The following is a 144,179-nucleotide window of genomic DNA, read 5'->3' as shown; positions in this document are numbered from 1 at the left end:
ACCTCCTGAGATATATGAAGATCCTATAGCAGAAGAAGAATTAGAGACCATCCCATCTGAAGCTATGGCTGACAATAGAGGAGAAGATAAGAGAATAGAAGGTGCCTTCCCCATCTGAGAAACCAATGGAGACATGAAAATGAAAAACATTAGTCCCTCCGCTCTACCTCACTTCCATGGATTGATTACTGAAGATCCTGATACCTTCCTGTTTGAGTTTGCTGTCCTTTGTAGAACCTATGACTATACTGAAGATGAGCAGAAGCTGAAACTCTTCCCTTCAACTCTTAAGGATGCAGCATTACGCTGGTTCATGGGCTTACCTGGGAATAGTATCACCACTTGGGCTCAGATGCAGCAAGCTTTCAATACCAAGTACCGGGACTACTGTAGGTCCAAGGAAACCAAGGGAGAAATATTTCAGATGACCATGGGAAATGATGAGTCCTTAGAGGATTATGAGGAGAGGTTCCAACTTAGCTATAAGCGGGCCAGGTGCACACTTGACCCTGAATCCCTCAAGTTGGTCCTGCTCCGAGGAGTCCCTGAAGACCTCTTAGATACCCTTCACATGTTAGCTGGGGGAGATATTTACCAACTGCCTTATGAGGACATCAAGACTGTGTTTAGAAACCACTCTAGGGCAGCCCGGAAACGAGGTAGAGGAAACCTCCTCTCAGCTGGTATCCCTTTCTCCAAGCATGAGTTTGCAAATCAATTAGAAGATCTTAAGAGTGAGGTGAGACAGACCATTGCCATGCAACTTGACACATTTAGGATCCAGCAGAAGAAGGAAGAAGCTGAGAGGGCCTTGGCTATCTTCTGCCCTAGATGTACAAGGAGACACCCTAAGAACGAATGCCCATTGCATTCGGTTGAAGTGTGCTTCGTTTGTGAGGAGGACCATCCTACAAATCAATGTCCAACCTTACCTAGGCTTAAAGCCATGTACCAAGGGACAGAAGCTCCCACTGAACCTCTCTATTTCCTCAACCAAAGGAGGCCACAAGGACCTAGACCTTACCAGCAGGGGATGCAAGGGGCACCCCAAGCTTATTAAAGCCCCAACCAATCAACTCCTATGCCTTCCTGGGGTCCCCCTGCTCATCCTTCCTGGTCTATGCCCCCTCCATGGTCTTATCCACCTCAGTACCCTACTCAGCCCACTACTCATTCATATCACTCACATGCCCAGCCACAACCTCAATGAAATGCACCTCAGTCGGGGTGGAGGCCCCAGTACAACACTCCTCCCGCCATTTTGCCTCCACCGCCAGTTCAACCTCAACCATTACCTCTTGCTCCTCCAAGGCAACCTCAAATGCCTGCTCAACCGAACCCGAACCCCAACAATAGACAGGCCCAGCAGGTATACACTGGGGAAACATCATGCCCTACCTATGCTGTGGAGATCCAGGAGATCAATCTTCGATCTGGAAAGACTCTTCCGGATCGCCAACCTCCTCCCCCAGAGGACGAGGAGGACAAACAGGAAAGTGAACCAAAGGCTATTCCACCCTTTCCTGAGAGACTAACAGCCACCACACAACCCAACCCAGAGGAGGATGAGCTTCTGGGAGAGCTCAAGCAGTTGTGTGTGAAAATACCACTTCTCCAAGCCATCAAGGATGTGCCAATATACAACAAACTGGTTAAGGAAAAGTGTTTCAAACACCCAGGCAGGCGAAAGAGAGATGCTCCAACCATCAATGTCTTAGGACAACTGTCTGACCTTATGTTAGGACAAGTCATCTGCCCAAAGTATCTAGATCCTGGGAGTCCTGTAGTAGATGTCCACATCAATGGCACTATCATACCTCACAGCTTGATTGATTTGGGGGCTGCCATTAATGTGATGACCAGGGATACCATGCTCAAACTCAATCTTCAGGGTTCCTTGAGGAAGACCTCGACAGTCCTGCAACTAGCAGATCGCTCCACCGTGACTCCCGAAGGGATTGTGGAGGATGTCTTGGTCTCTGTCGACTCTTGGGAATACCCTGCAGATTTCTTGGTTCTGCAACCCAAGGCAAAGCTTACTGGATATCCTCTTATTTTGGGAAGGCCTTGGTTAGCCACTGCAGATGCTTACATAAGTTGCCATGCAGGAAACATGACCATCAAAAATGGTCCTATGTCCAAGCAGCTAGTCCTATACCCTCCTGCCCAACCCTCCTTAGAGCATGACTTACCACTGTGGTTGGAGGAAGGAGAAGAGGATGAGGTGTACTCAGCACCTTTGTGCACCCTAGATACCACTAGAAGAGACCCCCCAACCGAGGATGACTTGATTGAGACCTTGATCCAGAATCCACCTTCCAGTGCACTATCCTTAGAGAAATTGGTGGAGGATGCCCAAGCCAGCACCTTAGTGGACCTTTGTGCCACCAACCCTGTCACTCCTAGAGTCAAGAATGTGGAGTTCGGCCCTGAGAGAACGTTAAAGATCAGCTCCTCCCTATCTCCTTCTCAGGAAAAGGAGCTGTGTAGCCTGTTGGCCAGCCATCTAGATGCTTTTGCTTGGAGCTATAAGGAGATGAAAGGAGTCCATCCTTTGGTCTGTACCCATCACATATACATCAAAGAGGATTGTAAACCAGTTAGGCAACCTCAGAGGAGAATGAATCCAGCCCTGAAGGACATTGTCAAGGAAGAATTGCAAAAACTGCTGGATGTCGGATTCATTTACCCCATCTCAGATAGTGAATGGGTGTCCCCTCTGGTGTTGGTTCCCAAGAAAAATGGGAAATGGAGAATCTGTGTGGACTACCGAGAACTGAACAAAGCTACCAAGAAAGACCATTTCCCTCTACCTTTCATAGATCAAGTGTTGGATGGACTGGCAGGAAAGAAGTTCTTCTCTTTCCTGGATGGGTTTAGTGGGTACAACCAAATCCAAATCAGCCCGGAAGACCAAGATAATACCACCTTCACTTGTCCTTGGGGTACCTTTGCCTACCGAGTTCTTCCCTTTGGGCTATGCAATGCTCCTGCCACCTTCCAGAGAGCTGTCTTGAGCATCTTCTCGGAGCTGGTCCATGATGCGGTGGAAATCTATATGGATGACTTCACTCCTTATGGGTCCAACTTCCAGGAAGCATTGTCCAATCTGGGAAAGGTCCTAACCAAATGCATTGAGATGAACCTGTCCCTTAGTCCTGAAAAATGTGAATTCCTGATGACTGAAGGGACCGTGCTAGGCCATACCATTTCTTGCCAAGGGTTACAAGTGGATCCTAACAAAATTGCTCTCATCAAGAAGGTTCCACCTCCCCAAAAGGTAAGGGATGTTCGGAGTTTCTTAGGATTAGCAGGGTATTACAGGAGATTCATTAAAGACTTCAGCAAGCTAGCCTCGCCATTGTTTGGCTTGTTGGCAAAAGATGTGGAGTTTAAATGGACTGACGATTGTCAGAGGGCTTTGAATGAATTAAGGGACAAGTTGGTGTCAGCCCCAATCTTGAGAGGTCCAAACTGGGCCCTACCTTTCCACATCCACACTGATGCCTCGAACAAAGCCATAGGGGCAGCTTTAGGACAAGTTGAACAAAAACTTCCATATGCCATTTACTTTGTTAGCAAAAACTTGTCCAAAGCTAAACTGAATTACACTGTAACCGAGAAAGAATTCTTGGCTGTGGTCCATGCACTGAACAAGTTCCGACATTATATTACTGGCTATCAAACCTTTGTACATACGGATCATGCTGCAATTAGATATTTAATGAATAAACCAGATGTGAATGCTCGTATTATTAGATGGTTACTTTTGTTGCAGCAGTTTGATTTGACCATTGTTGACAAACCAGGTAAAGAAAATGTTGTTGCTGACTTTTTATCTAGATTGGATTTGTCTGCAGATGAGGATGGAACAGTGGATGACCAGATGCCCGATGAACATCTGTTTGCTATCTCAGTACTCTCTCCATGGTTTGCTGATATAGCAAACTACCTTGTTTCAGCACAGTTCCCTCCGCACCTATCTTCAAGAGAGAAGAGTAGAATCATCAGAAAAAGTGCCTCATTTACTTGGATCGGGGGCAATCTGTTCAAGCTTGGCCCTGATCAGATCTTAAGGCGTTGTGTAAGGGAGGAGGAAGTCTTTGATATCCTCCTCACCTGTCATGATGGGCCTTGTGGAGGACATTTTGCAGCAAAGAGGACTGCCTTCAAAATCCTGCAGGCAGGCTACTATTGGCCCACACTTCATCAAGATGTCAGAAGATATATCAGCCAATGTGACCAATGCCAAAGAATGGGGAAACCGACTCAAAGGGATGAGATGCCTCTCCAACCTCAAGTGACTCTTGAGCCATTTGAGAAGTGGGGTATGGATTTTGTGGGTCCAATCAACCCTCCTTCGAGGCAAAGGTCTTACATCATTGTGTGCACTGACTACCTGACAAAGTGGGCAGAGACTAAAGCAATCAAAGCAGCAACAGAAGAAAAGGTGGCCGAGTTCTTAAGAGAAAACATCTTCTACAAGTTTGGCTACCCAAGAGAGCTGGTCACCGATCAAGGGAGCCAGTTCACATCCAACCTAATTGAAGACCTACTAGCTCATCACAAAATCAAGCATAGGACTTCCACCCCCTATCATCCACAGGCAAATGGGCAAGTGGAAGTCACCAACAGAGCATTGGAAGGGATTTTGACTAAGGTGGTGAGCAGCAGTAGGAAAGATTGGGCAGATCGCCTGGTTGAGGCCACATGGGCTTACAACACCACCTGGAAGACCACCACCGGCTTCACACCTTATGAGCTGGTCTATGGGAAGAAAGCTTTGTTGTCCATTGAATTTGAATACAACACTTTGAGGATGGCAGCTCAGCTGGACCTAGATCTCAGCCATGCACAACAAGAAAGGTTATTGCAGCTGAATGGACTGGACGAGCACCGAATGCAGGCCCTCCTTCACTCGGAAGTGGTTCAACTTCAGAGAAAGGTGTGGCATGACCAACACCTCAATGACAAGCAATTCCAGCCAGGAGATTGGGCATTGTTGTATGACTCTAGGTACAAAGATTTCAAGGGGAAGCTGAGAACCAGATGGCTGGGACCATATGCAGTGGAAAAATGTCATGACAATGGATCTGTTCTTATCCGGACCATTGATGAGGAAGCCATCCCCATGCTTGTCAATGGGCATCGATTGAAGATCTACAGGAAACCTCTCTCAAGACAAGAGTTCATCAAAACTATGGAGAAATCAGTGTTGGTCATAGAGAAGGGTTCTGCCTCTGCTTTGGGCATACCCTGAAAGATCTAAAAAAATAATAATAATAATAATAATAATAAATAATAAAGATCCTTGGGTGAAAACCTTTCTGAGGCTCCCAAGGCAGGTGGTAGGGGTGAAAACCTCATTGAGGCGCCCCTATTGTCTTTCAAAAAAAAAAAAAAAAAAGAGAGATTTGAAAAAGGATCCTTGAGTGAAAACCTCTCTGAGGCGCTTAAGGAAGATGGCAAGGGTGAAAACCTCATTGAGGCGCCCCTGCTATCTTTCAAAAAAAAGAGAAAAAAGAAAAAAAAACAATAAGCAAAAAAAAGACAAGGACAACAAGTTCATAATGTGAAAATGCATGCAGGTTGCAGGTGTTCTATGGAGGAGAGGAGGCCTCTCAACTCAAAGCCAAGGATCCTTATCATGCTGCCAGGAGACCTCACCAGCACCTCCTCCAAGAATACTCATTTTCTCCAAGGTATGTGCACAATTTCATCACGGCTTGAGTCTTCTACAGGAAGATGCAGACTTTCTACAGGAAGGTGCAGACTTTCTACAGGAAATGTAAACTTTCTACAGGAAACTTCCTGTAGAAGTTCGGGACGGCCCATAATTCATTTTATGAGGAGATCTAACGACCAAGGATCGGTTTGGACACATGCAAGCTACTGTTGTCACCCTTACACACTGCTGTCACCTCTTTCTACCATCCTTGTCGACATGCAATGAAGTTACCTGCACCATCAAAGCAGATCATTGAGTTATCAAGAGAAAGAAATTTTTAAGATGAAAAACGCTGAGATGTCATACCATATCCATCCCAGCCATCCATGAGCTCTGTGAGCGTGATCGTGAGGCCATTGCCTTCGTCGTGCAGCATGCACCCGAGGAGGAAAAATTGTTACAGGACATCTTGCAGGAGTCCCGTAACAGTTAAGCCTGCTAGAGTGTACACCATTCACAGTGCTTGCCATATGTAATGAAAACGCGGGCGCATGCAGCCGAAGCATCAAATCCATCGTCAGTGGCCTGTGAATATGAACCTCCGGGCCTGTGCAAATCCACCAGCAGCAAATAAATCCACTCATCATCATCCAAGAACCGAAAAATCGTGTTGCGGCCGCACAGGTAAGTGCCTCGACCCTTTCTTCCGTCGAATTGCATGAATTTTACTTTGAAAATGTTTGCAAAGTGTGAAGTGAATGGGTTGAGCGGTTGTATGGCCATTCGACTGGCCACGTCGACCAGTTAATGGTCTAGTCGGATGTTTGGGTGGTGGTCGTGGCAAAAGAAACAGGCAGTACACACGTGAGAGCAATCCCGTCGGGAAAAACGAGTTTAACAGAAGAGACGGCGGCGGATCTGCGGGAAATGATGCGGCAGTAAGGGAACTCGCAGGCAAATGATGGGATGACGTCGTCCAACGGTCCGGTAGGGACAGCTCACCCCCGTGCCACGGATTCCGCCGATTCAAATCTAATCGGCTAGATTGCCACCCCATGCATTTATCATTCACCGTTTGAGACTCGAGTGATCATCTGGATCCCTCTGCATCTCGATACTCTGAGTCTTTGGCCATTAGAACGCTTATGAAGCAACACCAAGAGCGCAGACCCACTGCAGTATCCCCCAGAAATCGCGCGCTGCTCCTACAGGAAAGCTGTTTCTACAGGAAGTCGGGTTCCTCACGTCAAAAGGTGGCGGATTAAAAAGGTAAGCCTGAACTCTCCATGCAATTGGTTTTGAGGGTGGCAGAATCATCGTCTACAGTCTGGTCGTAGAAAATTTTTGCAAATGTTGTCTGCCGTGCATGAACTGTCGTCCTACAGGATGTCAGTGTAATTAAGCTGTGTTAAGGTCCTCAGGAGATAAGCTTCGTGAATTATATGCATGACAGAAGCGTAATTCTACGCTCTGTCCCAGTAGGCCAAATTTCTTCCGCATTCGCCACCTCTAGCTAAAGCAGCAGTTTTTCACCATGCCGGGTGGGTTCATCAGAAGGGAACCCACTGATTCAACAAAGTTAAGAGAAAATCCTGAGGTGGTGGAGCTCTTCACACGAGCGCAATGGATATCCTTCTGTGACAAATTGCAGGGCTATGACGATGAAGTGGCAGAAGAGTTTTTGCAAGCTCTGAGGCCGAAATCCAAAACATTGGCCACCGTTAACTTCAGGGGTTTAAGCCTCAAACTCACCCCACAATTCATCAGCCGAGTTACTGAGCTCCCAATGGGATTGCCATGGGATAAAGAAGAAAGGAAATTGGGCCAACAGGCTAAGAAAGAATTCTTTCCACCAGAGGAGGAATTCTCAGAAGACAAAAATGGGGTTCGTAGAACTAGTTTACTGCCACCGTGGAATGAAGTTAGCCTGCAGATTATGAAGTACATCACCTGTGAAGGCCGTTTTAGCATCGTATACGGGTACCACTTTCGGTTACTCACTGAATTAAGGCACCAGATGGATCTACCTGTAGAAAACAAGCTCAGTCTCCCCTACTTTCTATTACAGTCTCTGATTGAGTGTGCCACCAAGTTGAAAGAAGGCACACCAGACCAGGTAGCCCACCATGGACTGATCAAACTCCTCGTGGAGGATGCGCTCCACACATACAAGGTTCCTCTCTCATGGGAAGCCTTCAGAAATTTGACAAAGGATGGGGATATAAAGATGCTGACCGAAGAGCTCGGTTCATCTAGCAGTGAGGAGAAAAAGTCAGTGCCCGCGGGAAAGAAAGAAACAGGCCAGAAGACCACGACCACGGAGCAGAAGAAAAAGCAAGAGAAGAAACAAGAGAAAAAGGGTGCCAAAGAGAAAGATGACACACCCATCTTGACAGCAAGAGAGAAAAGGTTGCAAGGCAGAGTGGACAAGGCTGAGAAGGTCCACATCAGCAAAAGTGCCTCGACAGCAACCGCAACCAAGTCAAAAAGAAAAACTCATGCAGCAAAGCAAACCAAGGTGGTGACACCTGTTTCTACAGGAAAACCGAGACCGGCTTCTACAGGAAGCCCGAAATTAACTGAAAAAGGGTCTTCTACAGGAAGCCCGAAATTGACTAAAACAGGGTCTTCTACAGGAAGCCCCGAAAAAGTGAAACCCAAGGAGAAGAAAGCCGACATTCGTGAAAGGGAGGCAGCAGCTGTGCTGGCCACCCTCAGTACACCTCCTAAGCCAAAGGAGAAGAGAAAGAGGGAGACCTCTCTATATTTTAAAACTCGAAGAAGTGTGAGAATAAAGATGGGCAAGCCACAGCCTCCGTCCAGCAGCCCGATCATTATTGAAGATGCCCCTACTTTGCCCAAGGAAAGGTCCCCCTCAAGGATATCAGTCACCTATGAGAGGGGGAGCCTGAAGAAAACTACGTGGCAAGAAAAGTTAGACCAATTGATTGAAAAAGCTCGGCTATAGGATGCTGAAGATGCTCTACAGGAAACCTTAGCTAGGCTTAAAGAAACTGAGAGAATGGAAGGAGAAGCACCCTTATCACCACCAAGGGAGGGTGAAGTAGAGCCACCAAAGGAAGTGGAGAAAGAGCATATACCAAAGCCCAGCCCTCAGCCAAGTCTGAGTTCATATTACAACTTTTTAGAGGCTGGCAAAATTATACCTCAGAAATTTACTGTGCCACTGTTTTTTGCATTGGAGGAAGAAAGAGTCCGTACACACACATGGATGAAAATAGCGAAGTCAAAGGGTGTGGCGGACATAGATCCCTTACAGGAGCAGCTCAAGGAGGCCAGAAGTGAATTGTCCATGGCTAAACCCGTGGCAAATTGCCAACGAGTGTTCCTACAGGAAGAAAACCAGAAGTTGAGATTGCAGCTACAGGAGCTGAGGGCAGGGACAGGTACATCCTCCAAGGACACCACAGAAGAACAGCAAGGAAAAAAGGAACTGAACACCGGTCTTGGGGAGCCAACTACACATCTACAGGAAGCAGAACAGCAAGCACAAATTGAGGTGCAAGCTCTCAGAGAACAGCTGCAGCAGAAAGAAGCACAATTGGCCTGCATGGCCAGCTGGGCCATGGATGCTATCCAATGCAGGCAGCCGGCCAAATCCTATGGCTTGTACTTGAAAGACCAATGGCTGCAATTCCAAATCAATACCTTGGCGCAGAGAGGCATCTCTCAGCTCCAAGACCCGCAGCAATTCACTGAAGTTTGCAGTACTAGTTCATCAGAGGATAGGGCCAAATTAGCGGAGTTCTACCTCCATAATCTGGCCCTGCCTAATGTAGTTTCATGGGATCCCAATACGGCCTTGGGATATATGCAATTAATGGCATTTGCCTCATGGCTGAACCATGAGGACAAAAGAGCAGCGGAAGCCAAAGCAATCATGAACCGAGAGCTGAACGAGCCATTGCTCATCAGACCAGAACCAGGGGATCCAGTTGCACTAATCTCGGCACACCAACATTTGTCCACTGACCTTCAAGCTTCATTAAGATATATGGATCAACAGGCCCAAGCCATAGCTCATTTTGAGGACATGGAGAGACTGTTAGGAGACAACGTTGTCCAAGCATGCACACGCAGATGGAATACATTGGCACACAATCTGAAAATCCGAGAGTACCATACCCCAACTCGGATGAGGGAAGCTCTGGTACAGGTAGCCCTCTATAAGAAATCCATGCAAAACCTCCAAGCCAGCTGGATTGGCCTTAAACTCAGCCCACCACTGCTGCTAGGATTGATGGAAGGCAACACAGAGAAAGATGATAATGAACAGTGGGAAGAGGTAAACAGAAGGGCTGGGTTTCATATCAGCAAGGAGGACACTACTACAGAGGCTTGGGATGTAAGGGTAGCAGTAAAGGCAATGAAGGATGAAGAGTTGGACTAGTTGCTCAAGGATGAGCAAATATTTTAGCTGGGGGGTGATGATGAGCCCCAATTTTTGGTAACAATTTGGGCTCATTTGGCCTACTTACCTTGCTCAACCCTTCATTTTTTATCACTTATGCATCATTTCTTAGTATATTCATGTTATTTGTAGGAAGAAGGGCAGTCATTATGCCTATGTGGCTAATACATGATGATTTCATGTTTTTTGAAATTAAATGGAGCAAAGACCACGCAGATGGAGACAAGGAGATAGCCAAGGTAGCATTGCGGGTTTATAGGGAGGTTGTCCACAGCCTTGAATGACCTTCCTCGTGATATCCACCCCAACTCCGAGCTCCAATAGCTATCACCACCGAGCTAGAAGGCAGCCAACGGATTCTACAGGAACAACAGTTTACTTTTAGTTGGACAGCCAAGCCCCACTAATTGAGGAGGCCTGCTTGGCCCTCATCATGTATAAATATTGAGGTTGTAGCCTTCGATAAAGACTCTTGAACCTTTGTTGTAGATTTTGAATCACGAGCTATAGCTCTATTTTTGCTCTTTGTAAGCCAATTTTGGCATGTTGTTAGACTCATGATTATGATCTTTTAATAAAAGGCAGGCAGATTTGGATTCAATTCTGAGTTCTTAGAGGAGCTATAGCTCTCAGGTTAGGGCCCAACCTGAGAGCAATAGACCTCCTTTTCTTTGTATTGTTACTTGTCTTTCCTTTCAGCACTTCATTTCTTTGCCTTGACATGCATTTGGAAAACACAGTCTGCTGATTCAATTTTCTTGATGTGATTAAGTAGGATTAGTTTATGGATAAAGTGCTTTCAGCAGCTTAGATTAGAGTAGAAGGATTAGAATTCATCGGAGCTCCAAGAAAAGGTTGATCGTGCACTCACTGCCACCTCTGTTTAGAGATTGGGGGTGTAGACCGTGCCAACCATCAAAAAACGCAGTCTTATATGTTCATGCAAGCTTTAAAGTCATATTTCCATTGGTAGAAGTATCCATGCAGTTAGATCTTGAGCAATAACCCCTTGTTTCAGCTCCATGCACAATTTCTCTCTTAACTTACATCACTGTTCTTTGATTTCTAATAAAACAGTTAGAATAGGTTGATGAATCCTCGGTTTTGTGCAAGACAAAGGTGATTTGTTTCATTTACACTGTGTAGCACCACTTCAACACTTCCTTATCCTCCTCAGTCGTCCCTAAGCCATCTCCCTACCTCGCAGCTAGATCCTTTTCCCACCAACTCTTCTATTATCCACGTTGCCTCATCTTTTCGGCCTTCCATTGCCGTTACCCTTCTATCGACCAAATAGCTTTATACGCCCTCTCCCCATCTCATCTCTCTGTCCCTGAGCCATCACAAGCTCCCCTTTCATCCTACCTATCCACCCATATAGCTCCTTCACTCCTTCATCACCCAAAACTCCGACTGCAGAACATCCTGTAGAAGGTAGCAGACTTCCTGTAGAAATCCCGAGCTTCCTGTAGGATCCCCTGCAGACATCCTGTAGAAGCCTGCAAACACGGTTGCCAAGCACCTGAATGTTGTGAACTTCTGTGGAATGATGTTAGGGATCCCCTGGAACCTCTCAGAGTCCTCCTGACCTTTTCCAAGCCTTCCTCCCCTTTGAACTACCCCTGCACAGTCAAGACCCAGTAAGAAGCACAATCATAATAACTCCAACCACTTGAGCAAAAATATAAAAACGTGTTCTCTTCAATGGAAGTAGTTTAAATTCATGCATCTCATATCACTAGAAGTAATGGCAGCATTTTTAGGAGTTGCATTCCCATCATTGCATTGTAAGGATTAAGCTGGTCAGATTAGGGTTTACTAGGGTTTCCATGTTTGGTTGGCTTTCAGTTCATTCTTGCAAAGTAGGTTAATTTCCTTTGAGATAGCCTTCATTCATCATTTAGAAAGCTTCTTCTAAGAACATATAGAAGTTGGCTTGAGCCCTAGCGGACTTGTGCCAGCTGACCAAGTGACAGCTGCGACAAGAGCTAGTACTTGTGCATACAGCACCGTCGCTTACAAGTTTGTTACGAACTACCGGTTGATAAAATTAGAGAAGGAAGCTCCAGGAGTGTAGCATTATTGCTACAATACTGGAGCCCACCAACTAGCCTTGATGTAAGACTCATAATGCTCTTTGCCCACATGCTATCCTTTGTTCCACTATTCTCCCACATTAGGAATCCCTGTTGCTACTGAAATAGTTTCAGGTGTCAAAGTGAAGGAGACACTAGCTAGGTTCACCTGACCATTGTGAAGGTGAAGAACAAGTAACCTAGAAAACTCGTAGTGATATTTCACCCTCTCCATTATCTCACAAAACTGGTAGCAAGACTGATGTTTAAAACATGTTACTGCAGGAGGGAAAGCTAGTAACTCTGTGAGAGTGATGGGCTCCTCCCGGATGTGTTTTCCTCCCTTATGTGGTTTTCTTGGTGCATGAACATCTTGGGAAGAATCACTGATAGTTTCATCATCTCTTTCATAATTTGAATCTGTTTCCATACTTGCAAATATAGAGTGTAGAATGATGAGTATGAACAGATTTTCTTAAATATAGGGTGACTGTTGTTTTTCTTTTGGGAATAAAAGGGTTTATTGATAGTATACATGCAAAGGAGGGTTTTGATGATAGAAGTATGGTTTTTAGGGAATGATAGGGTTTAGGAAAAGAGAATTAGGGTTTGGGGAATAGTAGGAAATATGTATAGGGTTTAGGGTTTGGTGATAGGGGGTAAGGTGAGTGTCAATGGGAGAGGGAAAGGGGAAGGGAATTAGGGAAATTTAGTGCAGGGGGATGGGATGTGGGAAAATCATACAAGGGAGTGAAAACAACAAGAATAACAAAAACACTAGATAGTTTTGCAAGACAACTTTGAAGCAACTAGGGTTTGATTTTTCACCATTCAAATCACTATGATGGATGACAAATGTCTCTTGCTAGGGCAGATGGGAGGGTGTACTTACTTGAAGAGATGATATTTGCAAATTTGGAGGCTTGGAAAAGCAATGAAGTTTGTTTTGAAGCTTGGCCAACAGATGTGCCGCACCAACACCCAGGCGTGTAGCACACTTTCTATGCATAGCACCCGTTGAAATTCCTTTGGAAAACTTGCGCCTGGTGCGTAGCGCCAGGTAGGTGCGTTTGACAAAAATGGGAATTTTTGCGGCAAGTTTCCCTCTTTCTCCTCAAAGTGTGATTTTTCTTCTGGCTCTCTCTCACTTGCACAAAATAAGGTCTTCCAAACACTAAAGAGAATTTTATATCATCTTGACTTTAATTTTTCATTTTAGAAACCCACTTTCCTAAAGTTGAATTCACTTTGCTTTAAAAACTTTGTTTTTTTTACAGTTTTGGCTCTTTTTGTCATTTGATGAACATGATGCTTGGATGTTTTTGTTTCTTTTGCAGTAGTTGGAGTGCTGGAGTTGGAAAGGTGACCAAGGGCTGTAGCTGAAGTTTTATTACATATGAAAACATTAAAATTACATAAATTTGTACATGAAAATAGAAAAACTCTATTTTCACCTCAAAACAGAGTTTTGAGGTAAAAACCCTTTATGAAGCAAATCATCAGTGAAATTTGTGATTTTATGAACTTATTAAACATCCTCATGTGCCTGCTGACCTCTTATTGAGCTTTTGAATACCATGGTGGAAAACCCTAGACCTAATGAGACCTAAAACCCTAAAAATGGCTTTTGCAAATGTAAATGACAAAAAATAACTGTAAATGACCTGAACTTGTGAAAATAGGCCAGCAGGTAAATACCATGAGGGAAATTTGATAATCAACCACTTCCATCAGTTAATCCATGACCTAATGGAATGCAATTCATTGGATAGGACACCTAGAATGCATGAAAAATATAATTTTATCACTGATGGAGGGATGAAGATACCGACACTAACACCTTCAAATAAAAATCCTATAAGTTGGCACCCAAGTTTATGTAGTGCCACTATTGCACCTATATGACTTGGTAATTTTATGAGGATCAGTTATACAACATCATTGATCAAACAATCTTCTAGAATCATTGATCAGATATTCTTCTATATGTGATATTGAGACATATCTCCTTTGTGTTCTTTTGCGGCTATGATCTGATGATCTATTATGTATTCCACAACTCCTTTTGTTCACTTGCGTATACATTCTGGATCTGCTTTATACTTGATCAACGAACATGCTTTATTATTTCTGAGCATGGGTATGCCCACCTTAGACATGAGTCTCCTTTCTGACTCCTTTCATAGGTATTCGATGAGCTGGAATCTCATGATTTCCTCTCGAGTTTTCAGATGACTCCTCTCTCTATACTTAATAGATTTCGGCTATCATGTACCCCGTATGACCTCATATATTAGGTGGCATCTGTTATAGGATCATTTAGCACTCTTGTAGAGTTGATGATCTTATATGGCCTTGGGAAGCCTTTTCCCATGTAGACTTGATCTTATATTAAAAAGCAATATTTTAAATTCTATACACAACTCTACCCATACAAAAGTGTGTACATACACTGGTTCTATAACTATATATTTGCATATACCTTTTAAAATATGAAAAAATAAAATAATATGTTATTTTTCGGATAGGGTTCATGGGTTTTACAGAGATCCCACCTATAGGAGCCCGTAGAACAATTGAAATAACTAATTTTAGGTGGTATATATACACCCCTTGGGTAAGCCTAAAGGACATAACGTAAGGGCTATCGACTTTATAGCAATTTTTATCCCAGATCAAGTCTGACTTTCCCATGCCTCCTACACTCCCAATATCTATGGAAAACATGCTTTCATTTGTAGATATGTTCATCATATTTATAGGATCTCCTTGAATTTTTTAGAGAGGTTGTCTTCATGGCTCAGGCTAGACAAATCCCGAGGAATTCTTCATCTTTGCTTTAGCTTAGACCAAGTTGAACCTTTCCTATACATATTGTTGTTAATCAATAAATAAGCTCATGTCTTGTTCCTGATATGTTATTTTCTCATGAATAGTAATTTTTATGCTTATATATGATGATTTAACATATCTTTTATGTATGCACATTTAATTATCTACCATGTATATGGTTTTTTAATTGACTTGCGAGTCTACTCATTCTGGAGGAAGAAGAGGGTTTGGACCCTGCAATAACATCATCAAATGTAGGACCTTTGGGTATGTTTCCAACTCCACATTTAGTAATTCATATGTTTGGAATGCTTGCTTGACTGTTCTTTGTTGATTATCTTGTTCTGCTCTATTGAGGTTGTCAACCCTTACCTTAGGGAACTTTTCCGGCTAACAATAATTTTATGCCAACCCTCTTTCTTATTATGTTAAACATGTTGTTATTATTTTCAAACTTCTTGTACTAAATTTTTTCCTTTTGAATGATGTCGTCAAGTGACTTGGGTTCTTTAGGATTTAGCTTATTCTTAACAAAATATTAACAAAATACATTAACAAAATATTGTATTTTTATCTCTCCATCTTTGATAAATGGCACATATTCCAACAATGCTATGAAATGATTAGCATGGTAATCTTAGGTAAGTTGTTCCATTCTTGGCTCATGAAATTCCTTGATCTTGTCATTATGATACCGCTTTATATCTCTAGTTGTTTTTCCATGTTGCAACAACCCTTTCATGTATGAGAGGTTTTGTAGTAGAATCCTCTTTAAATTTTTCTACTCTTCTTGTTCTCTAATGCATATTTCATCATGTTCTTTACAACTCCAAATGTCTTCCTTAAAACTCATCACTGTCTCCATAAGGATAGGAGATGTTCCCTCTTCTCTCCCCTTTTCCTCAAAGGAGATCATTTGAGTACTAATTTATGCCTTTATACTAGACATCCTTCTCTTTCTTTTCACTGCTAGAAGATCTTATTCTTTGCCAAAATAACACACATATATTTGTATTGTTCAAATAATAACAATTAAACACTTCATTAGTTCCTAGGCTTATGCCTTCTTTCATGTTTATCTTTCTTCAACAAAATCAAGTGTTCTTGAGGTAACATTAGTGTATTCATATACATAATTAAATAATTTCAGATAAGTACATATGAATGCACAAATATTAATTTAAAACTTAAATTATTTCCTATAATAAATCCCATTTAATTTCAATCTTAAACCTCACCTTTGGTACCACTTTGTAACATAGTATTAGAGCTCACATTTCATTTTTTCTTGATCCCATCCAAGTCTACAGTTAAACCATCCTTTGATACCACTTTGTAACATACTAATTCCTCAATGCTACATTAAGGATACATGGTATCAAATTTTCTTCCTCTTCATGAGCTTAACAATCAGCTCTAATACTAGTTTGTAACATAGTAATGCCTTAATGCTAGATTAAGGATAAAAGGTATCATTTTTTTTCTTCTTCATGAGCTTAAAAATCATCCCTGATAGAAATTTTTAACACACCCAACCCCCTATTCCTTCATTATGGTTGTGGGGAAACACATTTCTCTAAATATTTTTATCAAACATTTCCCACACATTGTCTAATCACCATGCACAAAACCACATTTTGTTGGGGAATTTGACGAAATTTTTTGTGTGAACCATTGATTTCTCTAAAATCCCATTCTTCCAAAGAGTATATCATGGAAATTATAGAGTACCAAAATTTGAATTTTCTATCAAATTTACCTTGAGATATTTTCTCTATCTCTTCCAAGGTTCATAGTCTAGAACGTCTCGATAAGAATGTTATGGGAAGAATGCCAAGATGACTTGTTTTGAGGTCTAAATTTAAGATCTTTCAGGAGACCCAAATTCCTCATGTAATATATTTGAAAATATATTAAAAAAATATTTTAAATCTCTACCAAAATTTCATTGGGATTTCCCCTAAGTATGTTACAAGTTTCATCCAATGAAACCACCTAGAAGAAAAATAGTGAAAAACCAAAGCTTACTTTGTTTAAGAGCATTCAAGAAGCCCAACTTTCTTAATATCTTCAAAAATATAGTGAATCATGTTATGAAATATCTACAATCTTTTACTTGGGACATACCTTAAGTGTGGTCCAAGTTTCATCCTTTGAAACCACATAGAACAAAAATTATATTGAAAATGCCAAACTGGCCTTATTTTAGGAGTCTTCACGAAGCTCAACCTTCTTAAAACATAACCCCAAATATAGATAATCAAGATCTAAAATTAAACTAGATGATCAGTAGGAATTCCCCTCACTATGGTCCAGGTTTTTTTAATATTTATAACATCTCAAAAGAAAACTTATACTCAAAATGTCAAAATGACTTATTTACCCAATAAACCACACTTTTGGGCTTCCTCCAGAAATAAACATATATACATATTGTAACCAGAAAATACTAGAATTGAAGTAAGGTAATCCATGTTCCACCCCACCTTAGGATCATCCTTTCTACAATTTTTTTCATATTTCACCACCCTCGTGCAAGATATTGATGCCTTGAGAGAAAACTAAACTCATGGATTTGGAACAGATTTTTTAGACCATATTTAGAGACAATTCTAGTAAAATCCTCTAAGTTTATTTAGGATCCTTGGGCCTAAATACCAACAAAATCTATGGAATTATATTCCTTTGAGAACTTCCTTCAATATGTTATGAAAAAAGGATAATCCACCCTTCTCATTGAAGGTGATATGAAAATAATAATATAGATAATGAGGGTGATTCTCTACTGGTTATCTCCATCCAAAGTTTAAATAATTTGGAGACTTTCAAACAATATAGGCCAAGCCAATCATCTTCTTTTCAATATCCTGGTCACTCTTCCATTCCATATTGAGCTTAAATGGAATAAACTACTAGTTAATTTTTCCAATGAAGGCTTACCCTGTGACTAGGCCCATCTAGATATTTATTGGGACCACTATCCCTATGACTAGGCCCATCCAGATATTTCTTGGGACCACTATATTCCTTCTCACATAAAATATTATGGTATTCACATAGCCAAGGCCAATCACCCTTCCTCCCCTTGTAAAGTTTCGATTGGGCATGATAACTTGGATAGTTCGTTGTATTGTGATTGTTTGTCCATCTAGTTTTATAATGATGGGACATTTGTTGATGGTTAAAGACACGCATATTACCTAAATATACAGGAATGTTAAGGCCCATCATATCACCTACTCCCTACTCTATATAATGAATTTTACCATAACCGAATAACTTTTCATTGATTTAGGTCATAATTTGACACTTAAGATGCAAAACATAAAATGGTTATTGAAATGTCTATGATTGGTACCACCAAGAATTGGGAATCACATCTCTTAGTGCATTTTTTCGTATGTTTGCCATTATATCTATTGTTCTATTTTAGACATAGAATCTTGTTTTCCTTTTTCATGTTTTTTTTCCTCCCCATTGTTCAATCTTCCCAATGATTTTTAGGAAATTCACCCTTATTTTTCCTTGGGTTTGGTTCCTTTGATTTCCTCTTCTTTCACCATGACCCTAATCCTTTATTGCGCTACTAAACTTCTCTTATGTTCCATTTCTTTTTGGCAACTCAATACAGTTAATTAACTCATTGTAGCACTCCCTTCCAACTCTCAACCTATCTATATTCTACCTTCCCTTCCATCAAATAATTGTCACGCGTTGTAGAGTTTATTCCTCCTTTGGTTGTGGTAGCACTAGTAGAGATCAACTATCTCACACTGCGGCCTAGGAAACTGTAGAACCCTATACTCAAAGATATTAGCATTGCAAATTCAAGTATACTTGAGATGAAAAAGAGATGGTAGAACATGAAGCTCGAGTTCAATGCAATTTTTTGATACAATGGAAGTGAATAGTGTTAGACAACGAATTCCTAACATAGGAAACACAAGGTCCAAGTAGATAAAATATATGCAAATAGTATATCTATACTTAAACATAAAAATTGTCATGTACAAAGTATTGGTCCAGTGCAAAAAAGTCTAGGAAGAAATTCTCCTTCGTATAGATGCCCTATAATAGCAAGTTACAAATTGGATAGTAAAGTTCCAATTCTCGCCCAGAAACTTACAAACCTAGACTTCAACAACAGTGGCGAGGATGACCAAGATCCTAATCCTACTTAGGTGGATTCTCGCACAAGTTAATGATGGTTGACATTAAAGTATCTTTGTATTTCGAGAAGCTATGTGGGCTTACCTAACTTTTAGTTTTTTAAGGTTATGTTCATTCATTTGGTTCCCTATATAGATGTAGAATCATTTATGTAGAAAATTAACATTAGAAATATGGAATATTTTTCATGAAGTCAAACTTATTATTACGCTATTAGTTTTCTTTCCCTAGTGCTAGGCGGATGTTTTTTGTTACTGAATAATAGAAAGTTTGCCTTCTTGCCCTAGTGCTAGGTAGATGTGTTTTGCTACTCAATAATAGAAATTTTGCCTAACTTACCAAAAAAAAAATCTTTTCTTTTCAGCTTTCTTATTTATGTTACCTCTAGAGTGCTTAGGTATGATTTATAAGATGAGAAATGAATTTGTCTCTCAACTCTATGGGAGAACAATTTTCGACTATGAAATTTTTGTTATACATTTTTTCTTAATTTCTTGACCTTCATTTACACAATGATTAGCTATTCATTAGCCATGTTTATCATGTTTTCATATAAGCTAACTAGTAATGCCTTTGACAAAGTTTGTGTTATGAATGAATATACAAATGTCACTTTCTTGTAATAGATTAAGCTTTAAGCTCTTTAGAGCATCACTTGTTAAGAAAAATCCATCAATTGATATGGATTTTGCATATCTAAGAGTGAAGTTATTTGCAAGGCTCTTGATAGCTTTGCATAGGATGGAGACTACTTGCACATTGGATGGTTCTCTAAAGTGGTGAAAGGAAGAGAAAAGAGAGGTGAGGGACCTGCATGCAAGCCCTACACAAGGCACCCAAATTTGGTATTGTTCCCATTGAACTCCATAAAGGAACATTTTAAAGAATATGAAATGGGGAACTTGAGTGGAAGACTTTGAACAAGTAATATAATAAGAGTGAACAATATGTTGTTAACAACCTTACAAGTTCAAAAGATTAAGATAGATTAACTCTTGAGCTTGATTTCAGTGTAAAACAAACTTGCAGGTGACATGTTTAGGTAAGTGCATGTTAAAAATGAAACAAAATAACTTTTAAAACTTATAACCATGTTGTTTAAACTATTTGGAATTCATGAAAAAAGAAAAGAAAAGAAAGGAAAATAGTCGTTCACATTCAAATGGATCTAAAATTTCTTGAAAAGTGAATTGTAAAAAGTAGAAATTTGCTTAGCAACAAAAATTCAAAATGAAAATTTAAAATTAGCCAATAGAAGGTTTTTATTGCCATGATAAAAGACACGAAAAGACTAGTAAATTATTTAGAAGGTAAATATGCTTTACTTTCCACTTTTTTGGGATTGTTTCAGTGATGGATGGAGTGTTGGAGATTACAATTTTGAATAATATAACTGTATAGCAACCCTCTTTTTTATTATGGTAACAAATTTGTTAAATATTAAGTAGATTGAAAAATTAATATTACATTAACCATGCAAATTATTATAAAATTTTATCCAAATTAATATGGAAATGAGGCTACTACACAATGTTAAAGGTCTTCTCTATTAGCATAACACATTTTATTTCATAATATGTGATGAGCAGTTGGTATAAAAGGAGTAAACTACATAAAATCACTTTTTTAGATCTGAGAGTACACCATACAATTTATAAAATGAGGAGCCCCGTTTTGGCACTAACATGTTCAAGTTTTTAAATCCTATTTAATAAAAGGAAACCAATGCAAAGAAAGTGGTCCAAGATGCCCTCAAATAGATTAGCATTACCACCAAGACCGAGCTAATTACCTTTTAGCACAATAAGCAATCAATAAGAACTCAAAGTATTAAAGGCTAACCCTTTAATACTACAAACATTAGGCTACCTCGTTATAATGATTCCTTGGCTCTGGCTTTTAATTTTGTTGGATTGAAAAATTGTAACTTGGTGCTAAAGAGAGAGAGTTTTTGTTATGTATCTTTAAAAAAAAATTACAAGTTAATTAGACCCTACTTTGTATTGTGTAATTTAGTTTTTTTTAATTTATAATGATCGTGATATCAAAGTTAAAAATTAAATATTTTGTAATGAGATGGTGGTTGAATTTCTTTTCCAATATGACTATTATGGTTAATATCAAATTTAATATAAAAAGAATTAGCTAATACTATCTAACTTAATTATTTTATACCAATTATTTTATCATATTAATGATTAATATCAAATTTAATATAAAAAAATAACTAATACTCTCTAACTTAATTATTTTATACCAATTATTTGATCATATCTGGCTAACTCTAAAAAGTACTACCATGAGAAGACAAAATTTTATGAAAAATACGCTATAAGATCATTAAAGTAAAATAAAAGCAAAAATACAACCTATCATACCAAAAACATCCATTTTCAACATAAACACATTAAACATTTATTTCCAGCATAAACACATTAAACATTCATTTCCAAGATAAACACAGAGATAGGGAGATTACACGAAACACATTAGACATTAATTTTCAACATAAACACTATAGCAAAAGCAAAGAAGCAACCCACCACACCAAAAACATTCATTTTCAACGTAAACACAGTGTATGTATAGGGAGATTACACGAACCACATGAAATATAATACTTTCGGCCAAAATATTCATGAAATTACACGCTAGTAATGAGCAAGTTGAAACTGCAAATGACAGAACTGAGTATAAGAGACTGTTTACTATTTAAGAAAAAACATATGAAATTACAACATAGTCATGGGCAACTTTACATGAAATACCAACGTTCCAATCTACCCAGCACTATGAATGCATGTTCCAGATTGTCTGCCCCTAACGTTCCCAAAACCTATGAACATTCACTATGAGCACAGCCATGGCGGTGGTCGAGCACTAGTTCTAAATTGAAGACAAGATGTTCGTCTACTGCAATGTTTGGCCACGTCTTCAACGACGCGCTTCACCAGCGCTGCTTCGTAACTGCATACGGTAAAAACTAAACGTTGAAGAAGAAGCGTATATATAGAAATAAATAAGAATAGAAAAGAGCAGGGAAGCGTGATGAATCACCCACCCATTGGTGTCTTCTTGGAGCGACCATCCAGAGAGAAGACAGAGTTGGAAGAGAGCATCCTTCCATTCACTAATTTCCTGTGAGCTGTATCTCCCACTGCTCTCGTGCTGCTGGAATGATTGAGCAAATGGGCCGCTATGAAATTGATCCGGGTGCCGAACTTGAGACGGAGTGACATTGTAAAACAGAGGGACGGCGGTGGCCGACCCCTTTTTCCCCTTCTCCTGTATTTGGCGTGCGATAAGAGAGGTTTCTCTGAGGCACCATGCAGATTCTGCGTAATTGGTGGAAACTATGGGAATCAGGATGCGACTGTTCTGAATTGCGTGGTTTAAGCCTATGGAGATGTCCTCTCCCCTCTCGAGATCGTAAGTGTCTAAGAAGACAGTGAAGCCTGCGGTGGTGAGGGCGTGATAGAGATGATCGACAAACCCTCTTCTCACATCGCATCCCCTGAAGCTTAGAAACACGTCATAGCCTCTCTGACCGCGTCTCCTGCCATTGCCATTGGAGAAACGGACGGACGAAGGCCGAAAACACCAGCTCAGACGCATGAACTCAATTCTGAAATTTTGCAATCAAAGCATTGAACATAAATTAACCGAGCATGCACGAAAGAAAAAGTCGGCGTTGCTTTTTCGGGGAAGGTGTATTCGAAATTCGTAGAATGTATGATCACGTGATGTTAGGCATGCGTAGCTTTTTCCGCCTACCGATATGGGTCTTTACTTGTGCCAACCCGAGGGGACACTGCAGACAAAGAAGAAAGAGACCGGAGGGGACATTGCATTGCAGACAAAAGAAAAAGGAGACTAACGTGATCGGTAATGGGAAAGTGGGCCTTCGAATATTGGCCGTACAGGGTTGGCCGTACAGGGTTGGAATTTGACGGGCAAAATGCCCGTCAGAAGGCATTTTGACCGTAATATACGTTTAATAATTTTACATTGCCGTTTCACACGATGTGTTTTGAAACTCCCGGAACGTTTTTTTGACGGTTTAATTGTTTTCAAAAACGTCTTTATACCTAGTCACCTATTTACCTATATTCTCCCACAGCTGTCCTCTCACGCTCTGGCAGGCTCCAACTCTGCAATGTAATTAATGAGATCCACCAATTTACATTCAATTCCACCAGTTCGCAATTGGTAGCGATCCAAGTGGGTCACTGTGTTGTGTTGTATCTAATGAATTAATTAGGGAGTTGTTTATAATGTGATTTTTTGGAGATTTCGGTGATGGTAGAAGAAACTGAGGTTAAATCTTGATTTGTTGCAGTTAAAATGGTTTTTTAACTGTATATTTGGATTCACCACCCTGAAAAACCCTGGGACGCTTTGATTGTGCAGAAACTAGCTATCAAACTTGCGCTTCCAATAAATTGCTGCCGGATTCTGATCGGAAATACCCACCGAAAAAGCTTCCAAAAAATAGCATTATAGACAACTACATTAATTAGACAGGCGAGTGACGCCATCATAACATTGGATTTCGACAGAGTCTAATTATTCTTTGGGTTATTACATGTGGATTTATTACCAAATCTCAACTACTCAAACCATTATTGATGAGTCATTTAACATAAAAATTAACCAATAAAAATATCGAAATTTGGTAGCAATGAAAACTAAATCAAAACCAATAAACTAAATAAATCAAAACGAGGAACTAGCAAAGATGGGTTGTGTTTAGGTTAGGAAATTTTATAATGGGTGACCTTTGGGTTGTGTTTAGGTTAGGAAATTTTATAAAAGGCGAATTATATTTTTACATAAATTTTTGTGCCTTTTGGCCGGTAACATCTGGTGTATTTTTATTTTCGCTGCCCTGTATTTTTATTAGATTTTTGTGTTTTTTTGGTTGGAAATATCTTATGTATTTTTATTTTTGGTGATGTGTATTTTTATTATAAACATTTTGTAAATTAGTATCTATTTTTATTATTAAAAATAAAAAATAAATTTTATAGGTTACATTTAATTGTAAGATGGTGTTTATTCATTACAGATTGACCAATTATTTCATCTTTTAATACTATAACGAAATCTATTTTTTTTTTCATTTTTTTTTTAAATTATATTTTTAACTATTAAAATTTTTAACATATTTTTAATTGTGTTTACATGAAAAGCAATAACATGTCTTGAAGTGCCAACTATAAAGTAAAGTAACATCTTTTTAATTGTGTTGAAATGAAGTATGGTTTATTATAACGTTGTCTTGAAGTGCCAATTATGAGGAGATGATTAACTTCGCTTGATTTATTATAATGTTGTGATTAAATCCCAATTGAAGTGATAAATTTCACTAGCCTTTGGTTTTTATTTTTATGTTAATTGTTTGATTTAAAATTTACTAAACCGTTCATAATAATCTTTGGAGAAAAATAAAAATAATTTTAGTTTTAATTAATATTGCTTTGCCAAGAAATTCTCAATTAAATTTAGTCTCAATTTGATATGAGTTGTAATTATGACTAGGAAAGAACTAAATGAAGGAAAGGAGTTGAAAGTGTTATTCAAATGTAAGAGAAGGAAAAGGAGTGAAAATGTGTTTGAGGAATAGAGTATAAAGTGTATATTATGGCATTTTATGAGATATAATTTTACATAAAAATAACTAGGAAAAAATAATTCCAACTTCCCAAATATGTTAAGAATTTACGATGTAAAATGAGATAAATTTACATAAGTTGCATTTTAGTGGAAGTATATCAATCTATGCTCTAAAATGATGAGAATTTCAACATCCCAAATATGTTAAAAATTTACTATGTAAAATGAGATAAATTTACATAAGTTCCATTTTAGAAGAAGTATATCAATCTGTGCTCTAAAATGATGAGAAATTGACACATAAAACAAAGAAAGAAAGGGAGTTAGTTTAAAATGATAAGAAATAGCACACAAAACAAAGAAAAAAAGGGAGTTAGTTTGAGGATAAGACATTAGGAGTGGAGTAGAGGCAAACCCTATAATTTCACTTGAAAATTAGAATATGTGCACCATGAGATGACTCAAATTACATGAGGATGACATGATAGCCATGCCCAAGATAAAGGGTAAGGATACTTTAAAAAATGAGGAAGAGGTATTTATTGACTATAGATTTACTATTACATATATGGGAAAGAGGGACATAAATTATTAGAGAATCTATAAACTTGTAATGTAGGATGGAAATAAAAAATGTAATTTAATCAACTTTGCCTTGTACCAGCTTTTTTGGGTGGAAATTTAAAATGTAATTTAATCAATTTTGCCTTAGACCAACATTTTAGGGTTGATTTCACTAGACTAGTTTTTGCTACATGTTAATGATGTATGAATCATTTGTAATTGCATATATATGTTAATAGTTTCACTAGCTTCAGTTTGGAAAGTGGTATAATGAGATATAACTTATTTTCAAAAGGGTTGTGTAATAGGATAAAACTTTATTTTCAAAAGGCATTGCTTTCTTTAGCTGGGTGGAGTCCTCATAGTAGCCCTCATGAGGGTTGGGATTTGACAACTTCGGTAAATAATGATACTTAATTGAGTCTAATTGGAATTAATAATAACAATTGTGTACAAATAATAATATGGCTATGTACAAAAATAAAAAATAATATGGTCACCTATAAATTAAATAAAAAATAAATGGTTGTCTAAAAATGTCCAAAATGCCAAAAATTCACTTATGAAGAACTATATAATTTTGTGTACAAGACTTACAATGAAGTACTTTTATTTTAATTTTTAATAATTAATTTGATTTTCAATTTGGTTATTGAGAAATTTTGATATAAAAAGATATTTTAAAATAGAAAATATGTTATCATTATTAATTATATGGAAATAATCAGATTCAATAACTCATTCGTGTGTTATGGTCAAAACTTTTTTGGTGAATGGTTAATTTATTATCAAAGCATCACTCGTGAAGGGTAACATTTTAAACATAAAGTTCTTTGACGGGTAGTATGAAGATCTAAAACGTCAAAAAAAAATTGTTTGACGGGTAAAGAGAAATCCAAATTCCAACCCTGACCGTACCATCATTTTTTGAATTCCTGGAAAGTAGGATCTTCGGATATGGCGGCTATTAAGTTCGTGGAAAGTAGGGTCTTCGGATATGGCGGCTATTAAGGCTCACGGAGCAGGTCGGAGTTTGACGAGTTGCCGAAATATGGCATTTTGGTCTAAATCCTGGGAAGTCGGCTCTTCGAATATGGCGGCTATTACGCCTCTCCCAGTAGGACAGGAATTTGACGGAAAAAATGTATGAAAGGGTATTTTGGCTTTCAAAAATTTTGCATTAATGTATTTTGTGATGTGTCACGGATAAATAAATTGAATCCGTAGACCTTGAAGCTGGCCAGAGGTTTATTACTTATAGTGCTTGGCATTATGGTTATGCACTATTAAAATCTTACAGAGGAAATTTCTATGCACGATTTAAATCTTACAGAAGAAATTTGCCGGAAGCTTTCAAACAAATTTAAGAGCAAGACCACACTTGCCTTACAACTATAGAACTATATGGTCGCAATTGAAAAATAATCCCATGTATCACAGAATTGAGCGTTGGCACCACCCATAGCGGTAGACTAGAGTAACCTGTAAAATAGCCTTTCGGTTTTGTTAGCGGAGGATTTGGTTTTTATATTTGTTTTCTGTGCTTTTGAAAAAAGATTAGATAGTAACTATTACTACATTGGACACAGCTGGTTTTATTAGTTTTATAGAAAATTAAGTGTTGAAAACTTTCACCCATCTCTCGATAAATAAATAAGTATATATAAAATCGTGTCTGTGGAGAATAGGTGGACAGATAAAGCCATAGAGGAATACAAGTGGAGGTGAAAAAATAAATTAACTTTGATACATCTTTCCCACTTTACTAATACAAATTGGATGATGTAGGTTCAATTTCCTTACCCTGTCGAATACAATGAAGATGTAGGTTCAATTTCCTTACCCTCTCGAATACAATGAAGGGAAAATTATGGGTGGTTTGAATCCAAAATATATTTTTCTATTGAAATTTGCACACACTCTAGTTAGAGGTGGGTAATGAGAGTTTATTTTTTTTGTTTAGGAACACCACTTCCCCGTGATTTGGATTTCATTTACTAATGGATCTATTCAGGGAAAGCCAATATGCTATGCACTTGTTATTTGTAATATCACTGTGTTCGTTCTAATTGCTATGTGGTCTTGTATTTGGAGAGTTGGATAAATCTTTTACAAATTCTCTTAATTTTCCAGATATATCAATCACATGTATAGACAATTTAGCTATTTTTATTACAGTTATTTTACAAGACCAAATTTAGATAGTGGATCATTCTCTTTTTGCACCAATGTTAAGATATGAGAAATTGAAGAAAAATGCTATGTGGTCTTGCATTTGGAGAGTTGGATAAATCTTTTACAAATTCTCTTAATTTTCCAGATATATCAATCACATGTATAGACAATTTAGCTATTTTTATTACAGTTATTTTACAAGACCAAATTTAGATAGTGGATCATTCTCTTTTTGCACCAATGTTAAGATATGAGAAATTGAAGAAAAAAGTGATGGAAGGAATGACAACTTGTTCCAATTGTCAAAGAAAACTCTCAGTGATTTGATGTATAAATTATTGAAGTATCTCTTTAATGTTCATCAGATGTACTCCATCTTTCTGCAATGCTGCCCTTTAGAATTTGTAGAAAAAGTCAATGTGGAAAAAGTTTTTTTACTGGACTCCACTATTTTGTTTGGTTTGGCTGGCTTTTCTATTGAGTATTTTGGTGTGAGGAGGAAGGAATAGCAACAATAATGGGTTTTCAATGGAAAGACAGGTACAAATTCAAATCGAGGATGGAAAATGGGCATGGGATTGGGATGGATTTGATTACCATGGGTGGGTCTATGGGTTCCCATTTTCCAATTCTCGATGGAGATTAACTTTGGAATTCTTTATGGGGATTATGAGAGGAAGACAACAGTCTGTAAGATTTGATTTTGCTAATGTTTCTCTCCATGTGTTGAGCTTGGGTTGCTTAATTGTAGCTTCAAGCTTGATATGTACTCCAGGTGGTCCTATTCTAATTCATTTGAGTGATTTTTCAAGTGGTCCTATATTCATTTGAGTGAGCTTTAAGTTGTTTTTGCAGTATTTCATAGCTTTGCTTTGGAATTTGAGGAAGTGTGTGTGTGGTATTTTTTGATTTTGTAGTGTTGGGTGTATATTTAGTAACATGGAGAGTGTTTTGTTGTTTCATTAGTTTTCATTGTTTGTGCATTTATGATTGTTTTGATCTTAATGTTTGTGTGCATATTCTTCGTGGGAGTTTTAGCTGTAGCTTTTTCTCATTCATTGTTTCAACTTCTACTATGTGAGATGAAAATGGTGAAGAGGAAATCTACTATTCCTAGTAGGAATCATGCTTGGTTGTTTTCTGCAGATAGGTAGACCATTGTTTCTCAAATTTCATGCCAAAGTGTTATGAAAAATTGGCATAGCTTATGCAATGACTTACATCTTCCTCACCCTTAAGAGTTGTATTCTTAGTTTTGAAAATTCTTGTCATTAGAGATGTGGTTTAAACATAGTCACAAACACACATGTATGTCATTGAAAGCCTCTTTCTTAGGAAGAAAAGGAATAACCTTCCTTCGCACATATAAACACACATGTATGTCATTGAAAACCTCTTTCTTAGGAAGGAAAGGAATAACCTTCCTTCACACATATAAGTATCATTGAAGGCCTGCTACTCAACAAGCAAAGAGATAACCTTCATGTCTCCCACACATATATTATTGAAGGCCTACTCCTCAACAAGGAAAGAGAGAACCTTTCTTTAGTAATTTGGCTACCTAAACTTTTCAGTGAAAAGATGGACTTATTCTTTTGAGATTGGTAAAATATCAATGCAATATATTTCTTCTTCTATCTTGGAATAGACATGTTTTTGGTGTGAGTAATGTATTTCTAACTTGGAATTGGTAGAATTGTGGTGTGAGTTATGTGTTAGAGATTATTTTTGTGTTACAATTGTTCATAATAATTGTTATTTCTAAAATTATTCCATCCATTGAGACAAAATATGAATGTAATAAGTCTCTTCTTCTAGCTTGAAATTAACAAGTTTATGGTGTGAGTAATGTATAATGTGTTTCTATCTTGGAGTTACAAATTTTTTGTGCGAATAATGTGTTTTTAGCTTAGAATTAACAAGTTTTTGGTATGAGTTGTGTTAGAAACTATTTTTGTTTTAGAATTATTTATAATAATTGTTATTTCTAGACTTATTCCATCAAGAGAGAAAAATATCAATGCAATAAGTCTTTTCTTCTAGCTTGGAATTAACAAGTTTTTGGTGTGAGTTATGTATACACGACTTTCTGTTTTAGAATCGTTAAAAACAATGGTTATTTCGAGACTTATTCCTATCAGGGCGATAAAATAATCAATGCAATAAGTCTCTTTTTCCAAAAAAAAATTTGGATTTAGCTTTCCATTTAAGGTTCAAATTTGTTTTGGATTTATGAAATGACAAAGATTATGATTAATATGTCATTTTATGTAATAAGAATTTTACAAGAAAATCTTTAATGAAGTATTTAGAAATCAATAATTAATAATGTATGTGGTAATTATTTGTTCATAAAATAAAGTAATATAAATTTATAGATTTATCAACTTTAAACAAACATATTTTAATAAGTAGAAATATTGCATGTATTATATTAGTCAATGAAATTTTGTTTTTAAATGGATTTTTTTATTGAGATTTTGAATAAGTATTAAACTACCATATATTGACATTTTATATTATTTTATCTAAGTATTAAATTACATAGATTAATATTTTGCATTATATAAAATAATAAATGTTATTACTATAAATTATAAATTAGAAGTGGATTTGGTTTGCTAATAAATGAATAATTAGTAATTGATAATATAAGCGTCTATTTTTAAAGAATGTTTGCACACACTTAATATACCATTTCATTATTAACATAAAATACTTGATAATGTGGAATTTATGTGGTTCATTGTAATATAGAATTTCTTGGAAATTCACTTTATATTAAATATCATATAATTTATGGTGTAGGTGAATGAATATATCAATACAAAAATCCTTAAAACCTATTATCCTACTTGCTATTCTAAATATAAAATTAAGTTAATTGGTCTAATATATAATTTTATTTGCAATATTTATAATTGAAACAATTTTAAAAGAGTTTTTGTTGTTTTCAACATTATAATTATACATATAAATTATTTAAAATAATAGAATAAAAAATATACTATGGAGGATGGATCGATGGAGCGCGGTGACAGAGAGCACGGAGGATGGAGTGCGATGACAGGGAGACCTCGGCAGCTGGCGCAGGGCCAGATCTAGGTCGTAGGACTGCGGCTAGGGCCCAGCATAGATGGCTGGGGTGTAGATCTACGGTAGTAGGCCTCGTTCGGGTAGAAGCAAGGGTTAACCGGCAGGTGGAAGGCGTTCATAGCAAGGACAGACACCTGGGGATTTCGGCAACGGAGGTTTTTTACTGCAGGGAGAAAACAGAACGGTTTTTTACGACCCGTGATTACCAGCTCCCCGTCACCCTGACAGCGACGGTTCTTTCCAGATTACAACCATGGTTTTTGCGGAGGAGGGTATCGATCTTGACCCGTCGGTGGAAGACATTCTTTCTGTCTGGGGAAAAGACCCAACTCCCCAGAACGTCGCTCACTATTTCGGGACGGTGGAAACTCAAAACCCACGCCCGTTCTGTTCGGAGTCGGAGAAACAGCATTTTTCACCCATCTCCTCGCCTAAGGATTAATGCGGCCTGGTAAAGGGTTCTCAGGAAGTTAAGAATCATTCTTCGAACCATCCCTCGAGCCAAACAAGGTCGCAGAGCTCGTATCATCCTTCGGGCGGAAGCAAAGGGCATCTAGGGTTTGTTGAACTAGTCCTCTCTGGCGGATTGGAAGACATCGTCACCCTAGGATCGAAGCTAGGGCACAGTCCGGTGGGAATTGCAAGAGTTTCGGCCCCCGTCACAAGGGCTTCAATTGCTGCAGGCAGACTTAATGCATTAGAACGAGGAGGAACGGACCAGCGTCTGGAGAATCCCCAGGTGCAAAAGGGGGATGATAGGCGGCCTCTTCAGGGAACCCAGGTAACCAACCAGCCCCGACTCGAATCTCAAATCTTAACTCAAAACTCGACTCAGGAGCATCGATCAGAGGCCAGACATATTCCACATTCCCCAGGGGCTAGTACAAATCATGAGGAGCTGGGAATCGACGAGCTAGGAGATATCCCCAGAGTCACAAAAATCACAGAGGGGCAAAGGAAAAAGCAGAGATTGATAAAATCTCAAGGGGTTGAAGGGAACCTGGTATTGGGGATGGACGTTAAAATTGAAGAAGTATTGGTGGTTGCAGAATGCACTCTGGTCGGGCGAGCAAGAGGGAAGATTTTCTCTTCAGAATTCATCAAATCCTGGGGGAAGCGGACCTGGCAATCGGATCTAATCAGAGACTTTTGGGTCCTGTCTCTTCCAAAAGGTTGGTTCTCAGTCCGATTCGAATCCAAGGAGGCGGCAGATTGGGTGTTGCAGAGGAACTGGTCTCTTGGTCATATCCCAGTACTGTTCAAAAATTGGAGCCCTATGTTCGATCCAGCTCACGAAAAAGTGGATGTTTTTCCGGTTTGGGTTAAGGTACCAGGCCTGCCCTCATTCCTCTGGGTCGAATCTGTGTTCACGGCGCTCGGGAATAGATTGGGGACTTACTTAGAGACGGATATGTCCTTTCTGGAATCAAACAACAGAACCATGGCGCGAATCCTGGTAAGCCTAAACCCTAGTGGAGGTCTGCCAGAGAAAATCACTCTTCAGTATAAGGAATACGTTTTCGAACAAATTTTGGACTATGAGTATCTGTCGTTCCGCTGCCACCGATGCCACGAATATGGGCATCTGGCTAAGGACTGCCCATTGGGAAGAAGACGGCGGAGGTTTCAGCGAACGAGGGAGAGGATGGAAACGGTTTATCCGCGTTCACAGCATCAAATTAAAATTGAGGCCGCTGCTCCTCAGAAGGAGGATTTAATGGACACAGATCTACAGCAAGGGAATCATACTCTGGATGCTGATATTCAGGACCCATCGAAGGAGATGTCAAAAGATGGAGCGCCACCAGAGGATGCATCAAAGGCCGTGGTCGAGGAGCCTCAAAGCAAAATTCCGAGCTCTGGCGAGGATCCAAAGGGTATGCTTTTGAATCCATCTCATTCTACTCTTCCTGAAAAAACAGGCGAATTATTGAATAAGCATATTGTGGCGGATATGTCCAAAATTTCTCCTCTCCCTGAATACACAGACAAAAATCTTAACTCGATTGATGGCATTTTGGGAAATTGTATTGAAACATGCATTGAAACCTTATCGACTGCTATTCCTTCCCTGAATCTGAATAGTGAAGGGTGTTGCCTTGATCCTTCTCCTCTGGTACAGCCTACCCATTGCCCGTATAACCTTCACTCTCTGGCCTCAAAGCCCGTCTCTTTTCCTTCTGTGGGGGGCATCGATCCATCCCCTTCGCAACCTCAGCCCGGGAAAAAAAGGGGTAGGAAGTCAAAACTTTCAGTGGCTAAAGCTCAGGCAATTTTTGATGTGGCTGATGGAAAACAGCTTTCCATCACAGGGGCACTTAGAGCAGTGCAAAGCCCCGGCACTGTTCCAAAATGATCATTTCCTCATGGAACTGTAGGGGTTTAGCCAGTAAACCCAAAAAACTGGCCCTGCGGGAGTTAGTGTTAAACTCAAAGGCGGAAGTAATTCTTCTCCAGGAGACCCTGGGGAAAGGAGAGGAGGTAGTAACAATGCTCCAAGGTCTTCTCCCGGGATGGGAATTCACAGCCCTGGATGCCAACGGTCACTCTGGTGGTTTAGCAGTGGGGATCAGGGGCGGCAGAATCAAGATCTTGAATCAATGGGGAATGAAACAGGTGATGGGGATCAAATGTCAATCTTCGGATTTTGATTTCCCTATTACCATTATTAATATATATGGGCCATGCCATGATAGGATTCCCTTCTGGAATGGATTGATGGAGAGCTCGCTCGTGAAGAATAAGTTCTTGGTGATGGGAGGAGACCTGAATTTCTCTTTAGGCAGAGCTGAGACCTGGGGCCCAAATGCAAGAGAGGATCCACAATCTGATTTTTTCAGGAACCTCTTAGCCTCAAACAATCTAATTGAAGCAAATATCATCAAGTTAAAACCTACTTGGAGGAATAAAAGAATTGGAGAAGCGAGGGTGGCAAAAAGACTTGACCGGTTTTTAATCAATGAGGATCTGGCTGCTGCAATTCCTCTTTTCAGGCAATGGGTAGAAGAAGGGGGGTCCTCGGACCATTTCCCGATCTATATTGAGCTCTCAAAAGGCCCCTCAAAACCCCCTGCTCCCTTCAAATTCAATGCCTCTTGGCTCCAAGAGGAATCCTTTAATAAGCTGTTTAATGAAACTTGGATTCATCCTGCTAGCGATTCCCAGGAGAATAAAGGATTCTTATTTATGGAAAACCTTAAAAGATTGAAAAAGGCAACAATCTCATGGGCAAAAGAGAGGCACCGGAAACAGAACGAGGATCTAACCAGGATTTCCGAGGAACTCCAAAGGCTTGAAAGCATAGAGGCAGATAGCTATGCATCTCAGGAATCAAAGGAGGAAATTGTTAGCCTGGAGAAGCTCAAGAATCAAATTCTGCTGGCAAAGGAGGAAGAATGGAGGCTCAAGAGCAGAGCCATATGGCTCAAAGCAGGGGATGAAAACACTAGTTTCTTTCACAATTTTGCCAAAGGGAGGAAGAGCGCAAATACTATATGGAGTCTTAAATCTGAAAATGGAAGGGAAGCTAAGACTTTCGAGGCTCTCTCAACCCTAGGGGTGAATCATTTTCAATCGCTCTTCAAAGATCCCGGTGAGATCACCATAGCGGAAGTCATCCAAACTGCTCAGTGTTTCCATAGATACGTGGAGGAGGAAGAAGCGGACCATCTAATGGACCCTGTCACCAAGGAGGAGGTGGAAAGTGTAATAAAGTCCATGGCAAAAGAGAAAAGTCCCGGGCCGGATGGTTGGTCAATAGAGCTTTTCTTACACTTTTTTGAGCAGATAGGAGCAGAAATCACAGATGTGGTGGAAGAATCAAGGTTGAAGGGAGAAGTCTACAGCCCCCTCAATGCAACTTTCATCGCCCTCATCCCTAAAAAGGAAGCTCCTGAATCTTTTGAGGACTTCAGACCTATCTCCTTATGCAACAGCATCTACAAGATAATTGCAAAGGTCATAGCTCTCCGGATCAAACCAATCTTATCCAGGCATATCTCTCCTGAACAATTCGGGTTCTTGAACGGAAGACAAATTCATGAGGCTATAGGTGTGGCTCAGGAGGTCCTTCACAGTGTTAAGCTGAAAAATAAGAAGGGAGGGGTGATTAAAATTGACCTCTCCAAAGCATACGATAGGATAAACTGGATATACCTCCGCATGCTATTAACACACCTTGGCTTCAAAGTGGACTTCATCAGATGGATCATGGGGTGCATAACTGATGTCAGCTATGCTATCCTCATCAATGGAGCTGCTACCTCTTTTTTCAAAGGTCAGAGAGGGCTGAGGCAAGGATGCCCACTATCCCCTCTCCTCTTCCTCCTAGTGGCTGAAGGGCTCAGTCAGCTGATTCATAAGAGCAGAAGGGAAGGCAAGATAACTGGTCTGGAGGCAGCAGTAAACTTGTTCATTTCTCATCTACTCTTTGTAGATGATATTCTGATTTTTACAAATGGATCCCTTAATGAACTCAAGGAGCTAAAAACGATTATGGAGCTCTTTTTAAAAGCCACTGGAATGCAGATCAACCACAGAAAATCTCAAATCATCGAAGAGGGTCTAAACAGACTTGATAAGGAACAGTTCAGCTCATATTTTCCATATGAAATGTGCAGCATGGGCTCCCCGTTCAAGTATCTGGGTTTCTGGTTGAAGCCAAATGATTATAGGAAAGAGGATTGGTCTTGGATAATCGCAAAGATTGAGGCAAGAATTAGCCATTGGAGTTTCAAATGGCTCTCCAGAGCAGGGCGTCTGACCCTTATAAAATCCGTGCTCTTTGCCATTCCTGTCTACTGGGCAGCGCTTACTTGGGTCCCTAAAGGAGTCCTGGAGAAAATCAGGAGAATATGCAGCAGATTCCTGTGGGCCGGAAACAAAGAATCTTCAACTCTCCCTTGGGTAGCATGGGAGAAAGTGGCGAGACCAAAGGATTGGGGGGGCTGGGGGATCAAAAGCCTCCCAGATTTCAGACTTTCTTTGGCTGCAAAATCGGGTTGGCGCCTCATAAAGATGGAAAACCTCTGGACAAGAACGGTAAAAAGAAAATACATTGATCCAGCCCCTATGGAAGAGTGGATTAGGAATCCAAATAAACCTCAAAAGAATGCTTCAGCTATATGGAAAGCCACCTTGGAATCCTTCAAGGTGATAGAGAAAGGACTAGCTTGGAAGATAGGGAATGGTGAAAGGGTAAAGATCGGGAAGGATCCTTGGGTAGGCTGCAATGACAACTTTGCCCTTCCCCCTGACTTGATCCAGCAATTGGAAAGGAGAGGCCTCCGCTTTCTCAGCCAAGTGGAGAAGCCAGGTCACTCCTCCATTTGGGGGCAAGCCTGGAAGAATGGAGAAGAGCTGGAGTTGGATCCGAGATGGTGGAACGATTGGAACACTTTCACACAGGAACTCTTCAGGTCAAATGTAAGGCTGTCCGACAGGCAAGATGAGTTAATATGGGCGCATGCAGAATCCGGGTCATATGCTCCAAAGAATGGATATTCTTTTCTTATGTCAAGGAAAGGCTGGGGTGAACCTGAGTGGTGGTCAAAATCACTCTGGAAACTAAAGAGTCCTCCAAAATCAAAAATTCTTTTCTGGTGTATTCTAAGGGGCAAAATCCCAACCTGGGATATTCTGCAGAGCAGATTCATGCACGGGCCTGGGAGATGCTCCTTATGCAAAGCAGAAGCTGAATCTATAAACCATCTTTTCCTAAAATGCCCGGAAGCGCTAAAGATATGGGGAGAGACTGGATTACTTCTGAACAAACAGCTTGTATGGGAAGGAGACAATATCAAAGATGCATGGCAGAAGTGGTGGAATGAACATCCGGTTGGAAACCTGCGCAATCTCCCTCTCATCATCAGCTGGGGAATTTGGATAGCTAGAAACAAGAGGGTCTTTCAGGACAAGGAGACCCCAGTAGCAATCACAGCAGCTCAGGGTGCGGCCATCTTCTCTAGTATTCCGGAACCAAAGGAACCCTCCTCCCAGCGAACTGTTCCCGATATTCAGATTGCAGAAGGAATTCCTTGGGCGTTCTTTGATGGCGCATCCCAAAACAACAAAGCAGGAGCAGGGCTCGTCATCCATGTATCACCTTCACACTCCCTAAAAGCTTCCGTGGGGCTTGGATCTGGCTCCAATAACTATGCAGAATTACTTGCTCTCAAACTCCTCTTATGCTGGCTCATCCAAAGGCACACCCTCTCTATTCAAATTTTTGGGGACTCCCAAAATGTGATCAGATGGGTCACCGGTCAACAAACATGCAGTAATCAATTTTTAAAACAAATTCTGGGAGAGGTTCAAAGATTGAAAACAAGTTTTAATAGTTTCTCCATATGTCACATTTACAGGGAAAGAAATGAACTGGCGGATCAGCTCTCTAAAGATGGTCTTCAACAGGATCTGGGCAGCTGGCAAATAGAAGAAGACGAACAGGGCCAAATCAGAAGATCAGACCAGCCGCCATACTTTCATCCGCCTTGAGATATCTGCGATGGGTCGTTTTTCCTCAAGCATGAGGAGACCCGTTTTTGTCAGTGTAACACAGCATGTCAGCTTATAGTATATATGTGCAGTTTTGAGTGGACTCAAAAGGAACACAGGACAGTCCAAAACAGGGACAGCTACAGCATATAAAAGGAAAATTTTCATGTTTTTTGTAATCTCAGAATCCAGAATGAACAGTGATGCTCTAGCATTTGCAATGTAAACTTTTTATAAACTTAATAAAAAGTTTAGTTTTTTTCCTTTGGAAAAAAAAAAAAAAATATACTATGGAATTTTTTCTGTATTGAATTTTAAATAACCAAATTTTTCCGAATTCAAACTTAAACTTGATAACTATGATATAAACCTGTAACCCACTGCTTTTACGCCTACAGATATTGACATTTACTTGTTCCTGATCGCGGACATTGACATTTACTTGTTCCTGAGCGCGGACATTGAGGTTGATTTTTTTAATATGTAACCCCAAAATAAATTAACGGGCATGGAAAACAAACATCCGTCTTCAAATTTTCATTTCACAGGCAAACACATATTTGAAATTCCGTCCTCAGATTTTCATTTCAGAGGCAAACAAATATTTGAAATTCCAGGCTTGATGGTAATGGTAAATGTTAGGCAGAGGGACACTCAGGCAAACAAATATTTGAAATTCCAGGCTTGATGGTAATGGTAAATGTTAGGCAGAGGGACACTCGCGCATTTAAATAGAAATTCAAATTGTGCTGTCACGTGTGTACTAGTCTCAACTCCCGATTCCTATGTAATAGAGTTATTATAGATTCTTACGTTTTACCTGTAAAATTAGACATTATTTTGATGGATTGCAGAAAAATATCACCCTTCAAACCTGACCGTGTATAAGTTCCGGAAAAAAATACGTCCGGTGAGACGTCAAATTCCAGGCCTTCGTGGCGGCACCGTCATTTCTCGTAATCCTGAAAAGGGTTCTTCGGGCATGGCGGCACCGTCATTTCTCGAAATCCTCAAAAGTGGGGTCTCCGGATATGGCGGTTTTGCGGCTCTCGGATGCTTAATCATGACGTAGCCTTTAACGCGACTTTTTGAAAGCCTTTTCGGCGATTTTTTCCGGTGAAAATCCGGCAGTAATTTATTGGAATCCAAGTTTGATAGCTAATTTCTGCACAATGAAACCGTCCCAGGGGTTTTTCAGGGCGCTGAATCCGAATATGCAGTTAAAAAACCATTTTAACTGCAACAAATCATGATTTCATCTCAATTTCTTCCGCCGGATTCCGTCACCGGAATCTCAAAAAGTCGCATTATAGACAACTCCCTTAATCATAAACTCAATTCTTAAAAGTGGGGTCTTCGGATATGGCGGCTATTGCGCGTCCCGGACGCTCAGTTATAAAGTATTAAATAAAGGCAATTCTTCCGCATGGGCGGCGGATGCCAAATCTGATATTGGTTTAAATAGTATGGCTTTAATTGTGAACGTTTGCAGTAAAATTTGAATTGAATTGACCGATATATTTTATTCAAATAGAATTTATATCATTTTTAGCGATTTTATTATAAATTTGTTGTTTTTTATCCAAAAATAAGAAAGATTTTATTTTAATATAGCGATTTTATTATAAATTTGTTGTTTTTTATCCCAAATAAGAAAGTGTTTATTTTAATCTTATTAACTAAGGAAAAGCATGATTATATTTATTTTTAAAAATAGTCGGTAGGTTGATACTAATTGTTTTTATTACTTTGTACAGAAAGCAAAATTTAAATTTTAAGGATATTCGTTTCAGAGAGCGAACCTGCGGTTTTAATTTTGAATGGTTGTCCTAATTTTTTTTTTTTTTTTTCGGCAAAAACTAATTCTATTAAGTGAAAATCAAGATAAAACTACAAGGGGTTGAGGCCTCGGGCATGATCAACCGAGAGCCATCAACGCAGCAAAACTGTCCCTGGTAAGGGATAACCAGTTATAGTAAGCAAGAGAGCAGATGTAGGAACCAGAAATTAACCAAAAGTAATGAGGATGAGGTGGTATAACCACCTAGCAATAAAACTAGACCAGAAAGAGAAACAAAGAAACTGTCCAAAATCCCAAAAGACCTTTATACTGCCGCCCACGAGGTAGAGGAACGAAACCGCCTCGCTATAGAGGCCAAACCAGAGCTGCAACCAAAACCACCTGAACTTGACCAAACGAGTCATCAGAAAAACCGAGAATGTCTGAACGGGCCCAGGTGGCCTCAAATTGCCATGTCCTCATTCAGAGGCTCCTCCACCACCGGGCACGCGTTGTCAACACACATTTCATCGTTTCCGGCCATGTTACCCACATAATCACCACCTGGGAGCACCAACGGGAGATGAGTGTCACTGGAATTACCTTCCCTGAACATCGAGACAAAGGCTCCTGGAGGCTGAGTGTCACTGGGATCACCGTCCTTGTCAAGCAGCTCACCATTTCTTTTCTGCTTGCTTCCCTCCGCCAAAAACTGCTCATCGCTCTAGCGGCCTGCCTCTCTGAGACCACCCTGAGAAGACTCAAATGTCAAGCGCACCATAGTTTGAGGCAGAGCCTCTTCTTCAAAGAAGATTATAGTAATATTGGCCGAGATAACAGGCCTGTTAAGATTACTCTGAAACTTGAAGTGAATAGACTGAAACACATTGTGCGGTATCGGCCTACGGGTAGGGCTTAGAGGAGGCGAATTTACCGGAGAAGAGGGCAGAGGAGCAGGAGGTGGGGTGGTATCCATAGAACGAGCAGCCTGCGAATGCCCACGGCCACCTCATCTCCCCCCATAGCGACTTCTCATCCGTTTGCGAACCATGATGAGGCAATACAGGGAAAGCACAGCAATACCGGAAGCAGTGTCGAGAAAACAAACCAGCACCACGAGAAACCACTTCAAGCGCGAAAAATAGGACTGAGAATGAAAGGAGGGCAGCACAATTCTTACTTCAAGAGCCACTGAAAGCTTACCTCTGTTTGCAGAGACTGACCTGCCACAAAGACGCGCAGCCAGCCAAGGCCTGAGACAAGAAGGCGGGGTGCAAACAGTGGGAAGGATAGCCCAGATCGCCATGGTAATATCAGCCAGAGCCTCGCCTTGGACGGAGTGATCATTTATTACAGAAATCAGGCTAAATCTTCCTCGCTTAAGATTATCCAGCTTGAGCCAGATACGCTCATGGGTAGCCGCACTGGTCTGCATCTGGCAATACCACGCTCTTCCTCTCGTCATTAAGATCATTATATGTCATTTATTTCACCCGCATCTGGGTGTTCTCCTCCTTCCTGATTCCTTTCATTCTTCACAAGGTTTTTGTAATCCAAGCTTTGGGACTCAGAGGCCAGTCTGGGAATTGATCCAGCATGAAGGTCCAACCCACATTCAACTCCAATGTTAGTAAGTAAGTCCTAAAATTCTAAGGATATTAGTTTCAGAGAGCAAACCTGCGGTTTTAATTTTGAACGGTTTTCCTAAAATTTTAAATTAGGAGAATAAATTTTATTAGAATGAATTTAGATGGTTTGATAACAATCTTATTATAATTTTCTAGTTTCTTAGGCATATAAGGGAGTTGTAAATTTATTTCTTTGTTTGTTTTTTAGATTAAGTACATTCTTTAATGTTATTAAAAAAAGAGCGACAGTTATATATTATTTTAAAAACTATGGAAATAAATTTGTCTAGTAAATTTATGATGATGATGATGATGGTGGTTAACATCCACCGAGACTAAATTGGTCTATCAGACCTATAATTTTCTTAGTTCTTAATTTTCTAGCTTCTTGTCTTTCTTGGCAAGATTGGTGTTGTAGCTTTCTTTTTTTTCTCTATGGTCTTCCACCCTCCTTTATCTTGCATCTCCTTCATCCATTCTGGAAATATGAAAAAAAAAAATGAAATAAAACCCGATCAAACAAAAATATTTTTTTATTATTATAAGTGTGCGTGTTCAAATACTACTTCATGAAATAAATTGTATTTGTAATAAATAAAGGTTTGTGTGCAGCTTATTTTGATGCCACAACCTTTTCTTATGATTTGTATCAAAATGTTTAACCTTGATCAAATCATTTCAATTTTTATATTATATTAGAGAATAAGTTCAACCAAATAGTTTAATCTTGGTTGAACATTAGAAGATAGGATAGAATAGGATAAATAAATGGCTTAACATGCTCAAAATTTGGCCAAGTTGTATTAGATTAGGCTTGATTAGTCAAAATTTAGTTAAATAAGGGCAACTAGTCTAAATGCACCCAAGATAGATTAATTTTTAATTAGCACTTACTTACATTTTGAAAGGCGATTAATTATTTTGTAAATAAACATTTATATGCTTTTTTTCAAAGGTCATATAAGACAAAATTGTTTGTTAGCAAGTGATAAAGTTTAGGCAATATCCGACGGTGGTCCACCTCCCTGCCTAGATCAATGGCGGGGAAGACACTTCACACCCCTTCACCATGATACGAGATAATGGTAGGGGCTATGCGAAAATTTGTTTTTCCCACGTGGGACCCCTGCTAATGTGTCTTTACTTTAGCGCTTCGCACCCCTCCCTGCTTACTGCTTACCACTACCCCTGCTTTTGAAATCCGCCTTCCTACCTTCTCGCGCTTCCTGATACTGCGCCAATGGTAACATCTCCTGTGCCATCCACCTCCAGCCGCTCCATGTCACGTGTCCTCACCTGTTATTTCTTATTCGTTTCCACCATTTATTGCCTCCTATTGTTGATCTTCCTACATTAAATTCCCAATTAGCCAATCAACAAAAACTTTCCTGTAACGGTAGCCTAATCCAATGATAAATATCCTTTTTCCACATTACATCCTTTTTCCTAAACTTCTTTTTCACTGTTGAATTCACTATTCCTGTTTACAGATTCATGCCATTTCCGAGCCTGCAATAGTAAGCATCCTTTGAAGGTATCTCTGCTAATTTTCTTCCATCCACCATTTCAGTTATGATACCACGGCTCTAAAGAAGAAAGACAAGCCATCTGCCATCTTCTCTGCAAAAATGGAAACCTCAAAGGCTTCTTATGCCTTAGACCTGGACCATATCCCATTAGCCGACCAATATTTTAAAATTGCAGACACAGAATGTGAATTCAACATGTTCGAATTGCACAATTGGCTGAAAAAGACATAGTTTGACTCTGAAGATGAGATAAACCTATGGAATTCCATTCTACCTCTGTATATGTTTCCTCAGACCTATTCCTTTCCTTATTTAGTCATCTGGTACCAAGACAAGTATAATCCTTTATAGAGAACAATGATAGCTCAAAAAGGAGACACTCTGATATCTATCACTCCAGAAACCATTAATAAAATGATTTTGGTCCCCGAAAATGATTCCCTTAGATTTTTCTCCACTGCAGCCTTAATTGACCTATATAACAAACTCACCTTCCCTAAAAGAGCTTAAATTTTTGAGATCATTCTCCCTGAAGATGCTGAGCTCCCTAAAAAGAATCCTCCTTACCCAACATCCATGTTCCCTAAGAGAGCTAAGCACGTAATTTCCCTAATTTCTTGCTTGTTAGGCTACCAATTAGATCAATGGGCAGATGAAGCTATCGTAGGCTAACTATCAATTTTTTATAAACAAAAGAAGTATGCCTTCATGTATAACTATAGTCAATTATTGGCTGGAGCTATGCATGAGAAATTGATGAATATCACTACTGAAGGAGTGTTTAAATACTCCCCTTTTCTATTTCATATGTTTATCTTTTAGCAAGGATACATGTTCCTATTGTTTTGAACAAGGACGATGACCAGCAAGAGAATCAAGAAGTCACAAAGTGGACCTCATTAATTAGGAAGAACTCAACTGAGCTCAGATTTTCAAACTTCATTGACTATTTCATTCACCCAATTGCACAACTTCTCAGCAATCAAAGTGAACCTAGGATCAATACAGAAATCAAAATGATCCTACATCTTAGTGATCATGTTAGAACAAGAGACTGGTATCTTTACCAAAACTACACAAACAGTAGAGTATATGGCTGCAAATTGGCTCCATATAAGTTTCCAAAATATCTTGTAATGAGAATTTTCTCTCTGGAATATATTAGGAAAATGATGAATATGGATGAGCTTGATTTTATTTCAGGGAAGAGGAGATCACAGTTTAAGATAAAGGCACATGTAGGATCATTCATTTGTAATACTAGATCAATAGGTTTAGAAGCAGATGCCATACTAAAATAGATGGGTTTCCAACCAAGCTTCACCTGGTCTTATGACCCATTCAATATTATCTCAGACTTAAGGGTGGAACTCAAAACCACACCTTACAATCATACACCAAGACTAGAGATTGAGAAGTTCAAAAATAAAGAACAATGAGAGGAGAGTACTCTTCAAGAAGCAGAAGAATATTTTTTACCTCCTTCTACTCTTCAGACTCCTACTTCTCAAACCAAGCATGACAAGACGCCCAAAGAAGGATCTTCATCATCAGTAATTGGAGAAAAGGAATTCATTCACTATGAAAAAAAGCAAGAACTAAATCCAAAGGCACTACTACTACTCAGGGTCAGAAGGAGCCTATCATCATCAATTTGGATGATTCAAATGTATCTATAGGGACATAAGAACCTTTAATTACTACTCCATCTTCTTCTTCTGCTTAACAAAATTTATTAGAGATCACTCAATCTGCAGGACCAAGTGAACCAGAGCAGTCAAATGTCTTCAATAATTTCCTTGAACACAGGTTATTGTCATCTTTTGACAGCGAAAAGGGAAGAATGCAAATGGATTTTCTATAGGCTCAAGTGCCTTTTCCTAAGGGTTCCTCTGATTACAAGAAAACTATATTTTCTCTTGGTTCTAATCAGATACAAAACCTTTCAAACAAAAATTGAGGAGAATTAATCCTGTCCTTCTTCCTATTATTGAAAAAGAATTTAAGAAGCTACTGAATGCCTAAATAATAATTCCATTGAGATATGCAGATTGGGTAGCCAATCTAGTCTAAGTGAGAAAAAGGAATGGTGAAATTAGATTATGTGTGGATTTTAGGAATTTGAATAAATATTCCCCGAAAGATAATTATCCATTTAAGATGGATAAATTACTTCAAAAAGTTTTAGGAGCCCATAGAATTTCCATGGTAGATGGTTTTTCTATATATAATCAGATTATGGTTAGTCGAAAGGATAGAGAAAAACCTGCATTCACAACTCCATGGCACACATTCATGTATGCCCAGATGCCTTTTGGGTTAACTAACGCTGGAGCCACATTTCAACGTGCTATGGACCTAGCATTTGTAGGTAAGACCAAGAAATTTATTATTATTTATTTAGATGATTTAGCTGTTTTTTCAAATTCTGATGAAAAGCTTTTGAAGCATTTGAGAAAGGCTTTTGAGAGGTGCAAAAAATTTGGGATTTCTCTTAATCCCAAGAAGTCTTTGTTTTCATCCCAAGAAGGAAAACTGCTCGGCCACATCATTTCTAAAGAAGGAATAGTCATTAATCCTACAAGAGTCTGAGCAATTCAGGCATCCATAATACCAAGGAACAAGAAAGAATTTCAAGATTTCCTTGGAAAAATTAATTTTTTAAGAAGGTTTATCCCTAATTATGTTGAAATAGTTAAGGAAATAACCTATACGCTGAAAAATAACCATGAAGATAAATGGACTATCCCTACTAGGTATGCATTTGATAAGATTAAAAAGGCCATTGCAGAATCCCCCATCTTAGCCAGTCCAGATTACTCTGAGCTTTTCAATGTCTTTTCTTTTGCTTCTGAAACTACCTTAGCTTTTGTTCTATTGCAAAAGAAAAAAGATGGAGATGACCAACCCATTGCATTTTTTAGCAAAGTAATGAGAGATAATGAGCTAAAGTATGACATCATCGAAAAATAATCATATTCTTTAGTTCAAGCTTTGAAAGCCTTTAGAGTCTATCTCCTCCACTCTTCTATCATTTCCTACGTACGTAATAGTTCTTCCAAAACTGTTTTAACTCAGTCTGACACTGATGGAAGGATTGGGAGATGGATAACTAAAATTTTAGAGTATGATCTCATCATCAAGACTACCAAGCTGGTAAAAGGTCAAGGTCTAGATAAGCTTCTTGCTGAATCCAATTGCAAGATATTAGGAATAAATTCTTTTTTTAACATCCCAGCTGAGAAGAATCTACAAGAACCTTATGCAACCCCCACACAGGAGAATCCACAAGAACCTTCTGAGGGCCCAACTAAGAAGAATCCACAAGAACCTTCTGAAATCCCAATACAGGAGAATCCACAAGAACCTTCTGCATTAGATCATTCAATTCTGATTCACATTGATGAAATTTTTTTGTTATCAGATTGGTACTTTCATATTGTGAACTTTATTAGAGAATTTGAATATCCAACTAAATTCAACAAAAATCAATGTAAAACACTAAAGTTGAAGGTTGTCAAGTACTGTATTGTAAATTCAAATGTATATTGGAAGGATCCTCTTAATATCCTTTTACTTTGCCTAATAGAGAATTAGACAGAAGGGATCATTGATGAATTTCATGCAGGAATTTGTGGAGGGCACTATGTTTCTGTATAAATTCCCACTGTAGATCAATAGATTATGCAATATACTAAAGAAAAATACAAGAGCTACTTCTACAACAAACTTTGCAGAAGCTTAATTGAATATGAGCAAAGATCAAATAGAACACATATAACTGAGAATGAGAAATCAATCACAAATGAACACAGAAGAATAACTCAGGGAAAGCCTCAGCCTAAAACCCAAATCTTTGTATTATAATACAAGTGGAAATATGTTCAGATTACAAAAAGAATCAGCTCTCAAGCTATCCTGCTCTCTCTGCAATAAAATTGATACTCATAGACAGTCAAAGGCTTCTCACACACCTTCTCCTCTGCCCTCCAAGCCTCCTATTTCCTTATGCAGTTTTCCTTCGGGTCTAGTGTTGCCACCTGTGTGAATTGGCCTCTTCACACACTCACTAACCTCTGATCTAACTGCGGAATCCTGAAGGAGATAATTCCTTTTGCATGGATGATTTTCCTATATAGGAAAATTCCTCCAACTGATAGTACACTTTCCCTTCCTCTGATCTCAACTGGGCCTCTGACTGAACTGATATGCATGAGTTATTTATGAGAGAATATTCAGTTATCTAAAGTGCAGCAGTTACATGCATGCATGCATTAACTAACTAAACTCACAATTAGTTCAACAAACTATTTGAACTAATCTAACTGGACTTAACTCAATTAACTAAGCTAACTAATTACAACTCAAAGTACAACTCATCCTGATCTCCTTAATCAAGGGATAACTTCCTCAATCAAAGGGGAAACTGTTGCATGTCCTCACATAGACTTCATGTTAGGTTTTCTACAATTAATTAACTCAAGATGAATTAATTAATTATTTTACAAATAGCTGCTAAGATCAAATTCGAATTTTACTTCTCAATTTTAGTTCAAGGACTAACTAAAGTTGGAATCCATCCTGAAATGTTATTTATAGAAATGCTATTTTTAGCACTTCCATTTTTCATTTCTTGTTCCTATGTCCAACACTGGTACCCGAATTTCTATTTTTAGCAATGCTATTTTTAGCATTTCTATTTTCAACATTTCTTGTTGCCATTTTCAACAGTTTGGAGGGATATAACATACAAGATCTTAAGGGCGGGGTTTTATTGGGCTACTCTGCTTGCACAGGTGGGAGAAAAGGTTAGGAGATGTACACAATGTCAAATGTTTGCTGGAAAGCAGAGATTAACATCTCTTCCATTGGTTCTAGTCTTAGTCCAAGAACCATTCCTTCAATGGGGATTGGATTTCATTGGTGAAATTCATCCTCCATCAAGCAATCAACACAGATGGACATTGACTGCTACAGAATACTTTACCAAATGGGTAGAAGTCATTCTAGTTAGAAATTAAATTGATATTGTTGTTATCAAGTTTACTGAAGAATATATATTGTCTAGATTTGGATGGCCCAGGAAAATAGTGACAGATAATGCACAACAATTCAATAGTACTAAGATGATTGAGTTCTGTCATAAATATCAAATCTTTTTGCATTATTCTACACCATACTATCCACAGGGAAATGGACTAGAAGCATCCCCAAATAAAAGTTTGGTTAAAGTTATAAAGAAAAAATTGGAGGATCATAAAAGGAGTTGGGACAGTCATCTCATTTATGCACTTTGGGCCAACATGATTTCACCCAAAAGATCAATAGGTAAATCCCCTTTTCAGCTTGTTTATGGAAAAGAAGCTATATTTCCCACACATTTGGATTTTCCTATTATGAAGTTTTTGCAAGAGTCAAATGAAGAGCCCGATGACTTCTCTCGAAGAATAAATCAGATCATAGAATTAAATGAGGATAGAGATGAAGTACATTACAAGCTTAAGAAATATCAGAGTAAAATGAAAATCTTGTTTGATAGGAAAGCTAGGGAAAGAGATTTCATGGAAAGCGATTTGATACTAATATGGGATGTTAGGAGAGAAGACAAAGGGAAGCATGGAAAGTTTGATAACCTTTGGTTGGGGCCTTTTAGCATTGCTAGGATCAAGGGTAATAACACTTTCATTCTGCAAAATTTGGAGGGAGTGTATTCCTCATTGCTTGTCAATGGGAAGTACTTGAAGAAATATATTCGATATTGATAGGTTTCCATTCATTCATCATTGTATTATATCAGAGAGTTTTATTTTACATGCAGTGTGTATTTGTTTCAATAGAGACCCCATTAGCCCGAGGAGAAGGCACATGGATCTGCAAGTTCTCTGCAACCTACAAGAGGAAGCAGTCCCTAGTTGGAGCCAATGTTGTAAAATGATTTATTTTTTATAAGTTAGTTTTTATTTTATAAAAGAGGGTATGAAAAACTAAAGAAAAAATGGAAATATGAAAAGATAAAAAATAAAAAAGGAGATGAAATAAGTGTGTCTATTTAAATGCCGATTCATGAAATAAATTGTATTTGTAATAAATAAAGGTTTGTGTGCAACTTGTTTTTATGCCAAAACCTTTTCTTCTAATTTGGATCAAACTATTTAACCTTGATCAAATCATTAAAATTTTTGTGTTAGATGAGAGAATAAGTTCAACCAAACAGTTTAATATTGGTTGAGCATTAGAAGATAGGATAGAATAGGATAAATAAATGGCCTAACATGCTCAAAATTTTTCCAAGTTGTATTAGATTAGGCTTGATTAGTCACAATGTAGTTAAATAAGGGAAACTAGTTTAAATGCGCCCAAGATAGATTAATTTTTAATTAGCACTTAATTAACTTTTAAAAGGTGATTAATTATTTTGTAAATAAACATTTATATTATTTTTGTCAAAGGTCATATACGACAAAATGGTTTGTCGGCTAGCACTAAAGTTTGGGCAATATCTAATGGTGATCTGCCTCCCCGCCCAGATCAATGGTGGGGAAGCCACTTTGCAGCCCTTCGCCATGATACGAGATAACGGTAAGGGGGTGCGAAAAGTTGTTTTTCACATGTGCCCCCTTGCTAACATGTCGTCACCTCAGTGCTTCGCACCCCCCTCGCTCCTTAATGCTTACCACTACCCCCCCCTCCAAAATCTGCCTTCATACCTTCCCGCACTTCCCGATACCACTCCAATTGTAACATCTCCCATGCCATCTACCTCCAACCACTCCATGCCACATGTCCTCACCCATTTTCGCTTATCCATTCCCACTTATCCTTTATCGCCATTTATTGCCTCTCGTTGCTGATCTTCCTACAGTAAATTCACAACTAGCTGATCAACAATGACTTTCCTGTAATGGTAGTCTAATCCAATGATAAATATCCTTTTGCCCCATTACATCCATTTTCCTAAACTGATTTTTCACTGTTGAATTTACTATGCCTGATTACGGATTCATGCCATTACCAAGCCTGCAATAGTAAGAGTCCTCTGAAGGTATCTCTGTGAGTTTTCTGCCATCCACCATTTCAGTTTTTATATCATCGCTCCAAAGAAGAAAGATAAGCCATTTGCCAACTCCTCTATAGCAAAGGAAACCTCAAAGGCCTCTGATGCCTTAGACGTGGACCATATCCCATTAGCCAACCAATATTTTAAAATTGCAGAGATAGAATGTGAATTTGACATGTTCGAATTGCAAAATTGGCTAAAACAGACATTCTTTGACTCTGAAGATGAAATAAACCTATGGGAATTCCCTTTGCCTCTGGATATGTTTCCTTAGACCTATTCCTTTATTGATTTAGTCATACGGTGCCAATCCAAATATAATCCTTTATAGAGAATAATGATAGCTCAGAATGGAGACATTCTGATATCTATTACTCCATAAACCATTAATAAAATGCTTATGATCCCTGAAAATGATTCCCTTAGCTTTTTCTCCACTAAAGCCTTAATTGACCTATATCATAAACTCACCTTCCGTCAAAGAGCTCAAATTTTTGATATCTTTCTCCCTGAAGATGTTGAGCTCGCTAAAAAGAATCCTCCTTATCTAGCATCCATGTTCCCTGAGAGATCTAAGCACATAATTTCTCTAATTTCTTGCTTGTTAAGCTACCAATCAGATCAATGGGTAGATGAAGTTATCTGAGGATAACTGTCAATTTTTTCTAAAGAAAACAAGTATGCCTTCATGTATAACTATAGTCAATTATTGGCTGAAGCTATGCATGAGAAATTGATGAACATCACTACTAAAGGAGTGTTTAAATACTCCTCTGTGCTATTTCATATGTTTATTTTTCAGCAGAGAGATAGATTACCTATTCTTTTGCACAAGAAAGATGATCAACAAGAGAATCAAGTAGTCACACAGTGGACCTCATTGATTAGGAAGAACTCAATTGAGTTCAGATTTTTAGACTTAATTGCCTATTTCATTTACCTAGTTTCAAAGGTTCTCAGCAGTCAGAGTGAACCTAGGATCAGTAAAGAAATAAAAAATATCCTACATCTCAGTGATCAGGTTAGAATATGAGACTGATATTTTTACTAGAACTACACAAATATTAGAGTATATGGCTGCAAATTGGCTCCATATAAGTTTCCCAAATATGTTCCAATGAGAATTTTCTCTCTGGAATATAGTAGGAAAATGATGAACATGGATGAGCTTCATTTTATTTCAGTGAAGCAGAGATCACAGCTCAAGATAATGGCACATGTAGAATCATTCATTTGTAATACTATATCAACAGGTTTAGAAGCAGATGCCATACTAAAACAGATGGGTTTCCAACCAAGCTTAACCTGGTCTTATGAACCATTCAATATTATCTCAGACTTAAGGGTGGAACTCAAAACCACACCTTACAATCATACACGAAGACCAGAGATTAAGAAGATCATAAATCAAGAACTATGGGAGGAGAATACTCTTGAGGAAGCAGAAGAACAAGTTTCACCTCCTTCTACTCTTCAGAATCCTAGTTCTCAAACCAAGCATGACAAGAGGCCCAGAGAAGGATCTTCGTCATCAATAGTTGGACAAAAGGAATTCATTCACTATCAGAAGAAATAAAGAACTGAATCCAAAGGCACTACTACTACTCAGGTTCAGAAGGAGCCTATCATCATCAATTTGGATGATTCACACGTATCTATAGGGACAAAAGAACCTATAATTACTACTCCATCTTCTTCTTCTACTTCACAAATTTTGTTAGATATCACTCAATCTACAGGACCAAGTGAACTAGAGGAGTAAAATGTCTTCACTAATTTCCTTGAAATCAAGCAAAAGAATGAAGCTTTAAAGGAAAATGTTTATGCACAGTTTTGGAAGCAAACTTCTACTTCACAACACAGGTTATTGGCAACCAAAAGGGAATAATGAAAATGACTTTTCTACAGGCTCAAGTGCCTTTTCCTAAGGGTTCTTCTAATTACAATAAAACTGCATTTTCTTTTGTTTCTAATCAGATGCACCCAATTGATCAAATCGACATGCATAGTAGGGCTCGTGAGATGCTTTTCTTAACCATGACCAATATTGCTATGGCATTGTCAAAACTCAAAATTGCTCTATCAAATGTGCAGTCACAATTGAAGATTGAGAAAATGTCATCTTTAGCAAAGGATAACAGGGTCAAGTAATTAGAGGACTTAGTAATTAAAATTGGATATGACCCTACTGATGTTAAAGCTGCTGAATATATTATCAAAAAGAAAAACACAGATATCGCAACATTGAGGAAGCAGCTGCAATTGCCTTCTATAGAGGATCCCTAGACAAAGGAGATATCAGAAAGTGAATAACACAAGGAAGAAATGCTCAAGATGATAATTGAGCGGAATGTACAGATAAAGACCATGGAGAAGAAAAATGAGAAATTTCTTAAGGAAAAAGAGAAATTTACTCAGTTGTCTATTGCTCCCATTACAACTATTCCTATTACAGTGTCAAAAATAACGACAGAATCTACATTAGCCACAACAGAATCTACATAAACAATATGGATTTTGAACAAACTCATACAGGAGCTGACTCACCAGAAATAGGAAAATGAAAGGCTTCATAAGAAATTTAAGAATATGGAAGCTTAGAAGATAAAGAATGATACTTTGTATGTTGAAGAAATGCATAAGAACCACAGGTTAAACAGAAGAATAGAAGAGTTGCAAAGTCAGTCATTAATGGCTCAAGCCTTTGCCCAAGCCAAGGAAAACATTTGCACAGATATTAGTAAGGCCATAACTAAAGAATGGCCCTCCATTCGGATCATTTTTTAGTAGGAGGAACTCATAAACATATGTTAGGTAGCCATTGATGAAGTGAAGAAACTTCTTAAAGACAAACCAAGTGAAGATGTAGACATGATCAAAGTTCTTAATTCAAAAAATAGGGCTGAGTTGGAGCAGATTGAGATTTTGGACAGAACAGAAACCATTTTGGAGATCAAGAAGGTGTTGCAAAAAAAGAACCTGATGACTAAGTTAGAGCCTCAGTGCCAATACTTGAGGACTTCTTTCCAAAGGTTTCATTTTAAGTTTAATTTACTAATTCAAAGAGGAATGCTAGGATTAGTGGCCCCATGTAGGTTTTAACCCCGTACAAAAATTACTTGCATACGACTTTTAATAACAGAAAATAAGCAATAGTGAGAGCATAACACATAAAACAAATATACACAGAGATTTTCCCCTAGATCCAAAAACTAAGACTATCATATTGGTTTTTTATTATGTTCATTTTAGTGTTATAATACATATATATACATGCCGAAGCATCTAATACCATGGACCAAAAACCATCGCACCCAAAACCATGGGTCCAAAAAAAAAAAATTCCTGGGGCGCTGCCCCTGACCCCATAGAGGGGGGCCAACTGCCTCCCTCAAATCCCCTATGAGCCCCCCACTGCGCATCGTGCAATGAAGGGGGTGGCAAGTGACCCCCCCCCCTGCCGCGCATTGGTGCAACGAAGGGGGTGGCGGGTGACCCCCCCCGCTGTGCATCAGTGCAATGAAGGGGGGGCTCCACTCCCCATCTAACCCCCAGTTGAGCTTGGTGGGCTAGTCATGGAAAGAATATAACACAACCCAACATTCTCCGACTTGTTGTTTTCTTTCCAAAGGGGGCCACAGGAGATCTTAGCCATTTATCTAGCCCTGAAATGCCCTTTTTTTGTCTACACCAAGTGAACTTCTCAGAGCTCATAGATTTTTTCAATGCATCTGCAATATTATTCAAAGTGTCCACCTTTATCAGCAAAATATTTTTGTCTTCTATCATATCCCTCACAAAGTGATGCTGAACATCAATGTGCTTTGTCTTTGAATGGTAAGCAGGGTTCTTTGCCAAGAAAATTTCACTGTGGTTGTTACAGTCTATCCTTATAGCTCCCTATACTAACCCCATACTTGAACACAATCTCTACAACCAAAATGCTTCCTTGCTTGCATGAGTGGCTGCCATTTATTCTACCTCTATAGTTGATAATGCCACTACATATTGTTTCTTACTCATCCAACTGACTACACCTCCAAATAGGTTAAACACATACCCACTTGTAGATCTTCTCTGATTCAGATCTCCAGCCTAGTCTACATCAACAAAGCCACGAATATCCAAAACTCTCTCCAATCCTGCTCTTCCTTGGTAGCACAAACCATAATCCCTAGTTCCACACAAATACCTGAAAACCCAATTCACTGCTATCCAATGCTCCTTCCCTGGTTTTGACATAAACCTGCTCAATACTCCCACTGCATGCGCAATGTCTGGTCTAGTATAGACCATCACATACATCAGTCTACCGACTGCACTTGCATATGGAACACAGGACATGCCCTCTTCCTCTTGTTTTGGAGAATTTAGCATCTACAGATAAATACTAATCACTAGACAAGTAGCTATGCCTAGAATAACAGTTTAAAGTGTTTTAGACTTTCCCTATAAGCAATAGATAAGAAGAGAGGATAGAAGGCCTTCTTGTAGTTCCGCTTTCCTCTCGTCTCCCTTGTATCGAATCTGTCGCTCCTTCCCGTACTTAAACCACTTGAGAAGTACCCTGTCAACACAACAGAAGATGAAAACAGATCAAAGCATATGATCCATTGAATATAAATGAAAGGAATCAGAAGCAATTCATACATATAAGCATTATGAAAGAACACATCATATGGAAAAAGGTTCAAACACTTTATTAGATAGAAGAAGGAATTACAACCATCAGTGTCTGATTCAAAGTCATTCCTCTAGCTTGGATCCCATCCACATCACATCAAAAGCAAGACAAACTTGTGACATCACATCATTTTCTCCAAAGTCAAGTCTCATAGCAGCATTATCTCCTTACAATTCAACATAATCCAAGCCCTGATCACTTAGATGAGTGGTCAATTTATAGGAAGATGAAGGAGGTTTTGTCATTAATGGTGACTTTGAATGGCTTTCCATACTTAGAATTAGTTCCATGGAGGAAGGGATGAGAGGATAGGATGATCCTTAACTCATTCCTCATCCATTTTTGAGCTCATAGGAGTTGATAAGATAGGGAAACTTCTAGATGACTCCACAAGATAAGAATATTCCCAAACCCTATGTGAATTTCGTTCATTCTTGCCCAGTGCAGGTGAAAGGAAGCCTAAGTGCTCTGTAGAGCACCCTGACAGTGGATTCAACTACTCTGCAGTGCACCTTCATAAGGGCTTGTCTGTGCTGGTCCCTCTAGAGGCAATTTATGGATGTCTTCAAGTCATGAAACTGTCTGGGAAGGAGGCATTCAAAGGGTTGACTTATTTAGGGCATGAAACAACTGATTTTATGGTTTAATAAGTCCTAAGTCACTGATCTGAATGTTGGGATTTGATGTGCCCAAATGGATTTGTAACAATTGCCCCCTAAAGCATGAAGTCGGAAAAATGCCAATGTCGAATGAAATGCTTTACGATGTGATGAGGAGGTATTGAAGTGGAAATTGACCTGCATCAATTACAATACATATATCATGATATTTGATTTTACATGAATAGCTGAGGGAAGGCATACCCATGCTCAACTTATAAACTTTCATTACATGTACATAAACAGTCGTCTACAGATATATATCCATGATCAAAACGAATATCAATGTAAAACCATTGTACATATGATTTAGTAATCCTAATATCGCAACCGAGATGGATGAAACTAGATCTAGGGTCTTCAATCTCGTTCAAACATTTGCTCAAGTATGAGTCTAACCATGTGAATATGTGATCTGAAGTCAAACATGGGAAGACACCATCTGATTACTAGTCGATGATGTAAGTTGTTAAAAGATGCGAGAGAAATCACCGATAATGATAATGATCCTCAAGGTACTGCAATACATTCTGCATGGTGTGAATGGATGATTTGATGTCAAACACCATGCAAAGTATTTTGGTCGAAGGCCATTGATGTATGCGTATCGTCGAAAGAGAGAAACCTGCCATTGATGTATGCAAGCCTCAAGGTACTGAATGGGTGTTTCTAAGTCAACTTCTTGGATAATGAGTTGATGTTGACAAGAAGCGACTCGTCGCAGGAGGGCCTTGATCTATCCCATATCAATGAAACGAAACAAGTGTAGTGATTTTAGAGATGGAATTTGACTGACGACACAAAGTTCAGGAATGGCAGTCATGAAAATGAAGATTTATGTTATTGCAAAAGATGGATTTTTTTAGGTGTGGAGCATGATTATCATCCTAATTTAGACGTCTTTGTTTCAGCTGGATATATACCCCAGGAAGATTGTACACCCCTCCATGCGGGGGGGTGTGGGGGGGACTTGTCCCCCCCACAAGGGTTTAGGGGGGGTCATCCCACCCGGCTGGGGGGCCAGGGGCTAGTGGTCTCCCAGCGGGGGCTTCGGGGGCAGCACCCCCGAAGCTAAAAACAGATGTAAAATTGCCTTGTAAAAGTATAGGAATTTCTAGTCAATCTGGGCCATTCATTAGGCGGATGATCTGATGGTAGAATTTATGTTTAGTTTAGGGTTTTTTGCCCTAGAAGGCAACCCGTCTCTTTGTATGAGGGTATTATATTGAGGCTATGGAATATATGTGTATTCTCAGAGCAAGAAATAGAGAGGTGAGACTGTGAGAGAAAACAGAGGATATTACAACGGATCTACTGTAGGTTGTGTCTCTTCATTTTGCTGGATAATAGAAAGGAAGTACTGGTTGTTCGAGGTGGACGTATCCCAAACTGGGTGAACCGCGTATATCTATGTCTCTCTGGTTTTATGTGTTTGTGTTTTTCCGCATATTATATGTCTTGCATTTCTCTATCATTATTTAATGTTTTTCTAACAACTGGTATCAGAGCCGAAGGTTTATTTGGTTGATAAACTCGCAAGAAAGAAGGGTTTCTCGTTCAAGCAGGAGCAATGGCAGAAGATGTTAAGTTTAGGGTCGAGAAATTTAACGGCCAAAACTTCTCGCTGTGGAAGATGCAGATGGAAGATTATCTGTATCAGTAAGATCTGTACCTACCATTGAACGGAAAACCAAAGAAGCCAACAGCTATGACAAATGAAGAATGGAACATTCTCGATAGAAAGGCACTTGGTGTTAGAAAATTATATATTACGGAGCAATGGAACACATAAAATATTGCATAAATATAAACACAGAAAACGCACAAAACAAGAAAGACACAGATATACGTGGTTCACCCAGTTTGGGCTACGTCCACCCCGGACAGCCAGTCCTTCCTTTCTATTATCCAGCAAAATGAAGAGATACAACCTACATCAAAACCGCTGTAATATCCTCTGTTTTCTCTCACAGTCTCACCTCTATGTTTCTCGCTCACCGAATACACATCTATCTCACAGCCTCAAATACAATGCCCTCATATAAAGAGAGGGGTTGCCTTCTAGGGCAAAAAACCCTAAACTAAACATAAGTTCTACCGTCAGATCATCCGCCTAATGAACGGCCCAGATTGACTAGAAATTACTATACTTTTACAAGGCAATTTTACAGCTGTTTTTAGCTTCGGGGGCACTGTCCCCGAAACCCCCCGCCAGGGGGGGCTCCCAAAAGTCCCCACGGCAGTGATTATTTTATGGGCGGCGTTGCCGCCCCATTTTGAACTGGGGTCCAATATGCCGGTACTATAGAAGATAATCAGGCTCCACTCCCAACAATCTCCCACTTGGAGACTGATTGTAGCAACTCCACCGCTGCTCCATTTGCTGGACAATGACTCCTCTTTGGACCTGGCTGTTTCTCATCTTCATCGTCATCCTTGAAGACCAACTGAAACTGAGCATATTCTCAGTTTCTCCCTGGTTACAACTTTTGTTAGCATATCTGCAGGGTTCTGGCTAGTGTGTATCTTTTCCAGCTTCAACTCTCCATCTTCCAACAATGATCGTATGAAATGGTACTTGAGCTGTATGTGTTTTGTCCTGGAATGAAATGCTGAGTTCTTTGCAAGATGAATGGCACTTTGACTATCACTATATAACGTGCCCATATCATGCTCCTTACCCAATTCACCCATAAACCTTTGTAACCAAATCATTTCTTTACTAGCCTCTGTAGCAGCAACATACTCTGCTTCTGTTGTTGAGAGTGCAACAACACTTTGGATTTTTGAAACCCAACTGACAGCTCTTCCTCCGACAGTAAATACATATCCTGTAGTGCTCCTCCTATTATCTCTGTCACCCGCCATATCTGCATCAACATATCCTTGTAGGGATATGTTTGAACCACCAAAGCATAATGCCTGATTTGTGGTACCTCTCAAATATCTGAGAATCCATTTCACTGCCATCCAATGTTCCTTTCCTGGATTGTTCATGTACCTGCTTACAACTCCCACTGCATGTGCAATATCAGGCCTTGTGCAGACCATTGCATACATTAAACTTCCAACTGCTGATGCATATGGAACTTTAGACATATAATCCATGTCTTCTTGGGTCTTTGGGCACATTTCTTTGCTAAGTTTGAAATGGCTAGCAAAAGGTGTACTAACTGGTTTTGCATTTTGCATGTTAAATCTTTTCAACACCTTTTGTATGTACTCATTCTGAGACAATGTTAATTTTCTATTTTTCCTGTCTCTAGTTATTCTCATACCAAGGATTTGTTTTGCAGCACCCAAATCCTTCATTGAAAATGAATTTGCCAATTTTCTTTTGAGCACATTTATTTCCTGCATGTTAGATCCTGCAACAAGCATGTCATCTACATACAATAACAATATAATATAGCTGCCATCATTTTGCTTTTTCAGATAAACACAATGATCAGAGTGACATCTAGTATAACCTTGTTCAGACATAAACTTGTCAAATTTTAGATACCACTGCCTTGGAGCCTGTTTTAAACCATACAAGCTCTTCTTCAACCTGCACACAAGTTTCTCCTTCCCTTTCACCTCATATCCTTGTGGCTGCTGCATATATATCTCTTCCTCCAAATCCCCATGGAGAAAGGCTGTCTTTACATCTAACTGCTCAAGATGCAAATCTTCAGCTGCTACAAGACTTAAAATAGTTCTGATTGAAGTCATTTTAACAACAGGAGAAAATATTTCATCAAAATCAATACCTTTCTTCTGTGCAAACCCCTTCACCACAAGTCTAGCTTTGTACCTTTGCTTTCCTCCATCTTCTTCCTTCAGCCTATAAACCCATTTATTCTTCAATGTAGTTTTTCCTGCAGGCAACCTGACTAAATCCCAAGTCTGGTTATGCATTAAGGAGTCCATCTCTTCTTCCATGGCTACCTCCCACTTCTTCTTGCTTTCAACCTGCATTGCTTCTTCATAACATTCAGGTTCACCGGAATCAGTCAACAATAAATAATATAATGAAGGAGAGTATCGTTCAGGAGGTCTACTTGTCCTGGTAGATCTTCTAACACCACTTTTAGGTGTTTGGGGTGCCTGTTGTTGTTGTGATGGTTGCTGTTGTTGTGGTTGTTGATTATTATTATTTTCAGGCACCTTTACTTTTTCAGTAATTTCATCAAGAACTGCGTATTCCTTGTTTTCTTTTTCTTGTTTCTTTTCCTGCAACTGATTCTTATACAAGACCTTTTCATTGAATATTACATCTCTGCTCCTAATGATTTTGTGATTTTCATAATCATATAAGCGATAACCAAAATCATTAACACCATATCCAATAAAGGTACATTTCTTTGACTTTGCCTCAAGCTTTGTTCTATTTTCTTTATCAATATGGACAAAGGCCTCACAACCAAAAGGTTTTAAAATAGAGTAGTTTACCTTTTTCCCTGTCCATGCTTCCTCTGGAACACCACCATCCAAGGAACTTGAAGGTCCTCTGTTTATTAAATAAACAACAGTATCTACAGCATCTGCCCAAAACTGTAAAGGCAATCCTGCATGCAATCTCATGCACCTTGCACGCTCCATGATTGTTTTGTTCATCCTTTCTGACACACCATTTTCTTGTGGTGTTCTTGGAACTGTCTTCTCTCTGCGAATTTCATGCTCTGAACAGTACCTATCAAACCCTTTGCTGCAATATTCACCTCCATTGTCTGATCTAAGACACTTCAATTTCTTTCCTGTCTCAATCTCAACCAAAGCTTTCCATTTCTTGAAAATATCAAATACATCAGATTTATTCTTAATACAATAAATCCAAGTTTTTCTAGTTGCATCATCAATAAAGGTAACATAATAACGAGAGCCACCGAGAGATGATACCTGAGCAGGTCCCCATACGTATGTATGCACAAGCTCTAATTTTTCGTTCTTCTTTTCTTTCCCAACTCTGAGAAATCTGACTCTCTTCTGTTTTCCATAAATGCAGTTCTCACAGAAATCCAAATCAACATTCTTCAAACCCGGCAACAAATTCCTTGAGTGAAGAATCTTCATCCCTTTTTCACTCATGTGTCCGAGCCTATGATGCCATAATGCTGCATCTGCTCCTTTGGAAGTCAAAGCATTAACAGAGTTAGAAATACCATTGCATAAATACAATGTACCAACCTTTTCGCCTTTTGCTATTACCAGGGCTCCTTTGGTGACCTTCCAAGCTTTATCTGTGAAAGTTGTCACACAACCTTCACCGCCTAACTGCCCTGTTGAAATCAGATTTTTCTTTAGATCTGGAACATGCCTTACCTCCTTTAATAGCCATTGGTTTCCATTCTGTTGTTTTACAAGAACCTTACCCATTCCAACGATTTTACAAGGTTTATCATCACCCAGACGAACTTGTCCAAAATCTCCTTGAACATAGTCATGAAAGTATTTCTTATCAGGTGTGGCATGGAATGAAGCCCCTGAATCTACCACCCAGGAATCAGTAATATTTTCAAAAGAAAGAATCAAAGCATCTTGTAACACCTCACCTGTCACATTTGCTTCATGATTGTTTTCTTACTGTGCATCTCCTTCTTTTCCCTTCCGAGATCTACAGTCTTTCTTTAGGTGTCCTTTCTTTCCACATTTCCAGCACACTATCCCTGATCTGGACTTGGATCTGCCTTTCCTTGATTTACTGCGATATCCTGAGCTCTTTCCTCTTTCCATTTTTCTTCCTCTAGACTCTGCACTCAAAACATTTCCCGATGTCTCACCGGAGCTTTTTCGTCGCATTTCCTCACTAAGGATAGCACCGACAACATCATCAAACTTTAAAGTACTAGATCCAGAAACAGAGTTACTGATGGCCATTACCAAACCATTCCAGCTTTCTGGTAACGAGCACAAGAATAACAGAGCTCTAATTTCATCATCAAAGTTTACCCCTACAGAACTTAACTGACTTGTAACTGTATTAAAATCATTTAAATGGTCTGCAATAGATCCACCTTCCGACATCTTCATATTAAATAACCATTTCATAAGAAATACCTTGTTCGAGGCCGAGGGTTTTTCATATAGTTTCGACAACGCCTCCATCAAACCTACTGTCGTGGTTTCCTTTGAAATGTTGAAAGCGACTGACACAGCAAGGCACAGCCGTATTGTTCCGAGTGCCTTTCTATCGAGAAGGTTCCATTCTTCGTCTTTCATACCCGTCGGCATCTTTGTTTTTCCGCCCAATGGTAGGTATAGATCTTTCCGATACAGATAATCTTCCATCTGCATCTTCCACAGCGAGAAGTTTTGGCCGTTAAATTTCTCGACCCTAAACTTACCATCTTCCGCCATTGCTCCCACTCGAACCAGGAACCGTTCTTTCCTGCGAGTTTATCAGCCAAATAGACCTTCGGCTCTGATACCAGTTGTTAGAAAATTATATATTACGGAGCAATGGAACACATAAAATATTGCATAAATATAAACACAGAAAACGCACAAAACAAGAAAGACACAGATATACGTGGTTCACCCAGTTTGGGCTACGTCCACCCCGAACAGCCAGTCCTTCCTTTCTATTATCCAGCAAAATGAAGAGATACAACCTACAGCAAAACCGCTGTAATATCCTCTGTTTTCTCTCACAGTCTCACCTCTATGTTTCTCGCTCACCGAATACACATCTATCTCACAGCCTCAAATACAATGCCCTCATATAAAGAGAGGGGTTGCCTTCTAGGGAAAAAAACCCTAAACTAAACATAAGTTCTACCGTCAGATCATCCGCCTAATGAACGGCCCAGATTGACTAGAAATTACTATACTTTTACAAGGCAATTTTACAACTGTTTTTAGCTTAGGGGGCGCTGCCCCCGAAACCCCCCGCCAGTGGGGGGCTCCCAAAAGTCGCTTCCGCCCCCCCCTGGACCCCCCACGGCAGCGATTATTTTATAGGCGGCGTTGCCGCCCCATTTTGAACTGGGGTCCAATATGCCGGTACTATAGAAGATAATCAGGTTCCACTCCCAACACTTGGCACAGTATGGTTATGCCTCGCAGCGTCAATCGCCTTCAACATTTCGAAGGAAACAACAACAAAGGGTTTGATTCAGGTGTTGGCAAAACTATATGAAAAACCCTCGGCCTCAAACAAGATATTTCCTATGAAACGGTTATAAAATATGAAGATGTCGGAAGGTGGATCTGTTGCAGACCATTTAAATGATTTTAATACAGTTACAAGTCAATTAATTTTTGTAGGGGTAAACTTTGATGATGAAGTTAGAGCTCTGTTATTCTTGTGCTCATTGCCAAAAATTTGGAATGGTTTAGTAATGGCCATTAGTAACTCTGTTTTTGGATCTAGTACTTTAAAGTTTGATGATGTTGTTGGTGCTATGATGTTGTTGGTGCTATCCTTAGTAAGGAAATGCGACGGAAAAGCATCGGTGAGAAATCGAGTAATGCTTTGAGTGCAGAGTCTAGCGGAAGAAGAATGGAAAGAGGAAAGAGCTCAGGATATTGCAGTAAATCAAGGAAAGGCAGATCCAAGTCCAGATCAGGGATAGTGTGCTGGAAATGCGGAAAGAAAGGACACCTAAAGAAAGACTGTAGATCTCAGAAGGGAAAAGATGGAGATGCACAACAAGAAAACAATCATGAAGCAAATGTGACAGGTGAGGTGTTACAAGATGCTTTGATTCTTTCTTTCAAAAATATTACTAATTCCTAGGTGGTAGATTCAGGGGCCTCATTCCATGCCACACATAATAAGAAATATTTTCATGACTATATTCAAGGAGATTTTGGACAAGTTCGTTTGGATGATGATAAACCCTATAAAATTGTTGGAATGGGTAAGGTCCTTGTAAAATAGCAGAATGGAAACCAATGGCTACTAATGGAGGTAAGGCATGTTCCAGATCTGAAGAAAAATCTGATTTCAACAGGGCAGTTAGACGGTGAAGGTTGTGTGACAACTTTCATAGATAAAGCTTGGAAAGTCACCAAAGGAGCCCTGGTAATAGAAAAAGGCGAAAAGGTTGGTACATTGTAATTATGCAATGGTATTTCTAACTCTGTTAATGCTTTAACTTCCAAAGGAGTAGATGCAACATTATGGCATCATAGGCTCGGACACATGAGTGAGAAGGGGATGAAGATTCTTCACTCAAGGAATTTGTTGCTGGGTTTGAAGAATGTTGATTTGGACTTTTGTGACAATTGCATTTATGGAAAACAGAAGAAAGTCAGATTTCTCAGAGTTGGGAAAGAAAAGCAGGGCGAAACATTAGAGTTTGTGCATATAGATGTATGGGGCCCTGCTCAGGTATCATCTCTTGGTGGCTTTCATTATTATGTTACTTTTATTGATGATGCAACTAGAAAAACTTGGATTTATTGTATTCAGAATAAATATGATGTATTTGATACTTTCAAGAAATGGAAAGCTTTGGTTGAGATTGAGACAGGAAAGAAATTGAAGTGTCTCATATCAGACAATGGAGGTGAATATTGCAGCAAAGAATTTGATAGGTACTGTTCAGAGCATGGAATTCACAGAGAGAAGAAAGTTCCAATAACACCAAAAGAAAATGGTGTGTCAGAAAGGATGAACAAAACAATCATGGAGCGTGCAAGGTGCATGAGATTTCATGCAGGATTGCCTTTACAATTTTGGGCAGATGCTGTAGATACTGCTATTTATCTAATAAATAGAGGGCCTTCAAGTTCCTTGGATGTAGGTATTCCAGAGGAAGCATGGACAAGTAAAAAGGTAAACTACTCCTTTTTAAAGCCTTTTGGTTGTGAGGCCTTTGTCCATATTAATAAAGAAAATAGAGCAAAGCTTGAGGCAAAATCAAAGAAATGTACCTTTATTGGATATGGTGTTAATGATTTTGGTTATCGCTTATATGATTATGAAAACCACAAAATAATTAGGAGCAGAGATGTAATATTCAATGAAAAGGTCTTGTATAAGAATCAGTTGCAGGAGAAGAAACAGGAAAAAGAAAACAAGGAATACACAGTTCTTGATGGGATCACTAAAAAAGTAAAGGTGCCTGAAAACAATAATAATCAACAACCACAACAACAGAAACCACCACAATAGTAACAGGCACCCCAAACACCTGAAAGTGGTGTTAGAAGATCTACCAGGATAAGTATACCCCCTGATCGATACTCTCCTTCATTATATTATTTATTGTTGACTGATTCTGGTGAACCCGAATGTTATGAAGAAGTAATGCAGGTTGAAAGCAGGAAGAAGTGGGAGCTAGCCATGGAAGAATAGATGGACTCCTTAATGCATAACTAGACTTGGGACTTAGTCAGGTTGCCCGCAAGTAAAACTACATTGCAGAATAAATGGGTTTACATGCTGAAGGAAGAAGACGGAGGAAAACAGAGGTACAAAGCTAGACTTGTGGTGAAGAAAGTTATTGATTTTGATGAAATATTTTCTCCTGTTTTTAAAATGACTTTAATAAGAACTATTTTAAGTCTAGTAGCAGTTGAAGATTTGCATCTTGAGTAGTTAGATGTAAAGATAGCCTTTCTCCATGGGGATTTGGAGGAAGAGATATATATGCAACAGCCACAAGGATATGAGGTAAAAGGGGAGGAGAAACTAGTGTGTAGGTTGAAGAAGAGCTTGTATGGCTTAAAACAGGCTCCAAGGCAATGGTATCTAAAATTTGACAAGTTTATGTCTAAACAAGGTTATACTAGATGTCACTTTGATCATTGTGCTTATCTGAAAAAGCAAAATGATGGCAGCTATATCATATTTTTATTGTATGTAGATGACATGCTTGTTGTAGGGTCTAACATGCAGGACATAAATGTGCTTAAAAGAAAATTGGCAAATTCATTTGCAATGAAGGATTTGGGAGCTGCAAAACAAATCCTTGGTATGAGAATAACTAGAGACAGGAAAAATTGCAAATTAACGTTATCTCAGAATGAGTACATACAAAAGGTGTTGAAAAGATTTAATATGCATAATGCAAAAGCAGTTAGTACACCTTTTGCTAGCCATTTCAAAATTAGTAAGGAGACGTGCCCAAAGACCCAAGAAGATATGGATTATTTGTCTAAAGTTCCATATGCATCAGCAGTTGGAAGCTTAATGTATGCAATGGTCTGCACAAGGCCTGATATTGCACATGCAGTGGGAGTTGTAAGCAGGTACATGAACAATCCAGGAAAAGAACATTGGATGGCAGTGAAATGGATTCTCAGATATTTGAGAGGTACCACAAATCAAGAATTATGCTTTGGTGGTTCAAACATTTCTCTATAGGGTTATGTTGATGCAGATATGGCAGGTGACAGAGATAACATGAGGAGCACTATAGGATATGTATTTACTATAGGTGGAACAACTGTTAGTTGGGTTTCAAAAATCCAAAGTGTTGTTGCACTTTCAACAACAGAAGCATAGTATGTTGATGTTACAGAGGCTAGTAAAGAAATGATCTGGTTACAAAGGTTTATGGATGAATTGGGTAAGAAGCATGATATGCGCACGTTATAAAATGATAGCCAAAGTGCCATTCATCTTGAAAAGAACTCAGCATTTCATTCCATGACTAAACACATACAGCTCAAATACCATTTCATACAATCAGTGTTGGAAGATGGAAAGTTGAAGCTAGAAAACATACACACTAGCCAAAATCCTACAGTTATGCTAACAAAGGTTATAACCAGGGAGAAACTGATAATATGCTCAGTTTCAATTGGTCTTCAAGGATGACTATGAAGATGAGGAACAAACAGGTCCAAAGAGGAGTCATTGTCCAGCAAATGAAGCAGCGGTGGAGCTGCTACAATCATTCTCCAAGTGGGAGATTGTTGGATGTGGAGCATGATTATCATCCTAATTTAGATGTCTTTGTTTCAGCCAGATGTATACCCCAGGAAGATTGTACACCCCTCCATGCGAGGGGGTGCGGGGGGGACTTTGTCCCCCCCACGGGGGTTTGGGGGGGGGCCATCCCCCCCGGCTGGGGGGTTCGGGGGCTAAAGGTCCCCCAGCAAGGGTTTCGGGGGCAGTGCCCTCGAAGCTAAAAACAAATGTAAAATTGCCTTGTAAAAGTATAGTAATTTCTAGTCAATCTGGGCTGTTCATTAGGCAGATGATCTGACAGTAGAATTATGTTTAGTTTAGGCTTTTTTTCCCTAGAAGGCAACCCCTCTCTTTGTATGAGGGTATTGTATTGAGGCTATGGAATATATGTGCATTCTTAGAGCGAGAAACAAAGAGGTGAGACTGTGAGAGAAAACATAGTCTATTACAGCAGATCTATTGAAGGTTGTGTCTCTTCATTTTGCTGGATAATAGAAAGGAAGGACTGGTTGTTCAAGGTGGGTGTAGCCCAAAATGGGTGAACCACGTATATCTGTGTCTCTTTGGTTTTATGTGTTTGTGTTTTTCCGCATATTATATGTCTTGCATTTCTCTATCATTACTTAATATTTTTCTAACAGATTTTGACTGGATGACTTCTCTTGAACATGTCGGTGACACGAAAGTGAATTGGTAGCATTGACCCAAAACAAAGCAATGGATGGTATGATAGACCAACGTTATGATAACCATCAAGCTAATAACCCAACCCAAATAGTCACGGTGATGGAGTGAAAGTGTCATGTTCAAGAGCGACCTGCTACCATAAAGTGGTTTTCCCCTTTTTCCATTTTCCCCAGTCATTATTTACCAATACCTCTTTATTTTTATCAAGCTTGAGGAGGATAACATATGCTTGTTTTATAATTTCCCCCTTCGGGCGAATCCATCGCTATTTGATGTTTTAACAAGTCTAGTGAAGACGAAAATCGGTCTTGTCTATATGGACAAGTTTGTCGCTATTTGATGTTTTTAACGAGTTTAACGACAAAGATAACTCAGTCCTTTTCATTTTTAAAGAGTTTGAAAAGGGAAAAAAGGAAAACTCTACAAGTTCTTTTTCGTAAGTTAATCTCTCAAGTTCGACAAAGTGTAAAATAATACAAGAGAGATATCGTTTACAATCTGCTAACGAGCTGCAAAGGACAAGCGCTCGACAATCTTTTCATGTTTAGAGACTCTAAAAGGTGCTTAAAGACGACTCCAAGGGGGTTCCTTTTTCGTTTTTAACAAATCTTGAAAAAGAGATAAAAGTGTGCTTTGTGGTCAAAAGTACAACTTATAATTGAGCACGTTGAATTCTACAAATCAGTTGTAAACCTGCTCAAAACATCACCAAATGGATTAAAAACCTTTGTTTCATAGGCAAAAATAGGGAAATACTAATGTTTAGTCGATTAATTAACACGAGATAAACATAAAATAAGTTTTTACCATATCATTTTTACCATTTGGAACTTACCATCCAATTTTGTGCTCTGAGCTCAGTTTTTTACCTCAAACTTCACCAGCTAATTGCGAAAGATTCTGTGGACCATTTCTTGAGCTGTCCAGACCAGGTTGGAACTAAACCTCTCTTCTTTTTTTTCAATCCATTCTTTTGTCATTTCATGCAAGTTTTAGGGTTTTTTGAGGCCCCTAGGGTTTAATTTTTTTTCCCCGGGATCAGCGCAGGCTTTCACATCGAAACCTGTGCTGAAGAGAACCCAGATAGAAGGCTATATGCTCTAAAGTGCACTATATCTATGTCTAGGCTACGCTGAGCACATTTCCCAAGTTGGTTTTAGTTGTTTACTCCAAAATTTTCCCTATTTTTTTGCATGGAATGGATCCTAATTTAGCTTATGATTGTGTTTCAGGCTTTCATCAGATCAGAATGTCGATTACATGGTGAGAAAGAGAGCATGAAGAACAAGACATGGTCACCCTAAATAACCCAGGTACAGTTGAGGCCCTCAGAAATTGTGGGTTACTCAAATACTTTAAGTTGTACGAAATGAGGCAACAAATAGAACTATTGCAGTTCCTTGTTCGTGCATGGGATCCGAAATATTAGACATTTCACATTAGGGACAAGATGGTCCCTATTACTATTGAGGATATTTAATTTCTTATCAGACTGTCGAGGCGAGGTGACCCCATCTCACTTTCTGGATTTGCCCGTGCAGGTGAATCGGTGAGAGATTACAATAGACACTTTTGTCGGCCAGGTACATAGCCTAGCAAGGATGGGAAAATAAACATCTGGGATGTAAGTGATTTTCCTTTAAGAAGGATCTTCTTTATGATCACAAAATTGGCTAGTAGTGTGACACTACATCTGGTGAACAGATCTTATATGCAGTATGCACTGGAGTGTCTAGAGCCAAAAGTTTTCAACTGGTGTGAGGCTGTACTTTCACAGCTGAAAGAACCACTAAGGTAAAAAGTGGTAAGACAAAGAATTTTTGCTATGGTTCGATCTTGATTGTTTTTTCCTTAGAGAAAATCCCATTGATGCAACCACAACATGTATCATTGGGTGTGGCTGGTCCTAGAGATCCACATATGCAGAGGTGGGTTGAATTGATGGCTCAACATGCTGGTTAGTCAACAATCATTTTCTCCCTTGCATTTTTCAGCTGGCTTGAGTGACAACATGTTGTTATTGAGAAGCATCCATACTCAGGGATGGATTATCATGGAGATCTAGATTTGATTGTACCAGTCGGAGCATAATGGGGTGTTATGGGTAAGTTGTTTGACCAAAGTGTTTTTATTTTTATTTTTCAAGTTTATACATGTTTTTTGTGTTTTTTAATGTTTCCAAGACTAAACTAAAATCATTTTTATGCATACAGATGTGGGTACTGTTCAACCTATGGTACACCAATAGGTTGCAGGTGTGCCAACACAATGAAACATCGGGAGAGAAGTTCTCTAGGACTTGGATTTGGCCAAGACCTTAGCAAAGTTGTAGGATCACATAGACGGATTAACCCTTGGTATTCTAGATATCCGAATCGAGGAGTTACCTATGACGCTGTAGCGCCACACTATTGGTGTTCCTAACCATTGGGCTAGTCTTTTACGCATGATAGCACAGGCTGTGACCTGTTACCATGAGCACCACTAGATCTACTTAGCATATTTTGTATGCATTTTTGAGTTTTCGGGTTAGATAACCAAAAGTGTCTTGGGCACAAATTTTGTAAAAACTTTAAAAACACTTATCTATTTTACTTTCAGAGTTTTTTATGGTTATATGCAATCCTATTCAACTAATGATGTGAATTGAAAATATTACATTTACATATGTTGCAAAATTCTATTTAACACGTAATTCACTAGAGAATTAGTGAATGTGTTAAGATTTATGGAAATATGTTGATATTGAATGTGTTCAAAACGTCTTTCCAAAATGCGAACTCTAAGGAACATACGAAAAATTGTTGGATTTCGAACAGTATAAATGTTTGTTAGTTGTTGTACAATGAATTGTGAGTCCAACCTAATGATGGTTCAGCAAATACCAAGTGAAATTGCATCAGAGAGTAGTTCAATCAACGCACTATGCTCAGCGATATTATTCGTCGATCGACCGATACAAATTCCATGAAAACTCACTAATTCGCCACTTGGAACGAAAATGGCCCATGCTGCAGACGACAAATTCTGCGTACTATGACTAGCACCATCGGCGTAACCAACAAAAGGTTCTGAAGACTCTGACATCTGCAACAAATGCAAAGTGGATAACTAACTAGATAAAAATCTCTAAAAGACACACACACACATGCAATTAAAGCATATCTACAGTGAGTTTTACTACACTTAAGCAAGCATAGTAACGTTTAAGGTACAACCTGTTTCGGGGCTGCGAAAATGGAATCCCATCATAATCTACTAACTCGTAGGCTCCTTTCGCCAGAACATGGTTGACAACATAAGGACCCATCCACATTGGTTCGAATTTCCCTGCTCCAAGTTTATCAGCTTCCTGATCATAAAGCAAGACTAGGTCTCCTTCTGAGAAGATACGAAGCTTGATATTTCTATCATATTACACCTTAATACATTTCTTATGCGTTTCGTTAGCTAATGCAGCATCACGAAGAGTTTCATCCAGATGGATTAATTCTAAGAAATGCACTTCTTCTTCAGGAGTGTCGGGTAGTAGGTCAATTGCGAGTTTGAGTGATGAAATTTTTCATTGTATCAATAATATTGCTTCCAAACCATACACCAACTGAAAGGATGTAAATCCAGTTTCATTTCTCACTGAGGTTCAATATGCCTGTAAGGCAAAGTACAGGATTAAGTGCCAGTTTCTTTTATGAACCCCTATCATTCTTTTCAACATCCACTTCAGGAGCTTGTTGATGGCCTCAACTTGTCCATTCGCTTGTGGATAATACAGGGTAGAACTATCATGTGACAGGCCTAACTTAGCAGTCAACTCAGCCATCATGTGATTGCGAAAATGTAACCCATAATCTGTAACTATGGCTTGTGGTACACCAAACCAGGCAACCACATGGTTAAAAAAGAAAAGAGCAGCCGTTTTGCCACTGTTGTTCAATGTTAGCATCGCCTCGACCCATTTGGTAAAATAGTCAAGGACGACTATAATACATCCATGCCACCCAACCGAGGTGGGGTTACATGTCATCAAGTCAATGCCCCATTTGGCGAATGGACCAACAACAATGACTGTATGCAATGGTGCAGGTGGTAAGCTAGTTTTTCGTTCATATATCTGGCATGCATGACAGCTTCTGACAACAATAATACAATATTTAAATATAGTTGGCTAGAAGTAACCAGCACGAAGAATCCTTTGTGCGGTCGCATATCCAAATAAGTGCCCACCATAGGCACCTGAATGGCAATCATTCAATGCTTTCTCAACCTCCTCATGTGTGAGGCACCTCCATAAAACCGTATCGATACCACGATGGTAAAGTGTGTCACCAATGATCAGATAATCTTTGGCCTGGTAATGAATACATCGTTGTTGTGAGCGAGAGTTATCTTGCCGGAAAGTTCGGGTTTGGAGATAAATCAGTATATCTCCATACCAAGTGTTAGATGACGAAATTAGCAACAGAGACTCATCCAAAATTGATGTCTTGGATGTTGAATTGATGGAGGTCGAGGGAAGGTCACATAGTAACTCAGCAAAAACTAGAGATTTCTTCAATTTAGACTTGATGAATTCTAAATCAAACTCCTGTAGAATAACTATCCATTTTGAATATTTCCCCCCAGAAATTGACGTGACAAAATGTATGTCATAGGGTTTCAATCTGAAATGATAGTTGTTTTCAGTAACAAAATATAATGGTGAAATATTTGAATAGCTTGCACAACTGCCAAAGCTAGTTTTTTGATATAAGAGTACTTACTTTCTGTATCGTTGAGATTACAACTCAAGTAATAAATAGGATGTTCAATCCCATTTTCTTCTTGGACTAAAACCATGCCAATGGTTGTATCTACAGTGGCGAGATATAGGGAATAGTCATTTTGATAATTTCAAGAGTACATTAATGAAGCTCTAATCAGGATCTCTTTAAGAGCATCAAAGGAAGCTTGCGCAACCTGATCCCAATGAAAGGGTATCTCCTTTTCCAAAAGAAGTGTAAAACCTTTATCCATTTCAGCATAATTAGGAATGATCCTCCTCAGAAAGTTGGCTTTTCCTTGGAGTCTCTGTAACTATAAAATATTTGAAGGTGGAGGCAAATCTAGAATTTCCTGAACCTTTAAAGGATCCAGTCAAATCCACTCTCGAGACACTACAAATCCAAGCAAGCGACCATAACCAACACAAAACACACATTTTTGTGGATTGAGTCGAATCTTATAGTGTCGGCACCGTAAAATATTGCTCTCAAATGTTGCGGGTGATTAGTCCACTTTTGTGAATGAGTAGGTAAATCGTCAAGGTAAGGTTTAACAATGTGCTTGATGCCATGGAAGGCATAATTCATTGCCCTCTGAAATGTGGCCCCAACATTCTTCAAACTGAATGGGAGTTTCCTATAGGTGAATGTGCCCCATGGACAAATAAAAGTTGTTTTCGATTGGTCCTGTGGGTGTATATTGATTTGATTGTAGCTAGAAAATCCATCCATTAATGAGAATATTTCGCATCTGGCACATTCGTCAATAATTTGGTTGATAAAAGGTGTAGGATAATTTTCTTTTGGACATTCCTGATTTACATCCCTATAATCGACGTACACTCGTATTTTTCCTTGTTTCTTCATGACAGGAACAATGTTGGAAACCTAGCCAGTAAGAGGAACAGGGTAAATGAAACCAACCCATAAAAGTTTTTCAAATTCTGTTTTAACTTTAGCGGCTTTCTTTGGATGAACAGGTCAAACCCACTGTCAAACTGGCTTGACATCAGGGTACGTTTTGATTTCGTGTTCAACAATACTAGAGTCAATGCCTGGCATCTCCTTGTAAGACCGTGAAAAAATATCTCTAAATTCACGAAAAAGAGCACAGTAATTATCAAGTTCCAATGGAGAACAAGATTTTCCGACATGAATGTTCTCTACAATATTAGGCTTGGTCGAAATATTAATAGAAATTGTTTCTTCAATATTTGACAGATTTCGCTCAGATTCGATTGTGTCTATGAAAACTGAATTCGATAGGAAATCAACAACTGATGGGGGGTTTAGTTCATTTGAATAATCTTTGATGTCATCTAGAAGATGGGAACAATGATGATAATCTTCCCATGGTTCCTCTCCAATCATCATTGATTGGATGATTCTTTCATCCGTAGAATGTATACATAAAAAGGATCCGAAGAGGTACCATATTCTAAAGACCTATCTACCCATACAATTGTTGAGTTTGGATTTGGGTTTGTCGCACAAGCCTGAAAGATTAATTGCTATGATGATTCAATGGGGCTTAACAACATCCCCTCAATATGAATATCAACTTCAACTTTTTTGGTAATCCTCCTTAAATAAGATGAGGTGGAGGAAATCATGTTTCAAGTCTCTACTCTTGCTACATTCACCAAATCAGATGGTGACGGTAGGGTAAAAGTACCCATAAGGGATGGATATTTAAATAGACCTACTCCAACACTTTGAAGTAACAATGGCGTTCTGTGTACCAATGGAATGCTTCCCGTAGCCTGTGAACTATTGGCAAAGAAGGCTAACTGATCAACAACTGTGATTCCACCCTTAAAAGGGAATTCAATAGTACGAAAGTATGTGGAAACCACAGTAGCCATAGCATATACCCAAGTCCTTCCTAGTAAAATGTTGTAACTGAGGAGTCCATCAACTACCTCAACTTCAACAGTAACTATTTTTCCCCTAGTTAGATTTGCAGGTTACTCAAAATCCCACATGGAGTATATGTTCTTCCATCAAAAGCTTTCAACATGGTTGGTGATTGTGACAATGGTGGTGAACCAAGTGTTTTCTAGCAGCTCATGGACATAATGCAAATAGATGCCCCCTCATCAATAATAATCTGGTGAACATTCTTATTGAGAGCTTTTACTTGAATTAGGAAAGCTAACTGTGCGAGTAACTGTGGTGTATATCCCACATGGTTGAAAACCACAAGACTTGAATCCATAGGATCTATTCCACATATTGCTAACAGTGAAGCCTGCTTCTTGGAGGGATAGTTTTGAAACACCTCATGTGTCGACATAGCAAAAGGCGATTGAGCAAGATCTTCCACTATGTTATAATTTTGAGCTGCTCAAGCCCGAGGGTTGAATGTCGATTTGTGCACAACTCCCTTTGGTGGTTTTATTGTCAATTCAGGTACAATGGGTGGAACAACTTCAGATGAAGTTGAAGTCGAAGAATTAGGTTGATCAGTGGCCTGATTATTCGACGATGACGATGGATTTCCATCATCTTTGTCTCTCGTTGACACCAAAACCTTTTTTTATGGCTTTGTGATGGATAACATGAGAACTTGGGATGTGGAAGCATGGCTTGTTGCAGCCAATTGTGTCTTCGGGTTGGAAACAGATCAGTCAACACTGCTGATGTGTTTGAAGTCTTTAAAAGTTTAGAGAACTCAGAGCAGTGTGGACAATCTCTTTTAAAATGCTCGTCATTACATATCATACATGGATAACGAGGCTTCCTTGTCGAAGTAGAGGAATCAGATGATTTCTCTAGAGGGGAATTTTCTTATTTCTTTTTGTTCTTACCCTTTTTCTTGCTCCCTGGTTGCTTTGGATTTTTTCCTTTGTCAGATGACACGACATTAATCTCAGAGGCAAGAGTATTTTATGATGCATTGGTAGTTTGATTGGAAATAGCAAGAGTTTGACCAGATGGTCTTCTTACTATTTACGTGCTTGAAGAACCGATCACACCATCACCGGCATGAGAGTCCTTACTTGATTGTGGAGGAGGGGGAACAGTGAAAGCTGGTCAAGGCGCATTGGGAATTTTGTCATAAAGTGTGCTGGATTGTGTGTAAATCAAATCCAATTATTGGGCACGAGAAATAACTTGATCTTCTATGACAACTCCACCCTTTTCCACATCCTCGGTGATTGATGGAAACAAGGATTTTATGAACCACTCATCTAGAAGCTAATTGGGAACATATGTCTTAACCATTCGACGATGACACCACCACTCATGAATATGATCTGACATATGGGTAGTAGTAGTCTATCGAAAGTTGGTTAGGAGTTTTGTTCCAGTATCGTATCTGATAGGTAACTAGAAGTGGTCCAAAAATGTACTGGCTAAAGTGGTGAAATTATCAAAAGAAGCTCTTGGTAATTCAATATACCATTTAGCAGCTGGACCAATAAGTTTTCTTTGGAAAAGACGAAGTCTGGCCAAATCATCATTTAAGGAGTTTGATGAACACCACGAATGAAAGGTCCTGACATGATTTGATGGGTCTACTCCAGGATTTCCGTTAAATTTCAGAATGTAAAATGGTAACTTATGCGAAATCACTAGCCAACAAGGTGCATATAAGATTCGATCACTAGTGAGCCGATTTACATCTGGTAATTCTAAAGTTGCTACAAATGGCAACTGTCGATTCAAGTAAGGTTGAGCATACCCGGGATATGATGGAATTACCTGAGCAATAGGTCTTTGCATATCGACATAGGGCATCTTCATTTGATAACCTTTGTATGTTTGTTGAACAAAACCAGTATACAGTGGTTGTTGATAACCAGGTTGAATGTGTGGTTGTCCATAACCTACAAAGCCTTGTTGACCAGGACCTTGGTAAGCTTCAGATTGACCAAAACCAAGTTGAGCCTGTGGAACAAGTCCAAACTGGCATCGGAATTGCTGGAATTGGGGTTGTTGAAATTGAAGCTGCCACGGTTGTTGAATCAAGTGTTGTTGTTGTTGGTACAACTGTTGTTGTTGTCCAACAATGAAAGGTTGGCCAGGTTGTGAATAAACTATACCAGTGTAAGCCTGGGTCAGTCTAGATAAGGGTATACTAACTTGAGGTTGTTGTTGAACTTCGAAAACAAGTGGTTGTTGTACAACAAGTTGAGGAACTTGAACTTCTTGACCTGAAACTTATGGTTGCAAGGTAGAAGGATCAGTTTGTACTGGTTGAGATACAACTGTTTGAACTTGTGACTATGGTATAGTAGTAACAACAGGTGTAGTAGGAATAGCTGACACAATTTGCATTAGTTGTGTTGGATACAGAAGCCTCAGTTGAACTGGCATTGTTGGTTGCCATTGAGAAACTCTAATTCTAGATTGACCTGAATACTGCGAGATATTACCATATGGTAGTCCTCTAGAATAAGGAGGATACGGTGAATAAGCATATTGCTCTCCATATGGTGGCAATCCAGTATTTGATGGATACATAGGTCTTTGTTGACCAACTTTCCCAACTTGATACTGATATGCAGGACCAAACTATTGATTTTCCATTAGAGAAGAACTAGGTAAAATTCCAGTTGAGGACATGGGTGATGACCATGGTGGGTTCTAGACAATGATTAGTAACCAACCAGGATGGACGATTCACCATATAGGTGTGACTCAGGTGTGGTAGAAAACATCGAAGAGGTTACAACAGAAGATTCCATCGCTACTGTATAAGATGATACAGTCTAAGATGTTGACAGTTGTTCAACCATAGTTAACTGGCCCAAAAGTTGTCCTAAAGAATCGACGGGTACTTGAAAAGAAGCAGGATCAAATGAAGTGAAAAAATCAGGAGTATTAGGGTAAAGATAAAGCCCAGTTCCAAAGTGAAACAGGGTTCCAGGTGTGGAATCTTCTTCCAATTCCTGCTCTAAAGCAATTAAACCTGGTGGAAGAACTTCACCATCAGGTCTGTAAAATATTGTTGGTGTTGATGAAGTTGGAGTTTCAATAGTTACTGATGTCTAAGGGGTAACTGATTGATCGTCTTCTGGTAAAGTAACAACTTCTGAATGTTCAAATTCGAAGTCCAGATGTTTGGGTAAATGAACAATAGTTTCAGAGAGAGGTTCCTAAACAAATTCAGGTTTAGATGTAACTTCTGTTTGAACTGGGATAGATTTCAGATTAACTTCTGGTTGAACTGATTCAAGTTTAGAAGTACTTTCTTGTTGAGCAACTTCAAGTTGAGGATCAACTTGTTGGAAAAAAAACTTGGTTATTGTTTCACTAGGATCAGTGCTAATGTCCTCAAGTAATTGTGAAACTTCTTCTTCAGAAATATATGGGCAAGAAATAGTTGGAGTAATTGGAGTCTCTGTACTTACCGAAATAGATGATTCAGGTAACTTAGATGAACAACTAGGAGTTCTTGATGTACTAGACTCAATTAAGAGAGACCGCTTTGCCCAAATTGGTGTCGCTTCCGGAGGCAAAGGCGGTTTACTCGCTATTCTCTGCGAACAACGGGGTATGGTTTGATGTTCCTCCATGATTGCTGATTAATTTTATTATCAAAAAAGAAATAAACAAAAAGGGGTATACTAGGAAAAAGGTTTACCAAGCAACTGTGAGCTGCAAAATACCTCCTGGCGAACCAAGAAGTATGGGCAAGAAATCTCCCCGAATGTTCTGTTCGGTGTATCACATTACAAGTCGGTCAACTCGGTTACTTAAGGATGGATAACAAGCTAGAGTTGTCCTCCCCTATATACCCAAAGGTACGTGGAGGCCCAATCCACATAAGCACTATCTAATGCAAAACCGCACAGTGAGAGCATTCCCATATACTTTACATACTATAACACTGCCCGATATACCCGAAGGTACATGTACGAGCTACGATATAATCACATATGTGGAATGAGGTATCGCACTCGCGATGTGTTGCAGACAAGTTAGCGATAGGTGCTTTGTTTTACGATGTAGGAACACGTCTCTAGCCTAGAACCACTAAATGTTCTCATTAATGACAATGCTCCATTAGGTAAATTGATGTTTATTTTAAGTTGATCTTGCTTACGAATTTTCCTTTCAAGTTCACCACGTGATGTATTCTAAAATTCCTAGGAATGCAACTATCATGAGAAACATTCTTTCCATTCAATTTCGCAATGAAAATCCTAGCTACTTAGGGATAGAGCAATCAGATTTCTTTTGATCAAAGAGCAAAGAGCATGATCTAAATGAAATTCCCCTACACTGTTCCTATCAGCACACACAAACTTTTTCAATGCAACATGCATGTATTTCTTTTCGATTTTCTTAATGTGAATATGAACAAAAAGTAAATATGCACATACAATCAATCATTCTTTCATATGAACGAAGACTTTTATGACAGTTAAGATTCGAAGGAAGAGAAGACTTTACGACACTTTATTTTGAATGAAGATTAATCAATTATATCCTAACTTTGACTATTGATCGATAACGATAAAGAAAACATGAAGAAACATTAAGCAATCCAATCAAATTTGAGCTAGACCAGGGGATAAACACTCATTTTCAGAGACATAACATTCATTGATCAATCAACAAACAATCAAATAGAGAAAACATGGAAAAACTCTTTCCAAAGGTGGGAAACTGATCCTAGGAGGATTAGCGCAGCCCAGAGTGGGAGACAGTGAGTGCACTTTAGAGCACTGTCCCTAAGCCAAGGATGCCCTGCAATGCACTGTGTCCCTCACAAGCCTGCACTGGTGATAGTAAGCCATTTCAAGAGGCAATTTGTCATAGGTTTGACCAATTTTTCAATGTAAACAGTTGAATTACAATATATGAACACAAATAGAGTCTACAAGGATGTCTTAGGAGGTGGATAAACTACTAGGAAAGAGGATTATTCCCGAGTGGAGTCACCAATTTATTTTGGAGAATTTAGCATCTACGGATAAATACTAATTCACTATACAAGTAGCTGTGCCTAGAACAATAGTTTAAAGTGTTTTATACTTTCGCTATAAGAAATAGATAAGAAGAGAGGATAGAAGGCCTACTTGTAGTTCCACTTTCCTCTCGTCTCCCTTGTATCGATTCTGTCGCTCCTTCCCATACTTAAACTGCTTGAAAAGTACCCTGTCAACACAACAGAAGATGAAAACCAATCAAAGAATATGATCCATTGAATATAAATGAAAGGAATCAGAAGCAATTCATACATATAAGCATTATGAAAGAACACACCATATGGAAAAAGGTTCAAACACTTTATTAGATAGAATAAGGAATTACAACCATTAGTGTCTGATTCAAAGTCATTCCTCCATCTTGGATCCCATCCACATCACATCAAAAGCAAGACAAGCTTGTGACATCACATCATTTGCTCCAAAGTCAAGTCTCATAGCAGCATTATCTCCTTACAATTCAACATAATCCAGCTCCTGATCACTTTGATGAGTGATCAATTTATAGGAAGATGAAGGAGGTTTTGTCATTAATGGTGACATTGAATCACCTTCCATACTTAGAATTAGTTCCATGGAGGAAGGGATGAGAGGATAGGATGATCCTTAACTCATTCCTCATCCATTTTCGAGCTCATAGGAGTTGATAAGATAGGGAAACTTCTAGATGACTCCACAAGATAAGAATATTCCCAAAATCTATGTGAATTTCATTCATTCTCGCCCAGTGCAGGTGAAAGGAAGCCTAAGTTCTCTACAAAGCACCCTGGCAGTGGATTCAACTGCTCTACAACACACCTTCATAAGGGCTTGCCTGCGCTGGTTCCTCTAGAGGCAATTTCTGGATGTCTTCAAGTCATGAAATTATCTGGTAAGGAGGCATTCAAAGGGTTGACTTATTTAGGGCATGAAACAAATGATTTTAGGGTTCGATGAGTCCTAAGTCACTTATCTGAATATTGGGATTTGATGTGCCCAAATGGATCTGTAACACCTCTTCTTGTGTCTTGGGGCACTATTCAGTAGATAACTTTACACCTACAGGAATAGGAACCTTCACGAGTTTACTATCATGTATATTAAACCTCTGCAGTATTGTCTCGACATACTTACTTTGGTTTAACGAGAGTTTCCTCTTTGCCCGATCTCTTTTAATTTCCATGCCCAAAATATAGTTTGCAACACCAATATATTTCATGTCGAATTTGGAGGATAATTGGGTCTTCAAATCTTGGATAATTTCTTTATCATTTCCAACCAGCAACATATCATCCACATACAAGACCAGATAAATAACATGGTCACCAATTAATTTAAAATACACACAGTGATCTACTTCGCTTCTGGTGAAGCCAAATCCCCATATAAATGGTATCAAATTTAAATCCTTGGTGACTGTTTTAACCCATAAAAAGACTTTATTAACTTCCATACCAGTTCTTTCTTACCCTTCAGTGCAAAGCCTTCAGGTTGCTTCTTGTATATCTATTCTTATAGATCCCCATGAATAAATGTTGTCTTCACATCCATCTGTTCTACCTCAAAATTAAAAGTAGCAAGAACAGATAAAAGTAATTTAATAGAAGCTATCTTGGCATCAGGAGAAAAAATATCACCAAAATCAATTCTCGACACCTAGGAATAACCTTTTTCTACCAACCAAGCTTTTTATTTCTCCACCTTTCCTTCTTCGTGTTATTCTTGAACACCCATTTACTACCAATGGGTTTCCTTCCAGCCAACAAATTGACCAGATACCAAGCCTCATTTTTGTGCAAAGATGCCATTTCATCAACCATGGCCTCTTTCCAGAGTTTTCCATCCTCTAAATCTACTGCTTCCTTCTCAATTCTGGGATCATCATGAGTAATAGATAAAGAAAAATTTGAACATAAAGTAGATGGACTATATCTTTCTGGCTTCCTTCTTTCTCAAACTGATCTTCTCATAACCAGAGTTTGTGGATCTTCATCTTCTGATTCCTCTTTTGCTTTAGAGTCTGATTCTTCCTCCTTTAGCTCAAACTCTATATTCTTAGGTTCCTTTGATGGGACTTCATGTTTAATAACATCTTTCACTTCTCTAAACACCACATCTTGGTTGTACATAACCTTCCTTGTTACTGGGTTCCAAATCTTATAGCCTTTTAAACCATCCTTATACCCAATAAAGATGCACTTTTCGGATTACTATCCAACTTGGTTCTTTTCTCCTCTGGAAGATGTACATATGCATCACATCCAAATACCCTCAAATGTGAGAGAGAGGATTTCTTACCAATCCATACCTCTTGTGGAGTCTTCTCCTCCAATCCCGATGAAGGTGATTTGTTGACTAGGTAACATGTTCTCTCCACCGCCTCTACCAAGAATTCCTGTCCTAACCTGGCACCCCTGAGCATGCTTCTTTCCCTTTCCATCAACATCTTGTTCATTCTTTCTTCAACTCCATTTTTCTTAGGTGTGTATGGATTAGTCTTCTATCGTGCTATACCACACTTCTTACAGAACTCTTCAAATTCCTTCTTGCAAAACTCTCTAGTGTTATCTATCCTTAGCACCTTTATCTTCTTCTCTATCTGGTTTTCCACCAGATCCTTAAATTCTTTAAACCTATCAAAGACATCAGATTTATTCTTGATGAAATATATCCATGTATTCCTTTAGAATTCATCTATAAATGATACATAGTACATAGAATTACCCAGTGATGGAACCTTCACAGGTCCAAACACATCACTGTGCACAAGCTATAGTATCTGTTTCGCCCTCTTACCACCAGAGGGGAAACTTACCCGATTCTTCTTCCCATATACACAATTTTCACATAAATCAAAATCCAGAGAGCTATTAGTCATACCTTCTACCACACCTTTACCATGAAGTATTCGAAGGCCCTTTATCCAATATGTCTAAGCCTTTTGATGCCATAGAATGGTCTTTTCTGTAGATACCACTAGATTTTTTGCTCCACTTTCAGGACCCACAGAACTGTTGCACCCATCAATAATAGTGCTACCTTGCAGGTTGTACAGATTTCCAATCCGAACTCCCCACATCAATACCAGTGTTGCCCGAACCATCTTGCAGGTATCTTTCTTGAACACTAATTTTACACTTGCATCATCCAGCTTGCTTACATAAATCAGATTTCTGGCTAATGCAGGAATATGCAAAACATCCGGAAGTGTTCTAATCCTTCCACCTTGCAACTTCAACTTGACTTTTCCATGACCAATGATTCTAGCCTTCTTGTCATCCCCTAAGAAGACGTCACCATCATATTTCTCATACTCGTAGAACCACTCTCTATGGGGAGTGAAGTGAAAGGATGCACCTGAGTCAATTAACCATGCCTCATGATCTACATGTATACTTGAAGAAGCCAAGTACACATCCCCACCTTCATCTGAGGTGTTTTTCGCCCCTACAGAAGGAGCATAATCAAATCCCTTTCCCTTTTTAGGAGCTTTAGATTTACAGTCCTTTTTGTAGTGCCCTTCCTTTCCGCATTTCCAGCACACCTTTATAGGTTTCCCTGGAGATTTATATCTCCCTCTAGATTTAGATCTCCCACTCGATGACTTATTTTTGTTTCTGTTCTGGGACTTTCCTCGTACATGCAAGGCACCACCATTATGGCTGTCCATATTTTTCTATCTCATCTCTTCTGTTAGTAAGGATGAGACTATTTCATCAAACTGCAAGGCAATTCCATTGCTACCTATTGCAATAAACAGACTATCCCATGAATCTAGTATAGAACACAACAAATTGATGCACTTACCTTCATCTTAAATTTTAATATCAACAGATAATAACTGACTTACCACAGTATTAAATGCATTCAGATGCTCTGTCACTGAGTCTCCATCTTTCATCCTCAGGTTATACAACTTTTCCCATAGGAACAATTTATTCACCAGAGACTTAGATTGGTACAAAGTCCCTAACTTATCCCACAAAGCCTTTGTTGTAGCTTCCCCTCATACATTCAACAATACTGAATCTGAGACACACAATCATATTGTGCTCTTTTCCTTCTGATCCAACATCTTCCATTCTTCATCGGACAACCCCATTGGTTTAGTACTCGGATCTACCGCGATCCACTGATCCTTATCCACCAACAGATCCTTCATCTTGAGTTTCCATAACTCAAAACTCTGACCATTAAATTTCTCAATCTCTATCTTTCCACTGCTCGCAATCTTCTTTCACCACTAGAATTGATCCCGCAGATCTCCCACTGAACAGGGTCTACCAAATGCCCGAGCAAAACCCCTCAGCAACAAAGGAATCCCCTTGAAGCCAAAACAACTCTGATACCAAATGTAGGTTTTAACCCTATACAAAAATTAACTTCATATGAATTCTAATAACAGAAAATAAAAAATAGCGAGAGGATAACACATAAAACAAATATACACAGAGATTTTCCCCTGGATCCCAAAACCGGGACTACTAGATTGATTTTTCATTATGTTACTTTCAATGTTACAATACAAATATATACATGACAAAGCATCCAATACAATGGACCGAAAACCATCACGCCCAAAACAATGTGCAAAAACCATGGAAAAAGCCATGGGTCCAATCTTTTTTTCCTTGGGCCATTGCTCTAGACCCCATAGAGGGGGGGTAACCACCCCCCTTAAACGCCCCATATAGGGGGGGGCTGTTGCCGCCCTCTATGACCCCCCTACTGCGCATCGGTGCAACGAAGGGGGGGCTCTGAAATCACTCTAATCCCCCGGTTGAGCTAGGGGGGCTAGTCGTGGAAAGAATATAACAAAACCCAACACCCCAAATGACAGGTTGATGAATTTAGAAGAATACTGCCAAAAGCTTTATACTATAGCAACTGATAAAGCAAACTTTGTAGGCATAAAGGGTCATTTTACAGGGAAGAAAATGTTAGAAAATTTATATTTTGACTTCACTATTAAGCATGAGATTAAACATCTTTTTGTAAATAAGCCCACTTTTTAGAAATACATCAAGGTTGATGAAGTTTATAGGAAAATGATAAATCTTTTTATACCAAGTGAAGACTGATGGGATCACTTGTGTGAATTTATTGAGTAACTTTCATCAACAACTGACAGACAACTGGGAAACACTTTTTGGGGATCACATCATCAACAGATTCCTAAAGAATAGTGCCAACACTTGGCAGTTTTGAAATTTCTATAGCTTTGTACTATTTTTTTATTTCTGTTTTGAAAATATCTAGATTTTTTTTTGTTAAATAACTCCTCCTTCGAGTTATTAAGGGTTGAACCTTGGATGAATTTGAGAATAGAATTGTAACTGAGCTAGATATTTTCCAAGTTAATTAAAGGATTCTGAATTTTTCTTCTATAGTTTTGTCTCCTAGTGTTGGCTTAGTAGGTCTTCACCCAGGTTCAGAGTTAATTTTGCCAAAAAAATCCCTACACTGCTGGCCCTTTCGGCATCAACCTGCAGAGCACAGACTGAAGTCTCACCTGAAGCAGTATGGGGGGATACTATAACCAAGTTTCCGCACCCAGAGATGAGCGTGATGTCATTTTATACTCTAAACCTGCCTTTGTGTAGGTCGATAAGCCCTTAGGGCTTATCGCTATAACCTCCCTTAATCAGATTCTATACCTTCGTGAATGTTCATGACTATCTCTCGCGGACCCTAAATAGGTGAATGAACCACTTACATGCCTCTGTAATTATTCCTAAGCCTGCATTTACCCAGATTGGCTTAAGTGTTCATTAAATTTCGCATACAATAAGATATTCTCCACGTAAACATTGATTATTAATTGCATTCATATGACAATATAAATCATGTAAAATCACACATTATTACAATATTAGTTCATAAACCCATCATTCATCATAACATAAAAGTGCATTTATTCATAATATAAATAGATAGACAAAACATAGGAAATGATGTAATAACTACTTTATTAATACTTTAGTTCTTCTTACAGACCCAATACTTCCCTGCACACTCAGCTGCAGGGGTCCACACACTTAGCTACGGAATCTACTCTAGGCCTCTACACACACCACTGCAAAACCTCTCTTCTACTCTAAGAATTCTTTGCTCTTTCTTCTACTAACCCATTACATTCATCTTCATTGACTTCTCTATTATGCCTTAGACTCTCTAAGAATCTCCTTTTTATACAATCTCATTGTCTACGAACCATGGGTAGATCTACTAAAGCCAACACAACATACATAAAATAATGGTAAAACCATTTATGACACTTTACTATCTATGCGCTCCATGGTCACATATTGCGGAGACTTTACATTCTTTACAACAAAACTTGGGCTTTTTGCCCCAAAACTTGGGCTTTTTCCCCAAAATTGACCCTAAGGGACCCTGTCACAATAGGCCGCCAACACGAATATCGTGACTCACCCCCGAGTCACTCTGTTGGCACGGGGATATTATTGCAGAGACCTCCCAGGTTGACTTGTGCCACTGCTACCTCAGCCACGCTCTGTGTGGCTCCCTATTTGATTTGCTCCACCAGCTGCTCGGTTATTGGTCCTGCACTGTCGTCCTTGATCTTCTGCAGTGTCCTCTGTAGGCTTTCTAGCTTCTGCTCAATGGTGGTAGAGATGACATAGGCCTCATCCAGCCAAGGCCACAATCTTGACTTAAGGACCCCCTCTTTCCTTTGTGTTGCCTCCACCTGTTCGAGCAACTGTTTTTCCTCATGCAACCTAGCCGATCGCTGTGATATAGCAACAGTGCGTGCCGTCATTCTTGCTTCATTGTACTTCTGCTACAATTCATGGAATTCTGTGTTTAACCATCACAGGTTAGGATCTTCTTGCAGCACCATGACTACCTCCATGGACTGCTCGAAGAGCGCGGTGAAATTTGCCACCACGACATCTATTGCTGCGACTCCTTCCTCTACAGCTGCTACGTGCTATTCTCTGAACTCTGGGGGAGTTGAAAGCTGTGAATTCAACTCAAGCTTTGGTATCCTCAAGTTCATTTCAAACTGAGCCTTTTCTATTACTGTTTGTGCATCACGTACACCTGTAGCCAACTTTCTGATTTTTGCATCCACCGGCGCTTCCTCCGGGATATGCAGTTCAAGGATTGTCCTACATGCCTCGGCCACCATGGTTACATTTTTCTCATTTTGTGCCTGCACTTTCTTCCATGCTTCCAGCACTATTGTCTTCTCAACAAGCATCTGTTCATTGTTGACCTCATACTCGCTGATCATGCTCAGTGCGCGCTTCTCTTGGGCCTCAATCTCTGCGATCACACCTTCTTGTAGTGTGTGAAGGAACGCACTGGGGAGCGTGACCAAGTTGAGGCCCACATTCTTCAAAGTGCTGACAATAGCCTTGTTAGCAGTCCCCTCCACATTCGAAGCTACATCAGGTAGCGCGACTTCACGGAGATCCATTGACCGCACCATCTTCGCTGCTTTGGTTCTCCCTAGTGCCAAACTAGTTGATGTGGCGCTGCTCTATCCTGCACCTACCTGAAGCCTATTTGTATGGATCTCTAGCTCGCACAGACTTGTTTGTATGGTGACCAGTGCTTGCTTTTTCCACTGCTCAAACTACTACAGCAGTTTTTCTGTGGTATCCCTCAACTTATTGTCAATATCATCCAAGTCGCCCTCTGTCAAGGGAATATACAGATTCACTTGAAAGGGAGTGCTTTCCTGCTAGTCTCTGCTGCCCTGATTTGATCGCTCTTCTTCCTCCGTTTGGGGCGAAGGAGATTTCTGACTTCTGTCGGAGACGTGCTCCTCTTGTTCTTCCTGTTCCTTTGCGGTGTGCTCCGCTTCTGCATGGGCGTTATCCTCGGTCTTCTTCCTTCTCTTCTCAACAAACTGCTGAACCTTTAGTCTAGCTGCTTCCTTTTTCTGCTGCTCCGTGGACTTGCTAGTCCTGGCGGCCTTATCTGATGCAATGTGCCAATCTGCTGGGAAACTCTTGATGACTTCTGCAATCGCGTCATCCGTGGCCATGTAGGGTAAGCCAAACCATTTCTGGTTGGGGTCCTTGCACGCCTGGATGTAAATTTGGTGGAAGTCCACTTTAAACTCTCCGTACCTAGATAGTTGCTCATACATGGTTGGTGACAACCAAGACTTTTAATTGATGGTTGCACGGATGCTTGCCTCCATCCATACCCAAAAGACTTTACTTTCTCTAACCCACACAACGTACTTTGTGGCCCATAGAGATGCAAACTTGGCTACTTCTAGTAAATCTGTCTCGATCGGAGGAAACTGGCTGTCCTCCAACAAATCCCACGTGACCAACACAATCGAGAGTAATAGCCATGAATAATGATATTTTTTATTTTGGTCCTATGCCTCTCTGTAGTTTGCGAGGAACTCGCTGCACATGTAGCATGCCCAGTTGAATTGTGCACCCTCCGTGCACTTAGCTGTTAATGAAACCACTGGTGTCGGCACCTCGTCCGCGCGACACTTCCTCATGACTTTGCCAGCCAAAATTTGAGTGGAAACCTTCACCACAAGGTCTGTAATGCTGGTAATGGAATACTCGCGCGGGTTCTTGACAAGTTTGAAACTGTCCCTAATCTTCTCAACGAGGTCGTGCTCGCTCTTTGTTCTCACAAATGTCTTGGTCGGATTTAGTCCTGAATGAGGTAATAATCTAATCCGATGGAACAACATATCGGTTATGGGAATTGGCTCACTTAGCCACAGACACCTATCATGAAATAAGCACAACAACTGCTTGATGACAGTCAAATTAATCAGGGCACAGTGGTAGTGAGGCACCCATAGTAGGTTCAATAACCTTGATTTGTTAACTCTACGAATCCATTCCACTAGCTCTAGCATGGTGACACCAGACTCCTTGTAGAACACCCTCGTCATGAAGGTGTCTGTGGCCAGGTGGGGGAACCGCTCAGGGTTCGCCAAATCCCAATCTTCAATTTTTAGATGCGGGATTCTTACCAAGCACGAACCTTCAAAGGGTAGGTTCTTCAGTAACAAGGGTGTGTTAAGGAGGAACTGTCCCTCATCTGGTTTCGTACTTTTACTTTTCCCTGGCACGGAGGGATATACTCCGTCAGCTTAGAAATAGGGTATACCCCCTCAATATCTATGTCTTTTGTGCCCTCCTCCACTTCCAGATCTACCACCTTCCCCTTCTCTTTTTCACTCGTCTTTTCTTTCCACTGAGCCTGTGTGGCTGCATGTTTCCTCGGTGACTCACGCACCAGCATCGGCTTCCTCTGCGTATCCTTCTTTGGCTTAGGAACCTCTTTCTTCGGCGTAGGCTTCGGCCTAGGCGAGCTCAACACTGTAGGAACTTTTGCTAGATCTCCATACTCACAACCTCAGGGGTAGCTCCCTCAGAGGCAACAATCTCTCAAGTGCTTGTAGTTTCTATAGGACCTGGTCCTAACATGATGTTGCAGATAAGTTTTCTGTCTGACTCAGAATACTAAGCGAACATAGGGCTTGCAAGAAAATCCTAAAAGAACTCACGGTTCATGCGCAACATACAACACAACTCATAAATTTTCAGAATGCAAAATGTTTCTTGTTGGACGGCCACCAGTAATTTACAGGCAAATTCGAATTCAAATTCAATTGTTCCCCCCAAAATCTGTCCATAAATGCGAGATTGGTGGTAGATTCCCAAATATTTCACTCTTGATTTCAGCGTTAAATTCCCTAAATGCAAGCCGCTAGCTCCTCCTAACCGTCCTCTAGCAGTCAAATCATGAATAGTGACAGTAACGATCACTTTCTAGCTGCACTATGTGGTCTCCCCGCCTATAGCGTAGCTCCCTTTGCGCTTCTCCTGGTACTGTGACACCCTCCTATTTCACGTAGACTGCTTGTTGCGCAGCTCTACAACCCGAGCAGTGTAGTTTATAGTTTCGCGCCTCCTTGCAGCCGCCTGGGGCGCTAAGACTATGCTACCATCATGTAGTCATCGGGCCAGATCCCTGGTGTATGGGTTCAATCAGCTTCCATTTACCTTTCCTGGAAATGGATCTCTATTCAATTTCACAAGCTGAACTGCTCCATCATCAGTAATCTCTTTGATCACATATGGCCCAAGCCAATTCATTTGAAATTTTCCTGGAAATTTATCAAACTTGCTGTCATAAAATAAAACTAAATCGTTTACCCCGAAAGTGCGCAGTTTGATGTGCCAATCATGCCATGATTTTTCACGTTCCTTCTACACCTGTTAATGGAATCCAGCTAAAAATATATCCTCCTTGAGCTCTGTCAGCTACAGGAGCTTCTCTTTTAAGGCTTTGTGGTCTGCCATCCCTGTGAATGCCGCTATGCGCAAACTAGGCATGAAATACTCCATAGGCATCACAGCCTCTACATCATAGACCAACCTAAACTGTGTCTGACCAGTAAGCTTCTTACAAGTATTTCTGTAAGCCCACAACATAGCTGGTATGCGCACGTCCCAACCATTCCTCTGTGCATTGCAAACCTTTTTCAGTGCGTTCTCTAGTATCTTATTAAATGCCTCAACCGTCCAATTGGCCTGAGGATGATATGGCATACTTTGCTGATGATAAACTTGGAATTCTTCTGCAGCGCTGATCATTTCTTTAAGGAAATGCGTACTGTGATCACTCATTAATATCTTCAAGAAACCAAACCTGGTCAACACATATTCAAACAGAAATTCAACTGTTGTTTCCCCTATACAGTCCTTCATGGGTTGTGCCTCCATCCATCTGGTCAAATACTCGGTCCCGGTGATGATATACCGCGCACCTGTCTTCCTTCCTAGAGGTTGAATCAGTCCTACAAAATCAATTTCCCATTTCTCAAATGGTTGCAATGATACCTGCAAATTTAAAGGCAGTTCATACCTCCGCAAGGGCCTACTAGTTCTCTGACATGCATTACATACCCTACAATATGCTTTGGAGTCCTTATGCACTGCTTTCCATCACAACCCACCACGTAAAATCTTCTACGTTGTTGCCTTTCCTGGATAATGGCCTCCCTCAGCTCCTCCATGAGCTTCAGCTAGGATACTTCTTTGTTCAAAATCAGGCACATAGCATCGCAGCATCTCATCTGATCCCATCGTATAAAAGTGACCCATAATAACAGAAAAATCTGTCATGCACACCACTGATTCCTTCTTCTGTTGACTATGTATCCTTCTGGAGCTGTTCCCATAGTTAGGAAGTGGATAATGTTTGAAAAATGATTGTCTGCTATGTGCACTGCAAAGAGTTGCCCATCAGGAAACCCCTTCTATAAATTGGTAGGTTCCTCTCCTGTTGTAATGCATGACAGATGATCTGGCCCTACATTCAATCATCCTGGCTTCATAATTACTTCGAAATCATACTCTTGAAACAATAGGAGCAATATGCATATTTTCCCCCACAACACAGGCTTGTTGACCAAGTACTTTAATGCAGAATGATCGGTATACATCTTAAAGTGTTTGCCTAGTAAGTAATGCCTGAACTTCTGGAGCACCTACACCGTAGCCAACCCTTCGCGCTCTGTCGTCAAATAATTACTTTCAGCCTTAGACAACTTCTTGCTTGCAAATGCTATATGGTGATCCAATTCTCCTTCACAGCCTATGTCAGCACTACTCCTAGCGCAATGCATGACACATCCACATGCACATGAAAATCCTTCTTCCAATCTGAGAAGACTAGGATCAACACGGCGAACATTTTCTCCTTTAGTACATCTAGACTTTGTTGACATTCTTCATCCTAGCAGAACGTAGCATCCTTCTTTAGTGTCCTTAACATCGATGCGGTAATTTGAGCATAACTCTTAATGAACTTTTGATAGTATCCAGTATGATCTAGTGTGGCGTGCAACTGTTTTACACTCCTTGGTGCCTCCAAATTAATTATGACTACGATCTTAGGAGGGTCCACCATTAAGTTTTGTTTGCATACTACATGACCCAGCAATATTCTGAAAGGGACGCAAAATAAACATTTCTTCAAGTTCAGCGCGATCTGATACCTCCAACATGTATCCAACATCAAGTGCAAACTAGCTACATGGCATTTGACCATTCCAAACACTGTCCAATCATCAAAATATACCTCTAAAAAGTTTTGAATTAACTCTTTGAATGCCGGAATGACTACACACGAAAAGATTTCCGGCTCATTCTTAAGTCCAAAAGGCACTACCGTATACTAAAAGCATCCGCACTCACTTGCGAAGGTAGTCTTACTCCTATCTTCTAGCATGATATTTATCTGATGGTACCCAGAGAACCCATCAATGAACGAATATGCTTCCTATCCTCCAATGTTATCCAATACCTCATTTGTGAACGGAGTTGGGAAAGGATCATCAACGCAAGCATCATTCAGCTTCTTGAGATCTACGCAAAACCTTATCTCATCCTTCTGCTTCTTTTCTTGAACTACCATTGGACTCGCCCAATCAGATTACTCCACTGGTTCAATAATACCCATTGCTAGCATTTTGTCCAACTCTATGTAGACCTTTTCCTTGTACTTCGGATTAAGGTGATATGGTTTCAATGTTATTTTCATCCCTCCCAATCGCCTATGATGCCTTTTAAGTCCAAAAACTTGGTGGGAAACAAATAATGATATTCGTGGAGCAACCCAACGACATTATCCATCGTAGCATCATCCCAGTAGTCCCCTATCTTCGCGAACTTCGGCTTTGCCTCTGTTCCAATGTTCACTTGTCTAGTTTTCAGCAATGCGGTAATATCTAGATTCTCTATCTGCGGTCCCTCAACTTTGCGGTGACCTTCTGCCTTTGGGATATTAATGTTCCTTGGATCCTCCTCTTCTTCTTTAGTTATCACATTGTAGCACTCCAACACATGGCGTAGCTGGGTGGTCCAATCTGGTTGAAGCGAATCTAATGGATCCTGAGGTATTCTGAAGATCGCTGCCTTGACCTCCTGCAACGCCTCATCAATGCACTCGAATCCATCTTCAAAGCTGAATGTCATAAAAAATCCCTGTCTCAAAATATCCCACTCGTCAATGTCGTGGCAGAGCTTTGTTTCAAAGTACCAATTCATTGATATTGCATCCAAAGAGTGAGAGAACAAATGCACCCACTCCGGTTTCGGCTCGGCTCCATAAGAGTCAGTCCATTTTGATAAGTGATTGTGTGGATCACTTCTCCCACCATATTTCTCTGTCAATCATACTTTTGGTTGACCAAAATGCATCATTTTTATGTATTCACACCATCCATCAAAGACGTATTTATGCGTACCCCAGCACCTTGTGGACATAGCGCACAACGCCAAATCCAAGGTTTGGAAGCGATGCTTCTCCGGTGCTTCCCTTTCAAATGCATCCAAAAATTTATCTACGTCAGTTAGACCATCATAATAAGGAAAAATCCTTACCTCTAATGATACACATCACAATGATTTAGTCATAATGTTATGGCGCAATGTAGATACTTCATACAACCTATTCTGCCAGTGTTCCAACTCCTCATCTGAATCAGATGTACAAGAAATTTCGCGGTCCCATGCAATGCATCCATCTACTGTTGGATTCACCCAATATTTGTCTCGTGCTATTATTTTTTAGATCTAGTCCAAATCATCATCGCTTTCATGATCACAGACTAGTTTAGTATAATGCGGTCCTTTTGCAGGGTCCAATGGTACTATTACGCAGAGCGATTTCCTCTCAAATGCCATCGTCTGCTTCTTCAAATTGATCACCCAGTTCATTTCAATAGTCTAGATGATCCCAAGAAGTGTGGGTTAGGGATTGTTGTCATCGACAATCTCTATCACTTCGAAATCAGCCTATGCGCTCACGCCTTCGATATCTACTATCACTCCCTGCAATATTCCCATGGGGATAATCTTCTGTTGATTTTCCATCCTCAGCTAAATCGGAGACTATCGCAGTGCATGTCTCCCTATTCTCTCCCATTTCTTATTAGGCAAAACATTCTCATTCGACCCCAAATCCAGAATAACTTGATCCATTTCATACTCCCCTATTTTCACATTGAGTCTCATCTCATGCCTTGTTCTTTCCTTATGCTTACCAATTTCCTGACTACGCGCGACCCTTCAAGAGCATTTTCTTTCTGGCACACTTATTTATTAATTCCTATAATCCCTTCACGGCCTTGGTGTCACACAGAAACTTCATGCAAGTTTCCAAAAAGGTAGTAAGCATAGATGGGTCCATTTCTTCAGATTGCTTATCCTAACTTCCTGAGGTAGAAGCCTCAGTGAAGCTTTTCTTTTCTTCCATGAAAGTTTCTTTCACGTGCTCCAAATCAATCTCAACCTCCTTTTCTGGATCTTTATGGACCCACTCACTTTCTTCAGGCTGCTTTCCTTTATCCTCACTAGTCATCACTCCACTTTGCAATGCAATATTTATAGTAGGATCTTCTTCACGAGGTTTAGTCCTCATCATACACAGGTTTTGGGTATGCTGCCGAGGCTGCGTCCCCTTCTCCCGCATTTTAGATATTAATACAGGGAAGTCTTCTATTGCATGGTCAACTGAGTACAGTATCGGCATGACAGGTGTGTCTTGTTCATACACTCTCGTGCGTAGTGCCTTGGTACCCCACAATTGTAGCAAATAACTTGCCCCCGACCTCTCCTAGGTCCTCCTCTGCCTTAGCCTCATCCGCGACCATGATAACCTCGTCGCACTCCCTAGTGCCTTGATCGGGAGGCTGATTTTCCATTTGCATTCGATACGTGGGTGTTCTTTCCATCATCATCTCATAGTTACGGTAGTTACCCTCATTATGGCCCATCGATTTGCATAAGTTGCAGAAGATTTGTTACAGTTTCTGTACAAATTTCTATAGTAAGTGACAATTGTCTATCACATGTTTTCCAGCTACCTGACAGATAACACACCACAACATGGGCCCCGTACTTGGTCTTGCTTAAGCTTTTGGCCTCAGAGGCATCAGCCCACCTCCTGCAACATAATTTGTGAAGGCAGGGAAATGATCTTTATCATGCCCCTGACTCTTACGTTTCAAACACCAAGCTTCTTCGCACACCTCTAGCAGAGCCACTCTATCTTTTTTCAGAGTTTGGAACTCTAGGAAAAGATTCTGCAACTTTGTGTGAATCTGTTGAACTCCAAAAGCAACATCTTGAATTAGTGTCTCACGCAATCTCGTTGCAATCTCCAGGGCTTCTGCCTGGGTCCCAATCTTTTTCTGTGATAAAGCAACCCTTAAATGAGGCAAAAGTGAACCTACAAACCATTCACAGTGTTGTCCGTCCATAAGATTCATGTTAGCTTAGTGGATCTTTCATTTCAATCTTTGATCCAGCTCCTAGGTGTTTCACTAGGCTTCATCATGATTTCCTTGAATCCAACGATTGATTATGCTTCAGACTTGGGCCTATTGAGTTCCTTATTCAACGCAATCTGAATGTCTGTCAACGCAGCCATTGGGTTATCAGTGCAGTACTTAATATACCACCTTAGCACATGATCCTGTAAAGAAGTAACCAACATTTCTTTGTTCAACTGATCATCTATAATATCTGGGTTTTCCATACAGCCTTTGCAATGAACCAAAACTGGTCTGGGACCTCATTTCCCATGCCCTTGTAAACATGCAACTTCACTACGTTTTCCATATTGAACAATGGTGGAGGTGGTGGCGGTGTGGGCGAAGGCATATGCTATGGAGGTGAAGATGGAGGTGGTGTGGGCGGATGGGGTATTCGTGGGAACCCTTGCCTTATTAACTAGAAAATGCTCTATGGTGAAGCCTGTGCTGCTCCTTCATCATCACTCAGAGGAGGCTCAATCAGTGGGTTATATTTAGAGTCTATTCTCCCTCTATCCTTGAATAACATTCCACTTCATGTAGCTCTAGACATCAAGGTAATTGCATAACCTGCTTTTCACATAAGAGCATTTTAATCTAAGTATTGAAAGATCTTAAATACTTACCTCGCGGTCCCTTGAAGAAGCGTCATTCTGCTTCACTATAGCTGACTGAGGTGTCGACCATGAATTCTATCACAAATTCTCCTATGACATGATCAAGCCAGTGGTTTCTAGTGCACACGGTCTTATCTTTAGAGGCTTCCAATCTCTGTACTAACTCCAGGGTCCACACTATTGGACCATCAAGTCTCCAGATTCCCTCACCGTCTTCCAATTTAGTGATCCACTCGTATAGCTTGATCGGGAAGGAAAAAAAGAAAAAATTGTGTATCTCTGTGTATAGGTACCTGTCCAACCACTATTCTTTCATCAGTCGTGGATTTATGTTTTCTTGCACCAAGAATTCATGGATCTTTCTATCCAACCATTCCTCAATTTCCTTCTTTATTGGATTCCAGTGATGCGAAATCACACATCTCTTTATGTAGATCTCGGTGTCATCAACAAAACCATTTTTTGGCTTAGTGGGTCCTGACCCAGGTTTAGAGTTAAGTTTTCCAAACAAATCCCTACACTACTGGCCCTTTCGTCATCAACCTGTGGAGCGCGGACTAAAGTCTCACCCGAAGCAGTATGGGAGGATGTTGGAGCCAAGTTTCCGCCATAGAAAATTTTAGGGGCGAATGTTCTTCCTTTGGCAAAATTAAGGGGTTTTAAATTTTTAGTGGGCGAATATTTTGTATCATAGTACATTTTTACAAATCACCTCAAATAGCCCACCTTATTTTAAGGGAGAGGGTAGGAAAGGTAAATGTAGCCCTTGAAATTAGGAGTTACAACCTTCCATTCACCCATTTTCAAGAATAGGTTTTATTTAAGTGAATCATATGGGCCAAAGGCCCAAATACCATATTTATAAAAGAGGTATGGTAAATTAATAAAAATATAAATAAATGAGAGGTATGGTAAAATAATAAAACAATTTTTATATTTACTCCATAAGTCACCTTATATACATGCAAGGGTGTAAACAAATAAAAATATAAGTAAAGTGGAGGTATGGCTCTTTTTATATTTAGTCCATAACCCTCGTTCTATTTATGAAGGCTCAAGAAAGAGGTTTTATTTAAGTGAATCCTATGGGCCAAATACCAAAAATATAAATAAACGAGAGGTATGGAAAACAAATAAAACATTTTTTTATATTTACTCCATAAGTCACCTTATATTTACGAACACTCAAAAAATGCGTTATATTTAGGTGAAACCTATGGGCAAAATACTATGGGACAAATACCATGGACTAGATTGTTATTAATACCATGCAAAAAAACATTATTAACCCTAATATTAGTATTAATAAAAATAAAAATGGCACATGGTATTGACCCATGGTATTCACCAAAATGGCACATGGTATTGACCCATGGTATTCACGTGGAATGTAGACTATTTAAATGGGGGAATTAAACCAACATAGATCCATCTTTACTATGGATCTAAGAGAGGTATCAAATATCGTGATATTCAAACTAGCATAGACTGAAAAAATATTTGATGCGATCAAGAGTAAAAATGGATGTTGTAATTTAATGTACGTTAAACCTTTTAGCTTGGTTAAAATAAAAAATAAAATAAAAATCAACTATTAATTTTAATAATTTTAATAAATTACTAATAGTAATTTTTAAGCTCCAGGTTTATGATAACCCATGGTATTGACCCATGGTAATACCATGGCATTCATGTGAGCATAGACTATTTAAAGGGGAAATTCCATCATCTTAGATCCATCTTAATTCTGGGTCTACCAAGTGCTCAGAGGGATAAATAGATTTCATCCCCCTAAGAGTGGTAGATGTGGAGTTAAGATGGATATAGGTTGGTTTTTATGATAATGAAGATATTAAATAGACTTACGAAATTATATTGTAAAAACATCTTAAGGTGAATGGTTAAAGCATAGACATTGGACAAGTATATTTGTATACTTCTGTTTTAAACTGAAACAAATCCAGGGCTAAAAGGAATGGATTGATTGCACTAGTCATCCTTCTATAACTTTCCAACATATGCTGGAGTAAACAGATTGTAATTTGGGTAATTTTTCTAATTGCAAACATGAACATACTTGTGTATTGGCAGGGTGGTTATGAGGTCCCTAGAGGTGATGAATTTGAATTTTTATTGGTTTTATATATAGTATTAGGTTTTTTCTCATGCTTTCTGTGAATGGCACGGGTGAATTTTATCCTAAGCCCACTAAGTTATCGATATGTAATTTTGGTAATTTTGATTTCAAAAGATATTTTAAAGAAATGCAATGATTTCATTTGAGTATTCAATAAACACAAGATTTTATAATTGAGTAAAATATTCGCCATGCCTGGTGAGAGATTCGCCAAAAAATTATATATACATATCATATTATTGATAAAATCTCCCTCCATTTTTCCTATATACCATGGAGATTCGCCCATTTATTATACATGTAAATTTGGGGGGGTTCTTAAAATTTTCCCTGGTTTCCGCACCCAAAGATGAGAATAATGTTGTTTTATATTGTAAACCTTCCTTCGCACAGGTCGATAAGCCCTTAGGGCTTATCGCTATAACCTCCCTTAATCAGATTCTATACCTTCGCAAACGTTCATGACTGTCTTTCGCGGACCCTAAACAGGTGAATGAACCACTTACGCACATCTGTGATTACTCCTAACTCCGTATTTACCCAAATTGACTTAAGTGTTAAATAAATTTCGCATACAATAAGATATTCTTCGCGTAAAAGACTATTTTTACTTGTGTTCATATGACAATATAAATCATGTAAAATCACCCATCGTTACAGTATTAGTTCATAAACCCATCATTCATCATAGCATAAAAGCACATTCATTCATAACATAAATAGATAGACAAAACATAGGAAATGTTGTAATAACTTCTTTATTAATAATTTAGTTCTTCTTACAGACCTAAGACTTCCCTACGCACTCAGTTGTAGGGGTCCACACACTCAGCTGCGAACTCTACTCTAGGCCTCTGCACACACAGCTGTCGAGCCTCTCTTCTACTCTAAGAATTATTCGCTCTTTCTTCTCATGTCCCATTACATTTGTCTTCATTGAATTCTCTATTATGCCTTAGACTCTCTACGACTCTCATTTTTATACAATCCCATGGTCCGCGGATCATGGGTAGATCTACTAAAGCCAACACAACTTACATAAAAGAAGGGTAAAACCCTTTATGACACTTTACTATCTACGCACTCTGCGACCAAATATTGCGGAGACTTTACATGCTTTACAACAAAACTTGGGCTTTTTCCCAAAAATTGATCCTCGGGCTTTGTCATCCATAAAACTTGAAAAAGAACAAAACATTTTAGATGCTCTACCATGACTAACTGACCTAGAGTCATCTTAGAGGACAACATAAGACTCCAGCGAGGTCAGGGTATAAGGAGTTAGGGCTCAATCTGGTTGAACCATTGCAGGATCAACCTCACAAGACCCGATGATCTCTCATGGAGAAAGAAAATAAAGATAAGGGGGCAGGAGATCCTTTCAAAATGTTGCTCGAGGAAGCCCTCAAATGATAGAGGGACATGATGATGGATAAATTTTCCCAGATCCTTCGATGGTTACCCACAAGTGATGTATCTTCATCTAGCAGCCATTATGGAGGCGCCACTCCTTTTAAGGTACGATTTAACTTCGATATTCCCATATTCAAAGGGATGATAGGTGCAGATGTCATAGATAAATGGTTAAATTTATTGGAAGGATATTTTTCAGTTCATGACTTTTCCAATCGGGAAAAAATTATGTTTTCACTTCTCAAAGCTGCTCCACACATTAAGGACTAGTGAGAAACCTACTATGAGCAAAAGGACAAGAGTGAACCCTCATTGTTTTCAGCTCCACCCACTTAGAATTCTTTTCGAGACGCCATCAAGGAACAATATTACCTTATCGGGAGATATGAAGATAAATACATAAAGTGGACCATGCTACGACATGGAAGGTACCAAGATGTGCCAGGCCTAACAAATATTGTCCATACCCTTCGCACGAAGCTCAATATCAAGCATAGTGAGTGACATTTGGTGCTCAAGTATCACGATTCTCTACACAAGTACATCCAGGATGAGATGGAGTACCTAGACATTTCCTCTCTCAGCATGGTGTATTGGTACGTTGTAAAGATTGAGCAGAAGTTTAAACAAAATAAGCAAGACTCTGGATCTGTGAATCCAAAGCAAGGAAAAGGTGCCCCCAAACCATAGAATAAGGGACCAAGCCAAGGCAGGGTTACCAAGGACAACCCGCTGAAGCCGCAAGCAAAGAACAACACCACAAAGACGAAGAAGGACATGGGAAAATGGTGCAAGTTCCATAAGATCTCTACTCACAATAAAAGTGAGTGTCGGGCCAAGAAGTGACTGGTCGTTGAGCTGAAGGCTTCCAAATCAGATGCAGGTTTTGACTCTGAAACAATACCTGATAAGGGGACTAACAAAGGGAAGCAGATGATTGATGTGGAGCCTAGTGCCACTATGGCCATCAGAAAGATCTAGAAAATTGAACCTGAAGATCTAGAGGAGGGGGAACGCGCCTTCCACTAATAGATGTGGGTGAAGGTTTCTCCGCTATAGTACATTGTTGACAGCGGGAGCCAAACGAACCTCATTTCAATAGAAGTTATGAAGTGGCTGGGCCTAAAGACTACAACACATCTATAGTCGTACACCATAGGGTGGCTTCACCAAGGACGAGATCTTCATGTCAGCCAACAATGTCGCATTCCCTACAACATCAAGCTCTTACGGATGAGGTATTGTGTGACGTTTCTCCTCTTGAGGTTTCTAATGTATTGTTAGGACAACCATACTTGTGGAAGCGACATGTTGTATATGAGTCTAGACCTCACCTTGTGATTATTACTTTGGATAATAATTTGTACAGGATACCAGAGGTAATGTTGGCTTATTGGGGCCTGACCTAGGTTCAGAGGTGATTTAGCCAAAAAAATCCTAGTACTACTAGCCCTTTCGGCAACAGTCCACGGAGCGCGGACTGAGGTCTTGCCTGAAGTAGAGATGTCTGATGAGTTCAAGTGGTCTGCGGCTCGACCCAGTGCGCGCGTTGCTATACGCACTTTCCTGTACCTCACAGCCTGAGATGCTACCTTCGCGCAGCCCTACTCAGGGGTCGAATGTTGTTATTACCCAAGTCCTTACTGGTATTCCAATGTTAGTTGATTATTTTAGCCTGCTTGCGTGCTTTAAGTTATACATAACAACATGAATTATTCATACAGGTGCGTACAGTAAATGCAATTTATATCAAACAGGCATCAACCTAAGAACATATACACATAATTATGATAAAAATTCTCTTTATTATTTCTTCCTCAGTTATAGAATTGACTCCACCCTGCACACTCAGCTGTGGACTACTAGGCCTCTGCGCACTCAGCTGCAGAGCCTTCTCCTACCCTACATCCCAAGACACACTTGGACATTTAGACTCTTGATCTTCGCTTCTACTTCCCTATCTATTACTTAGTTGGTTTTATTTTACACTTAGAGCCTCGCTCTATTTATACAATCCCATGCTTCGGGGACCATGGGTAGACCAACATTACATTACAAAACTAGGGCGGACAACCCTATGACTCTATCATACATCTCACGCTCCGCGCCCGCAATTCGCAGAGTCTTTACAACAATTTTACAACAATATCTGGTCAAAACTTGGGCTTTGAGCCCCAAAAAATGCTGTGGGGGGATTCCATGCCCAACAAGCCCCCAGCACAAACATCGTGACTCTCCCTCGAGTCACTCGGTTAGCATGAGGATCTTGGCGTAGAGTTCCTCCAACTGTTCTCAAACTGTACTGAGGTCCGCAACGCACTGAGCTGGTGCTTGCTGGATCTGCTGCATCCGTTGTTCTGATATCTCTGTGTCTAAATTTTTCCATACATCTGTACCGGTATTTTTTTCATATGTTTATAGTCCCGCGCCTTTTTCCGGCTCCTCAGAGCACGAAGATTGTGCTTCTACTGGCTAGTCAGAGGGTCGGTCCACCCATGTAGGGCTTCAAGCAGCTGCCATTCACTTTGCCTAGGAAGGGTTCTCCATTTAGCTTGACTAGCTAGACCACGCCTTCGTCTGTGACCTCCTCAACCACATATGGTCCCAGTCAATGCATTCTGGATTTTCCCAAAAAAATTTCAAACTTACTGTCATACAGCAACACTAAGTCATTTACCTTGAAGGTGCTCAACTTAATATGGTGATCGTGCCAGGCCTTTTCAAGCTTCTTTTGTACCTGTTGATGAAAATCAACCAAGAACCGTTCCTCCTCAAGTTCTTCCAATTGCGCGAGCCTTTCCTCAAGAGCTTCGTGGTCTGACATCCTTGTGAGCACTGCTATGCGTATACTAGGTACGATATATTCCATCGTCATGACAACTTCCATGCCATAAACTAACTGGAAAGGTGTTTGTCCCGCCAGTTTCTTGCACGTTGTCTTCTAAGCCCATAACACTGTAGGTGCGCGTAGGTCCCAACCGCTTTGTTGCGCATTGCACACTTTGGTTAGTGCAGTCTCCAGTATTTTGTTGAATGTTTCTACTGTCCCATTGGCTTGTGGGTGATACGGTGTACTTTTCTGATGATACACCTGGAACTCTTCTATGAGTGCGTTGATGGTTTCATTCAGGAAATGTGAACCGTGATCACTCATTAAGATTTTTTGACATTGTTGGCTTATTGGGGCCTGACCCAGGTTCAGAGGTGATTTAGCCAAACAAATCCGGGTACTATTGTCCCTTTCGGCAACATTCCGCGGAGCACAGACTGAGGTCTCACCCGAAGTAGTATGGGAGGGTCCTAGAACCAGGTTTCCACACCTTGGAGATCTCTGATGAGTTCAAGTGGTCAGCGGTTTGACCTTGTGTGCACGTTGCTACGCGTACTTTCCCGTACCTCGCAACCTGAGGTGCTGCCTTCGAGAAACCCTACTCAGGGGCTGAATGTTGTTATTACCAAAGTCCTTACTGGTATTCCAATGTTAGTTGATTATTTTAGCCTGCTTGCATGCTTTAAGTTATACTTAACAACACGAATTATTCATATAGGTGTGCACAATAAATAAACAGTATATTTGCAATTTATATCAAATAGGCATTAACCCAAGAACAAATACACAAAATTATGATAAAACTTCTCTTTATTATTTCTTCCTCAGTTACAGACTAGACTCTGCCCTGTGCACTCAGCTGCAGGGGTCTGTGCACTTAGCTGCAAACTACTAGGCCTCTGCGCACTCAGCTGCAAACCCTTCTCCTAACCTATGTCCCAAGACACACTTGGACACTTAGACTCTTGCTCTTCGCTTCTACTTCCCTATCTATTACTTAGTTGGTTTTCTTTTACACTTAGAGCCTTGCTCTATTTATACAATCCCATGGTTTGCGGACCATGGGTAGGCCGACATTACATTACAAAACTAGGGTGGACAACCCTGTGACTTTATCATACATTTCGTGCTCCGCGCCCACAATTCGCGGAGCCTTTACAACAATTTTGCAACAATATCGGGTCAAAACTTGGGCTTTGAGCCCCAAAACATGTCGTGGGGGATTCCATGCCCAACAAGTAGCCCCACCTATCGCCATCTCTTTGATTACTACAAATAATTGCAGTAAGATCATTTCCCAGACTACGAAATTCATTTTCCTTATGATTCGCCCCCAAGGCAAGAAGAAGGTTGTGGCCACGAGTTCCAAGCAGGGCTCCTCTACATAGCAGTAGCAAATGGACAAGGTCATGGAGGAGTATAGGGACATTTTTCCCTCACCCATAGGGGTACCTCTGCAATTTCAGATCAGGCACTCCATCGACCTGACCCCGGGTGCGCCGCTACCCAATGGAATGATCTATCGATGCTCTATTCTGGAGAATGATGAGATCAAGAGGAAGATTCAGGAACTACTACAGAAAGGGCACATCAAGCCAAGCTCATCACCCTATGGGAGCTCGATTCTATTGGTACAAAAGAAGGATGGGACCTAGAGGCTTTGTGTTGACTATCGGGCACTGAACAAGATCACTGTCTGGAATAGGTACCCAATCCTATAGATTGATGACCTTCTGAACTAGCTCAAGGGGGCCAAATATTTCAGCAATATTGACTTGAAGTTAGGTTATCACCAAGTGCCTATAGAACCCTTTGATGTGTGGAAGACTGCCATCAAATCCAAGGAGGGCCTTTTCGAATGGTTGGTCATGTCATTCGGATTGACGAACGACCCTGCAACCTTCATGAGAATGATGGATGATATTTTGCGACCCTTCACCAATGAATTCATGGTGGTGTATTTAGATGACATCTTGATCTTCAGATATAGTTGTGAAGAGCACCTCCACCAAATTTGACAGTTCCTTGAAACCTTCGGCAACACAAGTTGTGTGCTAACATAGAGAAATGCACCTTTGGCCTAACCCAGGTTCAATATATGGGGTACATCATTGATGAGTAAGCTATACATGTGGACCCATCTTAGATATAAGTCATTCAGGATTGGCAAGCCCCAACCACTCTAACAGAGTTTTGCAACTTTTTGGGTGTTTCCAATTTCTACTGTAGGTTCGTGTTGGGGTTCTCTCATATCACTTGGCCTTTAAGTCAAGTCATCAAGGGCGGAGTGAAAGAAAAATTCTTTTGGTTGAAAACCCAACAATGAGTGTTCTTCGAGTTGAAGAATCACATCTGTTCTGCATCAGTGCTCACATTACTAGACCTGCAACAACCATTTGAGATTGAGATAGATGGTTCTGACTATGCTATTGGTGTAGTTGTTACTCAACATGGGCATCCAGTGGCTTACTACAGTGAGACACTTTCAGAAACAGTCCAAAAGTACCCCACTTACGAAAAATAAATGTATTTCATTATGCACGTTTGTCGTCAATGGAAGAATTACATTCTACGAATGAAACGGTCATCCACACAGACCACCAGCCTCTATAGTTCATACAGACACAAGGGAAGTTGCAAAATGATCACCATTAGAAATGGTCCACCTATCTGCAACAGTTCCATTTGAAATTAAGTATAATAAGGGAAGGACCAATAATTTTGTTGATTGCCTCAACTGACCACCGGTCATGGTGCTAATCACTGTGCTTGACTCTTGTGGGCACGAGACATCGTGGTGGCCGCATCTTTACAAGAGAAACCCAGAATTCAATAGAATATACCAGATACTCCTAGAAGGGAAGAAAGCTCTAAATTTTCACCTTCAGGAGGCACTCTTATGCCACTTGGGACACATATGTGTTCCTTCAAGTGAGCGTTCCAAGATGATTTTAGAGGCGCACTACAGTCAGGTCGTTGGACATTTCGGAGTAGAGAAAACAATGGCGGTATTGCAGAAGTATTTTTTTTGCTGAAACTTCGTCAGGATGTTGGGAAGTATATTAGATCCTGCACTACCTACACCATTGCCAAATCAACCATCAAGAAGTAATGCCTGTATAATCCTCTATCTACTCCTAGTCGGCCTTGGGAATCTATCTCCTTGGATTATATGTCAATTCTTCCTTCTACTAAGCATGAAAACGATGGTGTTTTCATGTTCATCGATAGATTCTCTAAGATGGCCATCATGATGGCCTGCAACAAGAGTATCACAGCAGAGGCCACTACTAAGCTCTTCTTTGAGTGAGTGTGGGTACACTTTGGGATACCACAGTCCATTATCTGAGATTAGGACAACAGATTCCTGAGTGCATTTTGGTCATGTCTCTGGTCAATGTTGGATACAAAACTCACTAAGTCCATGGATTTCCATCCCCAAACTGATGGTCAAATAGAGGTTGTCAACAAGATGACCGTACACATTCTGCGCATATACAACTTGAATCATCCATGCACATGGGATGAAAGTCTCCCCTATGTCCAACACAACTACAACAAAGCTCTCCATATCTCAAGAGACCACAACCCCTTTCAATTAGGGCTGGGATTTAAGCCATTATGCCCCATTGATGTGCCCATACCATTTGCAACAACCCAGGTACATTTGGCTCACATGCAGTTCGAAGCTGAAAGGGCTAACAACTTCATTGAGTGCGTTCAATAGATCTGCCAACAGGTAAATGATATATCGGATAGATCCAATGCTAAGTACAAGCAGTGCCATGATCAGCATCGAGTCCCGCACAAGTTCCAAGTGGGCGACAATGTTTGGCTTTATTTGCAAAAAGAGTGCTTTGCTGAACCCCACCACAAGCTTTGCCTGCTCTGATATGGGACATACACCATCACCAAGGCCATCAGTAACAACGAATTTGAGCTCAACATCACACCATTCCTTTGTCTTCACCCAGTGTTCAATGTAGATCACCTTTGGCCATACTTCCCACCATTGTTGGACACATCTGACATTACAGAATAGGTCACACGAATAGAGCTCAACTCGAACTGCATGGAACATGCCACAACTGATCAGATCATGGAAACACAGATCAATAACAGTCAACAATAGAGGATACAACTATATCAAGTTGTCAAAGTAGGCCAACTTCGTCACCAGGGCAAGTGGTTTACCAGGGACCAGGTTCAATAGAAATTTTCTCACCTCATGGAGGCTGTACACACAATGGGGATCATTTCTTCCTAACGAGGGTGGAATAATCCAAGTGGATATTGGTGGCCACCTACCTATTCTACCTATAATCCCCAATCAAGTTCATCTGTGTCCTTAATTGTAGCACAATTTACTATTTTTGGTAGTTTTTTGGGTCCTGAACTTCAAGAGCCATTTTGGGGCCCTAAATGACATTTTCTTGGAAAAATTCGTCGAGTGGTTACTATGGAAATCATGTTATAAGTTGTAGTCCTTAGAGAGATATTTCCAATGATGTATCATACATGTCAAACAAAGATAGTATGACCAAGTTACAACCCCGGGAAGTTGGTTGCCCAACTAACCCCAATGGGGCCCATAAACTCTTGGTGTTACATCTCCTTGGGTTAGGGTTTTGGTTGTATAGGGTTTTCCCTTATTGTTTAATCATAAAAATTCCCTTGAGCCTCATTTTAACTCAATTCAAAGGCATGTAGCTACCACATCTCTTCTTAAAGATAAGCTACCATCGCGCGAGCTATCTTATTTCCATTTTGTTTGTAAGTATAGTTCAATATTTTTCTATTAATGAAATGAAGTGTTTTTCTGTCTACATCTCCATGTTTATGATTACATGTGTAAGTTGTTGTATTCCTATTTAAGTTCGGATCAATACTGAATCAGAGACAACACAACCTTAGGTTATACAATGTGAGGCACCTCAGTTATCTACGCTTGTTACTTCAGGACCTTCCTCTTCTCTTCCTCTGTCTCAGACAAAACCACAAACTATATATCCTGGACCCAACGGTGAACCACTTCCACATGGTCTTATGATTATTGAAGAGATCCCCTAGGAAGAACCTTGTCCCTCTTCTCTTGTTCATTTGAGAGGGCGTCATCTTTATCATACCTATCATCTTCCTCCTTCTCATACTCCATCACAAGTTCCTTTGTCTGGTTCTCTTCGTTTCACTCACCCTTGATTTTCATGTGGAAATCCTCTTTGGGACAATTAACCATGAAAGGATCCATTATGGTTTCCCAACTTGTATCTACCACTATGACTGAGACAACCCAAGTTGCAACCTACTCATTGTTTGTAACATCACTACATAAACATTTATATGGTGGTTCATCTATCCGGCTTGGTTACCAATCATTGTTTGGTAGCTTTTCTGGCATGACATCTTGTCCATGGACCTCTCCCATGTCATCATCTCTTGGAACACCTACAATAGCCTAATCCACCTTATGTTGGAAACCCTTCGCTTGTGGGGTAGTTTCCTCCATTTTACCCTCCTGTTTCGGCAGGGGGAAACGTATCATCGATATACCACAAGTTAATGATTAGCCTTATTAGAGTCCTCCATATCCAAGAATAAATACTAATATTTGGAAACCTACATTTCCACTACAAACTAGTTCAATTGTGGATCCATCATTAAATTCTCAACCTGTGACATCTCCATCTCAAATTCCTACCTATCAATCTATACCTCAATGTGTTCAAGCTAAAACCAATGTAAGTTAGCCTTCAGAAACTACATCTATGAAACAATCTATTTCATTGGTATTTGGTTCCACCTACCCAACATGTTCAAGGTACCTTACAGTCTCAATCTCTTGGACAGGGCATTCCTCAAATTCAAGTAGGTCAAAATGCTTATGGTATGGCATAGCCACCACCAAACTTAGCTTATGTTGGGATGATGCAAAATCCCATAGGGAAAAAATATCAGCCTTATCAAGGTATCCCTTGAGCCCATTATCAAGGCCAATGAGTGCAAACTCAGTCATTTTAACATTTAGAAGGTTATTCTAGAGCTAGGTAGCAAGGTTATGCATCTTCTTGTTATTAGAATCCTCCCAACTCTAGAATGCGGATACCTGTTTATCAAAACCCTCCTTATCATGGAGCATAGATACCTATTGCTTAGGCCATCCCATCTTGTTGGTGTATCCTCCACTGGAATTCAATAACCAATTTCCATTTGTAGCAACTCTTGAATTTCCAAATTTGACTCAGCTTACCAACAATCCTATTTCCCATTCTCCTTGGTGGTCAATTATTCCCATGAAATTTCCTAGTGATATCCCAAAATTCAATGGAAATGCTTGAGAAGACCCATCTACACACATTATGAGTTATCATTTGTGGTTTTCTTAGAACTCCCCCAATGATGACTATATTCGTTTATGTATTTTCCAGTGCACACTTACCAGTATGAAAGAGAAATGGTATATTGAACTATCATGGCCTTCGTTCAATAATTTTAGCTCCTTAGCATTATATTCCTAACACATTTTGAGTTACCCATCCAATATGAGAATGGCACATAAATTTTAACAATTTTCAACAAAACTAATTCCACTCGCATTTCTAATCACATTCATGAGTTATGACACTATCATTGTTTGGTTAAAACTTTTTTCATAGTCAGTTGTTAGCTGAATGGTTTACTAAGTCTTGGTGACCATCCATAACAGAAGAAGTTGCTAAGCACAGATATTTGACTAAAGAGTAGTTAATTTCTCATGCCTAGCATTTGTATCTTTTTTATATCCAATCTGGTACACTCTATGATACAATACCAAATGCTCTGCAACCTTCCAATATTTGTTCCTCAACCTCCACGTAAAGAATCACATGTCTTTGGTGGTGTGATTGGTTCTACTAGCTCACAGTCGATGAGTAAACCATTTGGTTTGGCTCTTACTGTGACTACCCAAAACCCTCCTTCCACTCTTCCTTCATCTTCTACTGCCGATATCAATGTCATTGAATCTAATAAAGGAAAATCTCAGTAGAAACTTAGAAGTAAGAAGAACAGAAATGGTAAAAATAAGAAAGATTCCCCTTCGTGGGATAAACAAAACAATGAGTCTTCTGAAGAAAAGTGGAAACCTCGTTATCCATATTTTATTTTTAATTGGCATCATTTCACTCATGACTTTCCACATCAGGCGAGAGTGAATCAATTCCTTAAATTAGATTTTGCACCCACTGTGTTTACATACCTGTTTATGAATCAGGAGACTCATATGGATGCCCAGGATCATGCTTCCTCTAGTTCAATTCTCATGTTTTCCTCCACTAAGCCAAAAAATGACATTATGGTGGCCTCCTGAAATAAATACTATGGTAATGTGAATCCATCGAAAGGTCAGGCTACTAATCAACCTACCAGTTTGACTATATCTCCATTGGATCCTACTTGAAATGTGATTCCTACTGAATTGACGACTAAGCCTCCAAAAGTTGTTATCTATAAGTATTCTTTCAACCCTCGTATGAGATCCACTAAAAATTATAACATATTTGATGATTTTTCTCAATCTTCTTAAACTAAGTCCACTCTTGAGGTGTTGCAAAATTTTCCCGTCCAAAAGAAGGCTTTTATTTATGCAATTGGATGTATTGCCCCCTTAGATTCAAACCTATTATTTTTTAACCATGAGAACTATAAACCTCAGCTTCCAGCTCAATTATATTTCATGATTTAGGTTTTCCTTCATGGTAAAAACGTCCATCTCTCTATTGTGTATGAGGGAGCCTCTAGATGTATTATGTCTCTGTCCTATTGGAAGGCCATTAGTTCTCCTAGACTAAGTCAGTCACCAACCACTCTGAAAGATTTTTATGGACAAAGCTACAAACCTTGTCGTATTTTGAATTCATTACAAGTCGAATTAGGTGGCAAGACCATATCCATAGAAGTCAAAGTTATCAATGGACCACTAGATTATAACATTTTATTGGGTCGTACATGGGTTTATGCTAATGCTATTATTGTTTAGAAATACTTCTCAAGGATCTATTTTACTCATAAAGGTGGTTTAGTGGCCATTGATCAACTCATTTTCTTTTCCTCTAGTTCTCAAGTTATTGGAAGCATCCCTCTCGTTGGGGAAACCCCACACTCATATCAGCATGTGAGGGTTGGACTGCTCAAGGATTCCTCTCTCATGGGAACCTTTTCGCTTCCTCCTCCTTCATCTCCCAATAGATCCACTTCGGTTTCCTATATCAACATGATATCTTATTGTACTACTCCAATTGATCTTGAGATAATACTAGATGAATCTAATATCGACATTTTTGGTGAGCATATGTCGCTCAACCCCATTGAGCTCAACTATGAAGCCGTATATTCACCTTGTGTGGCTCATTCTGATAGCTCCTCTTCGATCAATTGGGTTGACCATTCCCTATATTATAACACATCATATGATCCTTTCTCTCATACACTTTCTACTAATGAGCACATCATGGAGATCATGATTCTAGGTGATGCGTTGTGGGACGATAATCACCACCGTTTTTCCTTGAAAGATTCTTTTGAGGACGATATTAGTGAAATTTATCGACCCAAGATCATTGAGTTGTCTATGATTTATGTATCCATACATGAGGTATATTATGACAATAACTTTTTGAATATTGAAGAGACTATCCCTCTTGATATTTTGATCAAACCTGGCATGGTTGAGAATCCACATATCAGTGCATCCTACTATCCCATTGAAATCAAGACCTATTAAGGCCTATTCCAGGAGTTTAGATATTTTTTTGCCTGGTCTTATGAAGAAATCCCGAGTATTGATCTGAAAATCATTGTGCATGTAATCAAGACATATGCCAATGCTAAACCAGTTTGGTAGCACCTTCGTCTGGTCCATCCCAAGAATTTTTTCACTATTAAAGTCGGACTTGAAAAAATTCTATGCATTGGTTTCATCTACCCAATTCCTCTAGCTGAGTTGGTGTCAAACATTGTTCCTGTAATGAAGAAAGAGGGAACAATTCATGTGTGTGTCGATTATCGGGACATTAGTTGTGCTTGTCTGAAGGACAATTATCCTACCCCATTCATTGACCAGATTGTTGATCGTTTTCCTCACTGTGAGATATTTTTGTTTATGGATAGATTCTCCAACTATAATAAGATCAAAATTCTCCTAGTGGAACAACATAAAAACACACTCATTTGTCCCTATGGCACATTTTCCTATCGAAAAATCCCTTTTCAATTGAAAAATGTTGGAGCTACTGATAAGTCCCATTAATAGGTATATCTTCAATATCATTATGCCATCCTCCAACCTTAAAACTATCCTTTTCTCACATTAATTCACATTTTTTATTATATTATGATTAATAGACAAATAAAAAGGTTTTTTTACATACTATGTGTCCTAATGTGGTTTGATTATAGGAAAATGAAACATTTTTTAGGCATTCGCTATGCAGGGACTTGATGGAGGAAACTAGGAGATAATTTAGGGGGTATGTCCACCTCCATAACTCCCTAATCACAACATCCTCTCTTACCTGTCTGAATTCATTGAAAACTCCCATTGCAAGTAAAACTCAAGAGGAGCTAAATCCATTATTTCAGAGATCAAGGAGGAGATCACTCCTATTTTTAAGGGAGCTACTATCAGCTACCCTTTTTTATAAATAAACAAGATGAAAATATCATTAGGATTTGAAGTTTTGGTTCAGCTAGGTGTATGTATTGAACTCACAAATTGACACTGTAATTCTGAACTTTTATGTGATGTATGAGACTTTTACTTTTTGATAATGAGAAGTTGGTTATTAAGTTGCATCTAAGCTAGCTTCAGAGGGTTGAGCCCTTGGTGTTTGGGCCCAACCCAGAGGCTTTGGTCTCTATTTTTTACTTGTGTTTTGTTCTTGGTTCCAAGAATTTCATATCTTTTTTTTTCATTTTAGTAGAGGTTAAACTATAAAAGTTGTGATTGCAAGCTTCTACATCACCTCTCTTGTGGGAGAATGGTTAGATGGATTCGTAATCTCAACACAAAAATATTGTGTTTATGATTTCATAGAAATAGATGAATGTTAGTTTTCCTTATTCATATTTGATGTTTGTAAATTGGAAGTTAGTTAAATGATTAGAGTAGTTTTATGGCATAAACCAGATGTTATTAAAATTAAAATCATCATTTCCATCGTAATTTATATCACTGTGTTAATAATCAACAGACATATACATGTAGCTGGTTGCGGGGTTGTATTGATCTATAGGGGAGGGAACCTATTTCACCTCCATTTTGGAATCCTCCATCCTCTCTTTCCATCCCTCAATTATTTCCCAAAACTATGTTTCCACAGTTACTCTGCCTATTAAAATTACAACACCACGGGTATTCATCCTAGTGCAAGACAAACCTTTGAAAGGCCCCAAGATTGGATAAGAGGCTTTCCTCAACCTACCTTCACTCTCTATAACTTCCATCCACCTCTTAATTTCCTCAAGACATCATACCCACCCTAAAAACACCCTCGGAACCCCTCCTATAGCATTACGGGTCCTTCTGTAGTATTAAAGGACCTCCTGTACCAACCCCGTGTAGCAGGCCTATAGCACCACTTTCGTTCACCTTCTCTACTCCCCGATTCAACCTTCACTCAGTCATGATGAATAATGAACCCAAGATGTGATTTTATGATTAAGAGAAGCTCCTAGATCACTCCAACCATTCCTTTTACTCATTGCAAAACATAGTAGAATTAGTTTTCTAATTACAAGCAAGATACAAGTTAGATTTTTTATTTTCAAGCAACTATGAAGTAAATAGATGATACATGGAATTATGCTACTAATTTTATGAATTAGGCAAGATAAAGTAGGTTTCCTTCTGTAATTAGATTATCCCTTTTCCCTTTCATGAAATGATAGTTAACGTCTACAAGTTGAACAAATGGAAGTTTTACTTCCCTAGTTAGAGTTAGCTTTCAATTGTGCTTTCATCAACAAAGTTTTCATTATAGAAAAGTAGGAGGAAAGGTCTCTGAACAACCTAATCGAATGTCATAACTAAGGGTGGCATGAGTAGAATCCAACCTACTTTGCATATAGCACTTTCACTTCTAAGTTTTTACAAACGTGTTGATGGTGCTGGAACGACGAACATGTCAGGGGATCTCCCCTGTAAGAAGTCCTAACTAGAACTCAAACCATTTGGAGTAGTAGTCCCAACAGTGGGTAGTAAAGCAATGGCTTGACTATGATCTCGTGCATAGGTAAGCGTGATACCTTTATCGGAAGAAAGTGTGTGACCTTGCAGTGAGTCAAGTGAGATGCATGGGGGTTCTATCACGCAGAGGGGAGAGGAAGTGTGTCCCTTAGAATCCTGTAATGGTATGCAACCCAGAAGGAACACGCAAGCTGAATGACATCACAAGATGGAAAGAGGAATAGTCCATAATCCAAAGTGACAGGTTAAACTGACAATAAGTCTGCAACAAGATTCATACAATTGCATACAAAATATCTCATGCACAAATGTGTAAGTTAAATAACAAACATTGCTAAAGCAACCAAAATAGTTCAACTACAATAACAACATATGCATGAAAATGTGTTGGCTCTGTTATATATATTAAGTGAAATTTCCATGCATACATACACCATTAGCAGCCACTAACCCCAATAGTGGAACATTACAGTCAACACCACCTGCTCCTCCAAAGAGATGTACTCACTCTGCACTATAGAGATGACAAGGTTCATCACAATACTCTTCAAGCCTTCTCTAAGCAATTCCTAGCCAAAATCTTGGCTCCCAAAAGCCTGTACTATGAGTTATGAGGTTCTATATATAGAAAGGGTGGGGTGACTCTTAACATTCCCCTTTGACTCTTGGAATACCTTCATGAGTCTTCACAATACATAGTGATTGTTCGCATTCCACTAGTGACACTTGGAATTTCACTTACAACATGTTTACAATAATATACATTTTCCACATGTACCCATGTGAGACAAAATAGGCTAGAGACAGCCTAATACAACAAAAAGCTATGACTTTGAGCTTTAGAGAAAGACTAACTCGGCAACACCCACCTGATGCTTCTCATCCATGTACTAATGCCAAGCTTGGTATTGTGATATGATGTCCCAAAAATTCTTGATGTTGTCTTGTTGAAAGAAAAATCTCTTCTCCACGGAATTAGGGCATGTGGTCTTGAAACATGTGTCCATCTTGTCTTGAAGCATGCGCAACATTGTGCTAAGTGTGGTTGGACCACTGATGTAATTATGCATGTTGTCTATGCTCAGATGCAAGTCATCACTGCTGGCCTCACGCATCAAACATTCCATGTACCTGTCGACCTCTAGCTGGACTTGGTTCTTGTACTTAGGTTTGGTGAGGGAAGATGAATATATTCACTCTCTTCTTCAGCTACTGGATATTCTAGATCGTCAACCTATATTAGCGTTGTTGCTCTATCACTACACCTTGCCTTTGTTCTTCTTGTTATTTTTTCTTCTCAACTCTTGTTCTTCCTTTGACTCTCATTCTTCTTGCTACCATCTCAGTTCTTCTACCTACAAGCTCTGCTCTTTTCTCTTCCTCTACTATGTTGTATGTGTCTTGTTCTTCCTTTTTCTTCTACTGTCAATGCTACCTACATGAAGACTCAATACACTTTTGCTCTGCAACTTTTTTATGCCTCTGTTATGTTAGCAATTTCCTCTTTCCTTGATCCTATTCTGGATTGTTGCCTTCTGCCACTACTGTTGGTTTTGCTACGATGTTAGTGTTGGCTTGTCTTGTGTAAATAGTTGGGAATCTGCATGTATTGGCAAGTAAACTGGTGCTTTCTCAAATACTTCCCCGGTAGTTCTTTCAGTGGTCACTCTTGAAGAAGCTCTCTTTGGTCCCATGTTATAATGACTACTGGAGAGAAGTGCTTCACGAGTGTGGTACCTCTAACATAGAATAGACACTCATGTCAAGAAAACATTAGCTCTTACAAATATAAATTTATAGCATGATCAAGGAGCAACCAGAAAATCTGATGAGAGGAAATACATAGCATTGCTTGACAAGGGGTGATTAATTGATAGTGGAAACTGTGCACTACGTAGTCCTGACAGTCAATGTGGAAGCCTACTGACTAGAACTGTGCAATGCGCAGTTTAGTCTCAGACAAGGTCTGGGAGAGAATGCACATTGCATGGAAAAACTCTTCGCAATTCCAGAAGCCAAGGCAAAGGCATTGAGCTACCATATTGTGCAGTGCATGCAAGTGAATGTGAGACTCGGGTAGGGGGAGTCCAAATCTATCCATGGGAGTGTGAAAATAGGAAGATCTAAAGGATGACATAAGGATTAGTGTGTATCTGACTAAGTGTAGATGTATGCATGTAAAAAAAATGTAGCAATGGATCAAGCTGAAGGAACATGAAGCAAGTGAAGGGATTCGCCACATCAATGACTGTTGGTATAAAAATAGGAAAACTATATGATCTAATGTTTGGGAGGGCAATCTTCCTGAAATACCTAGACCTTGGAATCCCAGCAGTGGATGTGCACATTAATGGCATTAAAATACCTAATATATTGGTTGATCTTGGGGATGCAATCAATGTGATGACTAAAGAAACCATGCTAAAGTTAAATCTCCAAGGGGATTTGAGGAAGACCACTATAGTGCTGCAGCTTGCAAATAGATCCATAGTAGCCCCTGAGGGAATTGTTGAATATGTTATGGTCTCCATTGAATCTTCAGCGTATCCTACTAATTTCTTGGTTCTCCAATCCAAAACCAAGTTTATTGGCCATCCTCTTATCTTAGGAATACCTTTTTTAGCCACTGCTAATGCCTACATTAGTTATAGGGCTGGGAACGTGACTATTAAGAATGGACATTTATCAAAACAATAGGTATTGTACTCTCGTGCTCATGCTTCTATTGAACATGACTTACCCTTGTGGGTAGAATATGAGGAAGAGGATCTATTGTATCACACAATCCCCTACCCAATATGCACTCTATATATTGTTATAGGAGGGGAGGAAGCTGACGAAGGTGACCTCATTCACCCTATCATTCAGAACCAACCTCCCATTTCCATATCGATTGATGAACTTGGCCACCCTCAAATAGAAAACTTAATTTTGTGTTAGTCACCCATGCAAGATGGAGATGTCAACTCAAAGTGAGGTGATGTTACGAAGAGTGGGGTGATAATCACGAGGAGAGGAGAAATGACTACAAAGAGTGGGGAAAATGGTCCAAAAAAGGAAACTCGTGTAGATTCCATGTCACCATAGCGCTCAGAGGTTTTATCCCAAAGAGAATATTATGTACTAGGGTCAACTTCTTTTTCACCAGTTCTCATTCCAAAAAAGAGTTAGAGGCAGGACAAGCTATTGTATCAGACCACCTAGGGTGCCACTAAGGCGTTTCAAACCTTGTCTACAAGTGCTATAGGAAGAAGCTAGAAGAAGGTCTGAAATGCTATAGGAGGGCCAAGAATATGCTACAGGAAAAATTAAAGGGTGAAAAGGGAGACATAGTGGCTCAAAATTGTCTCAAAACCATCATACACATCTAGAGTTGTTTGAAAAAGAGTAAGTGACACCTACCTTTTTTGTTTTTACATCCAATTGCATAAAACATTTGCTTGAAATTGGTATCCTGTAGCAATTAGTTAAGCAGTAGGAGGTCTTTCTGGAGATTGTTGTGGTTAGAAGCAAGAAAAATAATTTGTTTGATAATAATTCTAGCATCCTTATCCATCAATGCTACCAAGAAATTTAACATTGTTTCACCGCTAAGATTGTTTTGAAAACTATGAATCACACACCTAAGTAACACCAAGAAGAGATAGTAGAGAAAATGAAGGGATGGTTTAACAAAACAGAACCCTCAGACATCAAGAGGATTCACCAACAACCTTTTGTAGTGGACATCTTTAGAAGACACCAATGGTTGGGTTTATTTGAGTTGTTAAAGGGGTATGATGATGATATCACTCATGAATTTTCTATGGCATTGCATTCTCAAGGAAAAGATAGTGCCACCATTATTTTTAGAGGGTTGGTAATCTCTCTAAGTCCTAAAAGCATAAGCAGAGTGACCACCTTAACTCTAGGGATTTGATGGAGCAAAGAAGACAAGGTAGCGAGTGCCACAACTAGGAAAAATTTCTTCATTTTGAATGAGAATCTTGTGGAGGATAATAATGGAGTTTGAATAGAAATCCTACCTTACCCCTGGGATGAGGTGGCCTACCATATTCTCAAATATATATCTTATGAAAGGAGATTGAGTGTGGTATATGCTTACCACTTCAGATTGCTCCATAAGTTTAGATTCAAGGTAGAATTGCCTCTCCCTCAAAGACTTAGTGTTCCTCAATTTCTCCTACAATAAATCATTGAGATGCATCAAAAGGTGAGGGAAGGAAAGCACCAACGCTTAGCTCACCATGGCCTTATCAAGTTAATAGTGATGGATGCTTCGAGCCACTTAAGGATCCTTGTCATATGGACTAAATTTGTGGACATGGATAGGGAGACTTTCATAGAAACCCAAGCCATCACACCTAGAGAAACACCAAACTCTATCATTGGAGGAAAAGGAGGAAAAACAGAGGAAGAAGAAGGAGAAAAAATAGAGGAGGAAGAGGCAGAAAAAACAAAATAAGACGAGAGAAAAACATATTGAAAAAGAGGAAACAAAGACAAAGAAAGGAGAAGCAAAACTTAAAGGAGAAGAGGGGGAAAATAAGTAGAATAGAGGGTAATCCCTAAAGAGACCTCTCAACCCCAAGAAGTAGAGAAACAATCACATCAAACAAGTCTATCTCTAGGGGATACTAAACAAGAAGTAGCGACAACATTGGATTCAGTGAGCACACATTTCAAGCCCAAAAGGAAGAAACCAAGATAGGTTCCCCTATATTTCAAGACCAGGAAGAGAACTAGAATTAGGTAGGGGAAACCACAAACTCCCACAATGGTCTCTATCATTATTTATGAATCACCAAGTAAGAAGGAATAATTAGGACCCATTGAGGGAAATATTGAGGAGGTCACTTCTCATAAAATAAAAACCAAATCACCTGTAGCATCTGTGGGTAGGCCCACCACTAGGTCATTTACCTTAAAGAAACCAAAGCCACAAACTACCCTTGAACAAGAAGAAAAATAGAAACTACAGGAGAGGCAGGGTTTGCTACAAGAGGAATAAGGGAAGCTACCAGATAAAAAGAACAAGCTACAAGAAGAAGAATCCACCTCAAAATCAATTTAAAATGACTTCCAAGAGCTTAGGGAACCTAATCCATAAGATACCTTGGGATCCTACTACAAATTAATTTAAAGTAGAATGATTATCCCTGAAAAATTTTCACTCCCACTCATCTGTGATTTGGAGATAGAGAGAGGCAAAACCCATAGGTGGATGCAAATTTCCAAATCCAAGAAGGTGAAAGATGTGGGCCTCATGGAGGAGAAAGTCATTGAAATGGGAAAATAAATCAATTATTTGAGACTAAGTGAGTCTATTATAAAATGAGCAACTACAGGCAAAAAAAAAGGGTGGGAGAGAGGTTGCTTGAGAAATAAACAAAAATTGTCACCATGGCAAGCATCTCTATGGAATCCCTACAATCCATCCATCCTTCAAAATCTTATTCTATCTTCCTCATAGAACAATGGTTGCAGTACCAAATAAAGACTCTAGCACAATATGGGTCCTTGCCTTTTCAAGACTACAAGCGGTTTATTGAGTTTTTCAAACCAACTAGTATGGAAGACAAGGCAAAATTAGTTGAATTCTACATGCACAGATTCATCTTGAGAGATATGAATTTTTAGGATCCCAATTCAATATTTGGAGACATACATATCATGTATTTAGTATCTTGGTTGATTCATGAAGAGACAAGGGATGACGAGGTGACACAGGTAATGAAAAAAGAGGAGAAGGAACCCTTGTATATCAGAGCAGAGCTAGTGAGCCCTAAGGATGTCATTAGCTATAATAAACTCATCTCCTTTGATGATGGTTTTGAACAAAAATACATTAAAACCTAGGAGCAATAAATCCTACACTTTGAAGACACCTCTAGAATGTTGGGAACGAAAAATTTGCAAGCTTTCCAGAGAAGATGGCATGCCTTACCCCACAGTCTACAATTCAGAGAATATCACATGCTAAGGAATGCATTGGAGAAACCATAATCATATAAGAGAATCATGCAAAGGATGAAGATTAACTAGATATGACTCAAACTCAATCCACTCTTGTTGCTAGACTTACAAGAAGGAAGCAATCAAGAAGAAGAGAAGAAGGAATGGAATGAGATAGAGACAAATGAAGGTTTTTACCCACTAGAAGGCACACCATTTGAGGTGCCTTGGGATGTCACAGAGGCCACCAGAGCTATGAATGAGCTTCACAGGGATTAAAGAGTTTCTTAAAGGATGAGCAACACCTTCTGCAGGTCGGTGATGATGAGTCCCATCAATAGGTATATATGGAACATCATTATTCCATACTTTATCCTTAAAACTATCCTTTTCTCACATTAATTCCGATTTTTGGTTATATTGTCATTAGCAAGAAGAGTAAAAAGTGTTTTTCATTGTATGAAGCCTAATTTGGTTTAATTGCAAGAAAATGAAGTACCTTTTAGGAATTTACTACACATGGGCTTGATGGAGGCAACTAAGAGAGAATCTACGGGGTTTTCCACCACCATAATGCCCTAGCTCGACTTGGGATCACAACATCGTCTCCCACTAGTTTGAATTAATTGACATCCGAGTAACTCCTAGTGCAAGTGTAGCTCAAGAGGGACTAGATCCACTATTTCCGAGATCAAGGAGGAAATCACTCCTATTTTCAAGGGATATGCTATTAGCAACCCTTTTGTATAAATAAACAATATGAAAATCTCATTAGGATTTGAAGTTATGGTTCAACTAGGTGCAGCTATTGATTTGAGAGCTTGACATTGTCATTTTGAAATTTTATGTGATGTATGAGACTTATGCTTTCTGATAAGGAGAACTTGGTTATTAAGATGCATTTGAGATAGTTTTAGAGGACTGAGGCCCTGGGGTTTAGGCCCAACCCAGAGGCTTCGGTCCCTCTTTTGTACTTGTGTTTTGATCTTAGTTCAAAGCATTTCATAGCTTTCTTGCATTTCAGTATAGGTTAAGCTATAAAACTTGTGATTGCAAGCTTCTACATCACCTCTCTTGTGGGATAATGGTTAGAAGGATTCACAATCTTAGTCCAAAATTATTGTGTTTATCATTTCCTAGAAATAGATGAATGTTAGTTGTCCTTCTTCATATTTGATTCCTGCAACTTGGAATTAGTCCAGTGATCAAAGTAGTGTTATGACTTAAAATATATTTTACTCAAGTTCAACTCATCATTTCCATCATAGTTTATATCACTGTGCTAATGATCAATGGATGTGTTGTACCTTAAGAAACCAATTTCCTGGCTGTGGATAAATTGTGCTTAAGACATTAATGATTATTGTTTGTTGTCACTTAGATATATGTTGTGTTCTTAATTGAAGGACCTGGAGACTTGGTTTTTTACTCTCAATACTCAGGTGACAAGGAAATATCAGAATGCCATTTGATTAGCTGATTATGAATGATAAATGAAGAAAGCTTGAAGAAGTTAAAAATAGTATGTTGCCTTATGCAGAAACTACTATTTGTAACTTAGAAAAATTATGAAGGTGAGAACTGAATCATGGACAATATGCTGTTTAACACAGAACCTACTATCTATGACTCTTGGGGAAGTTAAAGATAATATGCTGCCTTGCACAGAAGCTACTATTCATAACTTAGAGAGAAAGGTGAAAATTTCAAGTACATGAGTGCTCTTTTAAGGAAATTTAACTTTATCTACTTAAGAAAATAAAGACCTGCAGCTTCATTACCATACTTGAAGGAAGAAAACATAAGATGACACATAATAGAGAAGTCACAAAATCTTACCCAACAAACGCATGGAAAATTTCGATTCTTCATTAATCAACAAGTATATCATGAATACAATGGCCTTGTCTCCGGGTTCTCCAAAATTCCAACCTCTTCTTTGTAAATTTTCCTCCTTTTATACATTTGTGAAACAATTGCTAATCTCTGAAACTGTCAAACTACTAAATTGTTTCCCTAACTATCTGAATTAAAAACTATTATAGGATTGTATAGAGGGTAAAAGACACCTCAAAGAACATGAAATAACAAGAAGATAACTTAATTTATAAGAGGATGATAACTACTGGTTTGCTTTGTTAATCCGCCGTCGAGTTCCTTTATATATGCCTAAATAATGATTAATCCATTTTAGCTGTGATAAACTGTGTTAGCCATGCGTAAATCTAGGCTCATGTATGTATCGGGCATTTTGATTTGCCAAAATACAAAGGAAACCGCACCAATTGCCTTCTTCTTCAGATTCGGCTCTAATACTAATTTTCCATCTATACAAAAAAATTAATGCAAACCTTTGGTTTACCGCAGAACTCAAAAAGAATTAAATCTGTTGCATAAACCCATCGATTCCTCCTTTTCAGTGCTCCGTTCACTTCCCATCGAAAATCGTAATCGGCCCTTTCCATTGGTGTATTAACCCAATCCTTTACAAACTACATGACTACGAACCTGCCGGAGTTATAAAACGTGATATACAAAAATATCGGGTTTGAAATCCCATCGCATATCGCAATCGGCGAATGAACTAATCACATATGCATTCGGCACTTTACGGACCCACCAGAAGAAGAGAAAGTAAGTAGAATTTCTTATCTAATATCTGCAACATAAATTATGTATTAATCTATTTTGAATTCGATAGATTTTTATCCCATCCCTCTCCCATCAGAGGATTAAGATGGGGATGTGGCTCTGACCTTAACAGTTGATTCTACTTTTGCTATGGATTTCCTTGATATCGTTTTACCATCTGACAAAGCAATTCTAGAAGCAATGATATGTATAGAAAAACCATGGGATGATTTGCATCATCGGTCCTATTTTCTCCTTGATTTTTGTGAAGTTGAATCAAATTTTCTAGTCCTTCCTCTAGTAGAAATTTCCAGAACTCTTTGGCTCCATCACATATCTATGCTGAAGGTAACATGTCTAGTATTTTGGAAACCATTCTAGTGAACATTTCCATGAATCTCAATATTATTCAGAGTAACTTTATTGGACCTTAATGTTCTCGTGAAGAAATAAAAATCTATACTGATCTCTTTAAATATCTTCTAGATATATTCACTTGGTCCTATGAAGAAATACCTAGAATCGATCTTTCGATAGTTCAACATGAGATCAAGACCTATGAAAATGAAAAGCCTATACAAAAAAAGCTTCGATCAATTAATCCCAGGAAAATTGTAGCTATTAAGGCTGAGGTAGAGAAGTTGCTTAGGTAAAGTTTCATCTACACTATTCCTTTGACTGAATGCATTTCAAATCCAATCCTTGTTGATAAAAAGAAAGGAACAATCCATGTGTGCATTGATTTTAGGGATTTGATTAAAGCGTTTCCAAAAGATAATTTCCCCACTCCATTTATCGATCAGATTATCATTGAGTGTGTTGGAAATGAAATATTTTCCTTCATGGATGGATTCTCTATATATAATCAAATAAAAATTTGTCCTGAAGACCAACATAATACAACAATTATTTTCCTTTAGGGTCTGTTTACGTAAAGGAAAGTGCCTTTTTCCCTTAAAAATGTTGGGGCTACCTTTCAGTGGGTCATGTCTTATGCTTTCCTTGACATCAAGCATATAATTGAGGCATATTTGGATGATTTAGTTGCTCGTTCTCAGAAGAGAGAGAAACATCCAAAACACCTTCATTTCGTCTTTGAGACATGTCGTTACCATAAAATCTGGTTGAACCCTAATAAGTATGCTTTTGTGGTTACATCTGGTCGATTATTGGGATTCATCATGTTAAATGAAGGGATTCATGTAGACCCATTCAAGTTTGGGGCAATACTTTAGTTTCGTTCCCCGTCGAGTATCCGTCAACTTCAAAGTCTCTAAGGAAAAGCCAAATTTTTAAGAACAATTATCGTAAATTATGTTGAGATCACAAAAGGGTTTATGTGTTTACTCAAGAAAGGAGTTCCATTTATTTTGGATGACTTTTCTCAATGATCATTCGATGCTTTGAAAAATGCATTGACCTTTGCTCCTCTTCTAAGTCCACCCGATTATAGCAGAGATTTACTCTTGTATCTTGCAGTAGAAGAATCAACCATTGGTATGGTTCTGGTTCGTGAAGACAACGCCCTTAGGAAGCATGTGATGTATTATCTAAGTCATGCCTTAGTTGGTCCTAAACTTAGGTATTCTCATGTTGAGAAGTTATCTTTCACATTTGTTCATGTTTTTTAGTGACTCCATCATTACATTGTTCATAGAAAAACCTTACTCTTGGCTAACATCAACCCATTTAAATATGTTCTCAGCAAGCAAGCGATTAGGGCAGAATAAAAAAATGGATTTTCATTTTTCAAGAGTTTGATCTCAATTTTATGTTAGCTAAGTCAAAGAAATCTTTGGTCTTTGTAGAATTGATATCAGAATTTCATTGTGAAGGAGATGTTTTTTTATAAAGGATCATTTCTAGATTAGCATATTTTCTAATCTCTTCACAAGATCCTTGGTATGGAAATATCATTATATACGTCCATACTTCGAAGTTCCCTCAGTCTTTTTCTAAGGGTGAACATCAAAAGTTACGTTACCTCACAAAAAATTATCTTATCATTGGTGATACTATATATCGTTAAGGGATTGACTCTATCCTTAGACATTTTTTAACCTTAGAAGAAGTTGAGTTAGTTTTGAATGATTGCCATAGTGAAGCTTGTGGAGTTCATTTATCTAGTCTTGCTAGAACCCAATTTTTTTTTCATGTAGGTTATTTCTGGCCCTCGATTTTAAGAGATTGTATTGAAGTAGTCAAGGAATTCCATCCTTGTCAAGTTTATAAATGAAAAATGTGTGTGTATCCAGCTCTGACTTTTCCTGTTATCAATGTCGATCCATTTACCAGGTGGGGGATTGATTTTACTACTTGTAACCTGACTTCAACTAAGGGCCACAATTATATTATTGTAGAGGTAGATTACTTCACCAAGTGGGTCGAATCTATGCCTACTTTCAATAACGATGGTGGGATAGAATCTCTTTTCCTATTCAATCAAATCATTTCATGCTTCTATATTACTAAAGTGATTGTCACTCATCATGGCGGTCACTTATAGAATAAGATGATGTTTGAATTGGCTTTGAGATTGGGATTTCAGCAGAAGCATTCGTCTCCTTATTATCCTCAAGAAAATGGACAACTAGAAGCCTTCAATAAATCCCTTAAGACCATCCTGTAAACGACGATCAATCAGGCTAAGCTCAGCTGGCACATCATGCTATACCCTGCACTTTGGGCATACCGAATGTCTATTAAGACGCTACAGGTTTTACTCCTTTTCAGATGTTTTATGTTTTGGAGTCAATCTTTCCTGTAGAATGTGAAATTCCATCTCTAAAATTATTTTTCCATCTTCTTCCAGACACCTAAAGTCATAAATAATGTCTCATTCATTTAGAACATCTTGATGAGCAATGTCAAGATGTAGCCACAATGAACAAATGTCATAAGAAAATAGTAAAAGCCCAATATGACAAGACTGTATGACCTAGTTTTTTCTCTTATGCTGACCTTGTTTCGGTCTATGACCAAGACAAAGACACCTTGGGGGCAAGAAAGTTTAAAACTATTTTATATGGTCCTTATAGCATTAAAAAGGTCCTAAAGAAGGGTACATATGGATTGGTTCACTTTGAGGGAAATATGTTATCGGGGCCCATAAATGGGCTTTATCTCAAGAAGTATTATGCCTAGACTCTTACCTAGCATTTTCTTTGTTTTGTAAATATTGTACATAGTCTTTTATTTCTATCTAAAGGTTTTGTGGTGATGATGATATTTTTTATCTACCTTGGCAGGTTTCGATGGGTGATTTGGTGTTTTAAGATTTGTTGATGGTGCTAGTAGACATGGAATTTAACTTCCACTGCTTGGGTAATATATTATCCATCTAGTTAGTTGTTAGCCTCAAGAGGCATATGTATTGTTTCTGCTTCTAATAATATGATTGAATTGTTATAGACATTTTTGTGCCTCGCAGCATGGAGCATGAAATGTCAATAATTACAGGGATCCTCAGTCCCTAAACATGTTGTTCTTACCCCTAAAAGAACAAGGTCATCAAACAACAGCACTTCCAATCAGTTCTCCACCTGAAAACACTTCAAAACAGGCTAATTTTGGATCATGTCAGCTGCTCCACTGAGCAACTGCGCTGAATGTCAACTGCTCTTCCTTGTACCTGCGCTGAAAGTCAAAAGCAATGAAGGCTACCTGCGCTGGGCGAGATTGGCCAAGTGGCACAGTCATTCTGCAAGGTGTCAATTGCCCAGGAAGCTTCCAAACTGACACTTGGTTCATGAGATTCGCCCTGTGATGAGTAAGAGGTACTTGATCACCATGTGTAAGCAAGGATCTCCAAGTGGACTCAAGAACTGAAGATTAACTGAAGAGGGAGAGGACACAAGGCAGCTTTATGTCAGTCTCAAGCTGACTCATCCTCTCTTCTTCTCTCCTATATATAGAGCTCTTCTATGAGGTCTAAAGGGGCTGGAATTTTGTGTAAAGCAAGGAGGTGCTGTTGGTTTACAGTTAGAGCTATTGGGTGATTGTTTTACTAGAGGTGAAGAGGAGAGTTCTTGCTGCTGGGGAGGTGCTGCTGGATTGGAGCCATTATTGGTTGTAACCTTCTCAGAACCCTGTTACTTCTATCAATAAAGTTTTGCATGTTCTCCTATATACTTGTATTGCATTGATGTATTGTATTTACATGTATATTTGATTCATCCTAATCCATGCTTCAGTTATGAGTACATGTATCTTGTAGTTTGCTCTCTTGTTTGTGCAGGATCTGTGTGTGGCTGGACCGGCAAAGAGAGCAAGGAGCTGGGAACAAGAGACAAAGAGAGAGGACAAGGATCGACTAAGCGAAAGACACCAGGTTGGTTAATCTTTCTCCATTCTCTCTGTACTTTCATAAAGGGAATCATCAAAACTTTACTTTCAGTTGTTGCTAAAGACTATCACCTTTAGAGTAGGGATAGGGTCATCCGCATCGGATACTTTTCCCCACAACAAACTGGCGACTCCACTGGGGATCCTAGTATCTTGTTGGTTTTTGTAGTACTTTGCTATTCATTTCTTGAAGAAAAGAGTACCAAATCGAAAAGCTTTTGACTATATCAAAAGCGAAGTAGAGGGACTGCTACTCTTGCTCATTTGTTGAGCAAATTCAAGATTTGAAGAACCTATCTACAAAAGACTCTTTACTCTTTGTGATAGATCTTCATCCTCTTGATCATCCCTTAGCCTGTACTTGACCTATAGCTTTTTATTTAAGCAAAAACAGTGCATTTTTGAGCTTTTTATGACCCGGAATTCTTTGTAGACGAAACTCTCGTGAGTCAGTGCAGGCTGTCCACAGGCAGTTTGCATTACAGCGCAGGTACTCCCTTCGGGAACTGCGCTGAGAGTCAAACTGGTAGACTAGAACCTGCGCTGGTCCAGTTAGCCATTGTCTTGCTCAGCTTTCCCTTTGTGTCTTGGCCCTGTTTTCACTGAGTTTTAGCTGATTGCTTGCTGGTCATTGTACTTGCTGTAGACCACTTCTCCTTGACATTATTCCGCCTCAGTTGTGTGATGAAACTGTGATTGTTCTTTCAGTATTTCTTGCTTCAGTTACAGTTTCCCATTGTGAAAAGCAAACCAGTATAGCTGTGACCTCTTAAATCCTGAACTGTAAAAGTGTCTTTGTGATCTTAAGAGCTAGTTTTATTACTGTTCATGGCTGTTTGAGTTTGTTTGTTTTTCATTTTATGGTTTGAATTCATACATTTTTAGTGTCAAAACAAGTGCTTGTAAAGCGTCTTTTCATTTTAGACAAAACTTGTTTGTTTACGCTTCAAATTGAATTCGAAAATTATACAACAATTTCCTTTTGTCTACATCAACATTAAAGGAAAAGAAAAGAAATACATGCATCTTGCATTTGCATTTTTGATAAGTTTGTGTGTCTAATCTAGGAGAAAGTGCATTAGTTTGTGCTTTGTGCTCTGTGTGGAAAGATATTGTTTTTCTCTCCCCTCAGTAGTTAGGATTTTCAAAGCTAAAAAGATTGTGAAAGCTTGCTTATCATTTTAGCTGCATTTAGGAATTTGTACCAATACATCTCATGGTGATCCTGAAAGACAAACTGATAAACAAGATCAACTTAAAATATATTGAATGAATCTAAAAACGCATTGTAACATAACGCTCACAGTAGAGGTCTAGGTAGAGACGTGTTCCGGCGTCGTTAAACGTAGTGACTGTCGATCTCTACGAAGGTGGGTGATTCCTCCTGAGAGTCGGTGGCACTAATACGGACTTGAGCTCCCGCGTACCGTCGCGTATATTGGGAGACCCCTATAGGCTTTTATCCTTTATCCTTAGGAAGCCGTGTCGACCGCCCTACTGATCGCGATGCAGTGAACACAGCATTCACGAAGATCGACCACCCGTACCGTAAAACGTATTCTGTGGTTTCGCGAAAGGTTTGGCACACCCTCTGCCTAGATCTCCAGAGCAGTTTCTTTTGGCCCTTTTCAAACTCTATAACTGAAAAAGTCCAGCCGAGCATTTGTCACTTCGGGCTCGTTAATACATCGAAGGCGACTAGAGTCATCTTTAGCTTTTTCTCGACTCTTAAAACATGAAAAAGCAAAGTTGTGTCTAAAAGCGTCTAATAAAATTCATTCAATACGGAAACATAATTCCCCTTTTTGTATTTTAGTTGATCAAGTAATCCGCAACCGTGGAGGAAAGTCAATTAAAACCCCGTCGTTCAGGGAGGCTTTCGAGTCAACCGCCTTTGTCTCCGGAACCGAGAGTAGTACGGACGAAGCGAACTCGCTTGACCAGGTCAAAATCTCCTTTTAAGGTTAGAACGGAAGTTCCAACAACATCTGAGATTCTGGTCACTCCCAATATTTCTGGAATCCCTGCCTCTATTGGAGAAGTTCAACAGCAACAGAAGGACAGTGGTACTGATCCTAGTCTGAAGACAAGTACTTGCATAACTGAACCAGTTCCATCTGAAACCGGTCCACAGAGTCTTGTTGTTCAAACGACTGTCGCTGTCGAAGCAACCCCTTCTTCGGCACCAGAAATCTTTTACGGACCTGACGGTCTTCCTCTTCCTCCTGGTCTGATTGCAATAGAGGAAATCGTAGAGGACCAGCAAGAAAATACTCCAATTCATTTTGGAGTAGGTACCCCTCTTTTTCCTTCTGCATCAGAAGTTTGTCTATCACCACCAGAAGTTCCTGAAGAATCGTTAGGAAGTTTATTGGATAGACTTAAAATGTCTGAACAACCGTCGACATCTAGAACTGTGCCAAACGACACAGCGACAGCAGAAGCTCCTGCTGCCAATCCGACGATGTTTGCCGGCATACCAGCCGTCCCGACTAGCTCTCATCAGCTAGAAGGAGTCCACCCAGGGACTATTATGACAACTTGGTCTGTTCCAGTTTGTTCTTCCGGTATAATACCCGGTAATTCTTATGTTGAAACGAGACAAATTGATCCCTTTGGGAATCAGTTTGGGCCATCCAGTCCTCAAAGGCCATCTATACCCTTGAGCTCCGGATGGTTACCGTATGGGGGGCAATATGCCCTTTCACTTCCCCTTTCGGGGGGATACCCATACGGCAGTTTTCAACCACATTCAGGTTTGACTGAAGTAACGATGAGTGGTTGGGTACCTATGTTACCCCAACAACCAAGAGTTGTATATTCCATGCAACAATGTGTACCTATGTCTAGTATCCCGACGACGCCAGCAATTGTAACCGTGTCGCAAGTTCAATCGATGCCTGTTGTATGTCAACCCCAAGTTGTAATGCAACAGCCTATTGACCCTGCAACACAACCACAATCGCCAACTGCCGGGACGACACAGATACAAATGGGAACCATAACCCCGCGTCTTGGTCCGTCGGTTAGTGTCGCACAACAAAACATGGCTTCACAACCATGGATGGTGCAATACCAACAACCTCAGTTTCAACAGGTGTACCAGGGGTCTGAGCAACAGATCTTTGCAAATAGTGGGCAACCCTATATTCAGAATGGGTTAAACCAACCACTTTATAGTGGCCAAGCCCACCAACCATATCAGTCATATCAACATCAGTTGCATTATACTAGTGTGCAAAGACCTACTGCTCAGGCGATTCCATCATATCCTGGGTACGCCTCACCAAACCTGAATCAGCAGTTGCCATTCGTGGCGACCTTAGAATTACCAGATTTACATCGATTGACGAACGATCCAATCGCCTATGCCCATTGGTGGCCAGCGATTCCTCACAAACTTCCTTCGGACATTCCTAAATTCAATGGAAATCCTGGCGAAGACCCGTCGAATCATGTGATGACATTCCATCTGTGGTGTTCATCGAATACCTTGAATGATGATTCGATAAGGCTTCGTCTTTTCCAGAGGACATTGATTGGTCCGGCGGCCAAATGGTATATTGAATTACCTAGAGCCTCGTTCGACAATTTTAGTTCCCTAGCCACGACTTTCTTAACACACTTTCAGTTACCTATAAGGTACGAAACTGGAACGGAGATCTTGACCAATTTCAAGCAGACAACGGCCACACATATATCAGATCATATACATGAGTGGCGTCGTCGTCGCAGAATGGTAAAGACCTATGTTCCAGATCAGCTATTGGCTGAGTGGTTTATAAAGTCGCTTCTGCCTGCTATAACAGAAGATGTGGCCAAGGGAGGCGTCGTAACAGAGGAGCAGGTTATTGCTCGTGCTCAATATTTGGACTTAGTATATACTCAGTCGGGCACGCTCTATGATAAGATACCTGACGCCCCCAGACCGGAATTTTCAATCCCTCCTCCTCCCGGATCAAATAGTGACTCTCATGCCGGTGATGGCGTGATTGGAACTGCAAACGCTAAGTCGACAAGGGATTCAGATAAGAAAGCCTGTAAGACTTCGAATCAAAAAGCAAATCAAGAGATTCTTGCTTCGGAGGTAAATGCTGTATCTACGGATAAAGGCAAAAACTCCAATCAACCAGGAAGCAAGAAGAATCAAAACAAAGGGAAGAAGAAGAAACAAGGAGAGTCATCTCCTCGAAAAACTTCTTCAAGCCCTCCTCGAGATAGGAAACCACCTTATGGGTGTCAGATATGTGATGAGGATCACTGGACGAGAGAATGTCCATACAAAGCTGATCTAAAAAGATTCTTAAAGAGTTCGCAAACTCCAGCTGTGTTAACTGATCCGTTTCCCAATCGAGGAAAAAATCTGGTTGGTAGTGGAAATGCTTCACCGTCGCAAGTGCTTATGTTATCGATATCGAAGCAACAGGATGATGCTTTAATTTCGACAAGGAACAAAGATTACGGGAATCCACAGGTGTCGAACGATAAAGGTAAAGATCAACCTAGCAGTTCGACAACAACTTCGGCAGAAGTTGTACCCCCCATCACACATGAATTAACAATAAAACCGCCAAAGGGAGTAGTACACAAGTCGACATTTAATCCTCGTGCCAGAGCGGCACAACATTATAATATAGTGGAAGATTTGGCGCAATCGCCATCTGCTATGTCGACTCTTGAAGTACTACAACATTGCCCATCCCAAAGGCAGGCATTGTTATCAGCAATTGGTGGGGTGGATCCTAAAGATTCCAATCTTGTATCCTTTGATCACAAAGGATATGATCCTCAGTTACCAGCTCAACTAGCTTTCCTCATCCAAGTGAAAGCCCTCAACAAAACTGTTCATCGAACAATTATTGATGAGGGGGCATCGACATGTATTATGTCGATGAGTTGCTAGAAAACTTTAGGATCTCCAACCTTGACGCGATCATCAACAACATTAAAAGCATTCGACGGAAGGACATATACCCCTTACGGTATCCTTAGTAACTTGAGAGTTGAACTAGGGGGCAAAACAGTAGAAATAGATGTTGAAGTCATCGATGGCAATCTTGACTATAACATCCTACTGGGAAGACCATGGATTTATGCCATGGAAGCTGTTGTGTCGACCTATTTTAGGAAAATCGCATTCCCCTTTCAAGGAGAGATTACGATCATTGACCAACAAAATTTCCTCCCTAATGGTTCACAAGTTACAGGAAGCGTTCCTCTGATCCATGGAAGCGACCATTCGTTTCAAAATAATGGAGTAGGTCTCCTAAAAGACCCTGCCTTAATGGGTACTTTCGCCCTACCGCCTCCAATTAATCTGGCGGGAGTGGCCACGGTGGAAACCTACAAAATGAAATCTAATCCAATCTTCTGGTTGGATTCGGAAGATTCCTAGATATTTGGTCGGCTTCGAGGATAGTTCCTATCTCAGGTCAACCTCGTTAAAAAATGAAAAACCATGAGGATAGTTCTTTTACTATGTCAACCTCATTAAAAAATGAAACAATCCCCTTTCCAGATCTCAATGGTAAACCTTCATTCCAATCAACAAAGTTGAATGCAATGAAGCTTGGGGGGCATGCACCTCGATTTGCATTATTATGCTGGGGGCATGCAAACTTATCATCGAGCAGTTTTAGCACATAGTTCATGCTCGTTAAAAAATAAACGCAAGATTCGAGCAGTTTTAGCACATAGTTCATGCTCGTTAAAAAATAAACGCAAGATCCGAGCAGTTTTAGCGCATAGTTCATGCTCGTTAAAAAATAAACATAAGTTTATGAGCAGGCTTCCCTTCAGAGTTCAAGCTCATTCAGAAAAAATGAACTGGTAAATACCCTTCTGAGATCGTAAATTCATCAGCCATAAAAGCCTTGGTCGTGTTTGTGCACCGTCACCTCCACCGTCATTTGGCCGATCATTCACTTCCATTTGTGTGTTTACCCTTTTTGAGGAACATCTGCGAAGAGTGATTTCACTTAGCCATCCTTGTGACACTGCCGTGATTGGAATATTCCAATTTGTACCTGGAATCTGCTGCTATCCCTGTTTATCACTCGTTCCTCAAGAAACGAGTCTTCTTTGAGCTCTTTTCACTGACTCGTAAAAAATGAAAAGTTTGCCGAGTTTTGGCCTTCCAGCTCGTTAAACGACCGGAACGCTATCCCTCCTCTAGATTTTAATCTTTTTGGACCTGAGGGATTATTACACAAAAAGATCGAGCGCTTGTCTTGTTCGGCTCGTTAAAAGTACCGAACACCCATCCCTTCTGTATTGTTTTATACTTTTTCGGACTTAAGGGATTAGATGATGAAAAAGGAATTATGGAGTTAACTTTCTGTACCTTTTCAGACTCTCTAAAGATGAAAAGGACCGAGTTTTCTTTGTCGTTAGATTCGTTAAAATGATTAAATAGCGACAAACTTGTCTTTAGACGAGAACGAGTTTCCCTATCGCTAGGCTCGTTAAATCATAGCGATGGGCTTGCCCGAAGGGCAGGTTATAGAACAAGCATATGTTATCCTCCTCAAGCTTGACAAAAATAAAGAGGTACTGGTCAGAAATGACTGGGGAAAAATTGGGAGAACATCAAAGTTTAATGGTAGCAAGTCACTCTTGGACATGACACTTTTCCTCCGTACCACATCGGGTTGGGTTGTCTCATTCACTGGTCTCATCACCATGGTCCTCGCCAAACCATCCACATTTGGGGTAATGCTACCAATCCATCGCATCAGTGTCGTTATATGTTCAAGAGGGGTCATTCTGAAAGTATCAACCGTGTCCCATCCACTGCCATACATTATCCTTCATCCATTCATGATCGCCACCCTGAATCATATGTCACAGTTTGTTTTCACCTCCACTAAAGTCATTAGCTCCGTTCCGTGTCATTGATGTGGGATTCATTAAGGCCCTCCTTTGACGGATCGCTTCTTGTCGACTTCAGCTCATTATCCAAGAAGTTGATCTAGGAACACCCCCATCAGTACTTTGAAGCTTGCATGCCTCAATGGCAAGTTTCTCACTTCCGGCGACAGGTATACATCAATGACCTTCGACCAGAAGATTTTGCGTGGCGTTCGACGCCAAGTCCTTTATTCACGCCACGTGAATTGTACTGTAGTACCTTGAGGGTCATCGTCATTATTGGTGATTCCTCTCGCGCTTGTTAACGGTTTTCATTATTGACCGGTAATCAAGCGATGTCTTTCCATGTTCGACTTCAGCGCAATTCTCACATGGATCGACTTGTACTTAGAGTGAAGATCGAACGAGTTTGAAGACCCCGGATCTAGTTTCATCCATCCGGGCTGCGATATATATTCAGGAAATATAAAAGCATTTGTCATGTACATCATTGCAACAGATGATCATCCTATTCAAAGGATGATAATTTCAGCAGAAAATTATCAGTCTACCTTCAGACGATCGTCTGTCATATGTACCAAAATGTATTTATAAAAGCTGAGCATGGGAATGCCCGCCTCAGCTAGATCATGAAAATAGAATGAAAAATAATGTATTGTATTGTATTGTATTACAGGGCGCCTCCTCAGCACTGGAATGAACTTCGGACCCTCTAGATAAAGCATTTCACCCGATAAACGGCCTCATACTTTAGGGGGCAACTGTTATAGACATTTTTGTGCCTCGCAGCATGGAGCATGAAATGTCAATAATTACAGGGATCCTCAGTCCCTAAACATGTTGTTCTTACCCCTAAAAGAACAAGGTCATCAAACAACAGCACTTCCAATCAGTTCTCCACCTGAAAACACTTCAAAACAGGCTAATTTTGGATCATGTCAGCTGCTCCACTGAGCAACTGCGCTGAATGTCAACTGCTCTTCCTTGTACCTGCACTGAAAGTCAAAAGCAATGAAGGCTACCTGCGCTGGGCGAGATTGGCCAAGTGGCACAGTCATTCTGCAAGGTGTCAATTGCCCAGGAAGCTTCCAAACTGACACTTGGTTCATGAGATTCGCCCTGTGATGAGTAAGAGGTACTTGATCACCATGTGTAAGCAAGGATCTCCAAGTGGACTCAAGAACTGAAGATTAACTGAAGAGGGAGAGGACACAAGGCAGCTTTATGTCAGTCTCAAGCTGACTCATCCTCTCTTCTTCTCTCCTATATATAGAGCTCTTCTATGAGGTCTAAAGGGGCTGGAATTTTGTGTAAAGCAAGGAGGTGCTGTTGGTTTACAGTTAGAGCTATTGGGTGATTGTTTTACTAGAGGTGAAGAGGAGAGTTCTTGCTGCTGGGGAGGTGCTGCTGGATTGGAGCCATTATTGGTTGTAACCTTCTCAGAACCCTGTTACTTCTATCAATAAAGTTTTGCATGTTCTCCTATATACTTGTATTGCATTGATGTATTGTATTTACATGTATATTTGATTCATCCTAATCCATGCTTCAGTTATGAGTACATGTATCTTGTAGTTTGCTCTCTTGTTTGTGCAGGATCTGTGTGTGGCTGGACCGGCAAAGAGAGCAAGGAGCTGGGAACAAGAGACAAAGAGAGAGGACAAGGATCGACTAAGCGAAAGACACCAGGTTGGTTAATCTTTCTCCATTCTCTCTGTACTTTCATAAAGGGAATCATCAAAACTTTACTTTCAGTTGTTGCTAAAGACTATCACCTTTAGAGTAGGGATAGGGTCATCCGCATCGGATACTTTTCCCCACAACATGAATACAGTGTCGTTATTAATTTACTATCTGAAGCAATATCTTATGGTATTGAATCATTAGTGGTTTATTTGGATTCACAACTGGTTTTGCCTCAATTAAAGACATTTATCATGTGAGGGATCCTTTATTACATCACCAATTTATGAGAGTGAGATTATTGAAAAGATCATTTACTTTTATTAACTTCATTCCTATTCCACGATCAGATAATCCATTTTTTTATTTTTATAGCCAGCCAGGCATTAGATTGGCACATTAATCATTCAACACATTAAATTAAAAATATGAGAAAATCATTTGGATGTATTATCAAATCATCGCAAAATCTCTATATATAGATAGATAGAATATGTCGAAATATAACAAAATGTGGACAAATGTATGACAAAATTAGGGCTTAATCTTGATCATGTCCATATATCAAAAAATATGAGTCATCTAAAAATCTAAGGCTGTGAGCCCTTCTCTAGATGAGCATCTCGAAAGAAGATGATGGAATTTACCACTCATTAGAAGAGCTGAACCGACTCTCGTGTAACTCCAACCACTCGTCTCTCTATATCCTTAGGGAGATTCGCTATTTCTTCCATGGGAACCGAGCGAGTCAAACTCTCCAAGTTCCTCTAAAAAACATAAAGGTCTCTCTCAGACTTAAATGTTGCTCTCTCTGTGTGTTTGTCATGATGCCTATGCCCTAGTAGACCCTCAGGTCTCACTGGTTCAATATTTGTATCATTATCATTTAATCTTGCAAGGTTTTTGTTTCATGAAAAAATATTTTGAATTTCTTGAGATTACAGTTAAAAAATAAAAATAAAATCGAATAAGTTAAAAATTATAATTTTTACCATTGTCACCGCTTGAAGATCCTTTTGGAAGTGCTAGCTCCATGTCCTCTGAGAAATATAAACCTGCATAGGGGTAGTCATCTATGGCCACAACTTGTTTCTCAAACCAGTGGAAGAAATCATCATCAAAAGTCGCCCGAGTGACTTTGCCTCTGCCAATTTTCTTCATTATATCTGCCCATCTAGCCATCCTAGGATCTCTAGGACTACCGATGGCAGTGGCTACTCTAGCTCGTAGCAAAATAATCCACGCAAAGGAAAACGAGAAAATGATGCTACCATAGCAAAAGTTCTTTGTTTTACCCTGTCTCATTGACGTCAATTGTTTCTTCATATTGGTCAAGAGAATTGTAAACCAATCATTGACAATTTGTCTTAGGCATTATACTTCCAAGAACATAGTAGGTCATGCCACCTGATGCAGTGAGGTTGAACCTGCTTTCCTGGAAATGGTAAAAAGGATGATTTTTATTGGCAGGTTTGTAATTTAGTTGATCGGAACATGTGATCCAATCTAGTCAGTATTTGGTGCAAAGTATACGGAAATATAATCAGATATGTTAAGGCCTGCAGATGCCTTTCCTTTTAGGTCAATTTCTTATCCCCTTCAGGAAAGCCCTATTATGAAGTAGATATCTTCTACTTCGATCTACAAAGGCATATGATCTATAACAAATAACTCCTACTCTGGGTCCCAATAATGAAATAACATCTCTAGTAATCGAGTCTGCATTTTCATGTTGGGCATCATGAAGAATTTGAGCAAGCCACAATTTTTTTAACCATCCAACGATTCTTGATCCTCTAAAAATGAATTATGAACATCGATATGCTCTCTCTCTCTAAATGATCGACATCCTGAAAATTTGAAAGATTTTATCCATTAGAAATTAGGATTTTCATTTTACTCTGCATGTACATGACTTTTGTAAAAAACGATCACGTACATACGCATATTTCCATTTGAAAACTCGCTTGTAGGGATTTCTATACGTCATTTTCAAGTTGTCGAAGCACGTGCACGCAGAGCATCATTTGAGAACAAAAATATCTCCCTGAAATCGATTTGAAACATTAAAATTTTGGATCAAATGCATGAGTTTACGGATTGGAATTACCTATAGGTCATATGTGATGAATTCGTTGGTGGATTTGATCGGATCAGTTTGCCCGAAATGCTCCAAGATCCCTATTCTCAACACTTGGCTGGTGAAAATGAGTTTGGGTGAGTCTAAAAAGTTCTTTTAAACCAAATTTTAAAAACCCACTTTTATCAATTTTAATATTTTTAATTTTTATAATTTTATGAACTTTTGAATTTTTGGTTGAGGTGTTGGGAGAGGTTATTTTTTAGGGTAATGAAGACTTAGTGATGTTTTTCTGTTGCTTTGACTCCACGATTATTGACCTATCGTGGCAAGTATCATTTTGTAACTGGCATATAGGTTAAGACATATCACTTTTCTGTTGCATTATTGTTGAGCCTCCATTTTTTCCAAATTTTCATGATTTAACTAAATAATTTTATGCCTGTACTAAGTGTCTATAATCATTATTATTCATTTTGTGCATTATTAAGTTATTATCTAGAGGCATTTAGAGCTGACGGTTGTTGATCTATTAACTCTTCTTGTTTTGTTAATTTACTGTTAAAATGTCATTAAGGTCAAGCTCTTTTGTGGAAGGTGCTAACATTCCTATAGTAGTATTTCTTATACTAGTTGTGCCTGCACCAACTCTGTCTGCACCAACATGCCTCCACCAACATGCCTGCACTAATTTGAGGCTTTCATACATTGACACATCTCTAGGGAAATATGAAAGAGCTTTTGTTCAAACTATTGTTTGAACAGTTCCACATAAGTTAAGATACACCTAGGTTGTACGGATTTAGGTTTAGACAATAATTAATTCCTCAACCCCAAATTCATAACAGTTTCCAAACTACCAACTTCTGCCTCATTTTCCGTGTAGATGAAGGCGAATGGAGAAATTCTAGAACATGGGTTTTGGTCCTAGTATAGCAAATTGACAAAGCTTCAAACCAATTTCAAAAATTCGTAATGGTATAATAGTTACTTAATGGTCTTTGAGGAAGTGTTCTAAAAATAGAATTTTTTTCCAAATCTCAGCATCTCAGATTTCAAACAGTCATTTTTGGGCATGATTTCTGAGGAAATGGATCTGAACCAGAAAATTCTGAGAGAGGTTACTGTTGAAAATATAACAATATATATTATCTCCAAATATTTTTCATTAATTCGTAATGGTTAAGGACATATGCAAAGTTCTTTGGAGGCATTTTGTTAAAAAAACTGAATTTTCTAGAATTGTAGAAAACAACCAGATTTGGGAAATTTGTGCCAGATATTCATTCCTTCAATGGGTATATGGTTGTACTAATATTCTATTGATAAATATCAGTTGGGATTCAATCCATGTTTTTTGGTAAGGAATAAAGCCAAAATTATCATGAAAGAACATTATAAAAGGGAGTCACGTAGGTGTGAAGGCTAGTTTCTGTATATGGCAGATTGTATTATGTGAATCATTTTTGTTTGCAGGAGGAGGGAACCAATATTGTTGTGTAGGAAGGGAGGAGCCGTGAACTAGTGGGATGTTCCCTTGAGGGGACCATTAGAACCTGCACAACATTGTTTTATGAATTTGTAACAAGACTTCTAAAATGAATTTCTCTGGCATTAAATTCTAAATTCTGGTTTCTACTCTGAAATGAGATTATTTGGCAATCACTTCTGAGTAATTTTGTTTCTCCATACTTTTCTAAAGATTGTGACTTAATTGCTGCAAGGGCAACGAGCTGGATGGTTGGGCCCACTAGCCAGTCCGTTGCACCAAACCTCTACTTTCTTTTGCTACATTTTAGTTTGTTTGGTGTGAGTGTGATCTTAGATAATTTCACAATTTCACTTCATAGGTCTTCTTTCAGTCATTTAATTTTCAATTTCATTCCAAAAGATTTATTTTACTTCTCTGGTTATTTAAGTTTAATATCAATGTTTTTGGATGTATTTTCATAAAAGTTGAACTAAAGTAAACGGTGAATGTTTTAAGTACGTCTCTTATTTATTCTTATAGAGATTTACCCTGATCTCATTGAGGCATAACAAATTTTATTTCCACAATGTAATGGTGAAATAATTGTTAAGAAAGAATTATGGTTAACTTAACTTAAAATGTACTCATAATTTCCTTTGAATATTATATGAGACAGATTCCTACACTTCTGCAGAAAAACATTTATTCCTGCACTTTTGCAAGTAGATGCTCGAATCAACATAAGGAAAGATTGTGAATCTTGTTGACAAAACACTCACAGAATTCTTCATTATGATTAAATGTTGTGTATATTATAAGGAAGTTTTTAATAATATCAGTGTAAACAACAGGAATTATATATTTATTTCTTTGGTTCTTATTTCATATTTTCCTTACAGCTAAAGTACGGAATTGTCTTTAAGAGAAGCAGTGCATTATTGTCTTGATTATTTTTAAAGCATTCGATCATTTCATTAGATTAGTTGGAATCAAGTTGCCATGTGATTTGTAGTTTAATTTCATGCTTGCAACATAGCAGTAATTTTTAAGAGGTTTTGCATTTTTTATTTCTTGAATTGCTTTCTTTTGAATGGGGCCTACATTCCCTTGTCCCCTGGACAATTGAGGAAGACTTACTACAGGAGTCAACTCAACCCAAAAGAGGAGCTAGAAGTAGATTCTCGGAGTGTGTTTACTTTTCTTTAAAGAGTCTTGTTTATTTTTCTTGAATGATGCTCCTTTTGAATTTCTTGCAAGAGTTTGGTTTTTATTTAACAGATCCTTGAGATCGTATACTTAATTATATTGTGCTACGCCTCTAAGTTTACTTACCTGAATTAACAAATTTTATGTTGGTGTAAATCTTTCATTTATACCGCCCGACATTTTGGCGTCATTGTAGGGGAGGCATTGTACGATAAGCCTCAATGATTTTTCGTGCTTTTCCCTTTCCTTCGCAATTGAATTTCTAGATTAACGAGGTTACCCTTGCTTTCTAAATCATACTGGAGGACATTTCCATAGAGCTCACAAGCCAGGTTTTCCTTTCTGCAAATGAGTGATTTCCTTTACTAGAAAGTTTGATGCTTGATTTTTTATGAGTAATTTCTTTTACTGCAAAGTGTGTTACTTTTTTCTACAATAGCGGTTATCTAATTTCTGCAAGTGTGATTTCCTTATTTTACAATCTTGGTTTTTTCTTTTTATTGCAATTGATCTTTTGAGTTTTTTAGGTGCTAAAAGAACCCCCCACTCTTAATCTAGGTGCTGACAATAATTTCTAGCTAGCAGGAAAATGTGGGGAAGTGTGATGTTATTCAAAGAACTATCTCAAATTCTGGCAAAAGATGGGGTCTCTACTTCACAGAAAGAACACATCTTGGCATCAATTGGAAATTGGTCTACTCCTCTGGAAGAAGAAGATCATGAAGAACCAGAATATCTTCCTAGGGAGACCAAGAAGCTATGGATCATGCTTGATGAGGAGAAGCCATCAGAAGTAGAGATTGAAGAACACCAACCTGATCCAACCTACACTTTAGAGGATGAACAAAGAAAATTGGAGGATTTGCCTGATGCAACAAATGTTTCCCATGAATCAATGACCAAGAGTACATGGATCCCATATAATCTTGGTTTCATATTACTGTCAGTATTCATCCCTCCTTTATCATTCAACAATTTGTAGCATCACATCAATTAATGCAGCTCGTACCTCATGTTCTAGTATTTTTTCACATATACTTTCTAAATTCGAACATGAATATAATTATCCTCTTGTTGCACACTTGGTTGCACTAGAAGTCCTCCTATACATAAAAGGGATTCTTCGGCTTCTTAGGGTAATGTAGGGTAGAAGAATAAAGAAATGCCATGAATAAAGCCATTACAACAATGCAATTAGGGTTTTGACTTTCAAAACATAGCCACTAAAACTTCTTTTGATCTGCATTGGTTGTTAACACATACATCTATGAAAAATCTTGTTGGGTATGATTCACCCTAATACCTCATGATTTTTCAAAAGTAACCATGATTAACCACTCTAATGAAGTTGTCATATGAGATATATATTTTCATTTTCCCTTAGAAGGTACTATTGTAGAGCCCCCTATGGTGGACCACTCTTATAAAGATCATAATAAGTTATTCATGAGAACACTAGCGTTATTAACTTAAAGAATCTTTCAAACATTATCTGGGATATTTTTAATAAGTCTTTAGGGTAGATGAACTAGCTAGTAATGATTAGTCATTAAAAACTTTTCATGTCAACCCGTACTCTTAAGGAGTAGATCTGCCTCCCCACTTATTAAGTAACCTTTAAAGTTAATTACAATCAGAGTCTACAAAAAATATTTAGGGGAGGATAGGAGGTCTTGTGATGAGCCGACCTACCACAATCATGAGACCTAACATGCATGACATTACTGATGCTGGTCGCCAAGCCAGAGTAATGGTTTTTAGCTGAAAAGCTAGAAGATAGGAGGTCTCATCATGGGCCAGCTTATTCATCAATGTTATTTCTTGTGAGTGGCACTGCCATTAGCTAGCTACCAAGCTAGGACAGTGGCCTTCATCTAATTTTTAAATTAAATAATATAACTCTGAATCTATATCTAGTAAGTGGGACACAAGCATTTTGGTGGGTTAAAAGACATCCCCGCTGAGGTTATAGACACCTGCGGGTAGAAAGGCCATGTCTGTGGTATTAAAGTTAATTGCATACTATGATTTACTTGGTTATCTTTATCTCTCCCTAAAACTCATCATTTTATTTCTTGGATAATGGTTTTAAGATGATTTGAGCATGATGCTTTGAGTTCTATCTTTCAAAAATTAAGAATCTTTAATGATGTGGTACCCTTAGTGGAGGTAATTCTTTGTACTGGATTAAGGAGAAATTTACTTTCACATCTGCATGACAACAAATATAGAGTGTTCAATTTTTTGATTGGTCCAGGAAGGTGTCATTTTGTTATATTTTTATCTCCCTTTTTTGGTATCATAACTCACTTAATTTTTATGGTATTTAGAGTGATGAATTGGTCAGCGATGATTACTCACTAGGTGTTGATGGAAAACAATGTGTGTTGATTGTGGCTGCCTCTAAATAAGAACTACATGACCTAGGTACAGGATTGTTGTATTAGGTGAAGGAATCTTATGGTAATTTTCTTGAAATTGCGCCTTTTCAACAAAATTTGTTTTTTTTATCATAAGTGTTAATAAGACTCTAGACAGAAATAAGAGTTCTGAAATCTATGACAAGCAGGGAATTCAATTGAAACAGGATAGCAGGTATGTGATGTCTATCATAAAGGTGCAGTATTCTTTTTCCATAATGTATGGTACAAAGCATTGCTTTCCTATACTTGATCTTGTTGTAATTTTATCATTCCTGCACTCGATACTTTCATAAGGTATGTAACATGGTTTTAGTTGGAATTGTAATAGTGATATTCCAAAGTTAATGAATGCTTTAAAAATGATGACATACCATGATATCTTAATATTTCCTTGTGGAGATTTTTGTTGACACTTTTATCAAGAAGCATAGTATGATCTTTAAACATTCCCCCTACCTTCTTCCATGATTTTATAATCCTATGGTTTGGCTTGCATGAGGACATGCAAGAAGGTCAGCGTGGGGGAGTGTTGAGCCTCCATTTTGTCCAAATTTTCATGATTTAATTGAACAATTTTATGCCTATACTAAGTGATTATAATCATTATTATTTGTTTTGCGCATTATTAAGTTATTATCTAGAGGTATTTAGAGCTAACAATTGTTGATCTATGAACTCTTCTTGTTTTGTTAATTTAATGTGAAAATGTCATTAATGTCAAGCTCTTTTGTGGCAGGTTCTAACATTCCTATAGTAGCAGTTCCTATACCAGTTGTGCATGCACCAGCTCTACCTGCACCAACATGCCTCCACCAACATGCCTGCACTAATTTGGGGCTTTCATACATTGACACATCTCTAGGGAAATATGAAAGAGGTTTTTGTTAAAAATATTGTTTGAACATTTCCACATAAGCTAAGATACACCCCAGGCCGTACAGATTTATGTTAAGGGAATAATTAATGCCTCAGCCCCAAATTCGCAACAGTTTCCAAACTTCCAACTTCCGTGTCATTTTCCGTGTATGTGAATGCGAATGGAGAAATTATAAAACATGGGTTTTTGTCCCAGTATAGAAAATAGACAAAAAATCTAACTGATTTCTAAAAGTCGTAATGGTATAAAAGTTACATAATGGTCTTTGTGGCAGTTTTCTAAAAATATATTGTTTTGCCAAAATCTTAGCATCTCATATTTCAAACTGTCATTTTCGGCACGATTTCGGAGGCAATGGATCTAAACTAGAAAATTCCGAGAGAGGTTATTATTGAAAATATAACAAGATGTATTTCCTCCAAACATTTTTACGAAATTTGTAATGGTTAAGGAGATACATGGAGTTCTTTGGAGGCATTTTGTTATAAACACTGATTTTTCCAGAATTGTAGAAAACGGCCAGATTTAGGAAATTCATGTCAGATCTTCACTCCTTCAATGGGTAAATGGTTGTATTAATATTCTATTGATGAATATGAGCTGGGATTAAATCCCCATGTTGTTTGCTAAGGAATAGAGCCAAAATTATCATGAAAGAACATTATAAAAGGAAGGAGTCACATAGGTGTGAAGGCTAGTTTTTGTATATGGAAGATTGTATTATGTAAATCATTTTTGTTTGTAGGAGGAGGGAAACTATCTGTGTAGGAGGGGAGGAGTTGTGCACTAGTGGGATGATCCCTCAAGGGATCCACTAGAACCAGTGCAACATTGTTTTATGAATTTGTAACAAGACTTCTGACGTGAATTTCTTTGGCATTAAATTTTGAATTCTAGTTCCTACTCTGAAATGAGTTTATTTGGCAATCACTTCTGAGTAATTTTGTTTCTCCATATTGTTCTAAAGATTGTGACTTAATTGCTGCAAGGGCAACGAGTTGGATGGTTGGGCCCACTAGCCAGTCCGTTGCCCCAAACCTCTTAACTTTCTTTTGCTGCATTTTAGTTTGCTTGGTGTGAGTGTGATCTTAGATAATTTCACAATTTCATTTCATAGCTCTTCTTTCAGTCATTTAATTTTCAATTTTATTCCAAAAGCTTTATTTTACTGCTTTTGTTATTTAGGTTTAATATCAATTCTTTTGGATGTATTTTCATAAATGTTGAACTAAAGTAAACAATGAATGTTTTAACTGTGTCTCTTATTTATTGTTATATAGATTTACCCTAATCTCATTGTGGCATAACAAAGTTTATTTCCAGAATGTAATGGTGAAATAATTGTTGAGCAAGGATTCTGGTTAACTTAACTTAACATGTACTCATAATTTCCTTTGAATATTATACCAGACAGATTCTTGCACTTTTGCAGAAAAAAATTTATTCCTACACTTTTACAAGTAGATTGTTGGATCAACATAAGGAAAGATTATGAATCTTGTTGACAAAACACTCACAAAATTCTTCATTATAATTAAATGCTACATATATTATAAGGAAGTATTTAATAAGATCAGGGTAAATAACACAAATTATATATTTATTTCATTGGTTCTTATTGCATATTTTCCTTACAGCTAAAGTACGGAATTGTGTTTAAGAGAAGCAGTGCATTATTATCTTGATTCTTTTTAAAGCATTCGATCATTTCATTACATTAGTTGGAATGAAGTTACCGTGTGATTTCTAGTTTAATTTCATGCTTTCAACATAGCAGTAATTTTTAAGAGGTTTTGCATTCTTTATTTCTTGAATCGCTTTCTTTTGAATGGGGCCTACATTCCCTTGTCACTTGGAAAATTCAGGAAGACTTACTGTAGGAGTCAACTCAACCTAGAAGAGGAGCCAGAAGTAGATTCCCATAGTGTGTTTATTTTTCTTGAATGATGCTCCTTTTGAATTTATTGCAAGAGTTTGGTTTTTATTTAATAGATCCCTGAGGTCGTATTCTGGCATATATTGCGCTATGCCTCTAAATTTACTTACCTGGTTTGTTTAATGTTGGTGTAAATCTTGCATTTATACTGCCTGAAAATTATGCATCTTGACCTCATATTGTGATATTTTTCCAGAGGGTCAACCCCATAATGATGTGATTTTTAACCACTTTCACTTTCCATCTTGTAAAATCATAACATGGTGGTAGATCCTTTCCTTCCATGGTATTCTTAATTATATCCTCACTGAAATATGTCACCCATGTTGCAAGTATTGTGTAGGCTCATGAGTGCTCTTTAGTCCCACCATGACTTTGCATCGTAGCCTCATTCTTCTTATTCTTCACTATTTTCTAGCGTTATACCCTAGATGCTCCCATGTGTTAAGTTGTACTATTTATTTTAATTATCAGTTTACCCAAAATTTCTCCAAGAGCCCTCTTCTCAACACTTGGGGGGTGAAAATGAGTTTGGGTGAGTCTAAAAAGTTCTTTTGTAACCAAATTTTAAAAACCCACTTTTCTAAAGTTCAATATTTTTAAGTTTTACAATTTTATGAACTTTTGACTTTTTGCATGAAGTATTGAGAGAGGTTATTTTTCAAGGTAATGAATACTTAGAGATGTTTTTCCACCACTTCGACCGTGCAATAGTTAACCTATCGTGGTATGTATCATGTTATCACTAGCATATAAGTTAAGACATATGACTTTTCCATTGCATTATGCATCTTGACCTCATACTGCAATATTTCTCCATAAGGTTGACCCCATTATGTTGCAATTTTTAACCACTTTCACTCGTTGTCTTGTAAAATTGTAACATAGTGGTATAGACTTTCCTTCCATGGGCTTCTTAGCTAGATCATCACTGACATATGTTGTCTATCCTGCAAGTATTGTGTTGGCTCAGGAGTACCATTTAGTCCTGCCATGACTTTGCGTTGAAGCCTCATTCCTCTTCTTCTTCAATTTTTTCCTGACCTTATACATTAGAGGCTCCCATGCGTTAAGTTATACTACTGCATTTCATTTTGACTACTTGTACCTCTTTTGGCCTTAAGACAACTTCATTTGGACTCATGTACAAGCCACTTTTGACCATCACCTTTTGCAATTTATAATCATGCATTCATTAACCTTTCCTTCTTGACACCTATTTTTCCATGGAGAGAACATCCCCTGAGTGTCCATGACTATCATCTACCACCTTTCATTGATCATAGGATTGTTCCAATCCCAGGAACTAGTGCACTTTCCCTTGACACTTATTCTCTCCATTGTATTATAGGCATTATTTTATTCCTTTTGAGTATTTAAATATGAAAAATACAAAAACAAAAATATTCCCAAAAGAGTAGGAACAGGACATTTTTTTCATCATTTGATGGAAGCTAGAGTCAGTC

Source organism: Pinus tabuliformis, chromosome X (assembly GCF_031772625.1).
Source record: "Pinus tabuliformis cultivar Carrire ecotype Pingquan chromosome X, CPIR1, whole genome shotgun sequence".
Lineage (NCBI taxonomy): Eukaryota > Viridiplantae > Streptophyta > Pinopsida > Pinales > Pinaceae > Pinus > Pinus tabuliformis.
This window is presented reverse-complemented; position numbering follows the sequence as displayed.